The sequence below is a fragment of the Aedes albopictus genome, chromosome 2, assembly GCF_035046485.1.
Source record: "Aedes albopictus strain Foshan chromosome 2, AalbF5, whole genome shotgun sequence".
NCBI lineage: Eukaryota > Metazoa > Arthropoda > Insecta > Diptera > Culicidae > Aedes > Aedes albopictus.
The window spans coordinates 12,498,328-12,622,121 of record NC_085137.1 but is presented as its reverse complement, the minus strand read 5'-3'; the positions used below and the strand labels follow the sequence as shown (position 1 = coordinate 12,622,121).

Here is a 123,794-nt window from a genome sequence, read left to right as displayed (position 1 = left end):
TCGACGAGGTCCTGGTAGGTGCGATTGATCGTGGGTTGCTGTGGCAGCCCATTACCATGGGGCACCTAAAATGACTTCGAATTGGGTGATGACGTTGCTCTCCTAGTTCAACGGCGCCCTGATATGCAGAGCAAGCTCGATGATCTTGCCAATCCCTTCTCGGCGGCAGGTCTTAACATCAACGTAAACTAGACCAAATTGTTAGATGCTAACACGGTTAACCCTTCCAGCTTCACGGTGGCTAGGCAATAGCGTTGGACAATTTAGAATCGATGTTCGCAACATCGATGTTTTTGTTCCGATTAATCGATTTTTTGAATCGATGTTGAAACCCCATGAAATCAACCGAATCGATTTTTTACATTCGATTTTTCTTTCGATTCATTTTTTTTAGAATACACTGTAGAATTTGACCATTAAAAAATGTACGTAAAATCGAAGTACATAAAATTTAAGTACATAAAATCGGGGGTATATATAATCTAGGGTTCACTAAATCGAGGCATACCTGTATATCTCAGTTTTCTTGGGCAATTCCTCCCAGAAGTCTAAGTGAATCTTTCTTAAGATTCTGGAGAAATCCATCTTATGGTCTAGAGAGTCCCTTTCAGGGTTCTAGCGCATTCTTCTCAGGATTCTAGGACAGTTCTGAACATTTTTTTGAGAATCCCTCTCAGGATTTTAGATGAATTTCTCTTAATAATGTGGAGGGTTCTGGGGCAATCTCTTTCAGAATTCTAATGGGATGTCTTTCAATACTGTGGGAGAATTTCGTCTAAGCATTCTGGGAGAATCCCGAGGAAAAACTTCTCTCAGGATTCTGAGTCAATCCGTCACAGGATTCAAGGAGAATCCATCTCGGAAATCTGAGGAAATACCTCAGGATTCTGAAAAATCGCTCTGAAGATTCGGAGAGAATCCATCTCAAAAAACTGGAGTAATCTCTCCCAGGATTCAAGGGAAATCCTTAATAGAACTCAAGGCGAATTCCTATGGGAAGAGTCATTCTTTCTTTTCTTGGATAAGGTCTCTCAGGATGCTGGTGTGATAATTTTCAGCATTATGAAGGAATCTCTCACAGAGTGTTAGAGGGCTCCCTACCAAGGGTGAAATCCCTTTCAGGGTTTTAAGAAATTTCTGGATGATCTGGGTTGATTCGTCTAAGGACTCTGGAAGACCCTCACTTAGGATTCCACTCAGAATTCTGAGGAAATCATTCTCAGCATTCTCAGACTTCTTGGAAAACATACTCAGTATTCTCAGAATTGAACGAGAATATTCTGGGGGAATATTTCTTAGGATTTATTACGATTTATTACAATTCTGTAGAAATCCCCCGCAGGATTCTAGTGGAATCCTTCTCAAGATTCTGCGTTAGATCTTTTACGGATTCTGGGGGAATATCACTAAAAATTCTGCGGGTACTTTTCCCAAGGTTCTCTAAAAAATCGGCTTTCTGGGGTAATCGTCAGGATTATGGGCAAATTTCTCTCTAGATTTTGGGGAATTTGACTCATGATTCTGGAAAAATCCTTGGGATTCTGGGGCTATATTTTTCAAGACTCTAGGGCACTTTCTTTCAGAATTATTAACTATTGAAGAATCTCGCACGAGATTTTGAGCAGGATTCTCTAGAGAAATTTGGATTTTAGAGAATCCCTCGTATAGATTTTGTGATTTCCTTAGGGTTCACAAGAAATCCTTCTCAGCATTCTACGAGAATCCCAGTAAAATTCTGTTCTCTTCATTCTAGAGCAGTTGCTCCCAGAAATCTCTTTCGGGACCATGAGAGAGTCCTTCTTAGTAATCAGGGAAAATCCCTGACAAAGTTATGGGAAGATTCTGTTGAGATTATGGCGTAATAATTTAAAGTATTCTAGAGGAATCACTCTCAGAGCTCTGAGACTATCCCTTTCAGGAGTCTAGGGTAGTCCTTTCAAAGATTCTGGGAGAATGTCTTTCAGGAATCCGCGGTATTTTTTTTTGTTTTATGCTCGGTTTTATGTTGGAATACCTCTCAGAATTCCAAAGAATCCTTCTCGGGATGCTGGAGAAGTCCATTCTAGAAGTTTTCGTAATCTTTTCCAGAGGGAATCCTTATCAGAATTTCGGAAAAATCCTTCTTTGGTTTCTAGACATATATTTCTCTTAAGAATCTGGAAGAACCCTTCTGATAATCCCACTCAGGATTCTGAAGGAATCACTAGAAGAATTTTAACAAATACCTTTTGGGATTCTATCAGAATTATTCTCAGCATTCTAAAGGATTCTGGGAGCATTCTTCTCAGGGTTTTGGAAGAATCATATCTCTTAGAATTCTGTGAGAGTATATCTCAGGTTTCGTTGGCAATCCCGTCCAGTATTTCGAGAGAACCTTTTCTCAGGATTCTGGACTGATACTTCTTAGGATTCTAAGCTACAGTCATAGCACAATCATGGGTCACCCACAATTATGGGTCAATTCCATTTGAATTGCATGGTGAACTGACTGACTAATAATTGTGACAGAGTGACCCATAATTGTGCAATGACTGTACCATTTTCAGGATTCTGGTTAATTTCCTTTAAGTTTCTTGGCGAATTCATCTAAGAATTCCGAAAATCTTTTTTCTTTGTGAGAATCTCTCACAGTATTCTAGATGAATTTATCTCAAGAATGTAAAAGAACCGCTTTTGGAATTCCTCTCAGGATTCATCTTAGGAATCTGGGATAATTCTATTCAGGATTTTGGGATAATCCCTCTTTGGTTTCTGGAACAATTAGGGAGAGTCACAAGGGAAAACTTCTTTTAGGATTCGGAGACAAGCTATCATAGGATTCTGGTAGAATTCCTCTCGAGACTCTGAGACAATCCATCTCATACATATAGAGTATTCTCTCTCTCAGGATTGTAGGAAAATCCTTAATGAATTCAGAGAGAATTCTTACCAAGATACCAAGATACCGTCTTGCTTTCTGTTCTAGCTAATGTCGATCAGGATTCAGATGTAATCATTTTCAGCGTCCTGAAGAAATCTTTCTCATAATTATAGAGGAACTTCTTTAAAGATTCTGGGGGAATTTCTCTAGCAGACTGTGGCTTCTCAGACAGAGCTCTGGGGAATCTCAGGATCTCAGAATTTTTCTTTCGTTTCAAAAATATTCAATTTCATTTTTTTTTTTTTTCAAAATGCACTGTCCCAACGTTTTATCCATTTTCAAATCAGTGTCGCGAAATGTTCAATGTAACAATCTCAAATTTTGATATTGAATTTATTTATTCAAATAAAGCATACCATGAACTTGAATCACATGTAGCAAACGAACCATTTTATAGTTTTGTAATATTTTATAATATCGAATCGATGTGAAAACATCGATTCAAAGCATTCGATTAAATCGGTGAATCGATTCTGCTGATCCGATTCGAATCGATTCACAAAAATCGATGTCTCAGCCAGATTTTCCCAATACTAGAAACGACATTCGGGGAAAAGTAGCACAATCTAAAATCCCAGAGTTGTATGGCCTTGTAGTACACAGGGTCAAATATTTGACAAGGAAAGAACTCAAGAAACAACAAGTTCGACACCAATGAAAATTCGATCGAGTCAAACAAGATGTTTGAGCATTGGTTTCTTTTTGGACAAAATATTTGACACTGCGTACTAGTAGCTTATGTCCTTCCGTCTCCGTCACGCTTCGAAATGATTCGTTGAAATGTTTCACAGAATGAAAGCTACAATAACCATTGCACTGTAGCATTGTACCTGTGATGAACTGATGCATCGTTGAATCGATGCATCATTACATTGATTCATCATTGCATATGTGCGTCGTTGCATTGTTGCATTGCTTCATCGTTGAATTGGTGCATCGTTGCATATTTGCGTCGTTGCATCGTTGCATAGATGAATCATTGCATAGGTGCATCGTTGCAATGGTCGTACATCAATGCATCGTAGGATTTGTAAAGCAATGTTTTGCTAAATCAAATCAGCAGTTTCCATTCTATGGATTAGAATCCTACAACAGTCAGTTACAGTCAAAAGAAAGATACTTGGATTGGAAGTATATCTTCTGGCGGCTTCTTAATGAGATGCCCAATGCTGTGAAATATTTCACATATTCATTGATGTAATAGCTTTCGTGGAATCTTCCGAAAGGTTTCCTTCTGGAACATTCTGAGAATAAAAATCATAGATATGAAATTCCAGAATTGCCTGCCTTTCCGTTACGCTTTGAAATGTTTCACGCGGTGTGACAATTATTCAAGTATTATCTCTGCATTGTTCCATCGTGCATTGGTGCATTGTTGTATTATTGGTGCATCGCTGCATTGTTGCATCGATCCTGTAGTAAGATCTAGAAGTTCCCTTTGTTCCATGAATTAGATCCCTACCAGTGTTGGTAAAAACTCAAAATCTCAAAACTCATGGTTGAGTTTTTTCACGCACGATTCTTGACTCGCTAAACTCACTGCCGTAAAAATCAAGCATGATTTGACTCATTGCTTTATTTCTCAATCTGCTTATTATTTGCAACGAAGTGCTGACGATTGTATACATATCGTATACGACAGAATGAGACTATATCTTGCATGTAAAAACATTAAATGTCGTTTAAATTGATTTGGATTCGTTTTACAAGCGAACGAGTTTTCGGCGCTTGACTCGAGAGCGAGATTTCGCATGAAAATCTCGCGCGTGAGAAAATGATTCAGAATCGCGCACGAGTTTGCTCACGCAAGAGCGGTTCGTGAGTCAGACTTGAGTGTGATTTTACCAACACTGATCCCTACTACTGCCGGTGGACACATAAATGTCCCATGTGCAAAAACAGACAATCGAGAAAATCGCGTCCAAAGTTCGAAAAAAATAAATTGTCTCAACTATGATGTATAAGTGCTGAATCGTGTTCTAACATCAACCAATTTTTAGTTTGAGCACTATTTTTTATTTTAGAGCGATTTTATAGTTCCATAGGATTTCCTATGAAACGTGACGCTTATGCGTCCACTTTTAAGAATGTTACAAATCGGCCATGCATTTTTTCAACAATTTTCGGAACAAACTACCTATTTTTATTTCCCCATATGATAGTACCCTACGATACACGGTCATGGGCTGCAAAATCTCAATATTGCCAAAAATGCACATGGGACAATTATGCTTCCACCGGCAGTACAATAGTCATATACATACTAACCAAGGTTGGATACATAATAGTTAACCTTCTAGCGCTTTCCAAAAAGATGAACCATGCTGAGTGAAATATTTCACATATGCATTGATACATTGGAAGCTTCTGGAAATTTTCCTTCAAGGAGATTCCAGGATTTTCTTTGATTGGATAAAAAACTACTAGTATTTTAAGAAACGTGGCTAGCCACGTCGTTTCTAGAAGAAGTTTCTTTCATTTCTTGGATTTGAACCCTACAACAGTTACTTACGAACGAAGGTTGGATACATATGAGTGTACCTTGTGGCGCTTCACAATAAGCTGCTCAATGCTGAGTGAAATGTTTCACATAAGCATGCATACACAACCTCTACGGAAGCTTCTAGAAATGTTCATTTCAGAAGATTCTAGGATCTTCTAGATAGGGTATTGGACCATTTGGGCAGGGAGACTTATTTTAGGCACTTGCTGCTATAACCCAGTCAATTTCAAACCGATTGACTTTAATTTTTGAACATGGCAAGATACTGTACGTATCTGATCGTGTCCCAAAAATTAAGTCAATCGGTTCAAAATTGACTTAGTTATAGCAGCAAGTGCCCAAAATAGGTCCCACTGCCCAAATGGTCCCAGACCCTATATAAAAATCTCCTATATTTATTATAAGGCGATCTGAAATGGCAATGGGGTGGGTAAAATGCACCAAAAAATATTAAAGTGATCCAAAAATACATTCTTCTCATTGTTTTTCTTGGTGTTACGCCCCAGCTATGCCAAAACTAGCTTCTTAGCTTAGCACTCTATTAGCACTTCCATAGTGATTAATAGATAGCGAAAATAATAAGGACAAACATTAAGGGTTACTGAAATGAAAATTAGGGTCCCGAATGTACAGTAGGGTGGCCGTCAAATTGAAGATTATGATAATTTTGCCATTTTTTATCATAATCTTGAATGTGATGGTTACCCTAATGTACATTGATTTCTTCAATCCTAAGGTCCACATCTTCATCCAAAGGATATCTTTCAGCGCGAACGAAACACCCAGGTACTGACACTAGATTGCCGATATTGGACTACTTCATCCGATATCGATCTTTTTATTCGCTCTATTATTAGGTACCACCCTGTTTTACGACTAAACGACAATTAAACCGTGTTTGTTTAACAATTGGTTCAATACTTGGTATGCTTCCGAATCACGCCCCGGAATCGGAGCGGGTACGCTTTGTATAGTCTACATCCACAATCATGACGAAATCATGCCACCCTCCGAACGAGCAGCATTCTGTACAATTACCAAAAAAACATACTTACAAATGCAGTCAACTTTCGTAAAACCATTCTAACTCATTTCGATCGTCATCACGCAAATCAGTTTGCTGCCGAGTGATCGTCATCCACTTGCATTGGATCCGCAGGATCGGGTTCCGAGCGTTCCTGTATCGTTCGTTCCGAAGTCTCATGCCTCTCGATGGTGGTCGTCGGTGGTTCGGAGTCCGTGCTTTGAGGCAACCGCACTTCAGGACTTGGAGCCTTTTCCCGCTCAGCGTTGTTGTTATCCGGTTCGGAATGATCACCCGAAGGCGATTCGGTCGATCCTACAACATGATCCTCCTCTTCGTAGTGGTCTTCGTGATCCACCATGTCGTTCGGATCAACTGTGGCAACTTCCACTTCTTCCTCGATTTCATCCATCATCTCGTCTTCGGTTGTATGATCTTCCGGTGGGACTAGCTCTTCCTCAACCGGATCCGGAACGTCGTCGTCGGAGTCTTCTTCGTGCTCCGATGGAGTTGGCGACGGATGTGCAGGACTTTCAACCGGTTGCATTGGCTGCGTGTCCGCTCTGCTGACTTCCGGAACCGGTGACGAATGTTCGGGACTTTCGACAGCTTCCATTGGCAGCTCTTCTGTTCTGCTGACTTCCGCAGCCTTTACCGGTGCGGGAGAGCTCGGTGGCGTATGTTCAGGACTTTCGTCATCTTCTTCTGGCCGCTCTTCCATTCTGCTGACTTCGGCAGCTTTGACCGGTACGGGAGAGCTTCGTTCGGGTTCACTTTGGGTTGTCGTTGAGGAAGGTTGCCTTGGACTATCTGACGGTTCTGCCTCTGTTGCCCGAAGTGCCGTCACTGGTTCTTGGCTCTCCTCTCCCTCGGCTTCGTCATGCTCGAGTGTAGAATTCGGAGTGTCGGTGGCTTCGGATCGAAGCAGTTCACTGATGGTACTGTTGAGTACGCTCTGTAATAGTTAAAACGCAAAAAGTTCTTGAGTCATCGAAATGGTTTAACCCTTTGGAGCCGGAGGGGTCATATATGACCCCAACAACGGCTGTATAAATTCATCCATTCGATAAAAAATACTTTCTTCGGCAAAGTTGTTGCAAATTGAATACTCCATTAGGGAAAAATGGGAATATTTGTATTTGGGGCTTCATTGATAACCTAGAACATCCTGAACACCATGAAATTTGGAAAAAACAATTATTTCGTTCTAAAAGCCAAACTTGGATGTGGGTTACGTTTATATGTATTCATTTAGCCTTCGTCAAGAATATCAAAAGGTGTTTTATATTCTGGGATGTTCTAGGTGTTCCAAATTGTCCTATAGTGAAGTGCTTCAAATCTACAAGAATAATTTTATGTATTTTCGCCACAAATAATAGCATTGCATAACCTACTGGGTTCCGCGAAGCTCTTGACATCTATAATGTTATTATAGACACTATAAGGATATTCCAGGTCACCAAACTACCTTGGAGTTCAGAACTTCAGTTCTGCACTCGTAACAGTAGCCATATCTGTTATACTGAGTAACGTTGCATAATCAATCGCAGTTACTGGAGCAATCTGAAGTCTCGTACCTTATTTTATACGCTTGGGACATTCAGGGTTGTTCAAACTGTTCTATAATGAAGACCTTCAAATCTACAAGAATAACTTTATGTGTTTTCATTAAAAATAATAGTATTGCGTAATCTGCAGGGGTCCGTGAAGCTTTTGAAATCTCAAATGTCATTTACAGATACTACAGAGATATTCCAGGTCAGAGAAACTACCTTGGAATGCACAACTTCAGGTCTACACTCGTAGCAGTATCCATATCTGTTACTAGTAAGGCTGTATAATCAACCGCAGTTACTGGAGCAATCTGTAGTCTACTTTTTTATTATAAACCTTTGTGACATTCAGGGTCGTCCAAACTATTCTATAATGAAGTCCTTCAAATCTACAAGAATAACTTTATGTGCTTTCGCCATAAATAATAGTATTGCATAATCTGCTGGGATCCGCGAAGCTCTTGAAATCTCAAATATTATTTATGAACTCTACATGGATGATCCAGGTCAGCCAAACTACCTTGGAGTTCAGGACTTCAGGTCTTCACTCGTAACAACAGCCATATCTGCTGTACTGAGCAACGTTGCATGCATACACTACACATATATCCGTGATTACTGGATCAATCCGAAGTCTACATTTTTATTATAAAACTTTGGGACATTCAGGTTCGTCCAAGCTGTTCTATAATGAAGTCCTTCAAATCTACTGTATAATCTGCTGAGATCCGTGAAGCTCTTGAAATCTCAAATGTTATTTAGATACACTATGGGGATGCTCCAGGCCAGCCAAACTATCTTTGAGTTCAGAACTTCAGGTCCACACTTGTAACATCAGCTATATCTGACACAAGGGGAATGACACTTCCTTTGCTAACTGGAAAAATCCGCATTTATCCGTTGTTAACCGCGTCTAACTGGTGCTCAGTTAAACGGATAAATGCGGATATACTGATTAGAAAAGGATATATCATTTCCCTCGATCTTTCATACTGAGTAACGTTTCATAATCAAGTGCGGTGACTGGAGCAATCTGAAGTCTATTATATATTATTATAAACCATTGGGACATTGAGGGTCGTCCAAACTATCGTGAAGTTTAGATCTTGATAGTAACAGTAGTTATTCTCATAATGAACATAATGAACCACTGTAACTTTCAGAAGATAGATTACAAATCGTAGCTGTTGCGTAAAAACCGGCGGCAGCTAGGTCCAAATTCGATGAATTTATTCAATTGTTGAAGTATAGACTGTTTCAGAAATTATAAATACACTTTGTTTATAAAATTAAATGGACAGTTCTAATGATTTTTACCAACTTCTTTCAGAGAATAGCATATTGTACTCCATACTTTTATATTTCCTTTCAATTGTCTTGATATTTTAAAGAACAGTCGAGTTCTCTAACAAATAACTTAATTTTTCAAATTTGCATTTGCACAAAGGTGTTTTTTAATGATTTCAACATTTTTTATCACTAAATACCAAAAATTATCTAAATTTTTATTACATTCGCTTTCTTAACAAGTTGTCTAAGGCATAGTTTCCCAAACTGTGGGTCGCGACCCCCCAGGGGGGTCGCCGGCCTTCATCCAGGGGGTCGCGAGGGACAATTGAATATTTTACTGTAACAGACAACAAATGAGGGAATTTCTATGGTGGGTCGCGAAAAGTACGCCTGCTGGCAAAGGGGGGTCACGCACCCGAAAAGTTTGGGAACCTATGGTCTAAGGAATGCCTTGATCAAAATTTGGAAAAAATCGATAAAGGCATTTCCACAACATTTTTTCGGAGAACAAGTTTCTCTTTTTTTAAGGTTTTCTACGGAACATAAGAACTACCACACAGTTTCTTAGCTTTTCTGAACGCATTTAATCTAAACAAACTTATTTTTTCAGCTCAATCGATCCTTCAGATGACAATGCTTGTCATACCATAAAAACGAATGCAGTAAACAGTAATTAAGACATTCTTTTGCTTAACGTTTATTGCTACTGGTGTTGTTGAGAAATTTGAAACAAAAATTTTTGTTTTGAGAAGGCCCGTAATGGTGGTTCTTCATCAAATATTCCAGTAAAAATTACTTTTACCAATCGAGAAATATCTTTTATTATCGAAACAGCAATTTTTATTGTGTTTGGAAATTCAATATTTTATCTGTGAGATATTTTCCTTTTCTACTATGCTACATTTTTTAACCACTTTGTGCAACTTCAAATTTTAATCATCTAGTTTACAGAGCCCTATTTTTTAACTTTTTCCACAAACATCAACAAAATTGGTATTATTTGCTTCGTTAGCATGTTTACTATAAGAGCTAGAAGAAACTTTTTTGGATATTGTGCTCAAATTGAAATGGCAGGTTATCGTTAGTGTATTTATAATTTCTGAAACAGTCTATAGGCAATTTTTACTAATGACAAATATAAATTTAGACGCAAAAAACTTACTTTTAGTGATCTAGCTGCAATCTACTTTCAAACAACTATGCTCCGTCTCGATTGATCTGGGAACCCCTGGATCTATATTGGCATTGGAGTATTTCTATGTATGCTAATTATGGTCTTTCTCATGAACTGTATTCTTACCTCGGATTTGGCTAATGCTGCTTTGCATCCGAGGCTTGTTAGGGTATCAAGCTACCTTCTGCTCCTGTGCACCTAGTAGTTTAGTAATGATTTCAACTTTGTGACTAGATTATGTTCGCCAGATCTCATTCGAACTCACCTTATTTTTCTATGCGCTAAAGTACAAATTGGAGTTATTTGAATTCACTGGTAATCATACGACTAAGGGCAATTCAATTTGGGTTAATTCACTTTCTTAGGGCTAGATGGTATAGTGTTAGGTACTAATTAATAGTTAGCAGTTTGTTTTAGCAGCTTAATTCGCTAAGGAAGTCTTCAATTTCTGCAACTCATCATTTCGTCAGTGTTGATATTTACTTTCGGCTCGTTTCTTTAATCCCCCTGCTGGGGCCGGGTGTGGCACACACTGGTGTATGCCTAAGTGGGGGCACCGATGTATTGCATCTCGATGAGGCGCAGGTAACTAGTGATGTACCGAATATTCGGCCGGCCGAATATTCGGGCCGAATATCAGCTTATTTTAGATTTTGCCGAATATTCGTTTAGCCGAATATTAAATGTATTATTCGGCCAAATATACCGAATAGGCCGAATAATGACTAAACATAGCAACAACACACTAAATCAAGAATTAAGTAAATTGTGAAGTGGATTTTCGGGGCATTTTATTTGCAAAAAGTTACTTTTTCTGTGATGTTAAAACTTTTCTGAAGATGCTGGATTTCAAATTCTACTTTCTTGAAAACAAAGATGCCCTTTACAATAACTTTACGAAATTTTTAACAAGAAATTCGGCCGAATATCTGACCGATTATTCGGCCGAATACACGGCCGAATATTCGTTTCGCCGAAAAATAAAATTCGAATTATTCGGTATTCGGCCGAAGGCCGAATAGTACTATTCGGTACATCACTACAGGTAACAGTAGCTTTTAATGAAAGAAGCTACCATTACACCCGTAGACTTTAGGATCTAAACTCAAGAATTGTTTGGATGACCTAGGATATCCGGACTGATTTGATACTGTCCATGGACCTATCAGAAGATTTACTGGACATGATAGATTACAATTCATTTTATAATAGCAGAAGTTACCGTTACACCCGTAGACATTAGGATCTAAACTCAAGAATTGTTTGGATGACTTAGGATATCCCGACTGATCTGATACTGTCGATTGAACTAGACATGATAGATTACGAATCGTAGCTTTGTATAGTGAATAAAGTTACCGCTACATCCATAGATTTAAGGATTTAAATTCAAGAACTGTTTCGATGACCTTAATATCCCGTCTGATCTGATACTGTCTATTGAAATTTCAGAAGACTTACTGGACATGATAGATTACAAATCGTAGTTTTGTATAATGAAAGAAGTTACCGTTACATCCATAGACTTAACCCTCTACTTCCCATGGTTGCTCTAGAGCACCATCGATTTTCGACGAAATCCGGACAAACGAAATTAGATAAATGTGATGCAATAATTTTTTAAATATGATTATAACCTCATAAGGTTAACCCAACTACTGACTACTTGTTTCAATAGTTGAACTATTGATAAACAATCAAAAACCTATTGATATACAATCAAAATTTTTTTCATTGATTTCGAAAAATTTAGCCAATTTGCAATAACTATTGTTCTACCACTTTTTTCGTAAATGCTTTTTTGGCATAGATTTAGTCGGTCAAAGTCGTGGGAAGGAAAGGGTTAAGGATCTAAACTCAAGAATAGTTTGGATGGCCTAGGATATCCAGAAAAAATTGTCTGCATAATAGTCTACCGTTTTTATGTTATTGACCACCAAAACTACAGAAAAAGAGTTTCAGGGTTAAGGGGGTGGGTGAATGAATTGTAGCTTTTTAGGTCATAAAGCGTGCATGTTAAGGGTGTTGAACGCAAATCGAAAGGTTGTAAGCGTCAAGTGTTACACGACTCCGTCGGAACTCGAAATGCTACTGATTATCAGCACTCACCTTATCCTTATCCCGATCGATGCTTTTGCATTTCAACCGCAGATGCCGCTCGAGATTTCCCTTCTTGGAGAACGGCGTAGCGCAGTGAGGGCACACAAGCGTAAGGTTTGCCCGTTTCACGGTGCACGTATGGCCGTGTTTCCGCAACTTGCTGTCCGTTTCGAACCGCCTCTTGCAGTACTCGCAGGAGAAACGAAGTTTCTTGTCACCCATGGGTTTCTTTTTCGCTACTTTTTTGGTGGTTTCAACCTCGGCCGCACTCACCTGGGCCGTCGTCGTAGGCTTGGGTTTGTGAAGTTTGCGCTGCTTCAGCGGAATGTTTTCCATCTCGTCGTCCGGAGACTTCGAATGGTTGGACTTATCTTTCTTGATCTTCGGTTTTATCTTAACTGGTTCTTCGGATTTGACTTTTTTCAGTTTGAGAGGTTTTTCAGACTTGATAGGTTTGGCCAGCTTACGGGGCTTGTACGATTTCGGGGATTTGACCGGTTTATCCGGTTTCCCCAGTTTCTCTACTTTCTTCGGTTTATCCGGTTTTTCTAATTTCTCCGGTTTCTCCGAAATTTCTTCGCCGTCGGCCCGCTTCTGGAATGCGCAAACATGAGGAAAAAAAAATGTAATTTTAGATTCAAATTCAATCTTGAAATAACTTACGATCGATTTGCAGTAGACCTTCTGATGCTTCTTCAAGTTGCCCCGATTGGAAATCATCTGTCCACAGAATGTGCACTTGACCTGTTTGTGCTGCTTCCGGACGGTGCACACCCGCTGATGCTCGATCAGGGAATCCCGCGCAGCGAAACCTTTCCGGCAATAGCCACAGTTGTAGGTCACCTCGTTCTTGTTGAAGCACCGTTTTTCTTCGTGCCTCTGCCGGTCCGAGTCCTTGATCCGTTGCCGACAGTGCGAACAGAACTCCCGCTTCACGATGCTCGTTGGAGTTTCGAGCGGAATGATCTGGCTCTGCTTTCGGGGTGTGACCTGTTTGACGGGAGATTTGGCCTTCACCAGTGCCAGCTGCTTCGGAGTTAGTTTCGCTAGCCGTCGCTGCTTGCGGTCCGGCGGGAGAGCGTTGGGTTTGGCCGTTCCGTCTGTACTGGCGAGTTGGGTCTGGGGATTTTCAAACTATCAGAACAAACGAGAAATACAAATGATAACAGTCACAAACACGAAAAATCATAAAATGTATACCCTTAAATCCTAAGATGATAACTGAATTATCTTCAAATACTTGGCTTTCAAACCTGACCTCCGGAAAAAATGTTATTAATTCTACAACAATGTGCCTGAAACAATTCCACAGAAAACCATCTGATTGTCTACATCCTTGATATCCCTGAAGTTTCAATTATCAAAAGGTTATGGACCACGCACGGAAGGAAGTAGACTGGAAGTTTTGGGTTAAGAAGTACTTGAAGTCCGTTGGCTTGTGGAAAGTCATCAAGAAGGAAGCTCCAGCAGTAGAAGCTAATTTGACGAAGTTCAATGATCAGAACCGCAAAACTGTAAATTTCATCATTTCGTTCATCCATGATGACCTGCTGGACCTGTTCCGGGAGAAGAATATACCGCCAAGGAAATCTGAAGTATTTACCTTCGAAAAGTTTTATGCTAAGTAGTGCATTGTCTCAAATCCTGATTCGGAAGTAACTTGCGAAGTTGAAGAACGCGGAAATAACATCCGTAAAAAGTCAAAAAGCATTTCAAGACTGATTCGTCAACTGGAGTCCGCGGAAGCAAAATTAGAAGAATGTGATCTGATCTCTCAATTGTTTGTAGCCCTTCCTGAGACGTACGACCCGCTGGTAACCGCTTTGGAGTATTTCGAAGAAAGTAAGGTAATGCTGAACGTAGTCCCAGAACGACTTATGGCCGAAAAATTGAAGGAAAGCGAATGAATGATCGACACGTTCAAGGAGAAAAATGCAACGTTTACGCTAGCAAGCATTGGTGACAGCAAATATGATGACGAAGTGATCAGTGTGATGCTGCCTCATTGAGCGGCGGCGCTTTGGCGGAGCAAGTCGCCTGCATCGCGAGGTTCCGTATCATGCCAAGTGATTATGCTATAGTTTGCTTATAAGATGGCTGGGAACAGATTGTTCCAGTTATTTACACAATATTAACAAGATGCAGAACTGGAACCAAGTTTGAAGAGGAGCGTGTATCATTTGAAAAGCAGAGGTGTCGGAAGTTCACCGGAAGATGTAACCGTTGTCATCGAAAGGGACACATGGCCAATAATTGCCTAGTCAAGATTCAAGCAGAAGCCAGCCTAGCTTGTAATGGCCGTAGCATTCATCCCAAGTAACATTTGGTGACCAATTAGTCTTGTAGAGGTTTTAACAATCAAGAATGGCATACTCCTCAGTGCGGAATGCCATCCCGCTGTTAACAATCATCATAAAACCGTATATCTTTTATTTTAGGTTTGTGATGATTTTAAGAACCTCTTCTAGTCTATTTGTGTAAAAAATGTTACTTGCGATGTTGAATACCAACCAAACTTCCGGAGATCCTCGGAGAAAACCCATCAAGCTAGACTCCGGCGCAAGTGACCATATCACTAACGAGAATGGCTTCAAGAGTCTGGCCAAGCTGAATCAACCGATCATCATCAGTGTTGCCAAAGACAATGATCGAAGCCTGGCACAAAGTAGTATTGTTGAAGTAAACAGTATTTGCGAGCAAAACAGATTTCTATCAAGAAGTTGACTAGAGCAGTGATTAAGGTAACGTTTGGAAAACCAGAGGGCAACTGCTACGAGCTGGATGTCTCCTATGCTGCCTTTCTGACACCGGCGACATCTGGGAAGTAGTAGCTTAATATCGCTGACTTAAATCCAGAAATCCGAAGAAAAATCATTTTGTCAACCTTGCGTGTATAGAACCGTTCAGGGGTATCCGGGTACGTGAAAGAAGGCCTTTGGAACTAACCCATTCGGATTTATGCGGTCCTATTACACGCACCGCATGAAATGGCTCGTGTGATTTTGTCTCCGTCATTGATGATTATTCACTTTGCCGTGGTTTGAATGTTGAAAACGAAGTCAGAAGTATTTCAAGACTATTGAAATTATGAATCAATGGCGACAGCAGCCATGGTATCTATAATTTCGAAGATGACGGTCTACCAAGGGCGTGAATATTTTTCGAAAGCTCAATACGACTTTTATACGTCAAAAGGAATTCAAGACGATTCAACAGTGACGTACAAATATTCCTAAAGGATTCTCGGGATTGCTGAAGCAATCTAGGAAAGAACTTTCAAAGAAATCTCGGGTTACTGCAACATGCTCGAGGAATTCTAGAAGGAACTTATGAAGAAACTCTAAAAGGAACCCTAGAAAGAGGTCCTGGAGAATTTCCGGAAGAAGTTTCACGAAGAATCCTGGAAAGATTTCCTGAAAAAAATCCAGGAGAAATCTCAAAGGAATTCTTCTAGAAATCACAAAAGATACGCCTAAAAGAATCCAGGAAGAAATTCCAAAAAAAAACACCTGCAGGAATCCCAGAGGCTTTTGGGTTAATTAAAGAAGGATTTTTTGATGAATCACTGCATGAAGAATTTTTTGGGTGAATATTAGACAGAATTCAGAGAGGAATCTCATAAGCAACTTCTGGTTAATTTTAGATGAAAATGGAATTTCAAAACAAATTCCGCGAGAAACGGGTGATGGAACTTCTGGCGGAATCTTAGCATGAACTCCTTGAGGAACCTCAGAAGAAGGAATCCTTCTAAACAAGGAATCATAGAAGGAACTTCTTTGGAATTTCTGAAGCTAGTACAGGAATCCCAAAATGTAGCTCTTAATTAATCTTAGCAGAAAATCCTGAGAAATACCAGAAGGAACTCCGTAAATAACCCATTACAGAACTCCTTGTGAAATCCCAGCATGGACCCCTGCAATAATCTCAGAAGGAGCACCTTAAGTACTCCAGGAAGAAATTCTCGGCGGAATGCTAGATCTCCTGGAGGGATATCTGGAAGGATTCCGAAGGCATTTCTTTAATGAAACTTATAAAGAATTTCTACATAGATGAAACTCATTAAGAATTTTGGATCAGAATTCCTAGGAAAATCTCGAAAAGCAACGGAAGAAAATCCTGGAGGAAACCTGCTATTTCTCAAGAATGAAATTCTTCGGGGATTTTTGAAATTCCCGAATTTGACTTGACAAACTCCTCCAGGAGTACCTTCTAAGCAACCTTCTGAGATTACTTCAAGAGTTCTTTCTGAAATTCCTTCAAGAGTTCCTTCTGTTTCCCCCCTCGGAGTTTTTTCTGGAATTCCTTGAGTAGTTCCTTCGAAGATTGCCCAGGAGCTTCTTCAGGGAATTCTTTTTACGACTTCTTCTCTTAAGATTTTTTTCATGAACTCTTTCTGGGATTCCTCCAGAGAATGTTTCTTTTAGGATTCCTTCCAGAGTTCCTTCTGGGATTCTTACAGCATTTTTTACGGAGAATGACCAGGAGTTCCATGTAGGATTTCTAAATGAGTTTGTTTCTACATTACTCAAGAAGTTTGTTCTAGTACTCTTCAAGAAGTTGTCATTCCTTCTTCTGAGATTCCTTGAGGAACTCTTTCTGGGATTTCAGGCCAAACATTTCAATAGGTCCTATCTGCATTTGAGTGGCTCTCTTTGTTCAATGTCTCTTTCAATTATTGCAATGTAATGGCACACTTTTCAACCATTTTTGCAGTACAAATCAAAAGACGATTATTTTGACCATCGTTCAATGTGTGACGATCACTTGGTAGATCGGGATTGTGTTCTATTTACCGAACGATCATTCTTTACGACTAGTGTAGGTTTGAACCGCTAACTGCTCGGTCGCCTTTCGGTGCAATTCAGTGGTGTTAATAAAAGTAAGTGAATTCAGAATTTCCAACTTTATTACGACGGTCTCCGGAGAAAACTACCCAACCCAATCATCATGTTACAAATGCAAGGAGACAATCATAATATGTACAAAGAAACAGCTGAGATATGAAAGAGAGGGAAACCAAAGAGAGTCTCTCTTCTGCAGATTGGACCTTTAGACATGTTTGGCCTGATTTCTCCATAAGTTTCTTTTAGGACTCATCTAAGAGTTCTTTCGCGGAAAGGCATTTCTCGACGTATACTCGTGGGGGAGTCCCGATACTCCTGGATGAATCCCAGGAATATTTTTTAGGGGAATCTCAAAAGAAATTTCGGAAGGAATCTCTGGAAAAATCTTTGAGAAAGTTCCTGTAGGAATCCGGGATAGAACCTTTCAATGAATCTGGAAGAATCCCAGAAAGCTTCCTATAGCTCGCTGAGGAATCCGAAAAAGAACTCTGAGGAATCCCAGGAAGAATTTATAGAGGAGTCTCGCAACAAATTCCTGAATCTCGAAAGAAATTTCTGGAGGAATCCCGGAAATAATTGTCCGTTTTTTGAGGAATCTAGGAAGTAATTTCTCGGAAATAATCCCTGAGGAATACTGGAAGAAATTGGTGGAGAAAGAAAGAAATTCCTGGAAAAATCCCTAGAAGAATGCATTCCAGAAGGAATTTTCAAGGGATACCTGGCGGAATCACAGAATAAGTTTCTGGGGGAATTCCACCTGTAAATCCAAAATAAGTACTAATGGATTTTCTTTTCAATTATCAGGATAATAATTACCTATACATAGTTTGCAAGATTTCTTGGAAAACATCCGAAGATTTTTTTTTTTTCATTTTTATCTATCAACATTTTGGCTTCTTGTACCCCATTTTCTATAATTTCGCCTTTCCATAAATCTAATGAGTTTAAATTTTTACTCAGGGGATAAAATTAAAAATACCATTTAGAATTCGCCCGATTTCAAATCACTCCGATGATCATACCCATAAATATTTATAATCAGAGCACCTACCTTTTGCGCCGGATCGCACCGATGTTTCAGCAGCAGATTCCGGGTCATGAATGCTTCCGGACAGTGCGGACACGGATGCTCGGCGTTTACCCGACCCAGCACGCACCGTCCGTTGTGATGCTGGAAGCGCGTTTTCTTGCCCACACTCTGCTGGCAGTAGACGCACTTGGTAAGCTCTTCCACCACCACGGCCGGAGGCGGCCGTTGCTCCTCCGCCTGCTCATGCTTCTGTTGCTGCTGCTGCTGTTGCTGACCCTTCTTAACGATGGCACTTTTATCGTCCGGGACGGACGACGAGGATGGCGCTGGCAGCGGCACCGGCACCCCCGTGGTAACTTCCTTGGTTGAGTTTACGCTGGCAAGGTTGTCCGTTTGCTTACGGACCCACACCAGACACTGCCTTTGCACGTGCCTGTTGAGGGCGGATTTCTTTAGGAATTTTTTGTTACAATACTGACACACAATGGTATGAGTCCAGTTGCCGGTTCTTGGCCGTTTCAGTTTTTGTTCGGAGTTTGTTGGTTTAAGCACTGGGAGGGGTTTCGGGTTTGAACTCGCGGGTGGTTCCGGAGTTTCGCTGGGGGCGGAAGAAGTATCGTACGGAGAGGAAGAATGGTCTGCAGGCGGTAAGCTGATTCCCTTCGCTTCGCAGACCTGCCGATAGACACGGCAGCTGTTGCGCAGATGGCTCGGGATGCCTTTGCTGCTGGAAAACGTTTGATGGCAATAGGCGCACTTTGGTCGATTCGAGGCTCGATACTTTGGTTCCAGACACTTGCCGTTCCGATGTTTGTAGGGTTTCTTCATCTTTTTCATGCAGTGCTGGCAACGCTGCTGCTGGGCCAGGTTGGTCGGTGTGCTAGTGGAGGCCAGCAGCGATGCTTCGGGGATTACACTGACCGAGAACCGACCCCAGTCGGCGGTTTCGGAACTTCGGGGGGCTTTCTCGGGTAGGCTGGAGGAGATTTCCTGGAATGGCGATACGGAGAAGATGCATTTGCTGGAGATATGGGAGATATTTCGAAGAGGCAGAGTAATAAGCATGAAGCACTCGAAGGTTCGTTTCTTTCACTTTCGTTGAAGTCTTTTGTCACAAGTATAATTAATTCACTGCTAGTGCTGTGAACCGGAAGGGTGCGGAAGGGTTTTGATTTTTTTTACAATTAGAGTTTTGAATCTGCACGCCACTTACAAGTGATGAAGGCATGACGAATACAGTAAAGAAAAATTAAGCGTAAATGCAAATAATTTAAGGAAGGGATGAAATTAAATCATATATACATAAAAAGCGTACTGTAGCTTAAGATTTCATTGAGCCTTCTATGATAGAGGGTTATCACGAAAAGATAGTTTTGTTAAAAGAAATAAAGCTCTTATATTCATTCATGTCATTAAAATGTGATTCAAATGTCATGTTCAGATGCGATTTGTTTTTGTTTATGTGCCTAGATAAACGATAACATCAATCTTATCATAGAATTCTACTTACTTTTTTGTTTGGTAAAAAGCTTCCTTCCGCATCTAGCCTAAAATAAAATGTAATTAACTTTGATGGAAAGATTATAAGTTTTTGTTTGCACATTTTATTCTTTATTATGATTATTAATTTGACATTTTCGTTTATCCACGAATTATATACCTTATAATACTAGATCAGCTTGAACTACGAAGACGAATTTCACACTACAATAACATTCAAGCAATAATGTCCCGGAACGAGGCATCACGTGCCTATATGGTTAGTCGAATTATTAAAAATCGGAATTAAGTAATATGATGGGATGGAACTTGCGGAAAAGTTCAGTTAGGTGGTCGTTCGAAAGGACTCGAATGGCCAAAAACAGCATCTACACTAAATGGCTCACTAGCGGAGTTGTCCGTCACTTCCATCATAGGTGCTTGACTGGTGCTGGCACTGCCGCTGGGTCGTTGGATGTTATATTTCAGATTCTTCGGTCGGTTCCGGTGTTTGGAGGTGCTCATTTTGGACAGTACCCTTTGCTTGCTGTTCTTCAAGATCCGTTTGAAAAAGTTTTCGCATTCCATTTCCGTGAAGCTACTGTCGGCCAGAATGATCAACCTCAGAAACAGGGCTCGGAATCTCTTGTAGAACTTGATGGCATATTTTCCGTTTTCCATGTCGGGGAATAATTCTTGACTTCCGTTGTCCGTTGGTGCGGTAGTTCGAGAGTTCCCGGTCCAGGAACACTGCACCAGGAATGGACGAGTTACGAAGTGGTCTATCAGCTTGTAGCAACAATCGATTCCGTTTGCCCTTCCGCTATTGCCGCAGATGAAGCTCAATTTGGCCACGTACTGCTGCATGACGGAGTCATCGCTCAACGTGGCCTCCAACGCGTTCAGATCCTCAATCGAGTTGACCGGGTCCATGATGTCTGCGCTGAAAACCATCGGAGCCGCCGCCATTGGAGCATTCGTGGCAGCAGATGCAGCAGCAGCTGCTGCAGCCTTTGCATTCGATTTGAAACTTTGCGTCAGGTACTGAACGTTGGAGATCGTGTCGATGATCATCTGCATCATTCTCTGCTGGTTGTCCATCATTTTGGACTGATTGTCCACGATTGCTTCCAGCATCTGTTTCGACTTCTCGCTGCACACCAGTAGGCCACTGCGTGGTTTACCAGGATAGACATGCCTCGGGGCGGTGCTGCGATCATCGGGGTCAATCTAAAAAAGGGTGCAAATGCGGAGAAGAATTCATTCGTTGTAGAGAAAGCGTGTAATTGTTTTACTTGATTTGGGATTTATTTACGAATTGCGTTTTGGTAATGAATCAGGAGCTGTGGGTTCGATTTGAACTTCCCTAATCCCGTGATCGAAGGCTCCGAAAACGGAACCTTTTTCAATCTGAAAGATTTGAACGAGCGTAGAGCACGGAAACGCGAAATAAACTATAGTAACTATTGGTGATAAGTATCGATTGACTGAGCTCCTTAAAGCTTCTATAAAAATATTCACAAAATGCATTTTTCGAGACATTTTTGAAGATTTGAAAAAATAGAATACAATTACAATAGTACTGTGGAGTTGATACATTCACGATCAAAAGTTTGGGGTCAGCCCTTCAAAAGCATGATCTTTTTTTAGCCCACAGGTTTCTCCGCAAATTTTCGTTTCGATAGCAAAACCTACCCAAGTAACATATCATGCAAAAATACTTTGAATATGAGCCTCGTTTGTGCCCAACAACTACAAGTGAGAGCGTATTATTTTTATTTGAAGCCGAGACTTACTCTCGCACTCCGCATACCTAGCCACCAAGCAGTCTGTTTGCTGGTGTCTAATTCAGTATGCGTCGAGAGCTCGGCACGGTCGCACGCTCAAATAAAAATAATACGCTCTCACTTGTAGTTGTTGGGCACAAACGAGGCTGTGTTGTGGATTGACATCTAAGCCGAAAGAGAGATAGATGGTTCTTGAAAAAGTGAATGTTCATGGTGAGGGCTCGGGTTCAGTTTGGCTTTCTATTCCGCAGAATTATCACCTGTTCTGGGGCTTAGTTGGTTAAAGCACCGGTCTAGCGAATACGGGGTCGTGGGTTCGAATCCCACCAGAACGCGATTTTTTTCAAAAATTCATCCCTCAATTTGTCAATTAGCAACATTCTGTGTCTTCTAACTACAAGTTTTTCTGTAAGATACATAAGAGCCAAGAAGAAAGCAATGAGTCGGTGTCATAGAAGCTGCTTGTGCATGTGCATGTTGATTAAGTTCGCTAGATTGCTATAGGTTTCGTATGGAAACCACCGACGAACCGACGTGACAGCTAGAACAAACAAATTCAAATTTGTTGTCCGCGACGCCCTGATGAAAAATATCCGAACACTATTGCCACCTCTATAACGGTTCGCGTTGATTTGCTAGCTTGACCCCAAACCCCTGTGTGTTCATATAGGAAGAGGTTCGCGTCTGCGCTGATTTGACAGAAGGGTTCGCTCGCTTTGCTGGTCGACCGTTAAATTGAGGGGGGACAGTTTTGAAACACCACTGTCACGTCGGTTCGTCGGTGTGGAAACTTCTGCTCATACAGTAAAACCTCCATGAGTCGATATAGGGCACTGCATGAAATTCCCTCCTTCTCTTTCACTATTACAGAAATTTTGTAAACAACAAGGCCAGGAAACGTCAAAATCCCATACAAAATCAAAACATTGCAGTGTCCTATTGAAGGGACCATCGGCTCAAGAAAATGAGCCATTTTACGAAGTGACAACAATGTTGATGATGACATTGATTTTCACGGGTTATTGGACGCTACCTCCTGTCAAAATTCATTCATAAAATCGGCTCGTAAAATGGACTATATCAAGTAGTCAACACAGAGAAACAGACGTAACACTTAGGCAGCATCCATTTATTACGTAACGCTGAAATCGACCTTTTTTGATCCCCCCATCCCCCTCCGTAACGCTTTTTTGTATGAAAATCCTAAATTTTTTGTATGAGCCGTAACGCTTAGCCATACTCCCCCCTCCCCCTAGAGCGTTACGTAATTTGTGGACGGCGCCTTAGAACAAATTTCATTAAAAAAACATCGTCACGAAAACGTGATCCCAATGCCCAATGCTGCACGTACTGTGTTTGGCCTGGCCGCCACTAGATAGCGGTAGTGAGTAAACGTCAAACAGGGGCAAAAACGATAACAGCACCGCGAGTGGTCAATCGACCTACTACTGAATATTTGAATCAACCGTTAAAAAGGTGATCGATGGGAGGCGATGAGAGTGTGACGTCTGTTTCTCTGAATAATCCTTTGTGAAGTTTTTTGGGCGACCATCATAGTAATCCAGAAATTATTTTTCAGTGGGGAGAAAAATACCTCCATGAGTCGATATCGAGTCACGGAACATTGAAGTTCGACTGTATATAGGGCACTGCACTGTTTTGATTTTGTATGGGATTTTGACGTTTCGTGGCCTTGTTGTGTACAAAATTTCTGTAAGAGTGAAAAAGAAGGAGAGAATTTCATGCAGTGCCCTATACAATACAGTATTCTACACTGAAAACAATCCAAACGTCGTTGTTACGTGAAAACATACGTGGTTTTTTTCCATCGCACTTTTCACGTAGCACTTAAGTGAAATATGGATAGCTGAAAATGAACTCATGAATAATCAGTCCACCAGTCGTCCCCGTGATAGCTACGTGATATTTCACGTAACGACTACGGACTTTTTCTGTACCTTTTACAGAGGGCAACTATAAACTTAAGGTATTATTATTTCAGTAATTTTTATCAAAAATATATGTAGGAATCGCGGGTTTGATACCGTGGCCGTACCAAATTCCTAACACTTTTTGCGATTTCTAACTCCGCATCCACGCCATTCAAAACAACCAGCGTGAACGGGTTTTACTATCGCTACGAAGTGTTGGAAGTAGGTGTGGTCACTATATCAATTTTGTGAACAACAATAAAAGTAATAACTTGATCATATCAATTCCATGTTTATTCGTAATAATTGAAACACGGTTGAACACGAACGAGATCACTTTCGGCTAGCTAGTTATTTTTTTTTCATCAAGCTCGATTTTCATTTTGCTGCATACCTAAATGCCGATGACAATCCGCGTCCACCATTCCTGGAGAAGCACTAGCAATGATTGATTATCAATTATTTCAATATTTCTGATATTAACTACTTACAGTTGTTTAAAACGCAGAATAATTGGTAACAAAAGTAGATTTATTGTCAACTGCCGCCATCTTGTTGATCGTTTGGGCTCCAGGCTGCTGGTGGATGAACTAGAAGGCTTTTACAATGAAATGAACAGGTTACGTGAAATTTCACGTAAGGGATACCGGGTACCAGAGTGAATGCAACAGGGGTTTCATTTGATAATCATCAATAATTTGGTAACTGTTACCTTCGTCAGGTGAACTAAAGAAAATGAACGCATTTTCGGTGCTACGTGATTTTTCACATAACCTTGACGTTTGGATTTTTTGGAGTGTAACTTCAAGCCGAATTAAGAAAGCTTTACCACAGAGAAATAGACGTCACACTCCACTCGCCTCCCATCGAACACCTTTTAACGGTTGATTAAAATATTCGGTAGTTGGTCAATTGGGTTTTTAAATTTTGAAAAATGTATTGATTTTTTGAACTTTGTTTCGATACCTAAAATCAATTTCAAAGAGATTTTTTGAAATCACCTTTTGACAGGTGGGCAACTGTTTGACAGCTCCGCTCAGTACAAACTGCGACGAGGGGTGATTCGACAAATCGCTCCCAACTTCAAATTGATTTTTAACTAGGTTCCCGAGCTTAAAAATTCATGAAAATTTGGATTTCGGCTCAGTTTGACATGTAGATTCAGAATATCAAATTATCTCAACACAGTTAAAGAAGCCAATTGACCACTCGCGGCGCTGGTATCGTTTTTGCTTCTGTTTGACGTTTGCTCACTACTAGGTGGTCCGGCCAATTAGTTAGGGCGCAAAATGTTCATAGCAGGGGACCCGCATGCGGCAAGGTAGGCCTACTGCTCATCTTTTGCGAGTGTGTTAGTGTGACTGGCAACGCGACCAGAAGCCTAGTCGAATCCTGCTTAGAAATCGGTTTGTTTTGTCGATGGGGGTGGCCCGCGAAATCGCATTGTGTTGTTTGGGAAGGCCCGCTCGATGCATGTTAGGTAGGCGTAGTTTGTTCGAGTTTGACGTGCCTGCACCCTCCCTGGTTCATAGTCATTGACTGAAAACAGCACGAATTTGAATGATTCTGCACTCAATATTCAAAACAAACAAATTCATTTTCGCTCTCCCTCTTCACATAGTCAGTCATTTCTTAGTCATTACATATGAAGCCGATCGAGAAACATCTTCATAATTACCTACACGGAGAGACGAAACTACCCAAAAGTGAGTTCTTTCCACTCAACTTCGGGGTTGCGTGCGTCAAGCCACTTTTGAGTTGATGGAGTCGATGTTTTTGTTGGGTTGTTCCCGCTTGCTTCCATGTGAAAGGAATACCTAATTTTAGGTTTTTTTCACCCAACCGAAATTTTGACTAGGTTGTATTCACTCAAATTTGAGTACTGTGCTGGAAACTCAGTTTTGGCTTGACGCACTGAACTGCAAAAGTTGGGCTGTTTCTCTCTTCACTCTCTGACAACATTAGAAAGAGCGCATGAAAAGGGAGACGAAAAAGAACTCAAAATTGAGTTTAAAAGTACCTAATTTTGAGTTTTTCAGTTTCTCCGTGTACGTTTATGGCTACGATTCCTTCCAAAATCAATCCACAACAATCAAATAGGAAAAGATCTGTGTAAAGCACCGTTAAATGTAATCGAAACGTTGAGATCTTATCAGCAAAATAACACTTTGTAAGATGTTTACAATTATTCATTGAATTTCATTCAGTTGACAAACGAGTATCCAGCAGCTGAATATGAATATGCAGGCAAGTGAATGAAAATTGCCGCACGGTGAACTTCAGCTCGTCTGCTCGAAAATGTCGCGCCCTGATTACAGTACGATTAGCATTGGGCGGTTATGATTTCGTAACGATGTTTTTCAATGAAATTTGTTCCGAGTGTTACGTCTGTTTCTCTGTGGCTTTACATTCACATTAAATTTAGTTGAGGAGTCCATAGTTACTGCGAGAAGTCAGATAGGTTTCTACGGCCTCTAGGAGAAACTTGTGAGTTCAAAGAAACCCTAGATTATGTCTTGGCATTTGAAATATATAATTGTCAGAGACGCTTGGCATTCTCATATATTATTTCACGTATTTCTCTAGCATTTGTTTTCGAGAAAGTAAATAGTTTCTTTGAAATTTGATAAGCTGCAGATCAATTATTTGGGGGATGCGTACCGTGTAAAACAAGTTTTTTTGGTTTAAAATTCGAAAAATCGTGTAAAAAAGTAGCATGACTTTTCGACAAATCAGGCAAAAATAATAGTTTGACAAATTGACATATCGTGCAAATCGAGAATCAGATGCACATAGTTAAGAACCTGTCACTTTGGCATTAATAGGTATGTTCTCAACAAATTCAATAATAATATTTTGAATTTTCTTTATGGGCCCTACATTCAGCTAGAAACACCCTGTATCTTCAGATCAAAATTGCTCTCTAAAATCCGGCAACATGATAGGCTGGGATGGGACAAGATGGGTCAGTGCCGTTTTCTTGCGCATTATCTAAATGTTTTGATAAATGTTGATAATTCCGTAGGTTGACCAACATTCCCAAGTAACCATTGGACAGTATTATTTAACATGCATGCTAGTACCTATAGTGCTGTCATAGAACTGACGTGCTCTATATTGGCCGAGTAAAAGCCCTAAAAGCCCGAAAAGGCGAAATATAGTGTCCCATAAGCATTTTAGGGCAAAATTCAGTTAGGGGCCGTTCACCAAGACAGGTACAGTTTTTGGGGGAAGCGGGGGGACTGGTCAATGTCGACGCTCCATACAACTAAAAAAATAATAATCCCGAAATCGAACACCGTTTTGACCAGTTTTATATTTTTAGTTACGTTCTCACGTTCAAAACAACAACTTGCAAACCGTTAATTTTTTTTTTTCAAATAATTTAATCACTAGCATAGGTGTATACTTACAAAATTATATAAATATAGGTATTGCCGATTTTTGTTGGGAAATCTGAATTACTTGATAAATGACCCAAGACTCATCTTGATTCCTACGGGTCACCTATTTAAAAATTACTTGTCAAAACGTATGTTTTATTTATTTTTTTAACTTTCTTTCGTTGTTTATGATAGCTAACAAATGTATGGAAGAGTACAGGAACGATATAAAGAATTCGATTTGTATTTTAACCCTTCAGGACGCATGCTGTTGTAAAAAGTACAACACTACCAAAAAAACCTCGCTCGTCGTATACAGCGCAAACGCGGTGCAATTTCGGTAGCTTGATGGCGCGCGTCCTAAAAGGTTAATGGTTATTGAGGATCCATCATTAACCACCGTCCCGGTTGAATCGTCAGCCATTGTTCTGTTGTTAGTAAGATGCAAATCTAAACTTCTACTCCATATTATTGGCTAAAAATTTAATCGTTCATTTGCTCACTTGCGGTGCACAATCGACTAAAGTTTCAACTACGTCAGTGCAGTGGAATTTGATATTTGCATCTTCAAAATCGTGAGGGAAAGAGAGGGAAGATAGGAAAAATTACAAGTCGTCCCGTGCGGCCCTAAGTGACCCATCTTGCCCTACTGCATCCTATTGTTAAAGCATTTTTTTTTTGAAAACTCCTAAAAACTGCCAACAGTTTCTGAACATTTTTGGAATGAAACTTCTTAAAAAAAGTCATCGGAATTACTGTTTCCAACACACTTCCCGGGACATTCAATTGAAAGTTTTTTTTCTTCTTTTCAGCGTAACGTCCGCACTGGAATAAAAACTGCTTCTCAGCTTTAGTGTTCAAAGCGTTCAATTGTTAACTGGGAGCTTCCTCTGTCAATGACCATTTTGCATATGTATGTCAGACACGAAGATAGATTCTCTATTCTCAAAGAAATCAAGGAAATTTCCATCGGGGCATCACTCTCAGCATGGCCTTGCTAAATACCCACACGCTTATCGCCTCGTTTATATGGGTGTGAAAGAGAGACTAGTGATTTTTTTGTTATGAAAGACCAATAATAAGAATCAGGTGAGTAACGTAACGCGTGGGTACTAAAAAACAGGTTGGGATTCCGGTATATTCTAGATAATACAATAAACACACATACGAACAAATAATTTGAAAACGGTAGTTCAATACTTCCTTTTATTTAACAAACACACGATGTTCGAGAAACACTAGAAGCAAAAAATCAACTTATCGACCTTCACTGCCCAAACTGTCGACAATGGTATCCAAAAACTGCAAAGTTGGATAGCTAGTAAAGTTGGTCGCCACGTTCCGAACGGCCTCGTTCCTCAGGTCATCTTCGCTCCTCCGGGAGGAACCCATCCCGGCCAGGATGGCAGTAAGCTTAACCTGCGCTTCGTGCTGTTCATGCTGAAACGATCGGAACACGTTGTGCGGATCGGAGTGATAGGCAGTGAGAATTCGTGCCATCCGGTAGTGCCAATCTTTGCTGTGCTGGTAGGTGCTCGGGATGGCCTGGAGGATGTTCGAATGGAGCGACCAGAACGTTGGCGGGAACATGGGACGACTTCGCATGGGCGTGCCATCGGCCGTGTTGACGACGATTTTCCCAAAGATGTAGTTGTCGGCGAAATCGTCCAGGAGAGGATGTAGCTCGAGGGGGGCGTTCGTTTTGAGAACGTAGAAAGCGTCCGGAATGTGCTCTGGGGGAAGGTATGCCAGGGCCTTTAGGCGTTTGTAATTTTGCAGCAGCCAATAATTCTTCTCGAAGGACATGGCCAAACCGTGCCTCTCAACTGATCGGAACAGATGGTGCGAGAAGTGAAAGAAGCACATGGATTGTCTGGTTTGAGGGAATTCTGCTTCCAGGGCATTGACAAGAGGTTTTTCGAAATCCGTCAGCATCAACTGTGGGTTCAGTTTCTGTTCCATGCTGAGAACGGTTTCCTTCAGTTTGGAAAATATTTGCCGATATAGGGGTTCATAGGAAGCAGAAGCGAGTATGTAGATCGCTGGGCTCATTTGCTGGTGGGACGGACCTATGCTGCTGTGAATTATTAGAACTTGCCGTTGAAGACCCGTTTTGGCGGAGAAGGTTGAAGCTACGATCCAAAATTTGGAATGCATGAGGCTTTTAATGTCGGTCAGAGTGGCAAATACGAAGGCCGAGTGGCTGTCTGCGCGCACCTGAGCCTGATAGAACTGGGAACCATCGATGGCCCGTATGAGATCGAAAGGCACATCTATCGCTTCCAATGATATTGTCTCGGTCGTGTGTTCCTCGTGTCTAGCCCGCTTGATAATCTTCCGCTGCGCATTCATACTCAGTCTTTTTTGATCTGGAGACAGGGCTGTCACATCGTACACCTGGCGAATGATATCGGACGGCTTGGCGCCATCTGTAGCCGCCGCTTCCTTGAGCATGTTTCTTTGCTTGATTTCCTGAATTAAGGTGAGATCTGGAGCGTGTGTGTGAAGTCCCTTGTACGAGAGCATTTCATGTTTGTTGTCGAAGAAGTCGGTGGTCACTCGAGCCGGACATTTGGGTAAATTCAGCTGTCCTTCGGGCTTTCTACTGCGTCCTTTGCATTCCCAGTAGCACCTGTTACCTCTCTGAAATCGAAAACAAAAAGAAAACATTTACAGTTCATCGTTCAGCAGCGCATGATATTGCAACGTTAAACTCACCTGAGAATTCCGGTAGAACACATACCCGTCCAGCGCTAGCAGATCTTTGCCCCTGGATGTTTTCAGAATTTCAACTTCTTTCGAACCGACGTGCGCACCGAACTCACCACCACCTTCAATTTCATCACTCTGGCAAGGAAAGAACAGAAAAATAAGCACACGATTGGTTCCTTGCAATAAACAAAGGGATCAACAACTGATTTCAGCTGCTGTTAGTTAATTTATGGTGACTAAATATGACAGACAAAAAACGTGAATGCGAGGGAAATCTCTGACTTAAGATGTTGAGATCAATATTGAAAGGTGAAAGCAGCACTTCGATGCGCATTTGAATGACGATAAGAATAAAGACACTGGGGATCAGGGCAGGGTTTAACACAAAAGGCCGAAACCAGTGAAACTACCACATAAGACCGAAAACACAAAAGGCCGAATCACGAAAGGCCGAAGGTAACGAAAGGCCGAATGTAACAAAAGGCCGAAGATAACGAAAGGCCGAATGTAACAAAAGGCCGAAAGTAACGAAAGGCCAAATGATAAAAGACGCACATTAACTCGGTTTTCGTTTATTTAAATGCTCTATCTATTAAAAGAATGTATATATGGGTTGCTTACGTATTACATAATCTCAAATTGTTTTTTTGTAGTAGTCCCACTCCAACGTATAATGCACACAAATGGCACAAATGTCCCAAATGGAGGATAACGTGCCTCTGGAGCCGGCCTTCTGATCTGTATAATTTAATATCACTATACATGTCACATTTGTAGACAACTTCCAAACAGATTTGAGTAAAATGAATTTATTTTGAACAATAATTATTTGTTTAAATGTTTTTTTTTCTTGTTATAGATATAATTGGTATAAGTAATGGAAAGGAAAGGGTTAAGTAATAGAATTACTACTTTTGTAATTCGGCCTTTCGTTACTTTCGGCCTTTCGTTACATTCGGCCTTTCGTTACCTTCAGCCTTTCGTTCCCTTCGGCCTTTTGTTACCTTCGGCCTTCCGTGCTTTCGGCCTTCCGTGCTTTCGGCCTTTTGTGATTCGGCCTTTCGTAGTAGTCCCTCAGGGCAACGGAAAAATAACTACGAGGGAAGTTAGGGATGCCATGATACCATTTACCCCGTCAAAACTAACAAAGCAGCAGAACTCATCAAGGTGAGCTCAGAAAAGTTGCCCATCTGCCTGCACCGATTGATATCCAGAATCTTAGAAACCGAATAGAAATACCGGAATTGTGGAAGGAAGGGATAATCTGCCTCGTTCGCATGAACGACGTCCATTTCGGAATGCGATAACTTCAAAGCGACCACCATTTTGAATGTCATCTACAAGAAGCTTTCTCAGATTCTTCTGTCATATGTCACCTAAAACTAATGAGTTCGTGGGAAATTATCGAGCCAGCTTCATCGAGGGCCGGTCGACAACAGAATAAATCATTGCCGTACGGCAAATCCTCTAGAAATGCTGTGAATACCAGGTCCCAACGAGTTGGAGATGAACCAGCCGCGGCTGAAAATCTGCTTAATAAAGCTAATAATAAAGGTCCCAACGACTTTGCTGTTCAACGAATTCAGACGGCATACGATAGCACAGGTGAATTTGACGGAAGCTAAAGATCACTTTTTTTCTCTGGTGGCAACCCTATGAAAAGAGTAACTCCGCCAAAATTTGCCATGGCGCAGCATAGGTAAAGTGCATTTTTTTCACTTTTTCTTATCGAATTCCGCATCGTAGATAATCAAACGAGCACTTTTTGGAAAGAAAATGTAATTCTCTTTTTTTTTTTGTTAGCTGACCAATCCGATGTCTGTCGGCGTGGGCATCAAGAATGATGATAATGTAACCCATTACCAATGGAAAATAGCAACTACCAAGGCAAAATGTTAGTTAATTTTGAAGACAACAAATTGAACTTTTGATGTATAAACAAACGATTTTCTCCTCATCTCACCTAGCGAAGGTTATTCGAATTCTTCTATGGGGCTATAGTAAATCATGCACGAGAGTGCTTTAATGCTTCCACTTTTTAAAGGGTAGTTATCATTTGGGTTTGCCTGATGAGGTCACAGTAATGCTTTTCATGTTAATGCAACATATTCATCTAATTATTTCTCTCGAGTTCGATGAAAAACGATATCTACAAAGCTTAAATGGGCTACCGCTTGGGTTATCGTCACAAAAATAAAGGCAGAATCATACAAACTGAAATGTATGAATAATTGATTTGATTTTTAAACTTTATTACTAAGGCTGACACAAATTTCGGTTTTCTCTTATGTTACCCATCCAAACCCATGGTATAAGGTGTGACTGTCTCTATATGAGAATTCCTACCAAATATTTATAACAAAATAATTCTAAGTAGTTTGTCGGGTAATAATACAGGGTATTTAATCCAGTCGGGGAAGGGATCGTTATATTTTCTTCTCGTTTCAGAGAGCGAGCAATGGCGCTTAAACCTAGGCTTTCGAGCCAGGACACAAGGGGTTAATACCATAAATATCTTTGCCCCATCCCAGGAAGAAGAGGAGCCCCAACGGAGTGACATTAACTTTCTTAGCAACGTCACTCCCAACGTTTTTGTTTCACATTTATTACACATACGATACGGAGCGGCTGACGAGATGTCGCCGTTCCATAGTTCTGTTCAATTGTATTCAATAACGCTGCACAGTAGGCCTGGCCGCTTCAACACTTGTAATACATCTACGATGCCTTGCAAGTATTGATAATGACAAGAAAAATGGTAGAAGTAGTCGATTCTATCATTTTCTAGGATTCTTTCAATTAATGGCTGTGTATGTGTAGACTAGACTAGGCTAGACTAGACTATCCAGCGCATTCAAGTCTCGCTGAGGACTGAAAAACCCTAATTGATCCGCCTAGCGGTTATGGCGAATTTCTCGTGCCTCCGAAAACCTATTTCGACAAAACTCAAGTGACATGTTGATGAACATCGCACTTTCATAAGTAAAAAAATCATTTCATGGTACCAGAAATCATATCATTTATGCGGTTTTTTATGTTTGAGCCTAAAACTCTTAGAAAAAGTTGGTATCTTAGAAGTTCGCTATTTTGGATACTCTGGTCGCCATTTTTGGACTCCGAATATCATCCCCATTCCAAATACACCCATATTGCATAGTTTTAGCACAGAGAACCGACATCCAGGCTAGAACAAATTTCATTCAAAAAGTTGTGTAAGGAATTGAATCTTCACTTGAGTAAGGTTGCAAACCAATACACGATGACAACTTTAACGCCGTCAAACACCATAATTGCCACAATCAAGTGGTGAATTAAATTAGTATGGGAAATTAACCGATTGCTATTGCAGCACCGCGCTATTGCCAACTGAGTTGCCGATGAAATATTCCTAACACAAAATTCAGATTGGACTTGATTGTATGTTCTCTGTGGTTTTAGGGCCTAAAGACCATTAAACAGCCGCCATCTTGGATATTCCTGGATATCTGATATTAGATCACCATCTTGGATGTTCAGAGTTTCAGAAGTTTCAGAGCCTATAACACCATAAAACAGCCACCACCTTGAATTTGGAGCCGCCATCTTCGATTTCATCTTCATCATATTGGGTATTCTTTATCGCCATTTTTGGACTCCAGACATCTTCCTCATACCAAATATACCCATATTACATGGTTTTAGAGCCTAAAACTCAATTAAACAGCCGCCATCTTGAATATTAGGCTGCCATCTTGAATTTTGGGCCGACATCGTCGAACTGAGTTGATCGCGGTATACGTGACTTAATTGAGCTTCGGATTCTGGGGAAATTAAGTGAGTAATGCAAGGGTAAGCAAATCAATGATCGTATTTGCAATGTTAATTGATCAACAATTTCTACATTTTTTTTACAGTTGCGTAGGTAGCTTGATAGAAAAAATATTAGATTTCATATGTAAATTTTACATTGATACTTATGTTAATGACAAGGGATGTTGATTTAATTCATGAATGTTGGGTCCAAGTTCACTGAATGATGACATCATCTCGAAGTTTATCGTTTATTTCTCTAAGTAAGTGACTTATTTGTTTGTAGTAAGTACAAGCTATCTAGCTTCCACGGTAGTATCAATAATATTCGATTAATTTTCTGCCTTCATTATGCGATCGGACAAAGTGAGCTTTTTTCGCACTCCAAACCGCTGCGCATACTTCCACAAAGTAGCCATTGGGATGTTGTAAGCTACAGCTGCACTGGTGTAAGTCATGCCTCCATGGACCGCCTTCAACGCAATAGTCATCTGTTCCGGCGTCCAATTTTTTGACCCATTAATGATTGTTAAGGAAGAACATTTCGGGCGTTTTATTCCTCGGCTTTTGGCATTTTTCAAGATCCTATTGTAAGGAATATTGAACATTGCTGACGCTGTACTAATCCTCATGCCTTTCTGGATCAGTTTTAACACATTTTCCAACTGTTCATCAACCAAACGCTTTCGTGTACAAGTTCTCATTGTGGAATGTGTTGAAGGTGGTTCAACGGGAACAGGATGTTTTGTTTCGCAGTGGTGTGCCTTGTCTCGAAGACTGCTCCGAGAAATGTTAAACGGAGCGATCGCTTTTTGATCACTCCTGTCAGTACCAATAGTTTTGGATGTTTTTGTCATTTGTAGACTGGTGGAGTTTCGGTGTCGTTGGTTTCCTGCTATGACCTTTAGGGCTCGTGTTGGGGTATCGATGGCATCACATGTGGTTGCAGTTTGTTCCGCAGGAATCTGGCAACAGAAAACCGTAGTTTAGTTACCGTAAGGTCAGTCGTGTTCCAGAGGTAGTATGTGGCAGGTCATAGCTATCGGCACTATTTACATAAGCTTGCTATTTACATAAGCTTTACATTGTATTTGCATTTGATTGGACCTCAAACATCTAGAAGGGTTTCTCGCAAAACAATTCTCCTCAAATTCCCCATAGCAAGAGTTTCTATAGTGAGGCTTTGTATATAGACCTAGAAGAAGACTCCTGTGCTGTTTTGAGAATATGAGTGACAAACAGTAGTGGGCTGGATCCTATGTGCGAATGCCAGGATAGCGTGAAATCGAGGGAATTGCAAATTAGAAGAGTATTTAACTATATTTGATAATTTACTAATGCATTTTAAAATGCTGCTAATCATGAAACCCATTGTTGCCTAATTCGTGATGTGCCAAGATCGTAACATGCCAAAAAAATAAAGTATGCCACTAAATTGAAATCTTACTGTACAAGATCTTCGCATTCAGGGGACAAATCTAAGTAGGTAACGCAAGGGTAATAAAATTCATGTTTTATTTTTTTTTTCAATCTTCAATTGTTTGTTGATTAAATTCGTTAGTTTATTTTATATGTAATCACATAGTTTTCTAAAAATAATTCTGACTTGCTACTTGTATTATTCACAATGATGTTTTCAGGTAATGAATCTTGGATCCAAATTTACAATTTATTTCTCTAAATATGAATTATCGTCTTTTTTTTATTAGATTCCAACTGTCACGGTAATATAAATTTATTTCAATTCGGTTTGGATAAAATGGACCTCTCTCGCATGACTCCACTAAGTAGGCTGCAAGGAATGTTGCAAGTGGTGACAGTTGTGTGGAGAACCATGCCTGCTTTGATTGCCTTCAACGCACCATCAGTCCTCTGCTTTGAGACGTCCATTTTTTCGATCTTTCAATGTTGACTTCTGGTGTAGATTTTTGACCCGGAAATCTATCGGTTTCCTAGGAATGTTGAATTCCGTTGAAGCTTTTGAGATCGTCATTCCTTTTTGAATGGCTTCGAGGGCCCTACTCATCTGTTCCTCGGTCCAACGTCTTTTTCTGCTACTTTCATCGGGGAGGTGTTTCAGGATTTCAGATGTGCCTCCATTCATATCATCTGCGATGGACCTTTTTCGCACCCCGAAACGCTTCGCATACGTGTACAGAGTAGCCAGTGGAATGTTGTAAATGATGGCTGCTTTTGTAAAACTCATTCCTTCTTCGATCGTCTTCAACGCATCAGTCATCTGTTTCGACGTCCAATTTTTCGACCCTTTAATGATGGTTGAACATTTCGGGCGTATTATACCACAATGTTGGGCGCGGTTGTAGATAGTTTTGTAAGGGATATTGAATCTAGTTGCCGCGGCTGAAACCTTCATGCCTTTCTGGATCGCTGTTAGCGCCTCTGTCAATTGTTTATCAACGGGACGCTTTTGTCCACACGTTTTATTTGTCGACTGCATTTGTGGTTTATCGGTCATGAGGTATTTTATTTCACGGCAACGTTTCTCGTTCTTAGGAGTCCGTGTTGAGGCATCGGTGGCATTGAAGGTGGTCGCAGTTTGTTCCGCTGGCATCTGACAACAGAAAACCGTAGTTTAGTTCCACTAAAGGCAGTTACATGCCAGGAAGACAATATTGATGAAAATGGCATGCAACAACACAAGATCATAGCACTAATTCGAAGTTAATCGTTAAATCACATGAGAAGACTTAATAAGTTGTCATCGAACGAAAAAGAGATCACATTGGACTAATATTTGTCAACATATGTTGGGACAATACTGGTATAAAAAAAGCTAACAAGTGAACAAGTGGTTGCTCAGGCAACAAACTAAGACTTCCAGTATTGAGTAACAAATCAAGCTCCTTCGCAAGAGACTGTCTCAGGATTCCATCCGTTGAGTTATGCGACAAGTATTGAAGTTTACCTCAAAGGTGGACTTCCTCAGGAACTGATTCTATCAGTTGAGTTAGGCGAATAACTATTCCAGGTCATCTAAAAGGTCTACTGCATCAGAAACGGTTTTTTTCGTTGAGCCAAACGATCATGGATTGCCCATAGCAATCAGGGTCGTGCAATTTCGAAAGGAAAACATGACGTACGACGACTGTAGCAAATCGTTTCCCATGCGAACGGACTGCTGTGATGCTTCATCTCTCACCCAGCAACACACTCGTTCGTTGCTGCTACAGAAACAAGTGTGTATGAAACATGGGATGATACACTTGGATTTTCGTTTCATTTATGAGTCATTGAAATACTTCAACATGCTAAAAACACTATTTAAACCACATTTTTAAATACTGGTGCACGCCAATAGAATGATAATTATGTTTTATGAAAGAGGATAACAAATTCGACCACTTAAATCCAATTAACCGGCGCCCGTAACCATTGAGAGACTAGCGCGCACCAGTGAGACACTAATGCACTGACGGGTGAAGCACAAGCAATGCGACCGGGTGGGAGACTACCGAGTGCTACGATGAGTGGAAAAGTTTTTTTTAACGACCGAGTCATTAGAAAAATGTATGAAACACTTGAAGTGACTCATTCAAATGTTGCATGAAAGTGTATCATTGAAACGAAATTGTACGCCCCTGATAGCAATACGATTACGGATCAAAATGCTACCAAAAATAAAACCCAGAGAAATAAATTCTGTCGGCTTTGAAACGAATCCGGTACCTTGGCCGATACAGCCATCACGCAATGAAGATGAAACAATCGAACCCTGGGTTGAATAAAGGTAACGAAATATACAGAGACCCCACTGTGGAATACCAGAACATAACAAATGACTTCATGAAAAAGACTTAAGTACTTCAAATTGAATAATTATACACCAGCAATATTGCTCACCAGAAACGAATCAGTATAGCAAAATCATGAGAGTAGGGTGGGGCGGGGCAAGATGGGTCAGTGCCATTTTTGGGCGCATTACTCATGTTTTGTTGATGTTAATAATTTTGTTAGATGACCAGCATGAATATACAAAAGATTGGGGCATTGATTGAAAAATTATTTACTGTCATTGGAAATAAAAAATAAAATGGTTTTTAGCCATTTTTCTTATGCGATACATTCCATATAATCTCCATATAAACTGTCACGGGGCAAGATGGGCCACCTTCAATTTTGAACGTATTTTTGGAGCATTCAAAAGTTATTTATTTTTTATTACAAGACTATCTCATAAATGACTTCAATCAAGCGGAATGAATGCTCAAAATTATTACATAAAATTATGATATTTTTTTTAGTAAAAACATCGATTTTCAAGTCGCCTTAGGGCCACTCAAATCGTAAAGTTTTTTATATTCCAAATAAATTTATAAAATGTTTACTAGTAGCTCTTGTTTACTCAGTATGGATATGGAGCATATATGAATGCGGAACAAATCTTATATTTTGACGTTTTTTGTTGAGAAAATGTGAATTACTTAAAAGGTGACCCATCTTGCCCCGCCCTTTTTTCACGGCGCAAAATCGATCACTTTTTAAAACTGCTTGTTTAACATCATATTTTGTATTTAATGAACTTTTTATTGACTTTTAGCATAGCTAACTAGTGTATTAAAGAGTAGCGGACGAATACAAACCAATACGATTTGTATTTACAAAGTTATGGTGATCCATCCTTAGGTGACCCATCTTGCCCCGCCCCACCCTAATTCTTTGAATAAATTACGGAAGCAATTCACGAAGGAAGCCCGGGAAAAGTCCCTGAAAGAAACCCGGGAGACAACGCAGAAACCCGAAAAAATCTCTGAAAAAAATCTGGTAAAAATCCCGGAGGAATCTCTGGATACCTCCAGAAGAAATTCCGAAAAGAATCCCAAAAGTTATCTCTGAAGGAATTCCAGAAGCAAATTAATCTCCCGGAAATAATAATTAAATACCTGAATAAAATTTTTGGAGGAATCTGCAAAGGAAACCTAGGAGAAATAAATGAGGAAAATCACATATAATCCAGAATACTGACTCCGATACTCAGCAGTATAGAATACGAAGTCGTGAATACAGGAGGAGGCCATGTGAAACTTTTACATCCCGTTTTGGGAAGCATTCTTGCAAAAAATGTCGGGCATATCAAGAAGATCAATCGGCAAGCAAAATCTTATGAGAAGACGTCGTCATCCGTTATGGATCCAGCAACCCAATGAACCACCAAAATTGGACACCGCCATGTCTTCTTTTTCGTAAGATAATCCTTGCATGGAGATTAATTTCACGATCAATTGGTGATTCCGAATATACATAGTAGGTTGATACAGCTTCCGCTCGATAACTGGGCTTTGACAACAGTTCGGTTAGCGAGTGCCGCTCGATAACTGGACCGAGCTCCCGGAGCAGGAGGCTATTGTTATATTTTGTTTTGTTTACTGATTTGCAATGTTATTGGTTTGTGATTTAGGTTATATTTTTCCCTCGCCGTTTCTCTCACATAGATGAGAGTCCATTTTGCCCCGGTAGGAGACAATATTTTCAAACTAGATTTTGGATTATATGTGATTTTCCTCATTTATTTCTCCTAGGTTGCCTTTGCAGATTCCCCCAGAAATTTTATTCAGGTATTTAATTACACTGCGTAACAAAAAATAACTTTTTGTCTGTCTCAAGAGCATTTTGTCTGTCGAAGGATTTTGGGCCGCTGAATCCGAATCCGGGCTCAAATTTGCTCTAACACGTCACAATTTTGAGCTATACCTCAATTGATAGGGCAAAATATGCGATTTTGGGCTTTTTTGACTGCAAGCCATTAAGCAAGGAAATATTTTTTTAACCCTTTCCTTCCCACGACTTTGAACAACTATTTCTATGCCAAGAAAGCGTTTCCGAAAAAAGTGCTTGAACAAAAGTTATTGCAAATTGGCCAAATTTTTCGAAATCAACGAAAAAAAATTTAGTTTTAAATCAATAGTATTTTGATTGTTTATCAATAGTTTCACTATTGAAACAAGTAGTTGGGAGTTGGGTTTACCTAATGGGATTACAATCATATTCTAAAAACTATTGCATCATATTCATCTGATTCCGTTTGTCTCGAGTTCGTCGAAAATCGATGGTGCTCTAGAGCAACCATGGGAAGTAGAGGGTTAAGCAATCAAAAGGTTAATTGGTCAATTAACATCTAAATTAACGACTCATGCAAAATATTTTGTTTTACTAAATCGAATTTGATAGTTTTAAGCGATTTATGATAGGTACGATATTTCCCATACAAGTCATCCTCCAAAAGTTGCATGCAAATTTTCATACTAACATAAAATGCTTAAATCTTTCAAATTTGATTAGGTAAAACGAAATATTTTGCATGAGTTGTTAATTTAGATGTTAATTGACCAATTAACCTTTTGGTTGCTTAAAAAAAATATTTCCTTGCTTAATGGCTTACAGTCAGAAAAGCCCAAAATCGCATATTTTGCCCTATAAATTGAGGTATAACTCAAAATTGTGACGTGTTAGAGCAAATCTGAGCCCGGATTCGGATTCAGCGGCCCAAAATCCTTCGGAGACACATAAGTTTGCTCTTGAGACAAAAAAATGTTGCGCTGTGTTATTATTTCCGGGAGATTTATTTGCTTCTGGAATTCCTTCAGAGATAACTTTTGGGATTCTTCTCGGAATTTCTTCTGGGATACCGCCAGAGATTCCTCCGGGATTTCTACCACAATTTTTTCAGAGATTCCTTCGGATTTCTGTGGTGTCTCCTGGGATTCTTTCAGGGACTTTTCCCGGGCTTCCTAGATTTTTGATATAAAACTGGACTTTGGTCCAGTTATCGAGCGCCCAGTTAAAAAGCAGTCCAGTTAAACAGCAGTCAGTTATCGAGCGGATGCTGTAGTTGAAAGAAGCAGCCTGACAGTGGCTTTACTTGTGTACACAAGCATAGGCTCCGATACGTATTGTCACTTTCCTGATATCTAATATTGCTGACTGCATCCCAAATTGGACTGACACAATAGTGTGCCCACACCTTCAAAGTGTGATTGCAGCGCAGGGCACGCCGGATCAAATTGAGGTCTTCGTTGCACTTATTCCTTGTAAATGGAGGAATAAGTGCACCGAAGACGTCGAGACGATCCGAGGCAAATGTGCATTTTTATCACACTCTTTAGGTGCCGGCCAGAGTAGACGCGTGACGCGGCGCGACGCGGAAATTTGCACGCAAAGGAATAACAATCAATAATAAGAAGTTGTCAAATCGTATGGGAAATCCGCGTCGCGTCGCGTGACGCGTCCACTCTGGCCGTACCCTCAGGCGTACCAAAAAAAGTGTGCTAGTCTAATTTGAGATGTAGGGGTAGGCGGGGTAGAATGGACACCCTTCTCTCTCTCTCTCTTCTTGGCGTAACGTCCTCACTGGGACAAAGCCTGCTTCTCAGCTTAGTGTTCTATGAGCACTTCCACAGTTATTAACTGAGAGCTTCCTCTGCCAATGACCATTTTGCATGTGTATATCGTGTGGCAAGCACGAAGATACTCTATGCCCAAGGAAGTCAAGGAAATTTCCTTTACGAAAAGATCCTGGACCGACCGGGAATCGAACCCGTCACCCTCGGCATGGTAATGCTGAATACCCGTGCGTTTACCGCCTCGGCTATATAATGGACACCCTTAATATTTTCAAATATGCGAACTCTTTTGCACTATTAATGAATGGAGAATATAGTCCATTTATCAAAAACGTAGATTCAGCAAAGAAACATTCAAAATTAAAATTATACTTGACTTCACACGAAAAAGTTGCGTCCTCCGTTTTTTGTGCATGGAAATTATAATTTTCACACCATCTAAAATAAGGTTTAGTGAATAATTAATTGCAGGCCTTTTGAAAACTATTATTTCTAGAACACATGCAATTAGTTTTGCTGTATTTACATGCTTAACATGTTAATATTTTCTTCTGTTTCATATCAAAAATCTAGTTTGAAAATATTGTCTCCTACCGGGGCAAAATGGACTCTCATCTATGTGAGAGAAACGGCGAGGGAAAAATATAACCTAAATCACAAACCAATAACATTCGTCGATTTCAGTACATTTGCAATTAAAAGTTCACTATAGTAGACATGAAACAAATTGGTCAAAAAACGACAACAGTGGAAAATAGTTGTTCAAGGCACAGCTGTGCATGCCGACAAAAACAAAGCTTTATCCAAAACAGTCTAAATTTAAATTAACTGAACAAAAATGAACTACTTTGGCGTATTATTCATCCATAGTAGCTGTTTTGTAATGAAATAACTTTATAGGTGTAAATAATGTACGAAATAAAAAAAAAAAGTTAAAGTCTCATGGTGTCCATATTGCCCCATGGGGGTGTCCATTCTGCCTCGTATGTTTCAAGGCGGTCATGAAATAGTAACATTTTTGAAAACATTTTTTGAAGTGGATAATTCATGTTTTTTTCGCTTACACTCGTATGCAATAGCTTCCAAATAGGCCTAAAAAGGATACATGTATCAAAAAATTAAACTTTTATGACATCATGCCAGTCTCCAGTTAGCCTAGTGATTAAGGCTATGGATCGCCAATCCGGAGACGGCGGGTTCGATTCCCGTTCCAGTCGGGAAACTTTTCTCGACTCCCTGGGCATAGCGTATCATTGCACATGCCACACAATGTACAAATTCATGCAATGCAATGGCAGGCAAAGAAAGCCCTTCAATTAACAACAGTGGAAGTGCTCTAAGAACACTAAGTTGAAGAGAGGCAGACCAAGTTCCAATGCGAACTTCGAGCCACAAAGAAGAAGAAGAAGACATCATGCCAGGTAAAGTTGACAAAAACCTTAGGGTGTCCATACTGCCCCGCCTCCCCCTAGCCTGCAATAAAATAACCATTCGATAATTGTTTAATACTTAGTTCTTTGTTTATTAATGTTCAATATACCCGTGGTATTGTCATTTTATCTATTGAACTGTATTTTTCCAAGGAAATTAAACTATTGCAACAAACACACAATTTTCAAAGTGTCATCCGCGAAAATCGCGACATCTTAAACAAAATTCGTAACTTAGAAAACAAACGCGCGACAGTAATATGAGTAAAAATAATGATGTTTTCAACTATTCAAATTTTTGTTGTAGCAATGAAACAGTAGAACGCGTGCAATTAAGTTTTGTACAGCCCCTAGTTTAGATTCTCAGCGCTGTAACTTTTGAATTTGGCAAAGGAAATGGCTGGAATTTTGAACACAAACCACTCAATCTACGTATTTGCTTTTCATCCACAGTTAAAGGTAATGTATCACATTTTATGAAATTTGGCACAAAAATAAACATACACCAAAGAGTTCTCAGTTAATTGTTTGGCCAATAGGGGGATTAGGGGCATAATGGACACCCTAAGCAAATGAGTACGTTAGGACTGTATGACAGTGAAAAACTTGACATATATAGTTTACAAAATTTAATGAATGTCATATGTGCTTCTTTCAACGAGCAAACAATTTTAAGCAGAACAGTATTTGAGTTATTGTATACATTAGCTAGACAGCAAATCAACTCGTTGATATTTTGGAACAGATCCATAGAAACAAGAACATCCATTTATTTTAGCTTTTACGATAAGATTCTCTTGACCTTCCAGAATATGGGTCCTCAACGAAATGCAGCACCTCATATGAAAATCTTGATTTTGAATAAATTTATTACTCGGTGTTTCATAAGGTTAGGCTTGATTCGTTTTCTTGCAAATCACAATTTTAACAATGTAGGGGATTCTGGGGTAATACGCACCACTTAAGGAAGATGCGTCCAAATGCATATAAAAAGGCAATAATTTATTGGTTTAATGCATGCATTCATTGCATCTACTTTCATTCTAAGAGAAACCAAACAAAATTTCAGCCTTAATACAGTTCAACTCTTGAAAATAACGTTTTTTGTAAAGACCAACATTACGGCTTCGTATGTTTATGCGGGGCAGTATGCACCCTTGCTCGGGGTAAAATGCACTACAACAATGGGGCAGGATGCACTCAAACAAAGGGGCAAGACGCACCACAACATTGAGGCAAGATGCACCGTCGAGTTTAGAAATATTTTTACTTCTTAGACAAAATGCATGTTTTATAAGGTTTTAAGACAAACAATAGCTCAATTTTGTTTGCGATACTTGCAGAGCACTCATAAATATTATTACAGCTTGTTTTCCTTAGGTGCGTTTTGCCCCAACCAATGGAGTGCATATTGCCCCAATCAATAGCAAAAAGTAAAATAGTTTAAAACATATAATTTACGTAGACTACTGTTTAAGTTATTTTTCCTATGCTTAGCATTGCCCTCAATGAACTGAACAAACACAACAGCATTAGATGTTTGGCCGGTTTTCGCCATCAAATCATTCGACAAACGATCGGGAAAATTACATCAGAATTGTGCTTTTCAATTTTATTCATTTTTCTCACTAATTACGTAACGCAGATATGTAAAATTTTCCAGATGCTCATTTATTAAGACGTTCTATTAGACTGATAAGGTTTCAAATCTCTAAAACCGATAATCTCTGAAAAACAAAGGGGGTGCGTTTTGCCTCGACAGTGCGTATTACCCCAGATGCCCCTATATCGCCGGAACAATAGGATACAATGCAGCGATAATTTGTAAAAAATCTTAGTAGGAGCGATAGCTGTCGAATGAGAACCATGAAGAAATATGAATCAGAGTAAACCACTTTTCATATTTTTGGCCACCTGGTAAGCCACAGTGAGGTGCACGGATCATAAGAAGGCGAGGGCTGTTTTTGCGAATTTAAGAAAATGTATGGACCACCACGCACACAAATCCGAATTTCCAGCGCAAACGTGAAATCTGTGCTGCTGTACGCCAGTGAAACCTAGTAATCCTACATTATAGAGATCTGCGGAGGCGGCCATTGTAAGCCAATCGTGCAGAAAGAACTGTCAAAGTGTGAGCCAAATGAACAGGCTGATCGTTCGTAAGAAGGCGTCGATTGAACGGTATTGCAATCCGAACTAAATAAATTAAATTTATTTATTTTTAATATCGAGAAATTGACGGTATATGTAAGTTTAGTAAAAAGATAGAATTTAATTAATTCTGCTTTCAAAAGCTCAAGCTTATGACGAAACTTTTGTTGCTGCACTTCTCGAAAAAACTTTCATTGCTGCTTCTTGCTTCAGTTCTGCCGATATGTTTAGCTTAACACTTTGCAATAAATTTCAGATTTCATCGATTGCACCGCTATTTTTTTCAAAATTTTGAAAAAAAATCTACCATAATTAGAAAATGTAAACAAAACAACTTGAACCACTACGAAGTCACGCACAAAGTTTGAACATCTAGCTTTGCAGCAAGTGTTGGCAGCTGATGTAAACAAAATGAACAGCGTTGCCGAATCGACATATGTAACTTCCGCTTATCTCTATGTAGAGGATTTCTAGTGAAACCTATTGTGTATTAGTGGAGAACACTGAACGGTGCAGGCTTTAATCAACAGATGCTCGTGCATAGTTGCCTTACACTGGATCTCCAAAGCTGAGCTCCATCGTCGATGTCATCAAAGCCAAAATTCGGGAGCGAAAGTGTGGATGGATGGGCCGGACTCTACGCAGGGGTCATCACATAACGAAGTTCAGGTTTTTCATAATAATTAATTTGTAATACAGTTAACTTAATTGAAAATGTAAAATATTCACTAGTTCCGAATTATCGTTTTATTAAAATAATCAATTTCAGTCACATTTCTCACTTGACTCAAATGTGAGTTCCGATTTTAAAGCAACATCTTCGCCTGAATGTTGATACCCCAGCACCGTGTCGTCCGATACGATGGTTTCTTCTCGTTGCAGCACCCCAAACCGCTTTGCATACGTCCACAGAGTAGGCTGTGGAATGTTGTACGTAATGGCTGCTCTGTAGAGAACCATGCCTTCTTTGACCGCCTTCAACGCATTGTTCATCTGCTCCGTCGTCCAATTTTTCGACCCCTTCAGCACGACTTCCGAGGATTTTTGAGGACATTTCGGACGTTCTATGCCACAACGTCTGGCGCGGGCGTAGATCGATATCATAGGAATGTCGAACGTGGTAGCCGCTTCCGAAAACCTCATGCCCTGCTGAACCGCTTTTAGGGCCTCGTTCATCTGCTCATCGGTCCAACGCCTTTGTCTGTGACGGTCAACTGTGGTTGCAGGTGGATTGCTTATTGCAGTAGGGTTTACTTGCTGACTGAACGAGTCATCACCGATGGATGTCCAAACATTAGTTATCGGTGGTTCAACATACATCAGTTGACTTTTTATTCTGCATCGTTCTGCCTCTTCCCGAAGAGTTCTCCGTGGAATGTTGAACACGGCGGCCGCCTTTCGATCACTCATACCATTCCGGATAGCTTCCATTGCATCGGTCATTTGTTGGCTGGTCCAGTTTCGGTAGCGATGCTTGACCACGAACTGGGGGCTCCAAATTGTAGCACCAGTGGAATCGTATATGGTTTCAGCCTGTTCCGCCGGCATCTGGCAACAGAAAACCGTAGTTTAGTTCCACTAGTCAGTGGTGCGGGCCAAATAGAGCTTTCTATCTGCACTATGGTCGCATTATGATAAGCATTATTACTATAATAAAAAAAAAATACATATGTTGCTTAGCCTAAATCAACTTAACCATTTTCAAGCACTCATGACATTCTAGTATTTTTCATTCTTTTTGACCTTCTTAGTGACCTTATTGTTTTTATTCCTTAATCTTCGAGTGATCGAGCTGTTGTATTTCGTACAACACACTGATAGCATCTTCCTTGTAAGTGTTTTTGTATGAGAACCCAAATATTTTTGTATGTCGCCGTATGTAGATTTCTTAAAAAAAAACTTTTTATAAAGCCAAACTTTTCAAACACTCGCAAAACAGCCAGACACACCACAAAACGGTTCTGGTCCTATGAATTGGTGTGACGAACCAAGTCTTGCTAACATATCGGCTTGTTCGTTTCCATCAATCCCACAGTGCCATGGAACCTGATCACGGCAAGCTAATTGTTGGAGTGATTGTATACACTCCCAAACATGTTTTGAAGAGCATGTTGCTGATTTCAAAGTATTTAGAGCTGCTTGACTGTCAGACATAATGCATACTTTTGAATATCTGTAATTTCTGCATTAACAAATATTATAGCATTCTTAAGTTGCCTGAATTTCAGCTTGAAAAACAGTTGGCCATTTGCCCATAGGAATTTATACGTTAATCCCAGTTGCTCTTGCACCTGTTCTTTGTTGTGCTGTTATTGCGAAAAGTTTAATCTTACCTAGTTTGGGTAGTGGCTCAATCTTCAGCATAAAAGAACAACAACGATCGATCTTTGCAGACTTATGTAAAATGGTACAGCCCAGTGGCCTTGGTACAAGAACCTTACTTTCGTAAGGGAAATTTCTATCTAGGAAACCTTGTGAACCCGATGTTTGCTACTTTCAGTAAACATGAAATGGCAAACTCGCGTGTCATGCCTCGAGTCTGTGTGCTGGTCAACAACGAACTAACCATCAGAGATGTATGTGCTATCACAATTGATGTATCTTTTGAAAACCTCAACAGAAAAACGGCTATTGTTCGGTTTATTTACCGCATGATGAACCATCCCCTACGGATGCTTTCAAACAAGTCATCGCATACTGTACTTCAAAAGGCCTTCCGCTTATTGTTGGCAGTGATGCTAATGCTCACCATATCATCTGGGGCAGCTCAGACATTAACTTGAGAGGCTCCAGTTTGATGGAGTACTTAAGTAGTACAGATCTTGCATTACTTAACATAGGCAACCGCCCAACCTTCATGGTATCTGCTAGAGAGGAAGTGTTAGTTATAACGCTTTGCTCTAGCAGAATTAGTCACGAGCTGACCAATTGACATGTGTCAGATGAAGAATCTTTATCTGACCATCGTTATATCTTTTTTGAACATTTAAATGTTACTTCGCAAAAAATTGCGTTTCAGGAATCCTCGGTCAACAAACTGGGATCTTTTTACTGATTTGGTTGCGACCAAATTTCATGGATACTCACCATCCATTGACACTCCAAGTGATTTAGATGATGCCGTTGATACTACAACGACCTTCATCATGGAAGCTTTTGAAGAAGCATGCCCTCTACGGTCTGTGAAGATCACAAGAGGAACCCCTTGGTGGAACTCTGATCTAGCGAAACTCAGGAAACAATGTAAAAAGAGTTGGAACAGACGACGTTCGGCAGGTTCGGTTCGGAGGCTTTCAGGTCGGCTCGCAAGGCCTAGAGCAAAGCTCTCCGGTCACCTTTGTACAAATGTTTCCAGTTTGAGTGAAGTCAGTCGGTTAAACAAAATCCTTGCGAGATCTATGGATTTCCGAGTGAACGAACTTCGTTTGCCAAATGGCGGTCTGACTTCCTCTGATGAGGAAGTTCTGGAAAGCTTATTCAGCACACACTTTCCTGGATGTGTAGATATACATCTTGGGATGAATCTGATGACGTTTCTTGTAGTTATGATTCCCTGGCCTCGGCTCGGAGTATTGTAACTATAGAATCGATTGAGTGGGCACTTAATAGCTTTGCTCCTTTCAAATCTCCTGGAGCAGGTGGGATTTATCCTATTTTGCTTCAGAAAGGATTTGATTATTTCAAACATGTTTTGAAAAAAAAAAAAACCTACAGGGTATATTCCCAAATCCTGGCCGGATATTACTGTAAAGTTTATTTCGAAAGTGGATCATGTATCGTATGAAGAAGCAAAGAGTTTCAGACCAATCAGTTTGACCTCTTTTCTTCTGAAATGCTTGTCCGTGATGTTCATCTGGCCAACGTGCCTCTTCATGTGAACCAATATGCCTACCAATCTGGTAAGTCCACTGTGACTCTTTTACACATGGTTGTTTACGATATCGAGAAGACATTCGCTTAAAAGCCATCTTGTTTGGGTGTTTTCTTAGATACCGAGGGTGTCTTTGACAACGTGTCTTTCGATGGCATATTGGAAGCCGCACGGGGTCATGGTATATCTCTTCTCGACATGACGTCAAGCAGAGATTAGGAAATTGAGTGTTTGTGGATGTCCTCAAGGGGGAGTCTTATCACCGCTTTTGTGAAATCTCGTAGCAGATACGCTATTGAGGCAACTCAATCATAGCGGTTTTCCTATGTTCGATTACTCGGGAGATCAGTCGACTCGAAAGTGATCGAACATGGTCCTTCGAGCCGGATTGGGCGTCGAGAGGAATCCGCCCAACCAACCCTACGGAAGTCCTCGCTGGAGAATCAAGGAGCAACAAGTCGGATTTGGACGTCGATAGGAATCCGTCCAAGCCAAGTCATCTCGTAGTCCAGTGGAAACGATACCACAGACAACCAGACGTTACGCAACACACCAACCATCTCGTCAACAGTCAGCGCCTATCCAACATCGGTATCGGTCGACAGTTCCCGATAGTCGAACGAGAATGCTAAGCAGCCCTGTCGACGTCCGTATCCAGCTTCACACTCCGTGACTCTCCGGCGAGGGCTTTCCGTAGGGTTGGTTGGGCGGATTCCTTTCGACGCCCAATCCGGCTCGAAGGACCATGTTCGATCACTCGGGAGATCAGCGGACTTGATTTGTGCTCCAGTGGATGACGACGACAACGGCGATAACAGAAACAGAACGGTTTGAACTATTTTACTTTTATTGCTCTTCCCCAAACAGGCAGCGTGCCTGCTGGGGAGATGACTATTGCTATACAACTATATTCTACATTCAAATTGGGCCTCTTATAGGGAATAGCGCCACTTGGGCGGTGGCTTCTATTTCCGTCTGTTTTCCACTATAACTCAGTCAAATTTGAACCAATTGACACAATTTTTGGAATGCAGTGAGATAGGTATAGTATTTACCCGTGTACAACATTTCAAGTCAATTGGTTCAAAATTGACTGAGTTATAGTGGAAAACAGACGAATATAGAAGCCACCGCCCAAGTAGCGCGATACCCTATATACAGTGGCAAGTACGGTGGCGATATTGGTTTGTGTAGTGACGTGCGCACTGCCTATTGCTGGTCGGTATGAAAGAGCGCAAAGCAAGACAAGTGAGCAGTGCGCTGGGTTGTATCAACCACGCTGCCTACTGCAGCGTGGATAATAGAGACTGGCTGTTGAAACGAACACGGGACGATGAAATGGGAACAATTGAATGGGCTTCTGTTGTACACTGTTGAGCGTGGACGAGGTTCACACTGCCTGGGTAAACGCCGTTTGCGGTGTTGTTTTGCTCGGTTGGTTGGTGAATGGATTGTGTTCGATTATGAATTATTGGGTTTGCGGTGTTGTTTTGCTCGGTTGGTTGGTGAATGGATTGTGTTCGATTATGAATTATTGGGTGTATGAACGGATGACAACTTCGTTACCGAACATCCTACTTATGGTTTTGCCGACGACTACTTAACATTGTTAGTCGATATGTGCATCAGCAGCACCCTTTGTGACCTGCTGCAAAGCGCACTTCAGGTTGTTGAGGGTTGGTGTTGCCAATATGGCCTCTCGGGTAATCCGAGTAAAACATCGATTGTTCCTTTTACGGAAAGGCGAAACCGTAATGGCAATGCCGGCGTACCTTTGGTACAACTTGGGATCTAAAACTCAAGTCCAATGGATTTACCCAACTGTTGTTCGACCAATATTGGCTTATGGATGTCTTATGTGGTGGCAGAAGGGCGATGTGAGAACGATCCAATCAAAATTAGGCCATCTCCAAAGGATGTGCTTAATGGCGCTGTCTGGAGCGTTCTCTTCAAAACCTACGGCAGCGCTCGAAGTTCTCTTTGACGTTGCCCCACTACACATTCATCTCAAACAAGAAGCACTTGCTTGCACTTACCGTCTACGCGTACTCGGTTAACTAGAGGAAACTCCTGTAAACCGCAGATCAACACACACCTCGTTGTTTCAACTTTTGGTGAATTGGGACGAAGTTGTCCTTGCTCCAAGTGTTCTTACAATTGCTTTTAATTTTCCATATAGTACATTTTCCACGAAATTCGCTTTCCGGAAAGAGCGGACATCTGGTTATCTGGAGAGAAGTATTTCAGACGGCATCGTATGTTACACTGATGGCTCCCTTCTCGAAGGTCGAGCAGGTGCTGGTGTTTATTCTCGTGAGCTAAGGCTGCATCAGTCTTACTCACTTGGTAGACACTGCACCGTTTTTCAGGCCTAAATCTTTGCTCTTATGTGTGGAGTGCAATCAGCACTTCAGCAACACGTAATGGGCAAAGTAATATACTTCTGTTCAGATAGCCAGGCTGCTATTAAAGCACTTGCTTCGGCCAACTCCAGGTCGAAGATAGTTATCGCTTGTCGAACTCAAATCGAGGAGCTGAATTCAGCAAACGCAGTTCACCTTGTATGAGTACCTGGCCATTCTTCCATCGCTGGAAATGAATTGGCTGATGAGTTAGCTCGCACTGGAGCATCACATGACTTTATTGGCCCTGAGCCAGCTATTCCGGTATCGAAGTGTTGGGTAAAGCTTAAGATTTACACCTGGGCTGCCACTCAGCACAAACAATACTGGAATAGTTTGGAGTCATGTCGTCAAACACAATTGTATTGTACTGATCCATCTCTAGGGGTGGCGAAGTATCTAACAAATCTGTCAAAGCAGAACTGCAGCATGCTGGTCAAAGCATTGTCTGGCTACTGCCGACTCAGCTATCACATGGCTTATATTCAACAAGCTGATTCATTTGTATGTGATAGCTGTGAATCTGATTATGGAACCTTGGACTGCCAAGGTTTGATGATATCTCTTTTTCTGATAACATTTCCCCAATCCAATTACCAATTCATTCGCCAAAACTACGTTTTGACATAGCATTTCTTATTGCATTGTAAGATGTGTTATCGAACGCTCCTTCAATCTCTAGAAACGCTGCAAGTGAGATCTCTTTTGCTTCAAAAGATCTTTCCAGTATTGTAATCAACTTAGGAAGTGCAGTTGCCGAAGATTTGCGCTCTTGGTATGCAAATTGATTTTTACTTAACCATCCGTCACGTTGGGAGCAGCTCGCTGACGCAATGTACGGTTTGGGTCAAAAATGACCCGAATGCCAAAGGAGGGTTAAAGGGCTTTTTGTTAAATATGACGATTTTATGATCATCTAGTATTTTTTTTCTATTATTTTTAACGTAACGGACAGGATAATGGACTTGTGAAGACATTTGGTGATGATTTGTCCTTCTTACTTGCCTTTGGGATAAAAATTAAACGCATTTCTCGCCAAGCTTTAGGGATGTAGCATAACGATAAGCTCAATCTTAACAATTTAGTTAAATGGGTGTTAAGGTTTCTTTACAGGACAAAAGTATTAACATAAATTCATCTTTTTAACGATCCGTTTCGAAATTGAAGTCTCCCAATTATCAGGAGAATACCCAACTAAGTAAAATAAATACAGAAAGCAAAGAGGTTATTTCTTTGTACTTTTACAAACTGCTCCAAATCCGTGGTGTCTTATATTTTTTTTGTAAATGGTGTTAATCAATTTTCGAAAAAATGAAGTGTATTGAACACATAAGTCATAGAATTATTATATCATTGGCCTCTATTATTACGACACTCTTTTTGGCGTTCACAATTCAATACCAAACTATACTCACAACATTTTAATTTAATTATGCCGAATTATCAGTCTCTTGTTTTATTGAACAAACAGCTGCAATTGCATCTGAATCCTGTAAGCCGCCATCGTTGTTCGATACAGCTGCGTCGATAGGTCTATTGTTCGGCCGATTCCCCTCCGAAACCGACATTACCGGCACAAACATCCTTTTGACAGGCCGAATGCCGCAACGTTTCGCGTGATCGTGTACGGTTCCATGGGGAATGTTAAACATCGATGCCGCATTCGATAGACTCATCCCATCCCTGACGGCCGCCAAAGCGTTGGCCATATCCCGTTTGGTCCACCTTTTCACATTCCGACACTGGATACCGCACTGCTTGGTGTGCCGCTGGAGCGTTGCGCGTGGTATGTTAAACGTAGCGGCCGCATTCCGGAAGCTCATACCATCTCGGATGGCTTGTAAGGCTTCGGTCATTTGCTGCTCGGACCATGTTTTGCCGGGGATCACACTACTTTGGAACCCTATTCCGTAGCGTGCAGCGTGAACATGTAGAGTCCTGATGGGAATGTTGAACATTTCGGCGGCATCATGGACGCTCGTGTTATGCTGGATCGCTTCCAAGGCATTCGTCAGTTGTTTTTTGGCTCGTTTGCGGAGCTGTCTTTCATGCGGCGTTCTTTCGGAGCTTTCCATAGAATGTGTGGTGGCAACAGGTGCCTTGACACCTGCTCTCCGTTTCGATGAAATCATTGGCGAGATCTGGCAACAAAAAAACTTGATTTAGTTCCGACATTTTTTCACAAGTACAGCGTTTCAGAAATTACCTGAACAGTTAGAGTTTCATTCCGATGGTTTTTCAAAAGGCTGTAAAACTTTCTATGCAAAAATGGTAGCGATAATTTTAGTCATGCGATAAATAGGTTTTTTATAGAATGAAAAAAATACTGTCCGGGTAGCTGTCTGAAACACTGTAAGTGCAAAATAGTTATATCGAGATCTAAATCAGTTTGATGATTGACCAAAACGTTTTTCTGAATTTGGCATAATGGCTGGATAATGGCAATGTCTAGGTTCTCATAAGATGGTGTAGTCCATTTCAAAGAAAAAAGCTCAATTGCTTTATTATGAAACCAGTGGATATCGGACAGACATTAGTTCGAGTTAATGCTGATGTTCATTGTAGGAGGTAGAGTTACAGCGGCAAAGGCTCACTTTGGTACTTAGATTACTGTTTTAAGGCCATCTCTGGCAAATGATAGATTCGTCTTATGACAGTGAAATTACTTAGCTCACCGTAATGAAATAGCTAACCGCGTTGATTGGTATGATATGTCAACGTGCATCGTTCATTTACTAATCTGCGTAGGTACTTAAAAACTGAAAAGGGGAAACATTGTACACTCAAAATAATCCAAACGTCGATGCTACGTGAAAAATCACGTAAGTTCTCGTTTTAGTCACTCAACTTGAATTTACCGGACCCACTTGACACTCATGTTGCGCCTCAGTTAACGGCACTGATGTTTTTAATAAGAGCTACGTGACTTTTCACGTAGCATATTTCCGCCTGAGTTTCACGTCAATGCTACGTGGTTATTGTATGGAAATGAGTGCTCCACCACCACTCAGGAATGTAAACAATAATTTCTAACCTAACATTTTAGTTGGAAGATAACAGCAGCAGCCATCACGTTGTTTTCTCGAATATCTACAGGTATTTTTGTAATTATTTATAACTTTTTCGTAATGCTTTGCCAAGATAACGTTGAATTTCAGGTATCGACAGCACTGACCACAAAAACCGAGCCATGGAGACCAGATTATGCGGAGTTTTAGTGGATTTAAAAGTCCTTCGTACTTTTCATGTTAGGAAGTGCTACAAATTCAAATTAAAAGTGGATATTCGTATATAATTGAAATATATGTACATATTTATAAAAGAGTTGACAATTTTTCTTTCATATTAAGCTTTTGAAAAGAAAAGATAATTAAAAGGAAACTGGTAATAGTTATTATTGGTCTCCAGTAAAACTCATCTTACTTCCACGTAGTTGTTACGTGGAATCTTAGTGACCTTGAGATACCAGGCATTGAGTTCCGTCACTCACAGTTCACGTAGCTGTTATGTGGAAAGTGCGATGGAAAAAATTTACGTATGTTTTCACGTACCATCGACGTGAAGAATTTTTGTAGTGTAGAATATCTACATTGAAACATGTATAGGGGTAGGCGGGGCAATATGGACACCCTAAGGTTTTTGCCAACTTTAACTGGCAAGATGTCAAAAAAGTTTAGTTTTTTGATATATGTATCCAGTGCTGCTATTTTTCGACAGGCCTTTATGATTGCGATATTTTGCTTTTTTCATTTTCTCCGTTTTGTTTTTCTTGTCAATGTTGCTTTCCGATCAGCAACACGGGAGCGAAATGAAATAGGTACTCACACTCGTACGCAGCGTGCTGAAAGCGAGAACTGACAGGGCTAAATTTCCATTCAATTTTCTGTATTTGAGTGTTTTCACCCGTGGTAGCGTATAGGGCACTCACTCTCACAAGCTACCGCTTGAGACGAATGGCCTGTCAGCATGAGTAGTGTGTGGATGATTGGGAATTGACCTTGTTGGGTTGCTCACGAATGGAGCTCTCGGACTCTGTCAGTTCTCACATCGAGGAACTGAAAACCAGAGAAGTTGTTATAGAGATGCGCGAAGACTGAAACCAAAGGTTCCAATTGAACCGTCAAACGCGGTCCCAATCGAGCAAATTCAAGGAAATAGAAAAACATGGGAAACAAAGCGCAACATGAAAGCACATGAATCTGTGTTAGTGCAAAGCATGACGTCACTTGTATGCTTTACATCTTATGGGCAGATCAAACTAACACGCACTCGAAAATATAATTTTGTTCACCGCAAAAATTGATTGTTTTTGGGCGTGATGTAAATAAACATAACCTAAATCCTCTTCACGCTTCTCTATGACAACTTCTCTGCTGAAAACGACCGCCGCAGTCATTCATTTTAGGCTGAAAAACAGGCACTGACACTGATATTTTGCAGGACTGCATGTATCCTTTTAAAGTCTATTTAGCATCTATTGCATAAGAATGCTCACGAAGAAAAATGATTTATCCACTTCAAAAAATATTATGAAAAATGATCACCATTGATCTAAGAAAGACCCTTTATTTCCCCATGGTGCTCCACGCAATTAATGGATTACATCACATGTGGATTTCACGGTCATGTTTATAGACCAACGCCGGTTAACCAAGAAACAAGCGATGCAAGCAGAGAGAATGCTTACTGCTTGTTGCTGGTTGACCTGGTGATATAACGTTCTCGCTCCAATGCCGGAGAAATGTTTTTCTTTTAATTTTTGTTTGTCGCCCGGCAGCGCTGACTGAACCCCAACAAGGTCTCAGTCACGTGGCCGAACTAATGAAGCCAGAGCGGACGACGCCCGGTTTTTATTTTTTCTTTTCTCTTATTTCTTTTCAGATCGGGAGAATGAGTAGTTGGCAAGTTAAAAGACCCGCGATTAACGCCGGGGCGGTGTTGTATTGTTGTGGTGCACGTTTTGGACTGTCCGCGGGGTCCGTTTGCCGGCCGTTCGACGTCGCCTGGATCGTTTTGTTGTTGTTGGTTCTATGGTGGTATTCTGCGCAAGTTTCGTGGAGTTTAGTGATAAAAAATAAGTGTTAAGAGATAAGGGATTTCTTGGAAAAGTTATAATTACAGTGTTATGCCAAAGTGAAAGTTTGGCGTGTTTTTACGGTAGAACAAAAAGAAATCCGTGGTGATCAAGCCAGTGCCGTTTCAGCGTATACAAACGCACGCACATTTCCCACCTGGGGTAACGCTTGTCCTATCGCTTGACAGCCGCTGGCGAGATCATAGCAGGCCACGACCCTTCCTCTTTCTTCGGTCAGCGTTTGACCACGCCGGACGCACTGCAGTGTGTTGGGTCGCTGCGCTGGGCGATTCTCGCCTAGAACCATCAGCCGAATTCCCACAATGTTAAGCATGTAGATACAGCAAAACTACTTGCATGTGTTCTAGAAATATCAGGTTTTAATCGACCTGCAATAAATTAATCACTAAATCTTATTTTAGATGGTGTGAAAATTATAACTTTTTCGTGTAAAATCAAGTATAATTTTAATTTCGAATGTTTCTTTCCTGAAACTACGTTTTAGACAAATGGACTATATTCTCCATTCATTAAAAGTTCAAAAAAGTTCGCATATTTCAAAATATTGAGGGTGTCCATTCTGCCCCGGGTGTCCATATTGCCCCGACTACCCCTATTCATGTAGGGGTAGGCAGGGCATAATGAGCAGGTGGAGCATAATGAGCACCTTGTATTTTCACTATAAATCTTCAAATTAACAAAACAAATTGCTTGATTGTAGTCTAATTATCTGAAATCCAACGAGTTGATGACAAAACAATAGTAAAAAAACCGTTTACCTTGAAAAATTAATCAAAATGCGTAAGGGTGTCATGTACAGGGAAAATATTATAAGAATCAGGTGACCTAAAATAAGGTTTTGGGAATCCAAATCACAACTTAGTGGGCATCTATCGATTTTCTTGATATTCCCTAGGCTAATGAAATGTATTTGTAACACTTTTCAACTATTTGTATAATTATTTTGTTGAAAAAATAGGCTTCAAAGAGTTGGTGTTAGGGTGGGGCAAAATGAGCAACTGATGAAAAAATAATGAAAAAGGTAAACATCTTCAACAAACAAATTTTAATTTTGGTTTTCTCTGTTTTGATGCATATAGTAAGGTTTTGTCTGTAACTTTCAATTTATTAGGTTGAAAATTTCAGTATCTGTAGATTATCACCGTATAAAAATACATCAATAGAAGACTCCTTGGAACCCCACAATTCCCTACAAATTAAACCCCGTAATCCCTTTAAATTTTCATTGATTGTTGCCGGTATGCTTTATCATTGACAAGAATAGTCAATTAGCATTTGATTGTGTACATAACTAGTATTGATCATCCGGCCCTACCTAGGGTGCTCATTATGCCCCAGCCCCAAAACGCAACACGCGATTTTATACGTTTTTAAAAACATAAAATTTTACAATATTTATAACTTTATTCGGAATTTCAACGATTAGCTTTTGTCAGTCAAGGTTCAAATGAGGTTTGAACGTTAAAATTACACATTGGTTGCACTTTATTTAATGGATTTGATGGTAAAACGCTTAAGCTGTTCATTATGCCCCGCCTACCCCTATCATGAAGCTTTAAACAGCTTTATAAAAAATATACATGCCGTATCAAAATCTCCACTTCAGAACATTTGTTAAAACTACTTGTAGCGTAAATATTTAGTGAACTTTCAAATGCGTACTTAAAGAGTAGATGCAAGGAACCTTTACCTTAACGGATTATTGGGTCATAGATGACACTCAGATGAACAAACAGAAGATTTGGATGGGAATACGAACTTTGTCTTATGGATTAAATCGACTTTCGACACTCAATACAGATAAGGACGGCGTTTTTGCTCTAATTAGTAGAAACTGGACGATTCGAGAATAATGGGCAATAGTGACCCAATGATGTACCTATGTATGCATTTGGATGATACAAGCATATAGAAAGTGTATCTACTTTAAGATAGGTTTCAAAATAAATCAACAATGGTTTGGGTTTCTTACATAATTGTGTAATTTTCCCCTTTGAAATGTAACAAATTGTGTAACAAATTTTCACAGAAAATTAAGCACTATATTTACAATTTTTTAATCATATTGTACTGAGAGACATAATGGTAGTTCTCTACCGTTATTGAGTTGAACCTTGTACGATCCTAAGGTTCTCTAAACGGTACCCTCCAAGTGCTTCATGCTTATTACTATCAATTGTCGGTAAAGCATTTCTCATTCATTACCGATCATAGAGAAAAAAAAAAACGTAAAAAGGTACTCACCTGGCGTCGGATGCGTTGGCTGTAGCGCTCGGCGTTGGGCACGTTCTTCTTCAACTTGTCGTCGTTCCTCTGTCCAAGACCCGAGCTTTCACCCATCTCCGACGGGTCATCCATTGGGTGGATCATGCTGTGCCCATCACGGTCAGCTGATCCACCGATCGTCTCCCCAGCTGCTATTCCTGCTGCTGAAGCTGTTTCATCGTAGTACTGGCCACCGGTGTTGTGCACCACTGTCATCGCTCCCTCACCGATGGTTCTGGGATTCTGGATCACCCACTGGTTGTCGTGACCCCCCGAAGGAACACTGTACTCGTAGTCGTAGATGTCTACTTCCTCTTTGATGGTTGTGGCCACTGCCTCGAAGGAACCTTCATCCGGAACATGGGATTGTGAGCGCCGTGGTAGCTGGTGCTGCTGGCTTTGCTGATGTGGTTGTTGCTGTTGCTGGTGCTGTTGCTGATCCACCGACTGAGACGGTGTTCGGCCTCCCCAATATTCACGGAATTTGGCATCCGACCGGCGGCACTGCTTGCGGAAAGAATATGCCAGACTGAGCGTCATCAAACAGTCCGGGCAGATTTGTTGTGGCAAGCCGTCTTCGGTTGAAACCTAAATAAAAAATAATAATTTCAGACTCTAGTTTAATTTAAAAACACTTCACTAATACTTTACTTTTGCAAAAGAAAATAAAAAATGAATAACTCTTTTAAAGAAAAACTAGAAAGGACGAGCAAATTCCTTTTAATTCTACTACTGTGCTTATCTTCGGACAGATAGGCCTATTTCGTCTGTGACTTACAGACTTCTTCAGTGTCAAGTGCTCGACAGTCGAGCACTTGACACTGAAGAAGTCTGTAAGTCACAGACGAAATAGGCCTATCTGTCCGAAGATAAGCACAGTAGTAGAATTAAAAGGAATTTGCTCGTCCTTTCTAGTTTTTCTTTAAAAGAGTTATTCATTTTTTATTTTCTTTTGCAAAAGTAAAGTATTAGTGAAGTGTTTTTAAATTAAACTAGAGTCTGAAGTAACAAGTTCTACTAAAAGCTCTAAAGTAATAGTAAAATAATAATTTGTTCAATAGTTCATTGGTGCTGGGTCCAGGGGCTTAACGTATTCCCCCGGATGAACTTCTGTAGGTATTTCCGGAGGAATTTGCGCAGAAATTCCCGAAAAAAAATCCTGGAGCATGTTAGGGATGTTGCACCGAACATGGGCCGTGGAAGAATATATATTTTGTAAACTTTACTATATTATTAGTCCATTTTGTAGACGTGATTGATGGATTCAAAATATGTGAACTGTTTTAACTGTGGACTGAACCACTTGTGTTTCATTATGCCTTACCGAGGTCCCGTCGAACTTTACAGTGGCGACGAGGATGGGATTGGTTTTTGATAAGTAATTGTTTCGCGTGTGATATTGTTTCGGCCAAACATGGGCGTGTTGATTTGTTGTTTTTTTTTTTTATTGAAATTTGTGAACATTTTACTTTTCCCGCGTATTTTGTGTGACATATTTTGTATCGTGTGCTATACGGGATACCTTTTTAGCAGTGGCATCGTTTTGTGTAATATGTCGGTTTTGTCCACTTTTGGTGTCAAGAGGTTGATTGAAATCAACTAGGGTATCGCGCTACTTGGGCGGTGGTTTTCTTCGTCTGTTATTTTCGTCTGTTTTCCACTGTAACTCGGTCAATTTTGAACCGATTGACTTGAAATTTTGTACACGGGTAGATACTATACCTATCTCACCGCATTCCAAGAATTGTGTCAATTGGTTCAAGATTGACTGAGTTATTGTGGAAAACAGACGAATATAGAAGCCACCGCCCAAGTAGCGCGATTCCCTATTTATTTTTTTCCTTGACATGTATTTGCATTTTAAGCATTTTTTCGTTTTGTGTGGTATATTTTTGTGTTTAATTAGGTTCAACATAATGCAATTTGTAGAACATTTCATCTATAATAAGGCCATTTTGAATCATAAACGATTCTTTTTATCCAGAAACTTTTCTTTTGCCTGGATTTTGCCTTTTTGTTCCATTTGTTTTTTATTTGCTCATGAAGAGCATGAGCCCCTGAGAGCTTTTCATCACCAGCACAACGCCGACCCGACAATGATCATCGCAATGTCAGCCTAACGAGCTTTGAACAACATATGAGAGCCAACCTAGGAGCCAACCATGTTGTTGGAAAAGAACAGTGAGCAGTTCAAGGAGACGATTTAGAATGCAACAAGCAACGTATGCAGCAACAGAGTGGACAATGTAGCAAGTGCATTTTTGTTGGGTGCGTAAAGAATATCCAATTATGCCGAAGATCGTGTTCTTGATGCTACCGGTTGGATTTGGAAAGTGATTGTGGGTTTTGTTTGCGTGAATTGTGCTCGACATTTTATTAATAAATTGTTTAGTAAGTTTGATAACGCGCGTGATTTTGTGTAAAAGGTTTACCCTTTTACATTATTTTGTTCGTATTTTCCGCGTATTTTTAGTTCTATATAAAGTACATTTTGGTATACGGTATACGATATACATTGCACAGCGAAATTCCCTTGTGCATTTTGTTTTGACGATCAGGAGGTTAATTTCTATTAACAATATTTTTTTCCCTGACCACGTTTCATATATGACTACAATAATTAATTTTATTTTTTATGTATTAGAACATTTCAATGTAATATAGAACATTTTTTTTAATAACTAGGCCATTTCGAATCGCATGATTCTGTTTTGTCCAGCAAGACTGCTGTTGGCATTCATTTGGCTTTTTTTTTGTTCGATTGTTGGTTGTTCTTTTTGCTCAAGATGAGGATGAGTACCAGCGGATTCTCTCAGCATCAGCTCCATATTTAAGTGAGCTTCGCATTTTATCAATTACATCTCATCGGCGACCGGCGAGCTTTGAGTGCGTTTCTCTCTGAGAATCATTTTCCGTTGAGACCGAGCTAATATCGAGTGCAGTACACGAGACCCAAAGAGTTTTGTTTCGAAAGAACACCGAGATGACTATCAGCGTTAAAGGAGCAGTGGTGGTAAGGAACAGCAGTGGCGAATGGTTAGATGTGTTGCGGTAAATAGCACCAAATTATGACGTAGGATGCTTCTGTCGCTGAAGTGAATCGACGTTCCAGAAAATTTTACCGTATCGACTATGGAACGCGGAGATCTCATACACCTGTTCATTGCGCCCCTGCGGTAGAATGAGGTGGTGCCGTAAACGGACGGCCATTGACTGTTGGTGTGGCTGTTAGGGATGTTGCACCGAACATGGGCCGTGGAAGAATATATATTTTGTAAACTTTACTATATTATTAGTCCATTTTGTAGACGTGATTGATGGATTCAAAATATGTGAACTGTTTTAACTGTGGACTGAACCACTTGTGTTTCATTATGCCTTACCGAGGTCCCGTCGAACTTTACAGAGCAATTCCCAGAGGAAGTCCTGGAGCTACTTCCGAAGTAACTTCTGGAGCAATTTTCGGAGGAATTATTTCCTCCACGAATTTCTCCAGGAGTTCCTCCGGAAATTTTCTAACAGTCTATCCGGGAATTCCTTCTGGAGTTCCTCCGAGAATTCCTCCAAGGAAGAACTTGTGGCGGAATTCCAGAAGGAGCTCCTAGAGGAATCCTTAGAGGAACTCCTGCAGCAATTGCCGGAGGAACTCCCACACGAATTCTCGGAGGAACTCTTGCAGCTATTCCCGAAGGAACTCCTGGAGGAATTCATGGAGAAACTGTTGCAGCAATTTCTGGATGAATGTATAGAGAAATTCCTAGATGAACTTCTGGAGTAATTCCCGAAAGTACTCCTGAAACAATTCCAGGAAGAGACGAACCAGCCAAAGGCTGAAAGTCTCTATAATAATATTAAATCAATCAATCAACTATTCCTGAAGAAACTCCTGGAGGCTTTCCCGGAGGAATTCTCGGCGGAACTCTTGCAGCATTTTCTGGAGGAACTTCCGAAGGGTTTCCCGGAAGAACTTCCGAAGGGTTTCCCGGAGGAATTCCCAAAGTGATTCCCGGAGGAATTCCTAAAGGGATTCCCGGAGGATCCCCTGAAGGGATTCTCGAAGGAACTTCTCAGGGGATTCCCGCAGGAACTGTTGGAGGAATTCTTAGAATAACTCCCAATCATGGAAATCATAGAGAAATTGCCAGTTTAAATCCTAGAGTACTCAGTGAAACTTCTGAAAGAATTCACACGGATAATTCACTTGAATTATTTAGGGAGTAAGTGATGGAAAAATGTTCAAGGGAACTCTTGGTAAAAACCCAAAAAAAGGCCTCTTGGAGGCTGTTGTGGAAGAATTCCTGTTGAAAATCATGAATAAATTTTCGTTTAAAATCCTGGAACAATACCCAGAACAACTTCTATAAGAAAAAAAAACTTTTGGTTTAGCTTTTAGAGGTGCTAAAAAAAGTCAAGAATGGATTGCAGGAATAATTTCTAGAGGAAATCCTAAAAAAATCCCGAAAAAATCCTACAACAGTTCCCGGAGAAATCCCTGGAAAAACTTGCTGTGGAACTCCTGAAGTAATTCCCGAAGAAATTCGTTCAATAATTCCCGGATGAACTGTTGGAAGAATTCTCAAGAGAACTTATGACAAAAGTTCAGAGAAATTTTCGTAGAAATACTCGGGAGGACTCGTGGAAGAATTCCCAAAACAACACATGAACTCCTATAAGAACACCTGGATTATTCTCCAAAAAAATTTTCGGCGGACCTCCATTAATAGTTTAAAGTGGAAGTTCTGAAAAAGTTCCCATATGACCTCGTAGAATAATTGCTGGAGGGACTACTTAAATTATTTAAACAGGAACTGATGGAAGAGTTCCCAGAGTAACTCATAAATCGTGGAAAATTTATGTAAGAATGCAACTCTTGCAGAAATTTTTGGTGGGACTGCTGGAAGATTTTCTTGAAAAACAGGAGAAAATCTCGGAAGAATTCCTGAAAGAATTTCCCGAGAAACTCTTGGAAAAATCCCAATGAAACTCTTTCCTCCGTGGGCAACCCGTGGCATAATTTGCTGGATAAACTGACAAAATTTAAGGAGAGCCTGGGGCGCACTAAAACTTTAGGATTTTCATACAAAAAAGCGTTGCGGTGAGTGAGTGTGGGGGGGGGGGATTTCTATTATGCATCTCATAAAAAATCATAATATGGCGATTATCTGCCTCTGGTTTCTGATATAAGCGCGACAGTTACTAATCATAACATCACCATATTCTAAAAATATTTTGTGTCGGCAGTACGACATCTGTTCCCATGTCTATGGACGGCCTTGAGATAGGAGAGTAAATTGTATTAATATATTGTTCCCCAGTCCACTATTAAACGTCCGTGAATATAGAGCATAATTGTATCGCTCCGTTTGCCACTGATTTACGCGGTCTCCGAAAGTACCCCGAAAATGGCCGGGTAATAGTTCTGTTCCCGCCGGTAGTGATCTTCCTGGTGATTCCGCTGCCCGAATCTGTCCGTCGTAACTCTGTTTGTCCTACAGGTCATGGGCCCAGGAAAGTGGCAAATTACGAAAAAGTGACTCGATTCGCGGTACAAGTGCGTTTACATTGTTCTCCGTAGGTGGCGTCTGTTGTTCTCGGAGAAATATGATTCCACCAGTCGCGGGCAGACCAGTGCTTGTTTTCCCGATGTTTTCCAAAAGTGTTTCCGGAAGACAGATCTACCTCTGCTGATCTACGTTGACGACATCATCATTGCAAGTGAAGTTGAGGAGGAGATTGCAGGGTGGCCACTCAACTTGGTAAAATAAATTCCCGGTTATTTCCCGGTTTTCCCCGGTTCTTCAACAACTTTTTCCCGGTTTTATAGAAACTGATTTATATGGTAAAATCGGAACACAGTCATTACATTTTATCACTTTTCTGAATTTGTTAAGTGATTCAGGGAAACATATAAGCGGGGAGCGTTGTAAAAAGTCCAAATTATTTCAAAAATATCATCCATCATAAACAGCCCCAGTGCTTTAGCCATACGCCACATGGCCAAAAAATTGGCTAAATGCGAGCCAGAATTTTAAAATAAAGCAGTGGCGATTCCCTAACCTCAAATCTACCTGTTCAACAAATTTAAATTCATGTATTTTCTCAACCAGTTAGCATGTAACTTGTAGAGAATGACGAGAATAGCAATTTTCAACCATTTTCAATATGGTTCAGAATCTGAACTCTCCGCAATTTCAAGTTTTAGGGTCGTTGAACAGGTAAAAAGTGAGGTTACGAGACGCCACTGAAATAAAGTGATGATTTGATTTACATTTTACTGAGAAATTAAATTTAACTTTTTACATCAATGCTCTATATCAAAGTTTTTGGTGGAGGAAAACTCTGGCTGAAATACTGTTAGAATCTTATAGAAAATCCTACTAAAATTATGGTAGAAATTTATAATGGAAATGCCAAGTGAAATCATTGGAGAAAAAGTATATCGCAGACTTCTCTAGAGCAATCCCTCGTAAATCACTAAAGAGGATCTTTGGAAAAAAAAATCTTGAACAAATTAGTAATCGTAATCTCGGTAAATTGTGTGTAAACACTTTGAAATAATTATTGGAGGAATCATTGATAATGTTCTCTGTTAGATTTCTTGATAGATAGAATACAAATAAAATGCCTTGAAGGATTTCTAAAAATTTTAAAGATCCGTGGGAAGATATCGTTAGAATTCCCAAATGAATTACTCCGCAAATTCTTGTAATAAATGCATGTAACTTTAAAGAACGTCTTTAGAAATTATTGGTAAAATTGCTCGATTGTCTTGAATTTGTTGAATTGTATTTGGAAAAGTTACTTGAGGAATGTTTCTGTAGCATATTATACTTGCGCATCCCTAGCGCTTTCAGAAATGTCAGACGACACTCGAGAGCCGAAGGGTTCGAATACGAAACAAAATATATTAGACATCAGTCTATTCAGAAGCCTAACTCAGTGCTGACGTATTCACAGATACCGAAACCTAATTGAAAGAAACTCTTAAATATTTGGCCCGTTCTACCCGTGTCCGCCGTAGTAGGTCCGCCTAAGCCTTTCACTTTAGACTCGCCTACCGTACATAAAAGTGACGACGAGGAAAAGCTGTTTTTACGCGTGTGAGGCGAAAATTGAATGAGCGGTGTCGACATTCGTCGATCGCCGGTGCAATACATCTCTGGCAGACGAGTGGTGACCAACGGAACAAAAAAAGCGATTCATTCTGTGGCAGTAGCTGCCACAAAAACGGAGTTCGTGGAGAAGCAGCCTTGCAGCTTGGGGAATCCTGAAATTCAGTCGTGAGTATTCCTTAACGCTACGAAAGTGTAAGAAATATAAAGAAAAACGTTTTGTTGTGATTCGGCCATCTTCTGTAGTAGCGTCGGTAGGAACTCACAAAGGTCTTTTCATTCAATAGAATCTGAAATTATTGTTTATTTTTTACCCAACAAAATTAACAGTGATTTTTTCAGTTTATTTTATGACTAATTATACCTATTCCCTGAGCAAACTGTTATCAGCACGGCAAAAGAGCGATTTTTTCTTTTATAGTTTTGGAATCTTCAATACAGCACAAGGTGTTTGGAAACAGCCAGATTGAGACAATATACCCTGTCGACGATTGTCTTCTTTGATTGCCGGAATAATTTTCGTCTGTAGAACAACCGTGCGCCATTTGGATACCGTAAGGTGGAGTGATCTTGAAAGTATTATAACGAGAGGTGAGTAATCTCAATTAGTTTTTTAATTAACAAGTGATTTCTTAAGTCAGCTAGCTCCGCTTAAGCTTCTAGTGAAAAACTATTGTTTGTTAAATATCATTTATTTGTTATTTCACCCGGGTATTATGTATTGAAAAATAGGCAGGCAAATACCTACCTTTGTTTTTAACCCTACACAATTCTTTGCTATTCTATACAGTTTTATAAATGTTTATTTCCATTGATTCAAATTTGGCAATTGGTAATTTTGTTATCCCGGTTATTTGTTTGTTTTTTTTTTATGGCTTTCGTTAATATGGGTTTCTCAGTGGCACAATATAACAAAGGAACATCTTTTTTTAATTGGTCTACGTGGATGAAACATCGTATTCGCGTGTACAAGATGAGAGAGGAGAAATATTTCTTCCTTTTTATTGCTATGAATAGATCAGTTAATACAATACAAGTCAAAACTTTACATTCAACTGTATTTAGCGTGAAAGTTTTTCCAAAGAAATTAATTTCAAACGTCGCGGGAGTCATGTACGGAGTAGACTTATTGCAAAGGTACAATATTGGATCAAAGCTAAATGCTTCTAACAAATCAATGACAAATTTTATTTCGACATTAGAAAGTCAAACAAGGTTTAAGCTTATTATGAGTTTTAAGCTAACATTGGATCGACATATTTCAAATATCATCCAAAGAGCATTTAGACGAAGACTTTTAATGGAAAACAGATCATCTTTTGTGAACACTGGCATATTTTGTGGAACAGTTAGAGCAAAGGCCGAGGTAAGAGTTAATAAAAAAGTTAAACAATTTATAAATAGTGGACTTATTGGTCAATGGGGCGTCGATTGCAAAAACACAATAAATGATGAAATTTTAGAGTGCATATATTATCTGCAAGTGAAATATGTAAGTTGTAGTGAGTATTATACTAAAGTGGAATATTTTTGTTTTGGGCTACATGTAAGGATGACATGGCAAGGATCTCAAAATAGTCTTTTCAAAATTTTCTATGAAGTATCAAAAGTCAATCTTTTGATTAACATTCGATCAGTCACGTAGTTGACCACCACGCTTATGCTGAGTGCAAAATGCGATTTTTCAAGGGTTGGGTTTTGATCTCCGTATCTAGTATCTAGGATCTAGTATTGGACTTTCATTACCAAGAGAAGTTCTTGTTCTAAGCAAATTCCTGGTATTTTCCCAGTTTTTCCCGGTTGTTTGCGATTCCCGGTTAATTCCCGGTTTTCCAGGTATTCCCGGTTGGGTGGCCACCCTGAGATTGACCAAATCGAGAGTCAGTTGAAGAAGAAAATGAAGTTATCGTCGCTTGGTGAGGTCAACTACTTCCTTGGGATTCGTGTCAGCAGAGATGAAGACGGATACTATGCTTCGGATCAACAGAGCTACATAGCGAAGATTGCCACGAAATTTGGTCTGGGCCGCGAAAGGCTCAAGCATTCAATTGGATGTCGGGTACTACCGAAGCAGAGAAGGAAGCAAGCCGCTACCCGACAATATGAAGTACCATTGCCTGGTCGGAACGCTACTCTACGTAGCAGTCAACATGCGGCCTGATGTTTCTGCAAGCGTGTCAATCCTTAGCCGAAAAGTCAGCAAACCTACTGAAACGGATTGGTCGGAGTTGAAGCGGGTAGTGCGCTACTTGGTGAAGACCATGGACTACAAACTCAAGCTTTCCTGTAGTAGTGAAAACCCCTTCAAACTGATCGGATACAGCGACGCCGATTGGAGTAGCGATACAACGGACCGGAACTCCAATACCGGCTTCGTGTTTCAAATAGGAGGAGCGACTATCTGCTGCAAATTTTCATGAATTTTGGTGGCCGGGAACCTATTTAAAAAATAAGTTGGAATTTGTATGGGAGCGATTTGTCGAATCACCCCTCGTTGCATTTTGTACTGGGCGGAGCTGTCAAACAGTTGCCCAGCTGTCAAAAGGTGATTTCGGAAAATCTCTTCGAAATCGATTTTAGGTACCAAAATAAAGTTCTAAAAATCTGGAAAAAATCATAGTGGTTCAGAAAAGGTGCTCTTTCGTATAAAATTAAAAAATCAATACATTTTTCTTAATTTAAAACCCCAATTGATAGAAAAAGCCTAGCATAATCGGGCCAGAAAGTCGACAAAATCGGGTCAGCATAGTATAGTATCTTAATACTGAATTATTTCAAATTTCAGCATAAAAATATAAAAAATAAGTCTTATTATTTTTTTTTGCATAATCGAATCTAAAATTTTGGAGAATCGAATCCCGGACAATCGAGCCCGACCTGTACATGAGTTGTAGGGTAGAAGCTTCAGTTTTGGCCAGTTCGGAATTTTGGCCATAGTGCGGTGTTGAGCCTGTTGTCGGTAGGGTTGCTGTTGTTGTTTTTTTTTTTTAATTCATTGTAGGGTTTTAACCTTTTTGAACTTTTCTGTAGTAGGGGTAGGCGGGGCAATATGGACACCCTAAGGTTTTTGCCAACTTTACCTGGCAAGATGTCAAAAAAGGTTAGTTTTTGATACATGTATCCTTTTAAAGTCTATTTAGCATCTATTGCATAAGAATGCTCACGAAGAAAAAATATTTATCCACTTCAAAAAATGTTTTGAAAAATGTTAGTTTTTCATGACCGTCTTCAAGCATACGGGGCAATATGGACACCATGAGACTTTTGCGAATTTCGTACATTATTTACACCTATGAAGTCATTTCATTACAAAACAACTATTTTGGATGAATAATACGCCGAAGTAGTTCATTTTTGTTCAGTTAATTTAAATTCAGGCTGTTTTGGATAAAGCTTCGTTTTTGTCGGCATGTACAGCTGTGCCTAGAACAACTATTTTCCACTGCTGTTGCTTTTTGTCCAATTTGTTTCACCCTATGCCTACTATGAATGGGTGACAAAACGTCGAAAGACAAAACTTCGAATGCCAAAACGTCGAAAGGACAAAACGTCGAAGGGACAAAACGTCGAAAGGACAAAACGTCAAAAAGTGTGTAACTGTTCGCAGTTCAGTGTGGATTTTTTTTTTGCGATTTTGTGTGGATCGATTTAATTCTGTTGATAGCCTGAGAGGGGTGGCGATACGGTAGATCCACTAAGATGGCAGGATGACGAACTAATTAACGGGGACTCACTCATTATGTCTGATTATCTCGGGTCACTGCCCAAGCGCTGAAGATCAGTGACTCATTTTGCACTCTATGGTGCTTCAGACCCGAGTTGAAACCACCAGCTGTGTAAAGATTATTATATGGATACTTGGCATTGTTATGCTAGTACCGTATTCTGGAATACCGGATGAATTGCGGAGAAGGACAGCCGTAACAAAAATAGACGCCCTTGAAGGAATAATGCGCCCGATGATCGCCATCGCCACCCTAAAGGTGCCAGATACCCGGCCGACGATAGCTAGAGGCCGCCATCGTAGCCACCCTGAAGGAAGTTGTGACGTAATGTTGAAAAATTGTGGAAGGTGCCACTGACATTGTGCCACTCGCAGTGTTGCCATTTGAACGCGATCAATTTGCGTTGAAGTTCAAAAACGGCACGCTGCGATCAAACATATTTGAACGTTGTTCAGTTCAAAATTTGGAAGGCACGTGAGCTCAAAAGTGAACGCAAGTTGAGCAAGAACTGCACCCGTAGAATGCCAACATACCAACATGGTACCCTAGTACCTGGTAAACTAAAATGCTCATGTTTCTAGTATTTTTTCACCAATTCTTGCAATCTTGGGCTGATTCGATTCAGAAACTCACTCTCAAATGAGAGGAGGGAACCGGTTCGGTCACCGTTGATTACCGGAAAATCCGGACTTCGCTGTAAAATCTTAATGCCCGATGCCAAAATATCACACTTCATTGTGGCGCATATTTTTACGCAACAACGCATGTATGCAGATGCGCCATAAAGTCCTAGGGCAGCACCTTGGTCAGGACGCACATAAGATTTGATGACACGTCCAAGCTCAGTTCATTTTTGGCTCGCGTTTAGTTCAATTGCAACACTGGGTGCCTGTAGAAGGGGCTCCAAAGAAGTAAGAGAAGAAAAGGCCGGGAAAGTCCGGGAATAAATAATGTTACACTTAACGTGACGTGATGTGAGTTTAATATACGACAGTGCCAATATTCCCTACCCGCGAAGAACTGGTCAAGAAACATGCCCACCCTGAGGTGTTGTTTCAGTGAGCCTCAGGAAGGCTCCCCTCTGAGCTAGATGGCAGATACAAGTAAAAGAATGAGTATCCTTCAAAAGAATAAAGAAATCACTATTTGCTTAGATTACTCGTTTTCGACGTTTTCGACGTTTTGTCCTTTCGACGTTTTGTCCCTTTCGACGTTTTGGCATTCGACCTTTTAGCATTCGACGTTTTGGCATTCGACGTTTTGTCTTTCGACGTTTTGTCCCTAAGCCGCCTACTATAGTGAACATTTAACCGAAAATATACTGAAATCGAAGAATTTGGATGGTTTGTGATTTAGGTTATATTTTTCCCTCGCCGCTTCTTTCAAAGAGGTGAGTGTCCATTTTGCCCCGGCAGCAGAAGATATTTTCAAACTTGATTTTTTTATATAATAAAGAAGAAAATATAAACATGTTAAGCATGTAGATACAGCAAAACTACTTGCATGTGTTCTAGAAATATCAGGTTTTAATCGCCTACCCCTACCATAATTGGGGAGTGGGTCATCATACTTTTTCTCGTTTCAGAGAGCGAGTAATCCAGACCAACAATTGAAAAGGCCGCATCAACATTTTGTAAACAAACATGTTTCTGCCGATTTGAGGCCTTTTGAACTCCACCCACACACCTCACCACCACTAATAGAAAGCGCAAACATCAAGCTTTTTGTTAATGGTGGTGAGAAGCGTGGGTGGATCCCAGAAGGCCCTAAATCGACATAAGGGCTTGTTCACAAATGTCATAATGCTGGAGGGGGTGGGTGGGTGTCCTTCATGGTGTTACAGCTAAAATAAACAATATACAAAATAAAATTTTCCCCATATAAACAGTGTTACGAAGGGGTGGGTGGGTGTTGAAAACGACCAATTTTAGCGTTATGACCGTTATGACATTTGTGAATGAACGTGTTTGTTTACGCAATGTTGATGTGGCATTTTCAATTGTTGGTCTTGTAATGGCGCTTAAGCCTAGGCTTTCGAGCTTGGACATGAGGCGCAAATTCCTATGTCCCATCCCAGGAAGAAGAGCACCGACGGAGTAACATTAACCTTCTTAGCAAAGTCACTCCCAACGAATTTACTTAACATTCATATGCTGAGGGGTTCAATGCCCATTCAATGGGTCCACATCAAGACTCTGCACAGTAGGCCTGGCCGCTTAAATTCTTGTACTACATTTCCGATGTGCTGCAAGCATTGATAATGACAAGAAAACTGATATAAGCAGGGGACCCGCAAGCGGCAAGGTAGGCCTACTGCTCATCTTTTGCGAGTGTGTAAGTGTGACTGGCAACGCGACCAGAAGCCTGGTCGAATCCTGCTTGGAAATCGGTTTATTTTGCCAGGATTTTTTCAATGAATGGCTGTGTAAGTGTAGACTAGACTAGACTAGACTAGTGCGGTATCGAGCCTGTTGCGATCTGAATCGACGTAAATTTATGTTTTACTAGTAGATTTCATGTTATGTTATGTTGATGTTAACTAAATAAATGAATAGTAGATTTCAATACAATATGATGATTACAGCTGTGAAAACCACACATTTTGATTAAAAACTGGAACAAAAAAAAAATAAAGTTCCTTAAAAAATCAGCTCCCATATATCTATTTTGGCCAGGGTGCTCCTAATTTGGCCACTCCTATAAGAAATACACGTGATTGGCCAAAATAGAAACCAAACTTAAGAATATGGCCGAACCTGCGGCAGTGCTTCTTGTTGGGGCGAATGGAGCAGAGCTGGGAGCACGGTCTCATACTGACCGACTCCTCGCTTTACCACTGGGCTCTTTCCTGACAGCTGGACTGTCATGCGATTGATGCTACGTCAGATCTAAAATGTCATTACGACTTCCGCCTTGATACTCGAGTATCGCACTATACATGTAACAGTCGTCTTTTATTAAAAGTAGTTTTTAAGTGTTTTATATAATTGAATTCGCGTACGTCTTAGGGGCTGTCCATAAACCACGTGGTCATGAGGAGGGGGGGGGGGGTTCGGCCTATGAGCATTTTGTATGGACGAATAAAAAAATGTGTATGGACAAATGACCACGCGGGGGGGGGGGGGACCACGTGGTTTATGGACAGCCCCTTATTTCGTATTACGACTATCACGACCACCTTCGGACGCGTATTCAACACTTCTATTTTGGCCAGTGCCACTTTTAATACAAAAATCAAGTATTGGCTTGATTTCTGCATTTTTCCTTCAAAATGTAGATTGAAACCTATCATTTGACACATTGATTGTTTTTATAGGATTATTGGTTATTTTTATAAAAATTATTTCCCTTAGACTGGCCAAACCGGTGTCCGCACCCTATATGTAAAGAAAAGAGAGAGAAAATAGATAGAAAGGTACAGAGTAGGCGGAAAGGGACGGGCCATAGATTGAACCCAGGACCTTCTGCATACGAATCAGAAGCGATAGCCACTAGACCTCCACGCCCATCATTAAAATGTGAACTAACTTTTAGTCAATTTGTTATGTATTATTTGAACAATAAATGTTAATAAATGTAAATGTTTAATTCTGGATCCTTTGTATATTTTCCAACTCCAGTTTACTTGACCTGATATACTAATACGCTAACGTACGCAATAAACAACAAATTACAAAAAAACATCGGTTTTTACGTGACGAGAATTTCGTTTTCCAACTGCATCGATAATATACTGATTTTTAGTCAGGGATATGACTAACATTTCTTTCAATTGGAATTTTGGCTGTTCCAAAAAGATTTAAAATAGCGTTAATCAGTTTACACCCCAGTTCTGGTAAAGTCAAAAAGCATTAGAGATCTACTCTAAAGCTCCAACCTTCATTTTATGACCAGTCGTAAACCAATGTTTTATGACAGGAGGATGGGGGTCTTCTGAAATCTCCCCCTTTCTTTCCTGTACACACCCAGCCAAACAGCATAAAACGAATAAAAGGTAATTTTCATAAATTCAAGTAATGGAGTACAAATCCTGAATATTCTTGTTAAAACATTCATTGTTTACCATATTAAAGAGTTAACTTTCCAGATTGTTTTGCAAAATATATTGCAGAAATGCTAAATTTTAAAAATATATACCTTTGGAGTTTATTATAATAATCTGTAATCAGAATCCACATTTTCACATCGAGCAAATAAATTACGATGAGTCTCCCATAACTGGATGCTCTTCCAGAGACTAATGTGTTTTGGGGTGGCATCGCCTCCATTTAGAGAAAGAAGAAAAACACCCCACACACGCATCGAAGAAGGAGGGGTCTTCCGTACCTGAGTGTCGCTGGTGTCTCGAATCATGTTGGCGATCACTTCCTGGCTCACTTCTGCCACCGCGTACAGCGAGAACCGCCGGAAATCATCACTACGGGAACACGCGCGACAGCACGACTCCATCGCGAGCACTTTTGCGGACGTTCCGTTCGGTTTTTGGGCACTTTTCACGCACGAAAAAAAAACTAACGCAGCTCAAACACGAAGTGAAAAATTCAGATTGACAAGATGCCGGCGGGATGTCGATGTCGAAGCGGGCAAGGTCCTCATGGACAAGGTAGCCAAAATGTTTGTTTTCCCTTCAGAAACTTGTCGATTTTGACTGACGCCGGAAAGCACACGGAAAACTGTTTATTTTATTTTATGTAGAAATAATTCTAGATTGAGTTTAAATAAGGGCGAAAGTAACATGAGAGAGTTCTCTTCATCGACTCTCTCTTTCAAATTAAAGTGACAAGATGCAAGTATGTACTCAGAAATAAAAGTATATCCACTTATCCGCTATCGGTAATGGCGGCGGCGGGCATATCAAACCGGTTCGGAATTTGACGTTTCTTGGGGGAAAGTCAAAACAGTTTCATTCTCCTCCTCACCCCTTCACCCACCGATCGGTGGCGCCAACCGATTGCGATCCCCACAAAACGTCAAAATTCGAATCGGTTGGTTGTGCCCGCCGCCGCCATTACCGCTCGCGGATAAGTGGATACGGAATTACTATTATTTATGCATTTTGTATCCGCATCTCTCTCACTCTCTTTCTGTTTTCATGCTATCTGGTGCTTCGCCTGGGTTGACGAAACTCTTCTCTTCAACCCAGGCTAAACCAAGGGCTAAACGGCAGATAGCATGAAAACAGAAAGAGAGTGAGAGAGATGCCGATACAAAATGCATACATAATAGTAATTGGGCTGTTTAGCGAATTAAATATTGCCATTTTCTTTACCCTAATCGAAAGAGCTTATTTTTCTGAGTCTAAGGAGATTTTATTGCGTTCCAATTCCTTTGTTTTGATAGTCAAATGAACAAAACATTTTCATTTCCGTGGATAGAATGACAGTTCAATCGATAAAGTGACAGTTCGCATCGAACAAAAAAAAATCCCCATACAAACTTTAAATGCATTTTAAAAATAGTTCCCGGGCATAAAAAATGATGAAATTTTGGATTTCGACTAATTTTTGGAAGGAGATTCTGATAATACAAAAATCTGGATACTCCTAAAGAACCCAATTCCGTGTATACATTTATTTCTGAGTGTGGTTGAACTTTTTGGTCATAAATCGCTAGTTTGCGATGCAATCTAGCGTCTAAGTGTAAAAAAGTTCGATTGAATTTGCATCTTGTCACCTTAATTTGCAGAAGAGAGAGTCGATGAAGAGAACTCTCTCATGTTACTTTCGCCCTTATTTAAACTCAATCTAGAATTATTTATCAAATTTTTAAATATATTCTTTTTGCCTTTTTTTTTTTGAAGATTATGGATTTATGCCAGACTTTCAATAATTATGAGTTTTATCTACACATATTTGCGTTAAGGTTACTCAAATTTGAGTAACATTTACCCCATATTCTAACTGATCTTGGTGTGTAGGCGTATTAGCCCTACTGACAAAAGAAGCTGCATAAAAGCTTATGGAGCAAACGTCCTTGAAAGAAAGCTCGCTTAAGCTCTTATTCAGCAAAAATGTTAGTTGGGTACAGCATATGTCATATAAAATCTATTGTCTTTTGACTTATGTGCGCGCCGTGTTTTGGTGCTATGCTGCTCATTCTCACGGGAAATTTAAACACACGACGCACAGTAGAAGTTAAAATCTCACAGCATACACGGGCATGAAATTCTCTCCTTTTATTTCACTCTTACATCAATTTTGTAAGAAACAAGGCTAAAAATGCTAGAGAAACGTCATAATCCCCTCGATAATCCCATACAAAATCAAAACAGTGCAGTTTCAGAGCATGGCATTCACTTTGCAAAACAAAATCTGCGATTATCCATCATTTAACGAGCGCTAATGGCCGCCAGAATGTGGCTTACTTTCTGATATGGTTCAACAGATTTCACGTTATGCTTGTGTCGTTTGATAACTGATCTTATAGATGATCGATCTTATAGCTGTCAGACGACTGAAGCCAAACTTCTCTCCCCCCTCTGTCACGCTCAGGCTTCCCAAAAGTACCGCATCATGATAGCATATTGATGGCTGTCACACTCTTATTCCCATGACAGCCTTGTGAATGCATGGTTCATGACCAGCCCACAGAATAAAACTCATGCGACCTACAACATCACTGTCGGGAACTGCTCACATCGTCTGCTTTCGCTGTGCGTTCGTTCGCCGATGACAACCTCGGCTCTAGCCCAAACCGTCTCTCGTTGGCTGGACACGAAGTGACGAAAATCGATGCGCTCGGCCCGAGAATTTTACTTCTGTTGAACGTGTCGAATATCGTTGTATATCGCACGCTCAAAATTATCGACGCGTTTCATGTATTATGTATTTTTTCAAATAGAGAATATGTACCTGTAAGTCTTATTCTAGTAAAGTATTTTGCATAGCATTATTTTTTATTGGCATGTGAAATGCACAGCTATGTTTTCAATATAAAAGGGAGTTGAATCAACGATAACGATATACAACTTGTATTTTTTTTGGTGACCACGGCATCATTTGTGACCGGCATATGGGGCTTTTCGTTTGTTAGCCTAGTTTATGACCGACCCCTTAGTGTTTGACAGAAGTCAATGTCAAAGTGAAAGTTAGTTCTTATTATTGTTTGGCCTCGGTTTTGGCCGACGCGAGTGATTTCTAATCGATTTGATCAGAGCAGAACGGTTTGATTTAATTTAATCATTGATCTAAATAATATATGTATAATGAAAAGGAAAAGCGACAAACTGGATGCCGCCAACGATGTTGCTGATGAAGGCGTATTCAAGCGGGTCCCAACAACTATTTAAGTTCCCTAATAGGCGCAAGGAACGCTGGCTTCAGATCCATCGACATTAGAGCAACATTAACGGCGGCTACTATTCGAGCAACCCGCGCAGCGCTACCATTTTGACTTAACCACTCTTTTCCACACCGGTAGCAATCAAATTAGTCACCTTGATTCGTATCGGGAGGGCTGTCATATTCCCATATAATTTTTAGCAGCGCAACTGTCCCGCTACTATATTTGGTCACCCACCCATAGCGCTACTATTTTGCGAGCGCATCCAACAGCGACCGGTAAAGTTTGCTGCAATGATGGAGGGCTGCCAAACGGGGTATAGAAGCGCACCGTTAAAGGTGCTCTTAATAACTACTTTTGTACTACACACTGTGTGATGACGAAACGGATGCAGCATCGGATGTTTTCGAAGTAAGATTCCGACGGCAACCTAGCTGCCATCGATAATCTTGGCCGGAAGCCGGCCCAGTGTAACACATACTCTTCGGGTAGCTGACGACAAGGAAGACGGTGACCGATCAGTTTACGAGTCAAACGGATTGAGCCAGTCACATGATTTTCCATCCCGACGTCACCGTCAAGATATGGGGTACAAAATTGGCACTATTTTTTTTTTTATTCAGATGATTGGCTAGTGCGACGACAAAAGGGGTAGATGCTTGGGTAGATGAGGCACACCCCACATTTCTACTGTAAAGTTCTAAAACTTGTAAATATAAAGAATTACAAAACGCATTAGTGTTGTACATTATAATGATTTGTTCGAAAATGAGGCACCATACTCACTTCACTGTTGTATTCCTTCAGAGGTCCTACATATTCTTGACTTTTTTTTTTGAAATTACACTGGTATTCGTGACCATCACCCTCATTCTTGTTTTCGATCGAATCCACTTTCGAACGAAAATCGTCCGCATTCCCGTTTACGCCAGCAAAATCAAATGGGCTACGGATTCGAACGAACCAAATACGTTCGAAAGCAGATACGCCCGTAAACAAGAATGAGGGTGCATGTGAGCTAGTTATTTCAGCGTATTGTGAGTGTCACGAACTGATGGTTTGATTTCCGTTCCAGTAGGATTTCGTAAAACGAGAAATTCATCCACTGGGGTATTTTGCGTTGTCCGTTGCCTAATTGTAGTGTTGGTTCAGTCTGTACGAACTCTTGTTAAAGCAGTATTTCTTAGTAACCCAAAAATAAAACTATATTTCACGGGGAATTTCTATACTGTATGTCAAAAAAGCTTGAGTAAAATCTAATTTTCTAAAACTTCCTAAAATGGAATCGATTTCAAAAGTCAAATACACTTGCTTCACCAGAGCCCATATAGCCGAGGCGGTAAACGCACGGGTATTCAGCATGACCATGCTGAGGGTGACGGGTTCGATTCCCGGTCGGTCCAGGATCTTTTCGTAAAGGAAATTTCCTTGACTTCCTTTGGCATAGAGTATCTTCGTGCCTGCCACACGATATACACATGCAAAATGGTCATTGGCAGAGGAAGCTCTCAGTTAAAAACTGTGGAAGTGCTCATAGAACACTAAGCTGAGAAGCAGGCTTTGTCCCAGTGAGGACGTTACGCCAAAAAGAGAGAGACACTTGCTTCACCATGCGGTGGGAGGACTTGGTGAACCTACAAGGCAAAATCAAGCTATGACGATGAGAAAACATCACAAAGGAATTTCTGGAGTAACTCTCGAAGTTCTTGAATGGTGGAACCAATTCCAAAAGTCAACAACACTTGCTTCACCATGCGGTGGGAAAACTTGGTGAACCTACAAAGCAAAGGCAAACTATGACGATGAGCAAACATCACCCAAGAATTTCTGGAGTAACTCCTGAAGATCTTGGATGGTGGAACCAATTTCAAAAGTCAAATACACTTACTTCACCATGCGGTGGGAAAACTTGGTGAACCTACAAAGCAAAGGCAAACTATGACGATGAGCAAACATCACCCAAGAATTTCTGGAGTAACTCCCGAAGTTCCTGGATGGTGGAACCAATTTCAAGTCAACTACACTTGCTTCACCATGCTGTAGGAGGACTTGGTGAACCTACAAGGTAAAATCAAGCTATGACGATGAGAAAACATCACAAAGGAATTTCTGGAGTAACTCCCGAAGTTCTTGAATGGTGGAACCAATTCCAAAAGTCAACAAAACTAGCTTCACCATGCGGTGGGAGGACTTGGTGAACCTACAAAGCAAAGGCAAACTATGACGATGAGCAAACATCACCCAAGAATTTCTGGAGTAACTCCTGAAGATCTTGGATGGTGGAACCAATTCCAAATCAACAACACTTGCTTCACCATGCGGTGGGAGGACTTGATGAACCTACAAGGCAAAAGCATATTTCGACGATGAGCAAACATCGCTTGAAAAATTCTATAATAACTTCAGAAGTTCTCGGATGACGGTACCGACTACCTAGAACAAGTACTAACACAAAGCAAAATTAATTTACAATCAATTGGAACAACTCCAGTAGTTTTTTTTTTCACGTGACTAATTTTAGAAGAAAATAGTTCTTGCATCACCTTGCAAATTGAGAAAACATGGCGAACCTTACCTATTACTTATAACAAATATTGAGTAGGTATAACCTAGAAATCCTCTACATCCTCTTCATAACAATGATGAATTTTCGGATGCGTTACGATACAATTCCCTTCCCCACCCCTTTCCAATACTTTTTATTATTGTAACCAAAACCCACACATAAATACAATAAAACATAACTGTGCGATTTGGTCCTATTCAATGTAGAGTTGCGAGTTTTGATCTTATGTAGCTGGATGATATTGACTAGAGATGCTGGACGACGTAGCTGCTTCAGGCAATGAGCATCCTCCATGCCAAGTTGCTGGTTCTGTAGATGGAATATAGGAAGAAATGGTTTACAAGAACGGCTGGAACGTAGTTAACCGTTATGTGACCGGCAAATTACCTTTTTCGTTTTCAAATCTCGATATATTAATGATTATTGGGATTATTGAGACTAGGAAATTGAAACTCTGTCAGATCTAAGAAGTCGTAAATATTATATCTGTTAATAAGGTTGACTGAATTTCAGGATAGAAGGAATTTTTGTTTCGAAGAATGTCGTCAGGGTACCCGAGTACCCACGAAATTGAAGTGACCATACATCCGTCAAATTTTCATCGATTCTAATTCAACTAATTCAACTCAGAAGCTTATTACTGCCTATGATCGCAAATTTGTCCCATATGAATAGGAAACCCAGCAAAGATGGGACTGATATGCGATCATGGGCAGATTATGTCTCAAGAAATTATTTGGTTAGACCGACCTACCCGGATAAAAAATTACCATTCATTACATGGTAAATATTATTAACATATGACTGGTTTTATTGTTCACAATAAAACACATAGTAGATATATTGTTACTTTTTTCAATAGAAATCAAGCCCATATAGTTCGTACAATAAGTGAACATTAGCTTTATTAGTGACTAATTGATTCGATTGTTTTTCAATAGTTCTATAATAATTTAAAATTACTATAAGTAAAAATTGATTTAAGTTGTTTTTAAATAGTTGCAAAAGTGCCTGCAAAGTTCTTATGGACTTTTTATTAAAAAAGTGTTTATTTCTCAATTACACTTTGTAGTGGGTAAGATTAGAATATTAATTCATTTTGTTGAATTTAGTTCTGTGTGTATCGAAAAAGATACATACGCACTATTTGTGACATCCCTGAGCGAATCAGCGTGGAAACGGCATAAAATAGCAAAACTTAACGAAGGTTTGCTGCAACTGTCTGAAGCGAAACCATGAGCGGGACGGCACATTGAGCCGAACCCAATGCGAGAACGGCGACGCTAGTTCGGTGGCTTGGACAAGAAAGCTCCGATTTTAGCCGAGTCGATGGAAGAAAAAAAAAGCAGCGGAGCTCGGATGAAAACGAAAAGGTGATTCTGGTTACCATTGCAGTAGCGACAAGATGTGATTTCTAATATCATCTTTCGTTACGACACACTTGAAAACAATTCGTAACATATAAATAACAATAAATGTTATTGTTGCTTGAATCATGTTTGTATAATCAAATACAAAATCACTTGACATATTTTTTTTTGTTTTCGTTTTAAATTTGAGTACAGTAGATGTTTCGGTTATCGAATATTATTCGCTAAAACTTTAACGACTGACAGACGTCAAGCCGTGTTGGCAGAGGAAGCTCTCAATGAATAACTGAGGAAGTACTTATAGAAAACTAGCTGAAAATCAGGTTTAGCCAAGTGAGGATGTTACGACAAGAAAAAGATGAACAATGATTTTTCTAATGTTTTCCAATAAATTAAAGGAATCTAGTAAATAGTAAACTACCATTGATAGCAATGCAAATACAATTAGTTTAATGGGGTCAATTGAACCGATGTTAAAATAAACATGCAATAATATTTGTTGTTATGTAAACAGATTTCGCCTTTGAAAAACTAAAGAATTCATATTTCTCGGTATCATTTTTCTCCAGCATTTACAGATACTAATGGCCACATGAATTGTGAACGATTTATGGTATGGATCATACGACCTGAGGTCTGACTTGTGATATTTGGCAGTTATTTGAAAAGAGCTTATCAACAGCTGCCAAGCAATACTTACCAGACAGACATCAGAGTGTTTGATTCTTATCATAAAATGTGCATATCATTCTGGAGGCCGTTAGTGCTCGTAAATGCTGGATATAAATGTTAGCGAGAAATATAAATTCTATGGATTTTCAAAAGCGAAAACTGCTTACAAATAACAACAAATATTATTGTATTTTTATTGTAACAACGATTCATTTGACGCCATTCAATTAATTGTATTTGTATTGTAAGAACAATGAAAAAACATTAAGATATATTGTTTTCTTTTGAAAATTGCCCTAAAAATGTCTCATAAAAACACAATACATTCTATTGTTTTTCGCGAAAAAGTGTATGAAAATTTTCTCAAAATTTTATGGTTAAGATACATAACGACCACCATTTTTTATTGTAAAAGTGCCATTTACCATTCGCCGAATGGTATAGAACAATAAGGGTGATGGTGAGTGTGCTGTGTAAATTACAATACGTATAATGGTGAATATTTTTCGAAAAAATGGTGTTGTAACAATAAAATTTATTGTATTTTTATGATATTTTTTATCAGGGTAATCTTTTGAAAACTCGTGCGATAGTCCAGTGGTGAACTAAATGCGCTATATCATTTAAACTACGTGGGTTCACGGGTATCCTGCTGGCATTCTACGAGTGTTTTTTTACTGACCACATAACGATTAAAATAGATTTTTAATACAGTGACCCCACACCGATGAATCACCTTAAATTTTGTACACTATTTATGAATCACCGTGTTGATCAAATGGAGTGATCCATAAACTGTGGTCATTTTTGCCGATTCATAAATTGTGGGGTCACTGTAACTATTTCTAGATTGAGTTTGAATAAGGGCGAAAGTAACATGAGCGAGTTTTCTTCATCGACTTTCTCTTCTGCAAATTAAAGTGACAAGATGCAAATTCAATCGAACTTTTTTACACTTAGACGCTAGATTGCATCGCAACCTAGCGATTTATGACCAAAAAGTGCAACCATACCTACATCTTGTCACTTTAATTTGAAGAAAAGAGAGTCGATGAAGAGAATTTGCTCATGTTACTTTCGCCTTTATTTAACTCAATCTAGATTTGTTCCTAGATCGATCATTAATTCCGTTGAAGTTCAACGACTTACCCGTACCATGATCCTTCCACACAGCCATCCAAAGCACAAACGTCTTTACCCATAACATTTCCTCTACACCGGGAGCATACGCCTACGCTGGTCGACGGCCGGATGACTCGGATGTACTTCCCGTCCAACGTCGGTCGACGCTAGTACAGTGAATGGGTGCCCTGACAAAGAAGGATTCGTGTGTGCCTGAGGGATTGCCGGAAGTAACCGCATTACCTATACTGATCTGAAATCGGCAGCTTTGTAGTTCCTCTTCCTCTGTAGTTTGACGTGGATGTTGTGTCGAAAGTGGCCGGACAGCTCGATGAACAGAGTCTCCGACCCGTGTAGGGCCGGAAATTTCGAGATCACGTTTTGAGGGCTCCGGGAGAGCCACTCCTGACAGAGCCCGATTAGTTTGGATAGGCTTTCCGACTGTGTAGCAGTTCTTGAAGTGGATCTACGACGTGCACGGTTCATGTGGCAGTGTGAAAAGAAAAACATTTGCATTTGGCTTCGATTCACTTCTAAGAATCGGTCGGCCGATATGTAGGGAATTGTCGCGAAAAATCCGGAACACGCACTCCCCAACTAACAATTACTCTTTTTACAAGCACATTTACGACGAATTAATTCAGCATGGTGCTGAATAACATTTGGATAATTTTCAGGCACAACCTTTGTTCGGGTTGTGTTCACACAAATTTGGAGAAACAATAAAGCATAGTGTTGTGTATCAACTGAACTGTTTGTTGTTTAAAACATTTTACAAACTGATAGTAAAGCTGTTATTCAGCTACTGCAAAAATGATTTTAAAAAATAAAATGCAAAATTTTTCAATTTCTACGAGAGTTTATGATTGACACTCTATGCTGTGATCAACTATTGTGAAATAATAACTACAAATACATTTACCTAAATCAAGATTCGAACTCGAGACCCATCGATTGTCAGCCGCTTGCCTTCCTATCTGCGCCATCCTAGAGATGATGAATTGACGCGCTCAAATCAAAACATAAACTTTCCGTGGTTGTATAATGATTACACTTTGACACCTATTCAGCAGTGGTGAATAATGTTCTGTTTATGGTTAACAACTGAAGAACACGTTAATTCAGCTGCTGTTCAGTAAAAAACACGTGTTTTTCATCCTGTACACTGAGTCGAAGTATGATGAAACGAAAGCGCTTATTTGACTTGTGAAAAACACATTGTACAGATACATGTTCTAATTTTTGCATGTACTTGACAAGAAGCAGAAAAAGGTCTTGTTAAACTATTTTGTAAAGAAATAACTGCAAGTCGAATAAAAATATTATTAAACGCTTGAAAAGTGTTTAAATTTATAATTGTGGATACCGATACGAAAGGTTGAACATTGGCTACTTTTTCAATTGAAAAAACATTTGTACAGTAATGTGTACAGCATAATTTTAGTTCAGCTATCATTACTATTATAAAGCAACAATTCAGCATGCATGCTGGTTTGCGGCTTGCGATTGTTAGTTGGGTCATTCTGCTGAGCTGAAATGGATTTAGGATATGTACTGTCTCTACAATGGTTTGAATACATATTTTCTAGAAAAGGTGATAATAAACTTACCCCATACGATACCCAGTTTGACGAATGGGTCAAAGGAGAAATCCCGACTTTTCGACCGACCAACTGAAGATAAAAATTTTGGAATTCGTATTTCTTCTGATCGAATATTCGTTCGAGACGTTGTGGTCAGTTGCCTGCTCAGTTTACAGACCCATTCCTTTTTTCCGAGTACCTGGAAAGATCTGTGGTGTAACCAAAAAAAATTCAGCGGATTCAATATGTAAACAAAAACCTACCGTTGTAGTCACAGGATCGTTGTTTCTCTGCAGTCTCTAGTGCTGCCCGGATCTCGGATACACTGTCTGCCGAAAGGATCGCGCTGCGCGAATCGGAAGAACCATTAGCCACTGCCAGCAATGGGGAATATCTGCGAAAACTGTGTTTTTTATTTGCATCCATGCAAGAAAATACGCGAACCGAAACGCGACCACAGAAAACTTGGTAAGGAAACAACATAAACATAAACACACAGGTTTCAAAACAAAACATTATACCGAGGGGCGGCATAATATCAAAACAAGGGGTTCGCGGATGAAAATACCCCGTTTCATTAAAAATGAAAATACCCCAAAATTAAATCGATTTTTTTTCCTACTGTTCGATCTTAGCATTTATCTTTGGTTGAATCTCACATCAGTGGTATATTTTAGCCAGATTACAATTTTGACAAACGCTGGCACAAACTTCTTTTCGCCCCTGGGGCATCTTGTGAAAGGCATATCATGTTTGTAAAAAAATATTTATTCAGCACATATTTTGTGAATAACTTTTAGCGTTAAGCCATGTGCTCCCGTTACAGCCTATGACACCCTTTACGCGACAGCCGGCTTGGTTAGCCGAAGATTGTCATCGTCATGTGGCCAACAATACTCACGACGTTTCCCACTCGGCTCGATACGACTCGAGCATGCAACTGTCAGGCAAGCAGCCGAAGCAGCGGCTGTTTCAATACATCTTTCGCTCATGCGTATGCGTGCTGTTGGCGATACATTTCTCACTGATGGTGTTAGACACGGTAACGAGAGATGGTCTGCACACATAAGAGAGTGTCGATTCAGCCTTGCGCGGGCTGTTGCGAGAAGGATGTACATTTGGAAAGCCTGGTCACGCTATTTTCCTATGAGCCATTGTCTCGTAAAATGGCTCATAGGAAAATAGCGTGACCAGGCTTTCCAAATGTACATCCTTCTCGCAACAGCCCGCGCAAGGCTGAATCGACACTCTCTTATGTGTGCAGACCATCTCTCGTTACCGTGTCTAACACCATCAGTGAGAAATGTATCGCCAACAGCACGCATACGCATGAGCGAAAGATGTATTGAAACAGCCGCTGCTTCGGCTGCTTGCCTGACAGTTGCATGCTCGAGTCGTATCGAGCCGAGTGGGAAACGTCGTTTCGGATCAGCTGATCGCTAATTTTATGAATGAAAATTTGACAGGAGGTCGCGCCCAAGCCCGTGAGTGTTAATATCAATATCAACACTGTTGTCGTTTCGTAAAATAGACTATACCTTATACACGTACTGTCACACTTTCGTAGACCACCCCCCCTCCCCCAAGTGTTGGACCACAGACAAACAGACGTAACACTCTTCAAAACGGCTTGGCACATGCATTTAACGACCAATTCAAATTTCATTTGATTTGCGCGATAGTTCCACCAGATGCGCTAGTGTTCGATCGCTTTGACGTTTGCCAGTGTACACGTTGCTGAATGATGCAAACGAAAATTACAGGTAATTTGTGCAAGTGTGCGTGTCAGCAAAACGTCAAAACGAAATTCATCATGGCCGACAGTGTCGCGCGCGGTTCTACCAACAGGTGGCAGTGTGCTCATGAAAATGACACCGGGCAAAAGTTTTTGATGAATTTCCTCTAAGAGTTACGTCTGTTTGTCTGTGGTTGGACGTTATTTTTGAACGTTGCCTACACTGAAAGGCGGCTTGCAGTAATGACAAGCATAAAAATGTTTTTAAATTTACCATGGCAAAACATGATCATCCACTCACCAATGCTTCTTGTGTGCATTGTGTTCCATCTCACATCAACCGGTTCGAAAGCCGAGTGGTAGCGTGCGAGCCTGGTGATGTAAAGATTCTTGGTTCGAATCCGGTTGCCAACAGAAACTTTTTTTAATTGAAAATCGAGTCCATGGTAAAATTGAAAACATAATTCTGTTGAATTAAAACGAAACACAGTCTGCACAAATTTAGTGGCGTTGTGTATTTAAATTAACCCTCAGAATAGTAATTTTCACCGCAAGCCGCCGTTCAGTGTAGGCCCTGGCGGCCATGCGCTCGCAACGCAATGCTGAATTGGGTTGTTCAGTGAATAAAATATTTCTATTTTCTATAGCCTAATTGAAAGAGCTCATTTTTCTGAATATAACGTGATTTCATTGGATTCCAATATCTTTGTTTTGATGGTTAAAATCACCAAAACAATTTGAATTTTCGTGGATAGAATGACCGAGAGAATGACAGTTCAATCGATAAAATGACAGTTCGACCCGAATAAAAAATTTGTATGGGGAAACTTTAAATGGATTTTAAAACTAGTTTCCGGAATTTTGAATTTCGATTAATTTTTGGCCGGAGAATCGGATTATGAAATAATCCGGATACCCCTAATGAACCCAATTCTCACGAATTTTGGCCATCATCTTGGTCCAGTGTGCGGACGGGTCGTTTCTGAAAGACCATTCGATCGCGCTCTCACGCACACATGCGCATCCCGCGTTCGGACGGACTCCGTTTTCTCTCGCTCCGCACCCAGGGATGCCAGGTCAGTTTTGGAAAAATCTGGATGATTTAGGAAGATTTGTCTGGAAAAGTCTGGATTTGCGTAAAAACCTCACAAATTCCGGGCAAAAACCTTACAAATTCCGAGCAAAACCTTACAAATCCGGAAAACAAATGTCTGGATCTTCCAGACTTTTGTTAAATGAGACCTCAAAAATCTGGATAAATCCAGATAAATCTGGAAGGTTGGCAACGCTGTCCGCACCGCGACGAAGCTTTTGTTTCGTTCTTCATTCCATTTGTTGCATTCTGTGTGGTTAGATCGCGAAATTCCTTTGCTGCTCTTCCATTATCATCTCGCTCACCCAGTGACTTCGGATGGTGTTTTTAGGTTATTAGGAGGTGCGAGAAATCGGTGAAAAGTGGTACTTTTGTGCATTGTCGGTGCTTAAATCGAAGATTAGCTGCTTTTCCCCAAACGAAAGTAAGTATCATTGGAAAGGGCACGGTTTCCGCTTTCCGGGCGTGCTGGAATCATTCCGGAATGACCGATTTTGGGGTGGCAATGGCAGATGAAAAAATCTTTGGGGCTGAGGGAAAAAATTTCGCTGATTGCAGCGTCAACACTTTCATTCGGCCGACGGACGGACTGCTGCGTTTTTCGGTAGGGGAAATGGGGGAACACGGAGGCGTGATACAGGTGATCATCTAAAAGAAGGGGGTACAAGACGATGTAATTCGTTCACCGCTGCTCCTAGCAATGCAAGGCACCGTAACTCTTGTTTTTTTTTTTTCATTTCTATTCATCTCTACGGTGGAGTCTGTAAGCAGCGGTGCGACGCGATTGATTTTTTTCAACTTCTGTTTTGCAATCTCCACGAGAGCGGAAAGAGAAAAACATTGGAAAATGTTTGGATTCCAATTGGATTGTTTATCACTTCTTTAGCCACTAAACAAAGTTGCGTATTGAATGCGTGGGTGGGGGAGTTACCATCGATTGGTGTGGCATGCCTTTTCCATGTCACTCTGTGCTTCATTTGCTTCGATCAAAAAAGTGTTGAGGATTGATACCTTCCAGTAAAATGCAACTGATCCGGCATGGATTGCTTTGATTCTATTGTTCTCTATCTTTGGAAGTGGCGCAAGGGAAAATAGAAAGAAGCCAAGAAGCTCTTTTCAGACGCATTACGCTGAATGTCGAATGACTTATATTTTTTTGTATGTTGATCACTGAGGATATTGATTGGATAGCACAATAATACGTGATGTGAATTTGTAAAAGGATTTTGTCAAATAAGTTTTGGTTCGTTCAGAAACGGTTTTTAGGAGACGTATCATGGTGTATATATTGATTCTTGAAAGCACAGTTAACTTTTCACATTTAGAAATGAACATAAAGTAAGGAAATTTTAATGATACAGGAAGTAGATCTTGCTTAGACCAGCCCACTGTTTCTACATTAGGCCATATGAACAAAACTAAGTTAATTTATTCGTATGTTTGATTGTCTTCATAAATGATTCAGGTACCTAGTGGTGTTATTAAATCTTTAACAAAATTAAATTGTTTTTTGCGGATACGCTCGTCAACAAAACTACGAAATTTCTGAATACTTGGTATTTTTCTCGAGTCTAATGAATATGTATTGATAAAGACTGTTACGTTATAATTGATTGATTTAGTTTTATTATAGAGACTTTCAGCCCTTGGCTGGTTCGTATCTTTTACATTGTAATGTTGTTTTAAAGATTTTTCATGAATCTCATTCTCTGATTCTTCGATTGTTGTATTCTGCTATTCTGCTATTTCTGCTATTCTGCTATTATCAACGCATCCCCTGGCTTTCGCCCATCTGCGTTGTCTTTTCACTAGGCAATACGTCTACTAATTGATGTTTATGGGCTTGCCGGACCAAGTCATGTAGCTAAGCCAAACACCCCACCCAGGGTTGCCATTATGCCAGATTTATCTGGCGCTGCCAGATTTTCAGGTGGCAAAAAGACAAAAAGAGAAACCATTGATTTTGCCAGATTTTTTATTTCAAGCCAGATTATTTATCAACGCAACTCCTCCTTGCTGTTTTGAAAAATTATCTTAGGGCCTGTCCATAAACTACGCAGACTCTTAGGGGGAGGGGGGGTTCTGGCCAAAGTCTACGCTCCATGCAAATTTCGAAAATTGTGTATGAATAAATGTCTACGAGGGGGGAGGGGGGTTCTGAGATGGCCGAAAAAAAGTCTACGTAATTTAAAGACAGCGCCTTATTGATCTAGCAATTCTGAGACAACTCAAAATTCGGCGTCTTTTATTTTAATCTGTTTGCCGAAAACTCGTTAATTTTCTTGCACATCCAAATAATCATCGATAAATATTATCGGTTCTCGTTTTTCAGCTGAATAAGATTTAGAGAATATTTGTAATTATGTTATCTAAGTACAAAATTACATTTGCGTTTTTGATACATTTGAAGAAATATGAGTTACACAGCTTGTATACTGTTTAGTTGATTTGGTGGAAATTGTAGCTATACTCGTGAATAATTCTTGTTTGACTTCGTATTATTGACTAAAATGACTGAGTCAACGAAAAGGGGAAACTGCAATGTATTTTTGCTTTGAATATTCAATGCAGAAACAGTCCAGTTAGCTCTGTTCTTTCTCAATAACTGTGAACATTTTGCACCTTGAACACAATACTAAAATTTAAGATAATTTTGAACTACTGATACAAATTTTTATCATACTACATATGAAATTGCTTTGAAGGCATTCCAATCTAATAAAACAAATATTATTGAATACTGCTTTATTATTCAAATCATAAATTCAGTACAAATTTGATCAAAGTTAAGGATTTTCTTAGCAACGTGTAGTGCCAGATTTTGCCAGATTTTTCATTACGGACTTGCCAGATAAGTTCAAGAATGTAGTGGCAACCCTGACCCCACCTACAACTGTTGGGTAGGCACCATTGTCCCGCCCACTGGTCTTTTACAGCTAGTTGTAGGTGCATGTGTGCGTGTAAGTATTGTTGTATGTGTGTTAGTGTTGGTGTATTGTAGGCGCCAACTCGTTCTAATCTGGTAATCTATGAAATAGAATGAGTTAAGCGCCTGTACATAATAGTCAATTAATCAAACAAGGAATATTAGTATTAAAGTGAAGATACAATGAAGCAACGCCCCGGACCTCGAGAGCACAAACCCCAAGAACCAAATGACAGGCTGCGCGAACAGTCGATCGACTAGCCATCACCAGTGAATAACCAATCGAGCAAACCCTCCAGCACAAACCACCACCAGCTCTTCCGACCTGCGCCCAACAGATCCGAGGCACAGCCCAGCCATAGCTTCACCTTAAAACCAAAATGTAGATTGCAGAGCAAATACTTCCCAAGTAACCACGCAGCTCGGGCCGCAAATCACGCACAACACGTCACACATAAGACAAACACTACCCCGCCCGTACAACCGAAACCGATCTAGGGTAGAGAAGGGTCTCTTTCCACTCCAACCCGGACTCAACTGCATCCACAGGGTAGCGCACCCCACACACACTGCACTCATGCATCCATCACGACCCGAGCCGCACGGTCACCTGGGTTGCTTCTATCTGCATGACCTCACCCAACCCGTAACGCAGAGTTTAAATCCCTCTCTTGCATTACAAAGCAGTCCCTCTTCCCAAAGTTTGTGCGTGGTATAAATGAGATTATAAAGCTGAAGAAATCGTCACCAACACAACCGCCAACAATGACCACTCAATGGTGTCGGCAGAATCAATGACGACCCCCTCAGTCCCAAACCCAATTATCCTACACTACCCAAGTAACCACAATGCTGAAGCCGTTCGCACTGCACGTACGAAGTACATACAAACCTACCCGCACCGCCTAAACACACCACCTAGGCCGAACACAAGCGAAAAGCGGCGCCACCACTGTTGAACCACGACTATACCAGTAGGTATAATCGCAATTCAGCAATCGTAGATCCATTCCCCGCTCCTACTCAGCCCTGACGATCCATAGCAATGCTTGTCAATATATGCACCCCACACGCGCAACTCCCACAACCCAACAGTATGGTCACTTGAGTATCCCTGGGATTTTGATTACATGATGGTCAGGGATCACAGCCATCAAAACGTTCCACACTTTGCCAGGGCTTGCGACCTGTAACCATGATGATTTCCGCTATGGGAAACCATGATGGCTAGCGGTGTTCTGATTCTTCGATTGTTGTATTCGTGAACATTATGTTTACTAGTTCTATATATTATAGTTTGATTTGTAGGTAAATATGTCTTCGATCGTTAATTAGCATTTGTGTAGCACTCAGGCCATTTCGGGCCACGATCAAGTACAAGGCAGAACCTGAATAAAAATACAGTAGAAAAACCGAACGTTGTATTGTAACAGTACTACAGGTATGTTCCGTTTTTGTCAACACTAAATTTTTTGTCCAAGAATGAATTTTAAACAAATACCAATGATGACATAAAAGACGTATACGCCACAGTAGCTTTCAAAACATTTCAAATTCAGCTATATAGGGTATCGGGATGCTTCGTTGGCATAGTCCCCTCGTTCGGCCTATCTCAATGTAAACCAAAAACTCAAACAAACACGCATATCTGGATATCGGAAAAGCTATGCGCCAAACAACTGTAACATTTCGTTTCAATTTTAGCACTTTGGAGCATTAAAATTGAATAAAAATGTCACTTTGTTTAGCTAGTGCGTAGTCTATACACATGATTATAGGGTATCGCGCTACTTGGGCGGTGGTTTTCTTCGTCTGTTATTTTCGTCTGTTCTCCACTGTAACTCGGTCAATTTTGAACCGATTGACTTGAAATTTTGTACACGGGTAGATACTATACCTATCTCACCGCATTCCAAGAATTGTGTCAATTGGTTCAAGATTGACTGAGTTATAGTGGAAAACAGACGAATATAGAAGCCACCGCCCAAGTAGCGCGATTCCCTAAATGGCATGATTCTGAAACATTTCGAATTGACTTTTCAATAACTGAACATTTGATGCGACGGTCAAAGACGCTATTTTGAACTTGTGTATTTGTTTTCAACGAATAATAACTATTTTACAAATTGAATGTGGGCCAAATATTGAGGACATTTTTTTCACTATGTACCCAAATCTTGGCCCATTAGTAAAGTGACGTCAAAAACAGCAATAAAAAGACGTCAACAGCATTTCTTTCGTAAGAACCAGAAAGAACAAACAGGAAGAAAGATTTTGTGTGCGGTGACTGTAAAAATATAACACAATAATAGGGTTGCGTTGTTTTCGTTACTAAATTAAGAAAGAACTTTAGTTAAAGTGATTTATTTATAGTTTTTTAAAAATTTGACTCCGAAAATAAAATTTAAAAGTAAGATTGGTGAACAAACAGAGATAATACTTCAGCAGAAATATTGAAAAAATGAGATAATTAGTGATTCTAGTGCATGGATAGCAATAGGCCAACGTTGTATCCATTAATAGGCCAATTTTTGTACCATAGACCAACGTTGCATACCATCGCATCGAATCTTTTCAACTTAATTAAGTAAAATCTTGAATATTTACGTAAGTTGACTTCCAATTGGTGAAACATGCATTGCCTAGAGTGTGTAATAGGGTCGACATATTATTTCTAGTGCTATTAATTCATGAGTTATGGTCAAAATTGTCAAGGTGGCTTGCAAATTAGGCCAAGGAATGGTACATATACCCTATAATGGTAATTCATGCTTTCTCTCAAGCATAATTTAACTTCTTATTTGAAAATGCGAAAAATTAAACCAATAGTCCGATAGAAAAATTAAACCGGGCCAATTTAATTAATGAAAATCTGACAGGAGGTGGCAGGAGGTAACACGTGAATATCAATACAGTCGAACCTCCATGAGTCGATGTTCCTTGACTCGATATCGACTCATGGAGGTAATTTTTTCCATACTGAAAAAAAAATTCTGGGTTACTATGATGGTCCCCTCAAAAAGTTTCCCAAAGGATTTTTGTTCCACTACTCGATATTTCCTTGAGTCGATGGTCCCTTCAATATCGACTCATGGAGGTTTTACTGTATCATCATCAACAATTTTGTCGGTTTGTAAAATGGTTCAATCATTTTCCAAGAGTAACAAAAGTTGATAATCATGATAGATCAATAATAGATGGGATGTGCATATAAAACCATCAAAGGAATATGAAAAACTCACCATGGATAATCGATTTTTTTTATTTCATTAGCCTATTGTGTTAGGGTACAATTGATGTCCCTTCCAGGGATTGCTCCAGGCTGGCTATCTGAGTATTCCTCAAAGAACTTCTTTCTGAAGATCCTTCTTTTCATTTCTTCTTCTTCTTATTATTGTTCTTCTTCTTCTTAACGGATCTACGTCCCAACTGGAACTTAGCCTGCCACTTCAAGTGTTCTTCAAGAACTTAAACAGTTTAAGGCTTTCTTTGCCTGTCCTTGCCTGAATTTTTACACTACAATCTTTTAAACAAGATTTTTTTAAGTGAAATAAATTTCACGTGATTTTGTACACGTTTTCTTGAAATTATTTCTTTCGCTATTTCTTTCCGACGGGGCTCAAACTTTTACCAGAAATCTCTCTTGACCGAAACAGCGATATTCACTAGCCTAACAGGAGATTCCTATAGAATTTTATCCGAGATTTCATCTTTCGTTTGCTCCAAAAATGCAATCTTGATTTGCTTCAGTGATTCTTACTAGCAATTCTTGTATTCCACCAGAATCTTTAATGGATTTCTTCTGAGAAATCGTCAGGAAATAATTCAGAAGTTCCTTTAGGTGGATTAGGAGTTAAATCTTTCAGAAATAAGTTTCTCAAAGAAGGTGGAGTCTAGGATCTTGGAAAACGATCTGGGGATTTCCCCAGCAACTCCTAAAGGGTCCCAAGAAGAAACAAAAGATTCAAAAAAAAAAAAATCCTACAGAAATCCTATTAATTCTGAAAGTATCCCTCGAGGAACAATTGAAAGAATTTATACAGGATTCCTTGAAGGAATTTCTCAAGGATTCCCACAAGGAACTTCTGGAGGATTCTCAGGAATAACTCCTCGGAGATTTCTATACAGAACATCATCCAAGAAACTTCTGGAGGATTTTAGGAAAGAATTCCTGGAAGATTACTAGACTAAACTTCTGGGAGATTTCCAGGAAACGTAGTAAGAAATCGGGGATAATTATTATTGTAATACATATTATTTTTATTAACTAGATTTTCAATCCAAGGCTGGTTCATCTATTGTAATCATGAGGAAATAACATAGATAAAAGATAGAATCGTATTGGAAAATCTCTGAAAGTTCCAGTAGGTGTAGATGTTTCTACTGCGCATAACTACCAAAGTAAAGTAAAAAAATATCATAAGAAAATCTTTAAAAAAATCCAAGAAATAACTTCTGATTAAATTCTAGAAAAACTGTTGAAGGAATCCCAGAAAGAACCCTTGGAGAAATGTCAGAAAAAAATCCTGGAGGGATTTCAAAGAGCAGTCTTGGAAGAAATCTCGTAGGAAATTTTGAAGAAACGGAGAACCTCCTATATTTCAAAAGTAAAATCTTGTTGAATCTCCAAAGCAACTCTTGGATGAATTGATGAACTAGGACTAAATCCCAGAATGATTTTCTTAGCCCACCTTGTGCATTCCAGCCCCAAACCGTACACAACGTCAGCGAGCTGTTCCCAGCATAATGCATAAGTATGGTTAATAAATTCCAATTCCTGGTGGAATATTTGAAGGGATCCCCAAAGAAACTCCAGGAGAAATTTAAAAAGAGACATCTAGGTTGATCCGAGAAGAAATTTCTGAAGAAATCATAAGGGGCAGAACCTCTTTTCTTTAAAAATTCTTAGGGCCGTCCATAAATGACGTAGCATTTTAGGACAACGGGGGGAGTCTCTGATTATGCTACGACCATGTTTAAGGTATGGGAAAATATCAAAAATCGTCTAAAAATGCCACGTCGTTGTTGGACGACCCCCTATCGAATTTCAAAAGATAAACAAGCGATATGGTACAAGGTAACCTACAAGAATTCTTGAGGAACTTCTTGGAGAATCCAATATTCTGGAGAAAATACAAGTGATTGCTTAGAAAAAATCCTGAAAATTTTCTAAAACTATTCTAGTGAATCCTAAAAGTATCCTAGTGAAGCGAATAAAACACGGCAGGCTGCGGTGGGCTGGGCACGTGGCTCGTATGCCGGAGGAACGACAAGCTAAAACCATATTCAGCAGAGAACCAGGTAGGGATCGTCGGTTTCGTGGTAGGCCGCGCGCACGGTGGCTTTTTGCAGTTGAGGAAGACCTAAGGGCTCTGAACGTTGAGATGTGCTAAAATATATCAAAAACAATTAAATTTCATAATAAACTGCATATTTTTACTTTTGGAATGTGTTCCACAGTAGATCTTCCAATTTATATAAAAATGTTGCAAAATATTTTGTCAAAGAAAATTATTCCGTTTTTATCACTATTCCGTTTTTGTCAACTGAAAATCGCGGACCGTGTTGATAAAAACGGAACATACCTGTATTTAGAACCATATTGTTACAATAAACACCACTGTAAAAATAAAAATACAAAAACAATAAGATGTACAGGGGATGGCCAAAATGTTTGGGATAGGCAACTTTTTTTCTCCCACAAAAAAAATTCAACATGCTGTAACTTTTCATAGAGTGCATCAAAAAATCTCAAATTTTGACTGTTTGTCAACCTATTATGGGTGCATCATTGGTACAAATTTGGGCTCGATTGATTATTTTTTCGCGAAGTTAGAACCGTTCGCGTAAAACACTATTTTTAGACAACTATTTTTTGAACTGTCATATTTCGGAAACCAGTGAACCGAATTGAATAAATTTTTTAACGTTTATCAACAATATATTGATACTTAATACGACGTTATAAAATGTAATATTTTCTCACGGCGAATTAAGTTATATCGGGTTGAAATTTTTACCCATATAGAGGAAAATAGGTAAAATTTCCAATACCACACAAAAATTATTAAATGTGTTCTTCCTTCAATCTAAATAGGCTCTAATATATCTGATTAGAGATAATTTTAAAAACAGAAGTGGAAAATCTTTGGATATCAATACTAAAATTACAAACAATAAAAATTACAAAATTTATTGACATTGATTTAAAACAAAATACATTTTTTCGAGAAAAGTCCAAAAAGTGTCAATCCATGATAACTTTATTCAACGTTTAAAAAGTATCTATGTTTTAATAGTTTGTGAAGTATTTACATATTGTTAGTGTACATTCAAAATTTCATTTAATTCGGTTCACTGGTTTCTGAGATATGACAGCTCAAAATTGAGTTGTCTAGAAAAAGGTGTTTTACCCGGACGGTTCTAACTTTGCGTAATATTAATCAATCGAGCCCAAATTTGTACCAATGATGCACATATAATAGGTTGACAAACAGTCAAAATATGAGATTTTTGGATGCGCTCTATGAAAAGTTTTAGCATGTTGAACTTTTTGTGAGAGAAAAAAAAAGTTGCCTATCCCAAACATTTTGGCCATCCCCTGTACATAACCCCTGGCCAAGTTCGCAGGGTTTGACGGTATTAAAGTGAAGGTTATTGTAATGTAGTATTCTTTAGAGAATCATATCACCTTTTTAACACTTTAATGCGCCTCCAACGGTTCATCACGAACCGGCTGCTGCAGATGGAGTATGACTGATCATATGTTTTTTGCATATTCATCAGACATGCTCGATAAACACGGAGGGACCGCCGGGGCTAGCTCTTGCTCGATGCAGTAGTCTCTGTATCTGCCTCTCGTGTTGTGCTATTGTGTGGCTCTAACAATGGATACCACACGCAAGAATACGCTGGTCGTTGATTTCAGCGTACTGCCTCTACGGGTCAACGCAGCAGAAGTGCACAAATTTCTTGTGAACAACATTCAACTTGATATCACAAAAGTGAAGAACCTACAGCTACATAGCATCCGAAAACAAGTTTTTATTGAGTTCGGTAGCATGGATACAGCAGAAGCATTGGCTGCTTCGCATAACCTGAAGCACTCAATTCAAGTAGAAGCAAAAAAGTTTCTAATTCCTGTCTTCATAGAAGATACCTCCACCAATGTGAGAATTCACGATTTGCCACCCGGAATGCCAAATGCTATCGTCGCATGAATGCCCCTAGAGGGTAAAATCTCTTTAATAAAAAAAAAAATAGATTCTATACCCCAGCAATAGTTCCAAGTTGGTTGGATTTGAGAAAATTTTGAGGATCGTTACAAATCCTACTAGAAATATTATAGGTTTTGTAACAGGTTTTGAAAACTTCTTATTGCCAGTAGACTTGAAAATGCTGTTTGGGCTTTCTTTCCCACGTTTTTTGGTTGGTTTTGATTTACTACTAAATTTACATTAATTTGAGTAATTTACAATAATTAAATATATTTAAATTAGTAATTTTATCAAAACAAATTTGTTTTTTTTTTTTTTTAATATTACAATGATATCCAGTAATATTCTCTTTATACAGGGTGTTAGGTTCCTGAGTGCAAACTTTTTAAAGGGTGATAGAGGACCATAAATGGAGAAAAAAATTGTTCTACGCATATGGTCAAATCTCAACCGTTACGTAGTTATTGAACTTCCCATGTTTATGACTCTTATTGCCTTAACTGACAATAACTTGAAAATGGTCAAACTTATGGAAGTTTTTTTACCCTTATTCGAAAGATTATTTAATTTTCTAACAAATGGTTTAGTTAAATAACTAAGTTTTCTAGAGCAAAATTGCTAATAATAGTGTATTTTTATTGGGTTTTGTCAATTATCTTTGAAACATGCGTAATAAATTAAAATTCTTTCTTTGGCAAAGTTGTGGCCCCTGTTACACTCTACAATTCGTTCTTTAACACCAAACTTCTAGCTCTTATTGTTTTCTTGCAATTTTGATTTAAATGTGCGGCACAATGCGCGAAAAAGTGCTTTCCATGACGGTTGCAAATTTATGATCTGAAATGCGATGTTAAAACCAAAATTGAAACAAAACGATAAGAGATAGAAGTTTGGTGTCAAAGAACGAATTGTAGAGTGTAACAGGGGCCACAACTTTGCCAAAGAAAGAATTTTAATTTATTACGCATGTTTCAAAGATAATTGACAAAACCCAATAAAAATACACTATTTTTAGCAATTTTGCTCTAGAAAACTTAGTTATTTAACTAATCCAATCGATTCAAAGATGCCATTTGTTAGAAAATTCAATAATCTTTCGAATAAGGGTAAAAAAACTTCGATAAGTTTGACCATTTTCAAGTTATTGTCAGTTAAGGCAATAAGAGTCATAAACATGGAAAGTTCAATAACTACGTAACGGTTGAGATTTGACCATATGCGTAGAACAATTTTTTTCTCCATTTATGGTCCTCTATCACCCTTTAAAAAGTTTGCACTCAGGAACCTAACGCCCTGTATAAATCTGGTAAAATCAACCGAATAGTAGGAAGGAAAGTTGAAGCACATAACAGTGCTGATAGATTCGAAGCTAACGTGCGAACAATGGATTACTGCACGATACTACTGGCCTGCTTGCTCTCACACATGGTTTGACGTTTGAGCGGTGACGACACCGCTCAAACGCCAAATTATCTTTGGGAGTGAGCGGGCCGGCCCAAGTTCGTGTAGTGGACCAAACTTTACCACTTTATTGACGTCAATGCGTTCGAGGTGACATTTTGGACAAAAACTGATTGTTTCTAAGCTGAAGGACGTTACTTGTGTATGACTAGGCTGACATTTCTAGGTTACGGGGAGAAAATGATTTGGTTTATCTAGGTAGGACCGATAGGACAAATGAACGGATTGGCTCTGTTTTAATAGTTAGGTTGTTTTCGTTTCTCGTATCATTGGAAGCCCATGCATGACATGTTCAAAACTAGTGTCTATCATTGGGGATGGCGCCAGTGCTGTAGGTGGCTACCAACATAGGTGTTATCGCAGTAAAGGTTGTTGTCTTCAATTGGTATTTGACCATAATTAATTCAACTATACATTTTACACAATATTTCTTGGAGATAGCATAGGCACAGTTGTCAATAGGGTAGGACGGGGCAAGATGGCCACCCGGGGCAAGATGAGCACCCCTCCGTTTTACTACTTTTATGATGAATTTTGCCCAAGCAACTTCATAATCCGTTAGAATAATGTTCATCCTGTTTGTAAACCTGATAAAAGGTACTTCATAATGAACGAATTAAACAATATTGTCAAATAAGTCGATAGCATGGAATTTTAGCATTTTCTTATAAGAAATCATCAGAATAAAATAAGGTTTTTATTTCAGACTCTAGTTTAATTTAAAAATACTTCACTTTTGCAAAAGAAAATAAAAAATGAATAACTCTTTTAAAGAAAAACTAGAAAGGACGAGCAAATTCCTTTTAATTCTACTACTGTGCTTATCTTCGGACAGATAGGCCTATTTCGTCTGTGACTTACAGACTTCTTCAGTGTCAAGTGCTCGACGTCGAGCACTTGACACTGAAGAAGTCTGTAAGTCACAGACGAAATAGGCCTATCTGTCCGAAGATAAGCACAGTAGTAGAATTAAAAGGAATTTGCTCGTCCTTTCTAGTTTTTCTTTAAAAGAGTTATTCATTTTTTATTTTCTTTTGCAAAAGTGAAGTATTTTTAAATTAAACTAGAGTCTGAAGTAACAAGTTCTACTAAAAGCTCTAAAGTAATAGTAAAAGTTTTTATGTCAGAATCAAATTTTTACCATAATTCTAGTTATCAGCCAACATTACTAGCTTACTGCAAAGCATTTTAATTTACATTAGAAAATATTTTCTAAAAACAAACATTAAAATTTATTCAATTTTAGCTATTTACCTATAGTGGGGCAAGATGAGCACCCCTGATGGTAATATAGAAAATATTTTGAAATTATTGTAATCCACTCAATAGTGCCGAACATAGGTTTCCGTAACCTCTGCAACTATTTGGTTGAGTAAATTTCTAAAAATAAGCAACCTAATAATCGTTTATTGTTTTTCGGGTCATTTTGTATAAAGTATTATAAAACCGCATTTTTTTTCAATAATCGAAAAAAAATGATAATTTTAGGATGTGATACTATAGCTATACACAAGGTTCACTATATCAATCAGTGTATGACCAATTTATTGTTAAAATATTGGGATTTCAATGAAGTGCTCTTCTTGCCCCGTAGCATGTTCGAACTGACCATAAAACATCTTTTTTGTTTAGTCAAATAAATCATCCTTATTGTGAATTTTTAACCCTCCCATGTTTATGGGTGATAGAAAGCAAGATATAGAAGAGAACTACTGAGAGGTACTTTGAAAAATTGTGTTAACTTTCAATAAACTCAACGTGATCCTTAGGGTGCTCATCTTGCCCCGCCCTACCCTATAGACAGCATTTTGTGTTATGTTATTTCCAAGAAGTAATAGCAAGGATATAAACATTCCTGGTGCTTCAGGTTTCGCGGGTAAATATTTATTCTGATAGCTTCATCTACTTCACATGACTGAGGGGAGACAGACATGACTAATACATCTACGGGAGGAAAAATGCAAAATTTTGATTAAAACTACTTAGGCACAATGTAAAAAAATTGGGCAACATAGCCTATTCCGTCTAAACATTGGTCTTGGTAGAGATGAAATTTGAATAACGGGTTCAGCCTTGACAATCAAGCTGTCACGCAAAAACAATAAGATGTACATAATGTAGACACCATGCTGAAAATTGTGAATGAATTGTTCTAAATGCTGATACGTGGGTTTTAATATACCGTACATTGTATGGTACATGTATACAGGTCGGACTCGATAATCCGGCGATTCTCAGAGTCTCTCATTGCATTAACAGTTGAAGCTTAGGCTCCCATGTCCTACCAGCCAGATAACTGGGTTTTGCAAACCAAGCATTATTTGTGGCAACACTTTGAGCGGCATGATGGAACTATGCCGAGCACGCTAAGTGTTATTAGACCACTAGTGTAGTTGCATGAAGTGGGTGACGAGGTACATGATGAGCAGAAGTTACCTATGTCGAATCGACAACGCTGTTTGCTTTGTTTACAACAGCTTCCAACACTTGCCACAAAGCTAGATGTTCAAACTTTTTGCGTGACTTTGTTGTGGTGCAAGTTGTTTTATTTACGATTGCTAATTACTTTTTTCTCGCAAATTTTGAAAAAAATAACAGCGCAATCGAAGAAATCTGAAATGCATTGCAAAGAATAGCGCGAATCAAATCGGTAGAAGCGAATCAAGCAGCAGCAATGGAAGTTTTTTCGAGAAGAGCAGCGACAAAAGTTTCTTCATGAGCATACGCTTTTGAAAACAGAATTAAATAAATATTATCTTCTTACTAAATTTACATATGCCATCAAATTCCCGATGATAAAAATAAATATTTGTAATATGTTTATTGTCGATTGCAATACCGTTCAAACAACGCCTTCCTACAAACGATAAACATGTTCATTTGGCTCACACTTTGACAGTTCTCTCTGCTCGATTGGCTCACAATGGCTGCATTTCTGGAGAATTTGCCGTACGGTGAAGATTTGGTCCATTGTCGATCGGCCGTCGATAAAGCCGGCTTTATAAATTCCCACGAACTCATTTGTTTTAGGTGACAAACGACGGAAGATGATCTGATTTTGTCGTTACCTATCCTCACATTTAATCATCAATGAAAATTCGTTCACTGAAGTTTTGTATGCAACTCGTTTAAAAGTTCGATTTTTCAGCACTTCTCGTATCAACCCAGCTCGGCAAGCCTCATTGAACAACTGTACAACTCGTGCCGAAAATAATCCTTTTTCTTCAACTCATCGCATAAATGACTAATATGTACTTATATGCCTCAGGATATTAATTACTATTTTATTTTTTACTTATTTGCAGCAAACAACAGCGTACTTGTAAACAATTCCTTTTGACTAAGGAAAATGTTTTATTAGTTCCATTCATCAAACGAACGAAACATTTGGTAAGTTATAAATTCGTCCTCACACTGTATTGTATAATTGAGAAGGTAAACTAATAACTGCACATCAATAGATTTTTGATAAATCTCGGGTACTATTTCGGCGATTACGAGTTGATCACCATGAACACGGCTGGTCGCTTCCAATCAGGTAAGAATCTCCAACCGGCTAGGTCCTTGCGAACTCCAGCACAAAGTCGGCCCAACGGTCCCGGCAACTACGGTCTCCCTGCGGAACAAGGCAATCCATACCAGCAACAGAACAACAACAACAATCGCCAACAGCAGAACATTGTCAGTGGTGGCGGTGGCGGAGGATTCGGTGGCTACAACATCATTAACAACAACAACGGCGGATACCGAACTCCGTCCGTATCATCAACAAATGGTTTCAAAGCGAACAATGGTTTCAACAATAACAACAACGGAAACGACAATGGATTTCACGGATCGAAGGGACTTGGCCAACGCCGCCACGATGTGCTGCGTTCGCCCAACAGCAGCTTGGACAACAATACAAGCTTGGACAGCAGCGGCAGTAGTGTCAAGGAAATCCCAACCATTGTAACGTTCAGTTCTACCACGTTGGCCGTTGGAACTGTCCACGAAGTCTACATCTCGTACGTTGAAAATGGACCCAAACTGTTCACGGTCCAGCTGAAGGCCAAAGAAAACTCGCTCAATCAGATGATGGCAGCCCTGGAACGGATTCCATTGCGCAATCTGACCCGGAAGCCCACGCTGGGAATGGCCTGTATTGCGCGGTTTTCCGAAGATCGGGTACTCTACCGGGCATTGATCATGGGCATCAATATTGATTCCTGTCTGGTTTCGTATGTCGACTACGGAAATACGGAAACTGTTGAGTTCCGTAATCTGTATGAAATCCCCCAGGAGTTTCTGAAGCACAAGGTTTTCTCGATGCGGTTCACCCTGTCGAACGTAAAGACCCTGGAGGACTCCAATGCCGATATTGCGGGGCTGTTCTCCTCGCTGGTGATGGACAAAGTCCTGAACTTGAAGGTTATGCCCTTGGAGGGACCGGCTTTCGTTCAGTACTGCGAGCTCTACGACAATAAAGAAAACGTTTTCGAGAAACTGCTTACTCTCTGCAAGTCGAAACCGTTGAAATACCCGGCGCCGATAACGCTGGATCGTGGCGCCAACTGTATGATCATCATCCGCTACATCGAATCCTGTCGGCAGTTCTACATCCAACCTCTGGAGGGTGTTGAACGGTTCGAAAAGCTGATGGACCAGTTGGCCGAGTTCTGCCGGAAGAGCTCTACGCTTAACGCGATGAATCCAGGGGATTGCTGCGCTGCCTGTCTGAACGCCGACGAGTGCTATCGGGCGGAAGTGGTGAGTGTTCCTGGCGGCAGTAAGGTGAAAGTTCGGCTGGTCGATTACGGCAACACCATCACGCTGGAACGAACTCAGGTCAAACGGATTGCGCCGAAGTTTGTTGAAGAGCAACCGCAGGTCGTTGAGTGCTGCTTGGAAGGATTCCAGGTAATTGAATGCTTATGGCAATTTAGACGGTACAATAAATTTAATTTATCTTAACTTCATAGGAAATCAGTGACGACAACTTGTCGACCGCTCAATTGGAGATGCTCGCTGAAAACGAAAGCGGCGACCGGAAACAGTACAGAATGGTTGTGTCGGACGTTTCTAACGGTGTCGCTATAGTGACCCTGCTCGACGAAGCTTCCACTCCGCCCTTGAACATTTCCAAACGGCTACTAAAACTGAACAACCCGGCCAAATTCATGAAGGAGCAGATGCAGCAAGCGCAACATCAGAAAATCAATTCTGCCACTCCCAACAGCAAACCGCAGCAAATGCTCTACACACCTCCTCCAGCGATGGTGCAACCAGTTCCGGTACCAATTCAGCAAGCCCCGCCACCTTCCACAAATCCATTCCATTCCACGTCGATTATTTCGGAAGTTCCGAATCTGTCTCAAACCACTCCACCGCGAATGGGCGAGAGCGAAGTCATCGACTTGACCAATGACGAGTGGCCCGGAGCCAACGCTCCACCACTTGGCCATCAGAGTTCCGGCTATGAACAGCAACACAACTACCATCAGACTAGCGTCGGTGGCGGCGGCAACAGTTACCGAGGACCTGGCGGCCCTCGTCCGGGAACACGCGATAGCCACAGCAGCACAAACCGTGATCTCAGCCAAAGCAGCAGCAGCTCCTACGGCACCAACAAGAAAGACCGCTTCCAACGGCCTGACATTCCACGGTTCACCAAGGAAAGGTAAGTCACGCAACGCCACGCAACCAATTTTCCCATGCAGTTATTCTTAACTTTTTTGACAGGAACCAAACGCCGTACTACATCGAACATGATGACCGATGCGAGACCAACAATAACTACGAACAGCAGGACAAGGGCCGTGGACGGGACAAGGCAGGCTCGGGACAACGGAATAATCGTTACAGTGGAAGCGATTCTGGATTCAATACCCAATCCGGAGACAGGTGTGTTATTTGTTAGCTTTTTAAGATTAACATCAATGGGGGATGGGGGGAGGTGGCGATGGGTTGAATGAGATAACTTTGAGAATCTTAAGCATTCCGATTTATTTTTTTTACTTTGATGAAATAACAACAGAATAAACTGTTTCAATTAATTTAGTTATTTGCGAAAGTAGAGCTTTTTCATTTACTCTGCTGTATTCATCCATGTTTGGCAGTTTGAACCTAAAAAAAATGCACTGGTTCTTCCCTGGCCAAGTTCGCAGGGGTTGACGGTATTAAAGTGAAGGAGTTTCATTTTGATTATTGTAATGTAGTGTTCTTTAGTGAAACATATCACCTTTTTAACACTTTAATGGCCTCCAACGGTTCATCACGAACCGGTTGCTGCAGATGGAGTATGGCTGATCATATGAATCAGACATGCTTGATAAACACGGAGAAACCGCCGGGGCTCAGTAGAGTCTATTCCCAAGCAATAGTTCCAAGTCGGTTGGATTTGAGAAAGTTTTGATGATCGTTACAAATCCTAATAAAAGTATTATAGAATTTGTGACAGGTTTTGGAACCTTATACAGCCAGCTGATTTTAAAATGTTGTTTGGACTCTATTTCCCACGTTTCTCGGTTGTTTTGATTAGTAAATTATTAATGTCATAGTCGTCTTTTCAATTTTTTACAATGGCAGTTGGTCATATTTTCTTTAAATAAAGCAATTAAAATCGACCGAAGAATTAATGGTGGGAAGGAGATTTGCAGCACTTAATTGTGCTGATAGATTCAAAGCTAACGTGCGAACACTTAAACGCATTGTTGACGTCAATGCGTTCAACGTGACATTTTGGGAAAAAAACTGACTTCTTCTTATTAACAGTTACTGAACAACGTTACTTGTGTATGACTAGGTTGACATTTCTAGGCTACGCTTAAAAAAATAACATGGTTTATGTAGGGCCGATAGGACAATTGGACAAATTTGAATATTTTTCATAGTATTTGTAGGAGGATGAATACATAATAGTTGACATGCAATTTTTACTTTTTTTAAATTTTATTTAAATCAACTGACCAACTTGGCGTATTTTTGTTTATCTCTTAGATGGTATTATGACACCAACAGAAAAATATCAGAAGTTCAGTTACATGTTACATGGATCGACTATAGTTTAACATACAGGGTTCGATTAATTCGATGAAAAAAACATACGACAACTGACTTAACGAGAAGAAAAACATATTGAAGCATACCACAAAATCAAACAAGAAGACAAACACAAACCGTGTGACCATAACACTATATAGGCAAATCCTGACTGACTGACCAATTGAAAACTTTCCAACCTTCTACCGTAACTTACTGAGTCAGTAGGCAACTGTGTCTTAATGGATATCATTTTCCGCGTACGGCTGGCAAACTGCTTCTGAAAGATTACGTTCTCTTTTCTATCTTCGGGTCTAGTGTAGAGGTTTCAACTCTATTCAGAGTGCAGCTAGAAACCTAGCAAAAAAAAACTGCGCTGGTTCTTAAATTACGCCATAAAACTTTTGATAAAATAAAAGAATACCGCACAATACTTACACACTTATTCATGAATTAGATTTTCGGTAATTTTTTCAACTGAGTTTGAACTGTAAATCATCAAACTAGTGACAATTCGGTATTTCTCACTGAAATTTACTGACCTTCAGTGAAAGGATTTAACTTTTTACTGGGTTTGGCAGCTGCACTAACTGATCTTACGGTAATGTTAATACTTCACTGAACACAACCAAAAATCAGTAAACCGTTGTACCGACTTTCAGCAATGATTGCTTTTTTACCGAGTTTTCGTGAGAAATAAACTTAAACATTCGACTACCCGTCCGAGCAGCTGTCAAACGACAACAAGAATTCTGCTTCAGCAGCATCGCAGCATTATTCATCATTTGATTTTTCGCGCGAAATTTTACCATTATTGCTACGTTTTTGCCAACTAGGGTAAGTAAGTAAGATCCAAAATCTGCAACAAATGGCACGTTCGGAGTAGAAAGGCTCCTGACAACGGTGCTCATTGATCGACTTCTGCCGCCAGAAAGCGGGAAGATTTTCGCAATTGGTCTGATCACCCATCTTTTTTCTCCACGTAAAATGTCGCAGATTTTGGGGTCTCCCATTGAGGCAAAGGCGGTTTATCAAAGATCCGCGCCCTAGAGACAATAGTCATGATGAGAAACCAATTACACATAACTAAATAATAAAATATACGGTCAAGTGGATGCTACTTGGGGAACCAGGAGACCCAGTAAACCTCCGTAAACAATGAACTGAAAAGTCAGTACAATTTGCCATAAAAATTACTGAGTTTTTCGGTAACTTTTGACAAAACTTCAATCTTGTAGTTTACTGACTTTTTTGTAATGATAAAATTACCGGGTAGTCAGCAGTTCAAAAACCCAGTAAAATTTTACCGAAGTCGGTAATCTCAACACAGTAAAACCGCTCAGCACTAAAATGTGTAAGCCCTACTCATAAGTGCATAATTTCCAGACCACACAAAAATGTGTTACAGTTACACATTCTCAAAAACAGATCGTACACTCGTCTAGATGCGAAATGTTGATATCTTTCTTGTTTTCCAAGGTCACTGGTAAACCTAGCTAGATTGCTGTACAAAAATATTTGCGAATTTAACTATTTTGCGGACACAGGAGCTGATTTTGTGAATGTGCAAGGGTTACACATTTTTGGTGTAGTCTGGAAATTATGCACTTTTGTGCTGAGCGGCGTTAGCGTGAAGTAGCTGTGTATATTATAATAAGCAATTGCAACTTGCCAATATGTTGATATGTTACAATGAATGAAGGATTAAGGGTCGATGTAACGAGGATGCCTACTGAATGCCGTCGAAAGCGAAAATCCGTAAAAGGCACGCTCTTATCAACAGAATGTAACAGGGTCAAAGTGTCATTATTGATCCTACGCTCTCAAATTCATACTATTCGAAAACAAACTACTATTCAGTTGGAACGATCGCCCTATAAAATAATCGGTAGACTAGGTGAGCTACCGAAAACAAGAGCAGAAATAAACACGAGCGCGGATCACGTGATTAAATGAATTCATTACTGATTCTTTATTCATACGGATTCCGAATACCACGTAGTCAACAACCAAGTCAATAGATTGAGGCCGCTGGAGGCAAACACCAAGTTAATTTTCGTGAGAGCCGACAAACCTCCAGAACAACAAATTGCAATATATGTTTATTGATTTCAAAGTGACGTATGATTCAGTGAAAAGAAACGAATTATTGCAGGTAATGGCAGGACACGGTTTTCTGACGACACTGACTAGGCTGATTAGGTCGAGCCGAGGAGAACACATTTGTACCTTTTAAAATGCCATGTTTGGGGCGGCTGATCGACGTTGTAGTACCAGAAATGGAATCTAAGCTCAACTGTCCACTTATTCCGGCTTGGTGTTCGGTTCGGAATTGCTACGGAAAATCAACAACAGAATAATGCCAGATGAATCCTATGACAACGACATCAGCAAATAAAAATGACATGCGATTGGAGTCTCGCTACGTGAAACTGCTTATCTCTCAACTTCATTAGGATCATCCGCATAATCGCCGATCTGCTGAAGGACCGTGGGTTCAGCATTGTAGCTTTGCTGGAGCTGTGTTGGACAGGATCCATAGTGCGAGTGTTACCATCTGTCGCGTACGTGGAACGGAGTCGACGGAACAAATAGTTCGAAGAGGAGTACAGAGCGATTTTGTAGCCGAAGAATGCAGCGCGGGCGATAATGCTGCAGCATGAAACCCGATAGAACGTGCACCGATACAGAGTCGGAAACAGGGGACCCGTCTTTTTTGAAAAACAAAATAAAAACGGAATTTCTACCAGAAGCTCAAAAAAAACGGCTTGCCGCGAACCGAACTATGGATAGAATTGGAATGTGAAAGTAGGTTTTTGTACCATTTGGGCAGGTGTACCTATTTTGGGCACTTGCCACTATAACTAAGTCAATTTCAAACTGATTGATTTGAATTTTTGGATAGAGTTAGCCACGCACAGTATCTAGCTCTATACAAAAAAACTCAAATCAATCAGTTTGAAATTGACTTAGTTATAGTAGCAAGTGCCCAAAATAGGTACAAGACCCTAGCACCCACTGGAATCTTCCATTCTACCTGGTCAAGATTGTGCAATCGTTCCTTTATAACCAAACTTTCACGGTTGCCGTGAATGGTGAAAACTCCCAACGCCCACCCACAACATCCCCTTTGACGTTCCCCAAAGATGAGTCCTGAGTTCGATTCCCTACAACCGTCCTCGGTTCTGACCTACTGATGATAGACGGAGTAACAACGTCAGACAAAGATTCGCAAATCGTTGTTAGTCACCTCCAAGCGACGATGAACAACTACGAGGAATTACAACGGAAGTGGCGGATCAAATTGAATGCAGAGAAAACTTAGTAGATTTTCTTCACCAGAAGGGTGCCGCTCAACACCTTCCCCGCAGGTCGATCACGGTCAATGATCGTCAGCCAACTACATGGGAAGATGAAGTTAAGTAACTTGGAGTGCTGTTCATCAATACATTTAGGTTCGACAAAAAAAAACATGTGAACTACGTCGCCGGAAAGGCTGTTCGCGTCTTACCAAAGCGCTTTAGGTCAGTATTGAGAATACTCACTTGCAAGAGTGATACTCACTTGTTTCTATCTCAGTCCAGAAGCATGTTATCAAAAAATGATGTTTGATGGGCTTTTAAATTGTAGTTTAATCTACAAGTTTGCCGAATAAAGTAAAGGTCGCCAGACGCATACGAAAGTTGTGAGAGAGCTGTGAGTACGAGGTGAGTGAAATTCGTGTAAATTATACTCACCTTGTGCTCACAGCTCTCTCACGGTTTTGGTATGCGTCTGCAATAGAGTGGGTCATCGTTTATATGGAAAAATGCTATCCCATCAATGCTATCCCATCAGATCAAAGGTTTTTTGATCCCATTTAAGGACCCAAATAAGTGTGCAAAATTTGGGCACGATCGGTTATGTCTACGTTTTGCGCATCGTGTTTGAAGTTTGTATGGGGTTTTATATGGGAAAACACACTTTTTTGCATTTCTCTCATAACAAGCTCGAATTTTTCTAAAACCGTGTAACCGATAAAGTGAAAACATAGCCTAGGGTATCCTGAAAAACTTTGTCGAAGCGATCCGATGCTTATGGAAAAAGTTATAGCGTTGGCATTGCTTGGCGAAACAGCATGATTTTGTTGCTATTGTTATTCCTTTACATGTTAAAACATAAACACATGCATGCGGTTCGTTGGTTATAACTATTTTCACAAGCATCGGATCGCTTTGCGGTCTTCAACAAAGTTTTTAAGAACATCCTAGGCTATCATTTTACAGTATCGGTTAAAAAGTTTCAGACAAGCTTTTTTAACTTATGGCAAAAATGCAAAAAAGTATGTTTTCCAATACAAAATCCCATACAAATTTCAATTGCAATGCGCAAAATGTAGACGCAACCGATCGTGCTCAAATTTTGCACAGATACTCAGGACCCAAAACGGAACCAAAAAAGCTTTGATTTGAGAAAACGATTCCGATGACCCACACTAGTCTGCAACATTTACTTTATTCGGCAAACTTTTAGATTAACAATCTAAAAGCCCTTCAAACATCATTTTTTGATAGCATGCTTCTGGACTGAGATAGAAGCAAGCGAGTATAACTTTTCGCATGTGAGTATTCTCAACACTGCTTTAGGTACATACTCTCTGTTAAATCGAAGATAATGTACGATGAAGTACATCCCCACAACTTCGGCATCGTGCAAATGCGAATATAGATTCGAATCACTACTTAGGGTCTGTTCCAATTGGCGAATTAAAATTAATTATCACTTAAATTTGACAGTTCGACACTTAAACTTGACAGTTCTTTTAAGGAAATAATTATCGAACTTAGTAGCTGTATGCATGCGCTCCGAGAAGAATGCTGCAACACCGTACGAGAGCGAATGAGGCACGTTATAGACAGGCGCGGAACAGGCAGAACTGAGTCTTCCGGATGAAGAAGCGCCAGCAGAAAGAACGAGATCGCGTAGCGATGGAAGAGCTGTACCGCGCTAGGGACACACGGAAGTCCTACAACAAAGCCGCTGGAGCAGATCAGCTGCCAAGCGAGCTTCTAAAATACGGTGAAGAAGCACTGGCGAGAGCACTACACTGGGTCTTCACCAAGATTTGGGAGAAGGAAGTATTACCGGAGGAATGGATGGAAGGTATCGTGTGTCCCATTTACAAAACGGGCGACAAGTTGGATTTCGGGAACTATCGCGCGATCACATTACTGAACGCTGCCTACAAGATACTCTCTCAAATTTTATGCCGCCGTCTATCGCCGATTGCAAGAGAGTTCGTGGGGCAACATCAGGCTGGATTCATGGGTGAACGCGCTACAACGGACCAGATGTTCGCCATCCGCCAGGTGTTGCAGAAATGCCGCGAATACAACGTGCCCACACATCGCTTGTTCATCGATTTCAAATCGGCGTATGATACATACACTCGATCGAGAACAGCTATGGCAGATTGTGCACGAATACGGATTCCCGGATAAACTGATACGATTGATCAAGGCGACGATGGATCGAGTGGTGTGCGTAGTTTGAGTATCAGGGACACTCTCGAGTCCCTTCGAATCTCGCAGAGGGTTACGGCAAGGTGATGGTCTTTCGTGCTTGTTGTTCAACATTGCGTTAGGTTAGAGGATGTAATAAGGAGAGCGGGGATATACACGAGTGGAACGATTTTCACAAAGTCCGTTCAGCTGCTTGGTTTCGCTGATGATATTGATATTATTGCTCGTAAATTTGAGACGATGGCGGAAACGTACACCCGACTAAAGAGTGAAGCCAGGCAAATCGGATTAGTCATTAATGTGTCGAAGACAAAGTACATGATGGCAAAGGGCTCCAGGGAGGAATCACCGCGCCCGCCACCCCGAGTTTATATCGACGGTGATGAAATCGAGGCGGTTGAGGAATTCGTGTACTTGGGCTCATTGGTGACCGCCGACAACGGCACCAGCAGAGAAATTCAGAGGCACATTGTGGCAGGAAATCGTGCTACTTTGGACTCCGCAGAACTCTACGATCGATTAAAGTTCGGCGTAACACGAAGTTAACTATCTACAAAATGCTGATTAGACCGGTCGTTCTCTATGGGCACGAAACATGGACCCTACGTGCAGAGGATCAACGCACCCTTGGAGTTTTCGAACGGAAGGTATTGCGTACTATCTACGGCGGAGTGCGGATGCAAGACGAGACTTGGAGAAGGCGAGCTGCATCAGCTGCTGAGAGCACCAACCATCGTCGATACCGCGAAAATCGGGAGGCTACGGTGGGCGGGTCACGTCATCAGGATGTCGGATAACAACCCGCCTAAAATGGACGATCTGCGGGCCGTACGCAATAGTGCGGAACTGGAGACAAACAGCCATGGACCGAGTGGAATGGAGACGGCTACTATGTACAGCAGAGGCCACCCAGGCCTCAGCCTGATCGGTAAGGTAAGTATGAATCGACGATGGAAGCTGCACATTAAAAACAAGCTGGTGGTAGTCAAGTGCCCGGGTCATTGTGCACCTGTGCATCGGCAGTATGGAGCAACTGCGAAATATCTCACCACAAAAGGCTGCAAGTGAAACAAAACAAGTTGCTCAAGATGGTTCACTACTAGGACCCTTGGTACCTGACATAAGATCTTCACAAGTTGGCTGGTGTCGACACCAGCCGAGGTCCTTCAGGTTAGTGAAGGAATTCACTGAGTCGGAACAACGAGCTCGCTGCACTCTACGCGAATCCAGATGTATGTACTCAGAATATGTTCAAAAAACGGATGGAAGCGATGGCATGGTATGTTGCAAGAATGCCGGACAACACACCTGTTCGCTACTGTTCCAGTTGGGAGCTATGGAGTTAAGCGAATAATTTATGCATGTTACAAGGCGACGGAGATGGTCAAGTGGCTTCGTGGCTTGTAGGATAGAAGCGCTCGTCTAACGAATTGGGTTCGAATCTCATTGGAAGACGTGGATTTTTTTTGCAATTCAAATCTCAATGTGTTCATCGAAGACATGGTTCTGTCATGCAGATGAATGTGAAAGCATTAGGGTGGGGCGGGGCAAGATGGGTCAGTGCCTTTTACGGGCGCATTACTCATGTTTTGTTTATGTTAATAATTTTGTTAGATAACCAGCATGAATATACAAAAGTTTGGGGCATTGATTGAAGAAATATTCACTCTCATTAGAAATAAAAAAATAAAATGGTTTTAGCCATTTTTCTTATGCGATACATTCCATATATTCTCCATATAAACGGCCGCGGGGCAAGATGGGTCACCTTCATTTTTGAACGTTTTTTTGGAGCATTCAAAAGTTATTTATTTTTTAATACAAGACTATCTCATAAATGACTTCAATCAAGCGGAATGAACGCTCAAAATTATAACATAAAATTATGATAATTTTTTAGTGAAAACATCGATTTTCAAGTCGCCTTAGGACCACTCAAATTGTAAAGTTTTTTATATTCCAAATAAATTTATAAAATGTTTACTAGTAGGGAATCGCGCCACTTGGGCGGTGGTTCTATATTCGTCTATTTTCCACTATAACTCAGTCAAACTTGAACCGATTGGCACAACTTTTGGAATGTGGTGAGATAGGTAGGGTGGGGCGGGGCAAGATGGGTCACCTAATGATGGATCACTATAACTTTGTAAATACAAATCGTTTTGGTTTGTATTCGCCCGCTACTCTTTAATACACTAGTTAGCTATGCTAAAAGTCGATAAAAAGTTCATTAAATACAAAATATGATGTTAAACAAGCAGTTTTAAAAAGTGATCGATTTTGGGCCGTGAAAAAAGGGCGGGGCAAGATGGGTCACCTTTTAAGTAATTCACATTTTCTCAACGAAAAACGTCAAAATATAAGATTTCTTCCGCATTCCTATATGCTACATATCCATACTGAGTAAACAAAAGCTACTAGTAAACATTTTATAAACTAATTTGGAATATAAAAAACTTAACGATATGAGTGGTCCTAAGGCGACTTGAAAATCGATGTTTTCACTAAAAAAATATCATAATTTTAAGTTATAATTTTGAGCGTTCATTCCGCTTGATTGAAGTCATTTATGAGATAGTCTTGTAACAAAAAATAAATAACTTTTGAATGCTCCAAAAATACGTTCAAAATTGAAGGTGACCCATCTTGCCCCGCGGCCGTTTATATGGAGATTATATGGAATGTATCGCATAAGAAGAATGACTGAAAACCATTTTTATTTTTTATTTCCAATGAGAATGAATAATTTTTCAATCAAAGCCCCAAGCTTTTGTATATTCACGCTGGTCATCTAACAAAATTATTACCATAATCAAAACATGAGTAATGCGCCCGAAAATGGCACTGACCCATCTTGCCCCGCGACCCATCTTGCCCCGCCCCACCCTATAGTATCTACCCGTGTACAACACTTCAAGTCAGTTGGTTCAAAATGAATTAACTACATCGGCTGTTTTCCTACTCTCCACATCGACCAATGTGGCGCTAGCTTCTATGCGCTAAAAATCGCTAAAAGTAAATCGCAAAAATATTGTATGGCGAATAGCATCTAAAGGCAAATTTATCGAAGTAGAATATATTATTCCAAAAAATATTTGGTAGTGGTTGTGCACAATGGCAACCCTTATTATGCCTACCAAATATTTTTTCACTAAAAGCTTTCTATTTCAAGTAATTCAAGTTTAGATGCTTTTCGCCATACAAAATTAAATGGATTTACTCCTGCTGATCAACTGTGGCTGCGCGTCAAGCGGGTAGTCCATTGACTGAGTTATAGTGGCAAACAGACGAATATAGAACCACCGCCCAAGTGGCGCGATACCCTAGCTCTTGTTTACTCAGTATGGATATGGAGCATACGTGAATGCGGAACAAATCTTATATTTTGACGTTTTTTACTTCAAAGGTGAACCCATCTTGCCCCGCACTTTTTTCACGGCGCAAAATCGATCACTTTTTAAAACTGCTTGTTTAACATCATAATAAACTTTTCATCGACTTTTAGCATAGCTAACTAGTGTATTAAAGAGTAGCGGACGAATACAAACCAATACACGGTGCCCCCACAGACCGTTATTATAAAATAAAAATGTCCATCAAAACTAAGTTCAGGGATCGATTCCTGGTACCATTCTGCACCTCTGGGCAAATTTTTAAAATAATCCCTAGGAGGAATCTCGAGAAATCTCGATTTGATGTTTTATACTGAGAAATTTGAAGGAAATCCACGTTGAGATTGGACAATATTGCTTAAATACCTACAAAAATTTCCGAAAGTGTTCAAAGTTGTTTCCAACCAGTATTTACTACTTACCCACCTCAGTTAAGTGATTAAACTGACTTAAGTATGTTATGCTAAGCCATGCATATCGGTTTTCACGTAAGCATTAAACATTTGATTTTTCCCCATTGTTTTATGAACATATTTTACATCCCAGTATTAGGGTATCGGGATGCTTCGTTGGCATAGTCCCCTCGTTCGGCCTATCTTAACGTTATCCAAAAACTCAAACAAACACGCCGAACTGGATATCGGAAAAGCTTTGCGTCAAACACCTGTAACATTTCGTTTCAATTTTAGCACTTTGGAGTATTAAAATTGTATGAAAATGTCACTTTGTTTAGCTTTTGTAGACGCCATGATTCTTCGGCTTAGTGGGTAGTCTATACACATGATCATAAATGGCATGATTCTGGAATATTTCGAATTGCCTTTTCAATAACTGAACATTTGATGCGACGGTCAAAGATGCTATTTTGAATTTGTATATTTGTTTTTAACGAATAATAACTATTTTACAAATTACATGTGGGCCGAATATTGAGGACATTTTTTTCACTATGTACCCAAATCTTGGCCCATCAGTAAAGTGACGTCAAAAACACCGATAAAGTGACGCCAACAACATTGCTTGCGTAAGAACCAGAAAGAACGAACAGAAAGATAGATTTTGTGTGCGGTGACTGTAAAAATATAACACAAATAATCGGGTTGCATTGTTTTCCTTACTAAAAAAAAAGAACTTTAGTTTAAGTGATTTATTTATAGTTTTTTGAAAATTTGGCTCCGAAAATGAAATTTGAAAGTATGATTGGTGAACAAACAGAGATAATACCTCAGCAGAAATATTGAAAAAATGAGATAATAAGTGGTTCTAGTGCATGAAAAGCAATAGGCCAACGTTGTATCCACTAATAGGCCAATTTATGTACCATAGACCAACGTTGCATACCATCACATCGAATCTTTTCAACTTAGTTAAGTGAATTCTTGAATATTTACGTAAGTTTACTTCCAGTTGGTCAAACATGCATTGCCTAGAGTGCGTAATAGGGTCAACATATTATTTCTAGTGCTATTAATTCAAGAGTTATGGTCAAAATTGTCAAGGCGGTTTGCAAATTAGGCCAAGGAATGATCCATATACCCTATACATTAAAATTTTCCCCAATTCTACAGCAAGTTTACAATTTGCACTCCAATTTTCATAGCGATATCAGCGTTCACTGTGGAGTTATGGCAATAAATGTGAAAAAGTGTTGAAACATTTTTTTCTATGAGTTTCTACTGAGTCGATTAAGTGCGTTGTGGTGTGCCTCTGTGCTCCGTTGAGATAAAACCAATCAAAATATCAAAATACAGTCGGGTCTTGTATTAGACGCTGCCACCCACTTTACGCCCATTGCGTTTCCCAGGCTGTCCTCTAACCATTTTTTTCATTTTTTTGTATATGATGGAGTATATAGTAAGCACTAATTGCACTAAAAAATCAGCTGAATTGGATGTAAGACAGCTTAGAAACTACGGTGGGTATAAAGTGGGTGGCAGTGTTTAACAGGAGTCTCGACTGTGTATAATCAACCAAATGTATGGAAAACCTAAGTGATTTTGAAAAAAATAAATATTTGTTTTTAAGTTGGGTACGAATTGAAAACCAGTTGCATCGTATTTCTCCTCGCGTAAATCATATTCCTTCAAAAATGTAGCCAGTTTTCATAGAAATAGCGCCAAATGTTCACGAGTGGTATCCTAGTTTGTAACGAAATATCATTTGGAAGATGTTATTCTACCTCGACATGAATCCACAACAACGTATTAAATATGTAATTACTAATTATACGTCGTAGTTTCCTGTTCTTCCAAAATTGGTGTACTATTAGATCTTTATTTAACACATATTTCTCAATGATTTTTTAGTTTTCATGTGCAAGAATATGTAGCACTTTTATTCAAAAAATGTTCAAAATTCTAAGCAATATCAAAGAAATTAAATTCGAAGATAACCGTACACATCGTATTTGCTACTCCGTGATTGACCAGAGCAATCGAAGTTGCATAGAGTACCAATGAATGTTAGGCTTGGGACTAGCTAATCATTCTTAATGTGCACAATTCGAGAGCTCAACATTTGAAAGTCAATAACGGCGCTGGCCACGTCCTTACGGTCATCGGATCGATTATGTGTCAATACTCGCCTCATATAGGAGCGATGCATTTACAGCAAGGAACAATACAATACTAAACACTGAACGCCCCTGTTCAAAATGCTTAGCAATATCGAAAAAGAACAATTTTGTTTATGACTATTGTGACTGCAAGCGTTATTCATTTTAAGAAAACTGAGAAATGATTCTGATTTTGAAGATCGTATATCGTATATGGTAAGTGGGGGCAGGATGGGTCACCTAAGAAATGGACCCCTATAACTGTCACCCCTATAAATCGCATTTCTCTGTATTCTACCACGACTCTCAGATACACTAGTCAGCTATGATATAAACGTATAGAAAGGTCTCAAAATTTGAAACCTGCTTCTTGACAAGCAATTTTCAAAACATGACCCATCTTGCCCCACCTCATTTTTACGGGGGCAAGATGGGTCAGCTATCAGAAAACTCGATTTTTCTCCAACAAAAAATACTATATCTTCTATTTTTTCTCTATACATCTAAGCTTCACAGACGTAAAGATTACATAAAAAAAAGTGTTGAAACATATCAGTAGATTATTCTCAGAACTAGAAGATATTTGTTCAGGTAGCCATGAACGGACTTTGAAAACCTATATTTTTTGTAGGAAAATTTCAAAAATAGTTTCACAAACTCTCAGTGCTCTAATTGCTTCGGTAATGTAGGTCACAGCAGAGATGTCCATATCCTCAGTGTGGGAAAGAGAAATAGAAAATACACCACTCACGCTGTGCATCTGAACAGGAGCCCTTCTCTTATGTGTGGATCCACCACTGCGATTCGGATGCGCGCAAGCTTGGTGGGTAGAAATAAATCTCTTAGCTCCCTGAGCACTAGGCCACACAACAGTGCCGCGAGAGCGATTTCAAATTCTCTTCGGTGAAAGTGTAAAAAATCACCTGGGTGCGCGCTCCAGTGAGGTTTTTGCGCCAGAGTGCGCGCTGCGGTGAAACGCCGGAGAGTTCTCGCCCCGGCGACACCATGGTGATAATTCGGTGACTGCCGGGTGAAAACACGGGAGAGCGCCGGAGAGCGATGCGCGCGAAAGAGTGAGCCACACTCGATCCAAGGCGGACGAGCAAGAGCACGCACTAGCGCTTGGTCTACCTACCACCCAAAACAAGAGAAACTGGCTTCTTGGTGTGGTGAAAAATGTTCCTATCCCCAGTGTGGTCGATAAACTGACGCCGCAGTGAATCGCTACGGTGAAATGCCATCTCTGGGTCACAGAATAGCCTTTCAATGAAGAATAAAACATTTTCAAAAACAATGCAAACATACCGAAAAATTAGGGTGACCCATCTTGCCCCGTCTACACAATACATGTAGTTATATGGAATGTATAGCATAAGGAGTATAACGAAAAAATATTTTATTTTTTTCTGTGCAAGGAACGTAAAGAATTTTCAAAACAATATATCACTTTTTTGTGTATCCACTTCGTTCATCTGGGAAAATTATTGAAAGATTCAAAAAATATATAGTACGGTTGAAAACGGTACTGACCCATCTTGCCCCCTGACCCATCTTGCCTCCACATACCATATACCACAACGCACTTAATCAACTCAGTAGAAAAATGTAGGAAAAAATGTGTTTCAACACTGTTTCACATTTATTGCCATAACTCCACAGAGAATGCTAATATCGCTATGAAAATAGGAGTGCAAATTGCAAACATGTTGTAGAATCGGGGAAAGTTTTAATGTATAACATTTGGAAGTAAAATTAGTTAATGAAACAATGATGAAAACATCTAGTTTTAAATGCATACTTAAGTCAGTTTATTCAGTTAACTGAGTTGGGTAAGTAGTAAATATGTATAATTGAAGTAACGTTAATAAATATATACTGGTTTGAAACAACTTTGAACACTTTCGGAACCTTTTGTAGGTATTTAAGCAATATTGTCCAATCTGAACATGGATTTCTTTAAAATTTCTCAGTATAAAACATCAGATCGAGATTTCTCGAGATTCCTCCTAGGGATTATTTTAAAAATTTGCCCAGAGGTGCAGAATGGTACCAGCAATCGATCCCTGAACTTAGTTTTGATGGACATTTTTATTTTATAATAACGGTCTGTGGGGGCACCGTGCAATACGATTTGTATTTACAAAGTTATGGTGATCCATCCTTAGGTGACCCATCTTGCCCCGCCCCACCCTACATTGTAATGCTTGCCTTGGTTAGTCTAGTAAAACTAAGAAATTTATGTCTGAAAATTTTTATTCCCGTTTCATGATAGGTATTTCTAGAATTTGTGTTTACGATTTTATCAAAAACAAGTAGAAATTACTGATAATCAGCGAGAAATATTTAGGTTTTTATCATAGTGTTCCGTTCCGATTATGTACCAGTATGAGCTACGACTGAGATAAGCGATGCTGTCATTATCATATTCATCTTCATCTTATCATCACTGACAAATATCACTAGTTAAGTAATCATTCTAAGGATATGAATGTTAACGGTATTGTACCGGAACTCTTTTTTTTTTTCAGAGCCAATTTCTCGCAAGAAAGCTGGAAGTCCTCTTCTGCGAGCATCGATTGCGCCGAGGATTACGTTCCGTACGATTTTGCCTTGACCGAGCAGGTAATTCCCATGAACACCAAAGTCGACATCAAGCTAAGCTGGTGGGTCTCGCCGGAAGAGTTTTACGTCCGCATGAAGGACGAAGAGACCAAGTTCGAAGACATGATGAAGCAAATTCAAAAATTCTATCGCAACAAATCGACCGCCGGGGATGTACCGCCAGTGGGATCGACTGTGATCGCGCGCTACCAAAAGCACAACACATTCTACCGGGCGAAGGTGATCAAGTACAACGAATCGCTCGGTAAATTCAAGGTCGAGCTGGTCGACTGTGGCATCCGGGCGATCGTGACCGGATCGGAGCTATGGAAATTGGATCGACGCTTTAGCAAACTGCCACAGCTAGCCATTCAGTGCACGTTGGCCAACATCAAGATCAACTGTGAACCCAAGGAGCTGCAGAACAAAATCGATCGATACATCAGCAACGATCAACCGATCGGTTGTGTTTTCCTGGACAAGACCGAAAGCAAGTACCTTTGCGACGTGGAAACGCAGGGAACGGATCTCAAGATGGCCCTGCTGAAGGACAACCTCATTGCGCAGATACTGACGGGTAAGTGTTTGCGTAACAAACTAGGTAAAACATAACCTTGAAATTGTCGTTCGCTTTCCATCTCACAGATGTTGACCTCAGCCGGTTGAAAGGTCAAACGCTGAAGCTCAAACTGGTCGAGATGAAATCGCTCGATCAGTTCCGGGTCAAGCTACAGGGATGCGATGCGATTCTGAACTGTCGCCACGTGGAGCACGGTGCGTACCCGCAATCGGTGGCCGACGAAATACAATCGAAGTGGCTGGATCAGTACTGCTTCGGGCACATTGAGGACGTATCGAGTGATGAACGGTAAGTGGAAGTTAACCTTGTTTTATAGGCTATTAATCATCTCATACCAAACGAACATTATGTCAATCGTCATCCATCAAATCTCAACCGTTCCGATACCAATCAAGACAAGAAGATTAACTCATCTCCCCTCATGTTCCGTAGGTTGATACTGACGCTGTTGATCGCACCGCTGTCGACCCAAGCGGCACCGACCATCGTGGACATGCCCATCCTGCAGAGTAAATTCACCGTCACGGTACCGTACGTGCACGAGGTCAACTGCGTCTACGTGCAGAACACCAAGTGGACGGAAGAAGTGGGCAAGTTGTTGGACGATATGTTCGATTACTACGAAAAGAGTGGCACGGTGATTTCGAACCTGCAGATGAACGAGCTGTGTGCGTCGAAATCGAGCGACGGTAACTGGTACCGGGCGAAGATCGTTTCGCTGCAGGAACTGGATAACATTGAGGTTGTATTTGTGGACTATGGCAATCGGGAGAGAGTGAAGCACGAGGATCTGAAGGTGCTGGAGGGGCAGTTCCAGGAGTGGAGTGCGTTCGCCCATGAGGTTTACCTGCCAATGGCGTGCCTAAACGAAGGGGAGGAGGACCAGCTGAAGACGGAGATTGCCAATCTTACGGGGCAATTCGAATTGGAGCTAAAGGTGCTGGACCATAGGAACGACGTCTGGATCGTGGACATGACCCACAATGATTACGGCATAGTACAAGCGTTGAAGGATAAGCAGCTGGTGAAGGACCTGGATCACGAGGAGATTCTCAACCGCAAGACCGGACTGAATGAAAGTATGGAAATGGCCTTGGTTGGTAAGCCGGAATCCATCCAGGAAGAGCAGAACCATAAGAAATTGGACGGCTTCGTGAGTCACGTTGACAATCCGAATCAGCTGTTTATCCAAATGAAGTCCGATCTGGATGAATTGGATCAGCTGCAGGAAAACTTGCAGATCATTTCCCAAGCCCTGCCAGGACTGAAGGACTTCTCTGTGGACCGGTACTGTATCGCTCCCTACTCGGCGGATGATTTGTGGTACCGGGCGAAAATCATCGATAGTCACGATGATTTGATTATCCAGTTTGTAGATTACGGCAATACTGATGTGATAACTAGCAATAAGAAGCATGAACTGAAGGATGTCAACGACGATCTGATGAAGTTCAAAATCTATGCGAAGCAGTGCTCGGTATTGGTCGCACCTGCTGCCGGGAAGAGCTGGAGCGAAGAGGCTAGCAGTATTCTGCGTGATTTGGAATATGTCGATGTCCAATTCTTGGTCGAATGCCGGGGAGTCAATTACATCAACCTGAAGTGCGAAGATCGGGATCTGGCGGAGGAACTGATTACGAAAAACCTTGCCGAGCGGATGCAATATGTCCCATCGGAACAACGCTGTTTTACTAGTCATATTGAATCGATTGAGGAGTTTTACTTGCAGCTGGAACGGGATATCAATCCGCTGGACGTCATGGCCGATTACATGGCGAAATTTGAAGAGTTTGCCTCTGTTCCAAATCCTGCCGTTGGTTCAATCTACGTTGCGGAGTTCCCGGATGACAGTCTCTGGTATCGGGCCAAGATCCTGCAAATCCTCGATGGTCCCGCTTTCGAAGTTTTTTTCATCGATTACGGAAACACATCGGTCGTAACGAACGTAAGACAATTGGAGGAATCCATCGCCGAGCTACCTCCACTATGCACCAAATGTATCCTTCGATTGCCCGATGGCGTCAAAAGCTGGTCGGATGAAGCAGAAACCAAATTCAAGCAAATCGCTGCAATGGGTGAGACGGTGTTCACCGTGAAGCTGCACAATCCGGGACTAGTCGCCACCGTCGAACTGTTCCTTGATGGACAAAACATCAACGACCAACTGCTGGATCTATGCGAGAAAGGCGCGGCCAATGTGATGAACTCCAGTTTCTATTTGAACGAGGAGAAAACGGTGGACAATAGTTTCCCACTGGAAGGATTTGTCCACGTCAGTCACGTGAATTCCCCGGCGGATTTCTTCATTCAGTTCAAGAATTCCCACGACGCCCTCAAAAACATGGAGGAACTTCTTATGATCAAGGCAGCTCAAAGTGAACGCCTGATGGTGGACGATGTCACAGAAGGAATGCTCTGCTTGGCCTATTCAAAATCCTACGATAAGTTCCATCGGGCGCGTGTCATCTCGAAAGAAAACCACCAATACAAGGTCCACTTGCTGGATCATGGTTCGGATGGCTTCTCCACTGACCTCCGGCAAATGCCCGATGGAATCAAAGACATTTCCGTCCTAGCCAAACGATGCTGTCTGGAAACGTACTCTGTCGAATCCACTGTGTTAGACGTGGTCCAGAAGCGGTTCCTCGAACTGGTTGATTCCGGCCGGACGCCGTTCTCGTTCGAAATCGTCCGAAACGACGTCGAGCCCAACGTCGTCCGTCTGTTCACCGAAGACGGTCGCAACGTGGAGGATTTGCTCGAAATGCCAGATAGCGGAGATCAGATGACGATGCCGACGGTGGCGGTAGCGCTTCCTCCTCCGGCGCCGTCCGAACTGATCAAAACCTCCCAACGTGCGAAACCGAAGCAGGCCTTCTACCGCGCGAAAAGTGATCTGGAATTTGACCAGTGAAAAACTAACGGACCAAACACCAAACCACGAGATTGTTGACCAAACAAATTGCTGTTAACGAAAATTACCCAAAAAAGTAAAAGCTATTTATCGAATTTTGTTAGCCAATAAGTAACGAGCGTTGGAAAGCGTTATTTAACGAACGATTTTGTTGCTTCATCTGTTTGAATTGGTTTTGTTTTCATATTAAGTTTGTCATCTTTTATTTTCCCACAATTGAACTGTTTTATTTCAGCACCTTAATTTGTTAACCATTTCTAATCACACGAAAAAAAAAATGTATCGAAACACGTCCAAATAAAAATAAGAATGAACCAGCCTTAGATTTTAACAAACAAAAAAGAGGCCTTACTTATTATATACTCTCAAACAAACACCAGTGTTAACCGAACTGATCTTATGATTTCTAGCTGTAGTGACGTAATAATGTTGATAGTGTCTTTTAGTTGGACTACCTGAAGATAACTATAGAAAGCAATAGATTTCCTCTTCCATTTAGTGAGTAGACAAAAGAAAACGGAAACGTTTAACCACAAAAACAAGCAATACAAACACGCAGTTTGACGTTACGAAAATATTAATACATGCAATGCATACCCCTGTATTTGCTACAACCAGCAGCTCTAATCCAATATTTATTGTATTTAATAGTTAACTATAGGAGAAATGGACTTATTTAATGCGATCAAGCGGCGGCGGAGAGAAAGGAATAATAAACTATATCCTGTTTTTGTAATCAAACAATGCAAGTGATAACCCGTTACTGTGAAGAATTCCATGCTTTGCTCTTCTGTTCTGTTCAAGCGATTTTTTGACCAGGGAGTGCTCGTCGGTGTTTAATCGGTGAGCTCGTTCCATATCAAACAGAAAAACAATAACCATCTCGTTCTAATCGACGATATATTCTACTCAGAAAAAATCGATGGTCTAACCTACATGCGCTCCAAACTTTCGATGTCCAACGATGAATAATGGAAATTCTACGAGGAGTCGCTGAACGAACCGCTCGCGTAAAGACTATGCCCCCCAAGGCGACATGTGTCGAGATTCTTTTCACGAGCGAGCGTGAGGTGGTGGACAGGTGGCGACAGCATTACGATCAGCACCTTAATGGCGACGTTGCAATCATCGAAGGTGCCGTGGTAACAGATCTAGGAGTACGTGCGAATGGTGAAAGACTTCCGGTCCCTCATCTCCAAGAGATTGAGGATGAGGCTGGCCGGTTAAAAACAACAAAGCCGCCGAAGCAGATCTACTGTCAAGCGAGCCTCTAAAATA

At 40.2% G+C, this 123,794-nt stretch overlaps 2 protein-coding genes and 1 long non-coding RNA gene across 4 annotated transcripts; 1 reads left to right on the top strand and 2 right to left on the bottom strand.

Annotated features, from left to right (window-relative positions):
• Nucleotides 1-6,210: 6,210 nt before the first annotated feature.
• Nucleotides 6,211-73,523, bottom strand: LOC109429871 (zinc finger protein Xfin). Of its 2 annotated transcripts, none has more exons than XM_019705856.3 (6): nt 73,255-73,523; nt 58,071-58,679; nt 18,460-19,428; nt 13,228-13,698; nt 12,574-13,158; nt 6,211-7,402 (listed from the first exon to the last, which is right to left on the bottom strand). In XM_019705856.3, exons 1-6 carry the CDS (start codon nt 73,375-73,377, stop codon nt 6,536-6,538), a joined length of 3,624 nt encoding a protein of 1,207 aa, XP_019561401.3. In that variant the 5' UTR covers nt 73,378-73,523; the 3' UTR covers nt 6,211-6,535. The 2 variants fall into 2 exon arrangements, with proteins under 2 accessions (XP_019561401.3, XP_019561402.3); XM_019705857.3 differs by having other exon boundaries at nt 13,228-13,683.
• LOC134288837 (uncharacterized) lies at nt 10,426-11,048 on the bottom strand. The gene is made up of 2 exons (XR_009998142.1): nt 10,730-11,048; nt 10,426-10,662 (listed from the first exon to the last, which is right to left on the bottom strand). It is a non-coding gene; the product is annotated as an uncharacterized LOC134288837 (long non-coding RNA).
• A 13,047-nt stretch (nt 73,524-86,570) lies between the features above and the next one.
• Nucleotides 86,571-123,260, top strand: LOC109398549 (maternal protein tudor). The gene is made up of 8 exons (XM_062849173.1): nt 86,571-86,774; nt 101,260-101,344; nt 101,416-102,853; nt 102,916-103,613; nt 103,676-103,837; nt 118,950-119,599; nt 119,668-119,890; nt 120,035-123,260. The coding sequence occupies exons 3-8, from the start codon at nt 101,465-101,467 to the stop codon at nt 122,514-122,516; spliced, it is 5,604 nt and encodes a 1,867-aa protein (XP_062705157.1). The 5' UTR covers nt 86,571-86,774; nt 101,260-101,344; nt 101,416-101,464; the 3' UTR covers nt 122,517-123,260.
• Nucleotides 123,261-123,794: the final 534 nt, after the last annotated feature.

Coding starts and splice junctions, on each gene's coding strand:
- LOC109398549 (XM_062849173.1), top strand. CDS start 101,465: ATGAACACGGCTGGTCGCTTCCAATCAGGTAAGAATCTCCAACCGGCT. Junction 103,838..118,949: donor AATACCCAATCCGGAGACAG/GTGTGTTATTTG, acceptor TTTTTTTTTCAG/AGCCAATTTCTCGCAAGAAA. Junction 119,891..120,034: donor GACGTATCGAGTGATGAACG/GTAAGTGGAAGT, acceptor CATGTTCCGTAG/GTTGATACTGACGCTGTTGA.
- LOC109429871 (XM_019705856.3), bottom strand. CDS start 73,377: ATGGAGTCGTGCTGTCGCGCGTGTTCCCGTAGTGATGATTTCCGGCGG. Junction 13,699..18,459: donor GGTGCGATCCGGCGCAAAAG/GTAGGTGCTCTG, acceptor TTGTTCTGATAG/TTTGAAAATCCCCAGACCCA. Junction 13,159..13,227: donor AGGTCTACTGCAAATCGATC/GTAAGTTATTTC, acceptor TGCGCATTCCAG/AAGCGGGCCGACGGCGAAGA.